A 144,179-nucleotide genomic window follows, 5' to 3' on the forward strand; every position below is an offset into this window, starting at 1 on the left:
TTATGTGACCTTTTCCAAATGGTTTAAAATAATTAAAATTGTATCACAAAATAATATTTTAAATTATGTCAGACAGTTAATTGAGATGTAAAAAAAAAAATTTGGTACATTTTAGTTTAATACTTATAATATTTTAGAACAATCTAATGTTAAACGTCAAATTACATACCATAAGCCATTGATTAAATATAAGTATGTTTAATATTTTAATCAATGTATCAACATTATTTTTTCAAAATATCGAAATTGTTAATTTAGAAATAATTTAGTTACAGTTTAATTTAATTTAATTATTTTTTTCACAATATTTAAAAAGTAATAGAAATTATTTGAAATTACAAATTAAATAATTTACATATCCAATGTAAAAAAAATATGTTTTAGATTTGTTGAAGCTGATATATTAGATTAAACTAGTGTTATGGGAGTCATAGAATATTCTACAGCATCCGATCTAAACATAAAAAAAAGCCGTCTGGGATGCTCTGTATGTAAAAAAAAGATTAATAATGATAAACCAATTGAACATTTTTCATCAAAACCCTGGATTGATCAAAAACATTTAAAAAACAAGGTGTCTGACAAAAAAATTAGAAAATGTGAATATATTAAATTTTCACCATGTGTAACATTAAGTCCTAAAATTAGTGAATGTTACTGTAATCGTATGGAACAAACCAAAAATGAATCCTTTCCAAAATTAATATGCTCAAAGCGTTTTAAAACCCCACATCTGACAGATGTTGACGAAAAGTGGTTGAATGAAATTATTGAATTCAGACGTCAAAATTGGTTTGATTGTCACGCTGATTCATCTATTGATGGAATTTGTGTTCAAAATATTATTCCTCTAAGTAAGTATATTGGTTACACAGACTAGATTTATGTTGCTCAAATTTTTGACTATAAATATAGTGGACTCTGCTTAATGTGAGCACATTGGTACCAAACTCATTTGCCCACATAAAACGGTTGGCCATATAAACGGAAATTAATAAGTCGGTATAAATTGGAATTGGGGCCAGACAATTTTACAATATTACGCTGATGCCTTTTGTCACACATAAGGCAGAATCCACTGTAAATTAAAAATATATTATATTATATAATACTTTCTAATATATAATATTTTATATTACTATTGATACCTACTTTATTACTATTCATTATGCTTTTACCAAGTATATTTAACTGGTTTTAGATTCTGAACTGAGCGATAAATCATAAATTTATTGATTTTTAACTTAAAAGGTGGTTTTTTGTAACAAGTTAGATATAGTTATAAATCTATCTATTGAATCAAAAGTTCAAAATTTGCAGTACTTTTCTTAATAATTGGGAAAAAACAAAATAAAACCAGTTTTTGACGAAATCAATATTGTTTGTTTCATGCTTGGTGTATTCTCTCTTGTAGATACTCTACATTTTTACTAACTGTTTTTTTTAGGATTTTCTGTACATGAAAAAATGTTCAAAATATTTTGACAGTGAGCTATTTGCAGTGATTTTATTTTTTTAAATTGTTAGTTTTTTGTTTGAAATGTTGATAAAAAAACTTTAATGGGTCAAAAAATGTAAAAATTGAATACAAGGTTTCTCATAGCTCATAAGTAGTTAATCCTCATACTGTTCCAAAAAGATCTTAAAAATGTACAAACAAAGTTTTTTTTTCAAATTTAGACTAGATTAGATATTTAAGTTAAGGATAACATTTTTAGTTATTTTATTTAGTTGTAATTTATTTAAAATTATTATTAGTGGCCTCGTAAGCACTTGAAACTTTTAAAGTAAATTATTATATTTTATACACATTGTCGTTTTCAGGCAAAAGTAGTTTAGTTTACTGTATTACTATTAGTAGAATAATTTACATTCATAGCAACATAAATATATCATTATGATATGATATTATCATATAATATAATATTTAGTATAATATTCTGTCAGCCTGTCTTCGCTCTGCATCATTTTTTCGTATTCAATGTTTTATCATTGAATTTAAATTCACAAAAACATCCATTACAGATACCGTCATAACGCCTAATGTACAGCTGAGTGGTACCCACTTGTCCACTTTTTTTTTAAATATTTGTTTTTTATATAATATATTATATATACGATTAAATTTAAATTATGATTGCAGATATTTTTAACAAACACAAACTAAATTGTAGTCATCAAAATAATTCAATATCATTAACTTCTATTGATGATAATGAACTAAGAACTGGAAATCCATTTGCATATTTGGAAGATATTAATGCAGTTAAAAAGCACCTAAATGAACATAAAAAAACTACAGCTCCTAAATTTGCTGGTAATAAATCAATATTAAATTAAGAGGTAAACACTCTAATCTCATATGTTGTCTCTGTCTTACAAACGGTCAACACAGAAAATTAGTGTTCAGCAGTTCCAATTTTGTGTTGTTATTAGAGTGAATTGACTAATTATCAAACTTAATTATAATTACATTATATTATGTGTTCTTGTTGGTTTTTATATTTTAATGTTTAAGCGAGATGAGGATTTTTAAATTATGTATCTATAGTACCTACTCATAACTTTATAAAACATTAAAATATCATAAACCCAACAAGACAATAAAGAAAATGTTTTTTCCTTTAAGTTTGATGATATAAGTCAGTTCACTTTAATATTTATAGCTAACAACACAAAATTGGAACTGCTGAACTTATATTTTGGAGTTATGTGTTAATAAGACGGTGACAACACATACACCATGTTCTCTTGACTTGTGTAATAACTTATAACAATGATATTATGTTATATGGTGTAATGTCTAACGTCTAACACCATAATATGCTTAATTTAAATAATGTTTATATTTTATAAAATTAACTACCTTTAGGTAAAAAAAAAAAAAATTCAAATGCAGTTTATAAACCTTGGATACCACCATCATCATCATCATCATCAGTTCATTATAAATTTGAATTACTTGATTTAAGTTAAAAATAATAATGTATTATGCTTGAAATATTTTTTTTTGTTAAATAGAAAACTAATTATTGTTAAGATAACCTATGAATATATTAAACAACATAATAAACACTGCAGTATCATTGTATATTACTAAATTTGTATTTACATAAAGAAAAAAATATGTTGCAACAAATATTATTTTAAAAGTAGGTAGGTATACAACAATGATAGGTATGTTCATATTATATATTATAATAATTAGTGCTGTGCAATTAAATGTGTATGAATTTGAAGTTCTTATGTTATTGAATGCTATACTTGACAACTGTTGACAACTCAACACTCACAAAAATACATTTTACTAACTAGACAATATGAATCTAAAATTTAAAATAAATATAAATAAAAAAAGGTAGATACATATAAACAATTATTTTAAATTTTGTTGAAACATAATGTTGTTAAAATGAAATTAGTACACACTTTCAGGCACTAGGGATAGGAATTGCATACCATGACTGTTTCGTCAAGTGTCAAAAGATATTGGAATATGCTAAATGCCCTCTGATAGTTTAGTTTGTATGTGCCTATAGAAACAGTACTTCATTTTCACACGCTATACTTGATAAATATTATAGAAGATGAAAATGGTAATTACTTGAGTACCTAAATAAGTATTACATCTATTACATTGAAGCACCAACTGGTTTTGAGATTATGGTAGTCTCCTTTATTTTTAAATAATTATTGGAGCATAACAGCATTACATCAATAATAATCAGTCAAAGTATGCACAAAAAAATAAAAATAATTTAGGTTTTTAAATAAATATATATTCTTAGTTTGTTCTGGAATAAACATAAAAAATGTTTGTAATGTGAACATTACGTTTGGCCATCACGGGACCTGGAGAGTAGAAAAATAATAGTTAATACTGCTGTTATTACAATTAGCCCCGAATGCGGTATCTCAATAAAATGTCTATTTTTATCTATAAATCAATCCACCTTGCTATAAATTAAAATATTTAACCGTGTGATAAATAGACAAATACTAGGTAATGACAAGCGTTGACGACTTGAAGCGTCTGTATAAGTTTTAGAACAATAATTTTATAGCGTGTTCTGCCTATGCCCTATACTATAATAAAAGTATAAAACTCTTAAATAAGAAAAAATCTTAAAAACGTCACGTTGGCTGTGGTAACGTGCTAACGTCAAACATGCAACTATTTACTGTATACCAGTGACCCCGGGTATAAATTATATCCATCTCAATTCACTATATTATTATGCGACCAATCCAGGGGGGTGGCGACCGATCCCACCATAAGTCTACATTTTTTAAATTTAGTTAATTTTTTGTACACAGACACAAAAATCAATTATATATATGTTAAGTTTTTGTTTAGCAAGCGGTATTCAAGACTAAAATGTTTTCGCCCCACCCTCCCCCCACGGAATTGACCTGAAGCCGCCCCTAGGTCGACCACCGAGACTAAACAGTAAATAGTCAGACGTGGCCACTGGCCAGTCGATAGTCGGTACCGTTACAGAATTACAGAATTACAGAATGATCTGTACATTCTGTACCTCTGTCCTATGAGTTCTGTGGTACCATGTCATAACCGAATCGATCTTATCTCTTTACTATGAAGCATGAATCGAATCACTGAGATAGTGTCCACTGTCCAGTGAATCTCTTCTTGGATTTCACCGGCACTTGCCAGTAGTTGCCGCTCGGGCCGGTCAGCCGTCGACATCCGTGGTTCTTATAATGTTTTTTGTACGGACGTCGGACACGACTCACGAGTGACGAGGAGCTCAAGAAAGATACTTGGAACCGTTGGAATTGGAACTTGGAAGTGTCAAGTTGCCACTTGCCAAGTGACAATTTGGAGTAGTCAGTACTCAGTCTCAGTGGCACACTGGCGTCTGTCACAGCGGCGCAGTAGGGTAGTTAGGTAGATCAGGAAGACAGGACTAATGACTGGTGAGTGGTGACTGGTGGTCTGAGTGTCTGAGTGTCTGACTGTCTGAGTGAGTCTGACCATAGGGCATAGAACAATATCTGACTAGTGCCCCGTTCCCCGTCTGTGTATCTTTATTATTTGTGGTGGCTGCTGGTCGCGTCGTTGGCACCACTGCGCTCGCGTAGCTCTATCGATCCGCGCCCCGCCCCCGCCTTCCCAACCCGACGAACCCGCACTCCCCGTCATCGTCACCCGGTTCGTGTTGCCAAGCTCACTACTTTTGAGTATTGAGTGTAGTTAATCTATCGGCCGTTTTCCCGTGTGCGTTTCTTATTATTTTTTTTCCACTTTTTTCCACACGCGATTCCCCCCTCATGCACTTCCTACCATCATAATCCGTTGTGTCCGCCGCCGCCGCGCGAATCTCCAACCATTGCCCCGCGAAAACAAAACCGTTTCGTCGCGCGCACGACAACCAACGCCGTCACCCTCATCATCCCCGATAAAGGTCTGTTGTCGTCGTCGTTGTCGTCGCCGCCGCCACCGCCTGTGAAACAGGACCATAGCAATAGCAGCAGTAGAAGCAGCAGCAGCAGCGGTAGTAGCAGTGGTTGTAACAACAACAATACCTACAACAGCAACGACAGCAACAACAACAACAGCACCACCAGTACCCGTCGCCACCGCCGCCTCCTCCTCTGTACGCCGTACACGATTAACGCAGTACCGACCTCAGCAGCGACATCAGCGACAATAACAACAACAACAGTACCCTCAACGAACGCCGAAATGGAGCCACAAGACACGAGCATGACGAATCTGATAATCAACTATCTACCGCAGTCGATGACCGATAAAAAACTTCATCAAATGTTCACCCAGATTGGACAAATCGAAGCGTGTCGGGTGATGAAAGACGTCAAAGTGAGTTCCTACCAACATAGTGTTGTGGTCCACAGATTTTTTGAAAAGCTGAGGTGGTAGTTTGGGGGATTTGGTGATCTTATCTTTGCAATTTTACAACTGCATGAGAGTTTACTAAACTCAGTTTAGGCAACCCTACATGAGACTTTGAAAACTGTTTAAACTAGTATCTAAACTTGCGCGCAGAACGATAAATTGATACGTAGGTTAGGTTATATAGGTATGTATATCATTTTATTTGAATGGTCATTTCTTAAGAATAATATTTGTTTAAAACTGATTGATTAGGTAAGAAAATAAGTAGTGTAGGTACGCATCATTGTAAAATATTGTAAATCTTAACTAACTCATTCCAATTATACATTAACAGTTTGATATTCGTTTCATTAATTTAGTTTAAGAACTGAATAGATAAACTTAAATCAATTATTCTAATATAGGTTGGTTAATACTCGAGATTTTGATTTTTATCAGGCCTGACTGTTCCTATTTTAATGTTTATAATTTTTTTTTTATTGTTCTAGAAATCATTTTTTCATTTAACTAATATTTGCCTAAATATATCACAATAATATAATATTATTGTTTCCGACTTTATGGTACTACCTAGTTTAATTTAATTAGGTGTACGTAACTTAATAACATAAGCAAGAATAAATTTCTTTAAAATTATCTTTGTTATCAGCTTAAAATAATTTGATATTATATTTGTTCATGTCAAAGCAGATATCTGTGTTGAACGCTTAGGTATTGATTTTTTTTTATTGATTTTAAATAATATTACCTATGTTTCTTAGGAAAGGGTTAAATAATATCATTGAATTTATACAGAGTATAGACTATGGAATAGATTCATTTTGATTACATTATTGTTCAGAAATAACGCTAATAATATCTAATATCCCTACCAATTTCATAATGATTTAACGCAATTGATATGCACCTACTATTAATTATACCTAATACCTGCCTATCTATTCTATATTAGGTATCTATTTAGGTAAGAACAAAATTATTAAAACAAGTATATTATGTATTTTAATTGTTACTGTTTGATCTATTTAACAGCTAATTAATGGGAAATTCGTGGGGAAATTTGAGTATTTTTATATAGATATTTTTGAAAACTAATATTTATCCTAAATCTATCCTTGTCTATATTTTATTTTATTTTTTTAAAAGAGCTTTGTACTTATACCTATAAGATTTGTGGTTCATTTTAGGCAGCCTTTTCTATTAACAAATAATATAGGTACAAATAGAATCCTAATTATTCATTGATAAATATGTTAATATTTAAACTACTGGGTAGCTTTCAAAGAAAAAAAAATTTTAAAAATAAAAATGTGTTAAAATTGTTAGAAATTGTCTAGGTATTTACCTATACTAGGTAGGTAGTTATTACAATTTATTTTAACATTCTTTACCTACAACAACTTAAGTGTATAATCTAATAATAATTTCTATTATCTAATATCTACATACCTATTAAATTGATATTATATTTTTTAGACTGGTTACAGTTTTGGTTTTGGTTTTGTCAACTTTGTTCGCCCTGAAGATGCATCTAAAGCTATTGAGGTGATGAATGGTCTCCAAGTTGAAAATAAACGTTTAAAAGTATCTTATGCCCGACCTGCTGGAGAAGATATCAAAGATACAAACCTCTATGTTCAAAATTTACCAAGGTAAAAAGGAAATAATGTTCTAAAGTTAATTGTAATAGGTAGTTGATTTTTAAATATTTTTCAAACAATTTAGATCAATAACAGAAAGAGAACTTGAAGATTTATTTGCTCCTTATGGTCAAATTGTTCAAAAAAATATACTTAAAGACAAATATAGTGGACTTCCCAGAGGAGTAGCATTTGTTCGGTAAGATATTAAATTTGTGTATAATATGTAATATAAGTATTAACTTAATCAAAAATAAGAAAATGGACAATATACAGAAATCTTGGTTTTAGAGTCTACTAATCTTGCTTTGTTTCTATTGGCATAGATGTTGGATTTTGGTGTATTATTTTTATAAATTGGTATGAAATAATAAAAAATTACATTTATAAATCGATTCTGGGCTAAATTTTGTTAAATTTGGTACTTATTCAAAATTCGGTGATGCTCATGGGTATTTTTTCCAAAAGAATTTCATAGAATATTGAAATATGACTTGGTTTTTAATATTATACTGATAGCTTCAACAAATTCCTCCTAAATATAAAAAACTTATCACAGAAATCGACATTAAAAATCAATATATTCCTCATTTTCCTCAATATTTACAAATAGTTAATGTAAATTAATTTTATATCAAGTGAATGTGTAATATGAATATAGTTATATTATATAATATTTAGTGTGAAGCCATTAAATGTACATAATATTTTTTTTTTTCATATACTAGTTATAACAAAAAAGAAGATGCCCAAAAAGCAATTATTCAACTAAATGGTGTTTTGTTGGAGGGATGCACAGAGCATCTATCAGTAAAAATAGCAGAAGAACATGGCAAACAGAAAGCAGCTTATTTGGCCGGTCTACAAACCGGTTTAGCGCACAGAGGTACAAATGACACCCTCACATACTTAAGCTACTAGATAACAAAAGAAAAAAGAAAAAAACCTAAAAATTCCCCTCAACCAATAATCTGTTTCAATGTCTTCGAAGTTACATGTCATAGATCAGAAACAAAATGTAATAGCTTGAATTCTGGCTCATCGGTTTCCTGTAAGTATCATCAATTGTATCTAAACATAGGCCTGTTATGATACATTTAAATGTATGGTAATTATTTATATTTGGATAACTCGGTTAATAGTCTATTCAGTGACAAGCTTATAGTTTTGTTAAATCTATTAAATACAACTAATAGATGACAAGTATTTATTGCATGTAAATGCTGTAAAAATATTCATGAATAATTTAAAACACTGTACTTTAATATCCAACGAGCAAATTCTGTATTGAACAAGAATATAAATATACAATATAAATTATTACTAATGAACTATTATGTAACTTAATATCATTAAGAGGAGTTTTTAAGTTATACTTATTTTAAATTTTTTGCATATATATTTTTGTTATTTTATTATTATATATTATATTGATTAGCAAAAGTTCTTATTGTAATTGTAAGTATTCTGTTTCTCTGATATTTAATTTAATGATTTGGATTAAATAAAATATTGATCATTTTACCCAATATGTACATTTGTTTTCTATCATCTATTTAATATTTATATCATGCGTATTACAGTGTCTTATGTGATTAATAAACTGCTACAAATTATAATACAATATAATAATATATTATAAAATATAAAGTATTAAGCGTTTTATATATTATTTTTAATAATATTGAGCTTTTTTTTAGACATTTCTTGACAATCAGCCTTTTTATTTAAGTTTATTTAGTATTTATATTGTGTTTATTATTGCTTAATTATTTAAATGAAATTTTTAGTTGTTATAGGTATTTAATTATTTACATATTATATGTGCCAAACTTCAAAACTTTTTACCTTTTCAATATTCATTCAATTTTTCACGATTAATATTTCTAATAATATTATGGAAATACAAATAATTAAAAAGAAGATTTAATATTATACCTATAGTTCAACATCTTTTGAAAAGAATTTAGTTATTTCAAGATAGTTATCATATATAAATGATATGACATATCTGATAACTGTTATTTAGTGTATTATAGTTTAGTTTAGCTATTTGCCTAAATATTAAATATTTTGTTAATGTACTGTGTAGTGGGTGTTGGTATAAAACTTTTAAATAAATGTTATTTTAAAATAGGGAAATATTAAATTAAATAGTTAGAAAAACTTTTCCATCCTATTACATTTTGCATTTTAAAGTTGTATGAACTACTGTTTTTTATCATAATAAGTAGTCTGTAGTCATATAATTTAATGAATGTGAGCGAGATGAATAATTAGAGTTAATTTGAATTATGCAGTGAAAAAGTATTCAATCATATTATTGATTAATTGGGTATAATCCGAGGACATATTTGAAGAATCTAGAAAAAAAAGGCAAATAAGGCATAAGTATGAAAAAAGTAATATAGATTACAGACAGAATTTAAAGTTCTTGAGATGCAAACCACTGATTGTATACTTTTTACATTTTAAAAAAATTTGGACTCACCCTTTGAAAAATTCCTGGGTACGCCCCTGGATATAGCTAATACAATTAGATAGGTCATGCCTATTTTCTTAAAAATTGAAAATTATTTAATTGGTCAACCTAATTAATTACAATATAAAACATAAATTAAATAGTTGGAAAATAAGATAGTATTGTTGGTAATGATGTTGTTATTACTTGTACCTGATAATAAGAACCTAATGGGATGAGATATAGCTTATAAAAAATGAGGCCGCTTACATTCGTTGTTTATATTTTTCTTATTGGTTAAACAATAATGATCAACTCTAAAAGTGTATTATTAAACCCTTCAGCTTGATAGTAGTTTTGTGAGTTCGTTATTTAGTAGAGTATTTTTTTTATGTACATTCGACATTTCCGGTAATAAAAAAGGTGGTAATTTTTTAACATATTTCATTTATTTTTGGTAGGGGGAGGGCAAGGGCTGGGCACAAAATAACCACATGCAATTTTTTTGCTACTAAGATGAACTCTACTCAATAATGCTAAAGTAAAAATATTGTTTATATTGTATTCAATTAAATTAACTTGTATATTTTTTAATTTTAATATTTAAAAAACAAATTGTTGCGTTTTTTCCTATTACCATACCATACCATACCATACCATATAACCTATCATATTTGAATAGCCATCATCTTTTCCTAAATATTATCAAAATCATCTTTGTTATTTTATTGGTTATATAATATTATAATGTTTATATCTGAATGAACATTTTTTATTTGTATTATTCATCAGGTTTTGGTTTTATATTAATGGTAATTGGAAGTTACATTTTGTTTGTTGATGTTGAATAAATACAATTAATGTAAATCTTTGTTTGTATTATTAGTTTAAAATATAAGTCCAGATCATGAATGTGTAGTTGCATTTTTTACGTTTTGGTATAAGCATTTGGTGGTTATTCTTCGAACTTGCTTTTTACCTTAAAAATTATTCATAATTTAGATATGTTTAATATAATTTCTTCCTGTACTCTAAACCCAAATATTCTCATTCGACTCCCTAGACCCTTGAACCTTATGTTCAATAGCTTCATAGTTTTTTGCATTTCGGTTTAAAGGTTTTTTTTTTTATTATTATTTAATACTTGTTATTTGTCAGTCATCTGTTGACACCCACTTGTTTACTAATATTTTTTCTTTTGTATGTTTAGGGGCTAAAAAACCACAAAACATGCACCAATTAATCAGAGCTAATCATGTTATTGACAAGTATCCCAATCCATTGTTGCAGCATGTTGAAAGACATACTATTGGTGCTACGCGCCAAGATAGGGCTAGTTACCGTCTTGCATCAGTCGGCTTGTTTCCACCGCCACTTAGCTACAATATCGGCATCGGTAATGGGAACATGTATTGATAAGCATCACTTTCCAATACACCTTTGTACAAATTTTAAGGTTTTTTTCTTTTTAATGTAAATTCAATTAATATAATATATATATATATATAACCAATCTCCATAATTTAAAATTGATCGATACATTTATGAAATGAAAAAAAAAAAAAAATTGTTGTAGATTTCTTCTATATTTAGTCTAGAAATTGTATTGTAAATAATTTCAAGTAACAAATAAAGTTTATGTTACGATTCTTTGGAATAATGAAAAAAAACTCATAATTTTAATTTTGATATTATTATCCTTTTATATAATAATTAATTATCTTAATTAGTTTAAAATATAAGTATGCATGTGTGCCTATATTTCATGTTTTTCTACTGTAATGTTTTTTAAAATAAAATAACTTGTCTGTATATAAATACTGATCACTGAAGTCTTAAAATACTAATATTTTCCACACAATTTATAAAAATATCTTTGAATTAATATATATTTTTCTTTTTGAATGTTGTTAATATGTTAGATTTTTTTTTTCGTTCATGAAATACAATATAAATTAATTTATGTGTAATTAAAAGTTAAATTGTTTTTTTTTTTTTTTAATTTCTTATTTGATTGATGATTTACAAGCTGTGTTGGGTTTTTGTTTCTTTTCTTAAGCACAGTAGGATAATTTGAAATTTATTTATAGTCTATAAATTATAGAATTAAGTTGTAAAATTAAACAAATATGCAGGGAGGATACATATCTATACAAATAATAATTCTATTTAAAGTCATATAAATGAAACTTTAGTCGTACATAATTATTAAATATAAAATTGACTGCCCAGTTTGATGTGTAGATTGATCAACCTGTTATTTTCCAAACATTGTTTTGATATATATATATATTTTTTTTATGGTTTACCTAATGCTTATATTATTTTATATAAAATATATTTATGTTTAGAAGCATATATATAAATTATTTAAAGTAACGCTTTTACATAGCCATTTCTTATTTTGAGAGTACCAACCCATAAAAATTGTTAAAATATTTTGTGTTTGTAATTCCATGAGTTCCATAAAATAACAAACAAGACATTTTAATACTGCAGGTTGAAACCATTACATTATATTTTGTTTATCATATAAAACCGTAACTCATTTAAAAACTGTTAGTTAAAAAAAATATTAATATTATGTATTGAATTATACTCTGTCTAACAAAAGTGCTCACTTGTGCATCCAAATGGAATGAGGTCCCCGTATTGAGGTCTGAATTCTCCCACCACGGAGTATCTGAACCTGCTTTCTCTTCTTGGATACCCTGAGTAAAATGAATAGAAAATAATAGAAACTTTTCTGTCATGCTTTGGGTTGGAACTTGGAAAATTTTGCATGGATATAAAAATTGAAAACTAATTAGGTAGGTATATCCCAAAATACCAAAGATACACATATTGTTTACATAATATTATCCTTGTCAATTAAGAACCAAGAAATGCTGAGACAAGATTTATTTAATGACAAGAGTTTCTTATTTAGTGTATTATAGTATAAAGCCTTGTTCACAGGGTCAAATATTTGTTGTTGAAGTAATGCGCAATCATCCCAGCAGTGTCGTTGATACCACCAATAAAATATTGTCAAATATTTAACCGTGTCATAATAAGATAACTGATTCGCAACCCAGCCGTCCATTTTGACAAGATATACAATATCTGCATATATAAGTACTATGTATTTAAAACTACATGATTATTTACTTCAAAATTTGACTAAGTCAATTCACACAACATTAAAATTAATAGAGTAAAATGCATTCTTTACAAAACATTTTCAATGAGAAAAAGATAAAGCATGTGGGTACGACAATCTCTTAATACAGAAATATGTTTATAAATATAATAAAATAAGATGAGGATAAGTCTGAAATATGATAAAATTTAGTTACACATCAATGTAAAAATAATATCAATATTTGCTAGTTTGCTGCAATATTGTATTTTTTTTAATATCGCTGAAGTTCTTATTAAAATATTCAATAATTAGATAATAATCAACAATATCTGCTCTGACATAATATAGTAAAATGTGTATGATTGTGTAAAGTGTAGTTTTTCCTGAGTAAAGTATTACTTAAATTTGTTTATAATTTAAAAAGTCAATAAAGTAGGTATATAATACACATTTTTTATAAGTGGACTGGGATTATACAACATAGAACATCATATGAAATTTCATATATTCTGTGGTCATACTATATAATACAGAGTATAACGGGAAGACCTGACAAAAAAAAACAGAAAAAGATGCTACTATAACATGATATGCCAAAAATATATGGTTAGTAAATAATTTAAGAAATATGTATTCTTTTGTTAAGAAATTCCCAAAAATAATATTTTAAATTAATTTACTCAAAAAAATATTGAAAATTTAAAAAACAAACTGCTTGACTTAAATAAATGTTTTTACCATCAAAATTGTACTTTTAATAAGATTTACAAATTGGCTATTTTGAATTTATCCAAAAAGAATCTAGTTGGTATTTTGGGGGGTCAAAAAAAAAACTTTCCAATTAATTTTCAAAAGCACCGTGAAAAACAAAAAAAATTTAAGGAAAATGGGAATTTTTACGCAAAATTTTTTAGCTTAATTAATTAGCTTTTACACACAAAATAACTTATTTTTTAAATGTACATAACTATGAATGTTTAAATTTTTACAAATTGGAAAAAGTAGATAAACATTAAACTGTTTTTTCTAATATAATACTGTAACACACTTGGTCTTAAATTTAGAAGGTTGTCATTTTACTCAAGTTCTACACAAATTGTATTAATCTAACTAAAAAACTAATGGTTGTGTATTATTTAATTGAAAAATAAGCTAAACAAAGTATTTTGAATGAGAGAAATCCTAAGAATAGTCCTCTAGTTTATTAATTTTTAAGGAGTCTCGCTATGGCATTGATTTAAGGAAAATCATTTAAGAAATTTCTAATCTCGTTGTGGCCACCAGAAATCTGTTTTAGTCGTAAATGATTATTAGTGTGTGTGGTGTCAATGCGGGTCAATTGTAGCGGCATGGAGGCTTTGATCATGAAAAAACGTTTATTTTACAATATACAATTCTAATTCCAAAAAAAACGTCACAACGATTACCTTGATTTGCATTCTGACAAAATATTCTTTTTTTCCACAACATGTACGAGGGATCAATCAATATTTAAGTTGAAAATTTTGAATTTTTTACAATTTTTATTGCAATTTAAATTACAAAAATTAAATTGTGGCTCGATCGTTCCCTTGTATATATTACGAACAATCAGAATATTTTTTCAGAGTGAAAATTGTGATGTTTGTCTACACGTATTGTTGGAATTAGAAACCATAGTTTTTGACAAATAAAAGAAGTGGAAGTGAGGCCCCTTAAACCATCAAATTAAATGTGTTCAATATCAGCATTATGTCAAACCGATGTTTACATACACATTGATAGATTATAGACATAACTTATAGTAATTTAAATTTTAACTAAAACTTGATTACCTTATTAGACTTAAATAAACCAAAACTCGAATTTTTGTTATATTATTTTTTATATATTTAATAAAATAATTATTTTACAAAAACATCCTTATTCATCTCCCTTAGTTACCCTTGTGTATATTAATTGGGCATGGTGTTGTATTACTTGCTTGACAAGACCTGCATAATTATATTAATAAATCAGACAATTTTGTTCATAAAATGTTTATTTGTATATCTTCTCACCTTTTTGGCAGAGCTCCTCTAAAGCTTTTCTTGCCAACGATCCACGAACCTTCAAACGTTCACTAACAACAGATGGGGTAATGAGTTTGTACGATGGAACTTCTTTTAACAGTTTGTCATATGATACCTTGTCGAACAAAACTTGATTGTTCAACTTGTCACGAACTTTACCTTTGGACCACTTCTGCACTCAAAAAACACAAATAAAAATGTATAACATAACCTTAATCATGATTACAACCAGTATTGATTTGAAAAACTGACCTTCTTTTTGGCTTTGCCACCAGATCCTCCTTCTTTTTTCTTTTGAGTTTTCTGGGGCTGTTTGGACGAGCCCTTTGTGTCCTTCTTGGGTGGCTAAAATACAGAGAAATAACATGGTTAGCTGAACATCGAGCGTCTACGTAAGACATAAATTTCCTGACAGTCTATCAATTTCGAGCAGTATATTAATATTAATGTACACATATCGGCAACACAGTGACGAAATAATTAAGGAGAAAACCAACATCGTTGCAAATGGCATACGATAAAAAAATGTAATAGCTACATGGTTTTAGGGAGCGATGGTGGCATGTGTTAATTACAAATGTACGGTCGTACTACGTAACATTTACACCGGCAAGGAAGAAGTATGTGCGATTGCCAATACACTAAGTAATATTAATAATAATAACTTACCATGTTTCGTTAGAATAGACCTAAAAAAATAATATTTAAGCCGAGCTGAACAAACCGCGTTTCATTTCACCAGAAAGAGGCGAAAACACGACGTGACGGACAGGGAAACAAAACCTACAATTTTCGCAACGCACGCTTCAGTGTCTCTAGAATGACGATATTTGTTGGTTTTTCGCGTGCCGTTGGTAGTACCACTGACGCAGTTCCTTTTGCAGTTATCATTTTGTCCTACCGACTACAGCTGTTTTAAAAATCCATTTTCGTTATCAGTTATCACGTTATTGGAATAATTTTCCAAAGGTGTATGTAACAATTATTGTAACTCTTAAAGTCTGGTAAATAGTCAATTGAGTAAATCTTCTTCGTTGAGGAATGTTGCACTGACTTCGTTCGTATACTTAACAGTGCTAATCGCGTGCAAACATGTCCGTGCACGTGTTCAGCAACAACGTGAAGGTTCTCAGTACGTATTTACTTTTAAATCATGCTAAATTGGAATGCGTATACAAAGTTTGGTTTACAGGGAACCGGAGTTTGTCATTGGCCGTCTGCTCGTCTTCGCACTATAGCACTGAATCTTCTGAACCCCGTGTCATCAAGAATCCGTCTCTGTCGCAACTGAAAAGGGGTACCGGCGGTCGGTCGAGTTTCAATGGAGTGGTGGCCACCGTTTTTGGAGCGACCGGACTTTTGGGCGGTAATCTCATCAACAAATTGGGCAAGATCGGGACACAGGTAATTTTGCTTTAAGACTATTTATATTGATGTCGTTATTTATTCAAATTCAATGTGGCAACAGTTGATTATTCCATACCGAGGAGATGCCTACTTCATAAGGGAGTTGAAACTTGCTGGCGATTTGGGTCAAGTGTTATTTCAACCATATCACTTGCAAGATGAAGAATCTATCAGGAAAGCGGTAAAATACTCGAATGTTGTCATTAATTTAGTGGGACGTGATTGGGAAACAAAAAATTTCAAATTCAACGATGTTCATGTTGAAGGAGCAAGACGTATTGCACGTATTAGTCGTGAGATGGGTGTTGAACGGTTGATTCATGTATCTGCACTTAATGTTGATCCATTGCCAGCTGTAAGTTATTAAGTGTATTTTTATATTAACAATACTTTTATTACCTACCCTCTAATCTACAAATACATCTTCCACATTTCTGATGATCTTCTATTAATAATTTATAGAATATAAAATAAGACAGTATATACTATATTTTACGGAAATAAAAAAATTATAGTATTCTTTCTATTTACCTACTGTTTCTTAACTATTTATATATATTTTATAATAATAATATTATAATTCCAATATATTTGGTAATAAATTGTTCTTCATTGTTCTAGCCTATCTATCTGAAAAAAGGATCAGGATTTTTGGCGTCTAAAAAAGTTGGAGAACAAGCAGTATGTGATGAGTTTCCTGATGCTACTATTTTTCGTCCATCGGACATTTATGGTCAAGGAGACAGATTTTTATTGTAAGTGTTTCATATTATTATCATTTATCAATGATAGTAAAATTCTACATACTTACCTACATTATGACAGTTAATATTTAAAATATTTAACCATATTAGTAACAATTATTTTCTATAAGTTAATATAATTTTGTACTAAACTAATATATTGCATTTAGGTCCCTTTTACAATTATAGTTTAAACTTCGGTTACGCTTAACACACTGATTTTACCGGCCAAATTCCACAGTTTAACTATTGTAAACGGGCCCTCAGTGTCCAACTAGTGTTATACTCTGTTCAAAATGAGATTAGTACCCGTTAGTGACCAGTTTTTGTCGGGCTGTGGTCAACCACTACCCACAACCACAGATCGCCTGTGCATCGCTGCACTACTAGATTAATGTGGCGGTGGTGTGTCAGGATATCATTTTGAACAGATTATACTTATATATCTAAACTAGCTGCCCGGCCCGACGTTGTCCAGGCCAAAGATTTGTATTTTTAATGAATATATTTGTACAATATGTATATATCATATTTCTTATAATTATAATATTAATATAATATGTAACAAATTGCAACCATTTAGATTGACAAAAAAAAATTTCTTTCGTATGCTAAAAATCATGTGTTGAAAAATCAAGCTGTATACACCCTCCAATTTTCAAGTAATAATCTATTGAAATATCTTTTATTGAAAACGGTCCAATGAATTTTTTGAGGGTATTAACTTCAGATAAACCAACATCCAATTTTAGTTGTACCTATAACCAGATTTAAAATTTAAAACCGTATTAAAATAAGTAGATTTTTTTTTGAGATATGCTCGTACATACAAAAATGGGGCAGTGTACTATATTATGCATGTTATATACATATAAACCTTCCTCTTGAATCACTCTATCAATTAAAAAAAACTGCATCAAAATCCGTTGAGTAGTCTTAACGATTTAAGCATGCAGGCAGAAAAAGGGATTTTGTTTTATAATATGTTAAGCAGATACTTATGTCATTTTCGTAGACTAATCACTGCTATTTTCTTCTGTTTAGTTTTTCAAAAAATGTTTACAAAGTTTAAGGCTTGACTTTTGGATTTTAATTTTCTGTTATAAATTCTTAGATGTTTTCATTTTTTCACTTGAATTATATTGTTAATTAGTACTGATATGTTAATTAGTACTAATAAATATGTATCGCGTATTTTCCTATAACTATTTAGCCTCTAAGACAGGTTAACAACACCGTTACCACAAAATCCATTAAAATATAAATGGTTTTCTATCCAGGTCAAACCTTGCCATGAAATTAACCAAATTTTTGGTTTTGACATCTTAATAGATCTCATTAGCCTTCAATGACAATTTAAAACTAATACCACTTTAAAAAATAATAAAATTTGATATGAAATAGCAGTATAAGTGATAATATGGTATAATTACTTGTTCAATGTATTGATTTATGTTAGGTGTTAAAATCAATACAATGTTTTCCCATTGTTTATTTTTTAAATAATTATTACCTACTTTTATTTTAGGTAAAATATATTGTAATGAATAATCTATTCGAGGATTTATGTCACAAATTAAATATTATAGATAATATGTTTTCAATTCTTTCATATTATTTTAGTCAGAAGTGGTAAACATTTGAATAATTTAGTAAATAAAAAATTATATATTAAAATAGATAGTTACTATAAATTGTATGATAACAATTTTTATTATTTTATACATTAAAGAAAATTTGAAAAATATTTATTATTTAGGATGTACAGTCACGCATGGCGTCGTAGTCATCAGCAAGTTGTTTTATGGAAAAAAGGAGAACAAACAGTTAAACAACCTGTGGCAGTATCTGATGTGGCATATGGCATTGTGAATGCTATGCTTGATCATTCAACAAAAGGGAAAATTTACCAAGCTGTGGGGTATGTCAATTGAGATAACCTGAATACATTTTTGCAATATTATTTAATAACAAAAAATTCAAACATTTTTAGGCCAACTCCTTATATGTTATCCGATTTGATTGATTGGATGTTTGCAGTTTTACGCCGTAATAAGCAATTCAACTTTGATTATAAACGTACTGGTATCCTGGAAAATCCTCAATATTTAATAAAAATGTGGTTAACAGACAAACTCTGTCCCAGTTGGCCTCCAGGTTATGTTACCTCTGAGCGCTTTGAAAGAGTAAATAGTTTTGTAAAATTAGGCTTATGAATATATGAAATTTTATTCAACTATAAAAGTGATATGAATAATATTTGTATTTTATAGGAGTTTGTAAGTGATATACTTGATGAAAGGCTGCCAACGTTGGAAGATCTAGGTGTAAAACTAACCAAGACAGAAGAGCATATACCTTATGAGCTAAGATTTTTGAGAGCTTTCCAGTCATACATGGATACGATCGGTGAATTTGAAAACCCAGCTCCTCCACCACCTTACATAGCATCACCGAAGCGTACTTTCACATAATTAGGTATAGAAGATTAAATAATTAGTATTTTGTTAAAAATATGTAATACTCATAAATATAATATTTTAATTGTATAATCATTTTTATTTACAAACCTTAAATTCTTGACATTTATCTTTATTTTAATAGTAAATATTAAATAATATAATAACATAATATTATACATTTTTATCTATAAAATAGTTACAAAAAGTACCGTTCACATTTAAATCCAGTCATTATCAGAGTGCTATATTATATTATAGGAATACTGACTAGGTATATTCATACGGCTTTAATAACTTATACTGAAAAGTCAATTTCATTAAATTATACAATATATTTTTTTTTGTACCTAATCCTAATCTCTATAATAATAAGACTTGAACTGAAGATACATTCTATTACAAAGTTTAAGTCATCTTAATGGCTAGTATCACATCCGTCCTGAATCGTTGTTTTAATGTTTCAGAAACCATCTGAAGAACGCGTCTGTCGCAGTGGACCTAGTCGGCTGTGCCACCAATCAGAGTCTAAAAAAGAAAAACAAATACATAAATAAATATTAATTGTGTTAAATCAACATTTGTCAAATAGAAAATAAAACCAAAAATATTGTATAATGTATATTATGTTTAAAATAAATGTTTGTTTTCAAATATTGTGTACACCAAACACCTAAATTGTAGAAGGAGTATTAAAAATAAAAATGTGGTACCTATACTTAACAAATATTTTTCTAAACCTGGTTCACATTATGATTATTTATTTGGTTCCAGAGATTTTTTAACGTGGGGAGGGGTTATGATGCTGATATTTATATTTTTATTAAAAATGCATAACTGAAAATCCTCTATATTAAACTTAGAGGATTATACTAATATTAGAATTTTGTAGTACTTTAATGAAGAAAGTGTGCCCATACGCAATGTCGATTTTGATTTGTTGGTTGGATTGTCTGCAGTTACTTGGCTAATATTGTTATAAGGAGAATTGATAACAATTTCAGTATTTTGATTTTAAGTTATATTGTTTTAGGACTCAGTATTTATGAAAGCCACTATTTTTACAGTTTTATTTTAAAATGTTGTATTATATTTTATAATAACTAAGTTGCCTAGATGTACCACTATTGGGATTACAAATTTGGCAAAAAAAGGGTAACTATTGAAACATTTCCCCAAGAATAAAGCCAGAAGAAAATTGTGGCTTGTTAAAATTAATTGTGATCTGTGGGCTCTAAGAAATTATTCTTGACTCTATAAGGTACGTAGTAGGTGTGCTGGATCTAAGACTAGCAGAGCTGAAACAAATTAAATGTTCGCACACGACAAATGTAGAATAGGTAGTAACTAGTAGGTAATTTATAACAATTTTACTATTTAAAAATTTACAATATTTTTAAAAAATGTAAAATTAAGAATATTATGTAATTAATTTTCTTAATTAAATTAATTTTAGTAGGGGGTGCGATCGTCCCGTTGTCCAAACCACGAGCCGCCATTGGCCTATATAAGCATATATAGGCTATATCTATATATTATCTAATCATAGGTATCAATGTATCATAATACCTACCTACCAAAATATTATCCGTATGGACACACTCTCTGTTTCAAGGCACTCTACAGTTAAGGTTAGAGAGCCTATATAAGAACTATATATATAACTAGAGTTAGGATGTTGATGACTTTTGCATTTTTTTTTCCTTTTATTCTGTACAATGCTGTCCTAGCTAAAAATTTGTTTCATGTTCCCTTGATGCAGAATATTCTAATTTTATTTTGCATTTTTTTGCATTTTTTAGCTATAAATGCATTTTTTTGTTTTTTAATGTCATTTTTCAACATTTTTAAGTCATTTCTAGATTCTGAGCGAAGCGATGAATGTATTGATTTTACAATGATGTGTGTTTTTTTTTTATTTTTTTTTAATTTTTAATTTTTAATTTTTTTTAATTTTTTAATTTTTGTGTCTGTCATCACCTTTTAGGACAGTAAAAGTGCTTGGATTTTCTTCAACAGTAACTTTTCTGATAGGAAAGTGAATCTAGTTGGTACTTTGGGGGGTCAAAAGTAAAAATTTCCCAGTAGTTTTCAAAAGCGACGTGAAAAACAAAAGAAAAATTAAGGAAAAACGGGAATTTTTACGCAGTCTATTTTCGAGAAAATCGATTTTGGTTTTTGGTGTAACTTTAAAACAAATTACCTTAGGGACATTAAATTTTGACTGAATGTTTATAATTGCATTTCCTATACACCATAACATTTTCCAAATATTTTGACTTATTTTGAGCTGTTTACAGACATTTTCAGTTTCCATTTTTTTTAGTTTTTTTTTCTATAAATATCAATAAAATTTTATCTTTTGAGTAAAAGAGCTTGAAAATTTAATAGAAGGCTCCTAGGTTATTGTTTCAAAGGCCGATGAAAAAAATTAAAAATCCTTAGTCACAGTTTTTATTTATAAGCATTTATAGTTCTAATTTTGACAAAATACGGAAAAATCACGATAATTAGCAAATTATTTTGAGTTGAGAATTCATAAAATTTTTTTTTTTTAAATCTAAGATTTTAAAATGTAATATAAGATTACTCATAAGTTTGTCTACCTTTATCAAAAAAAAAATATCTACAAGAAACTTAAATTAAATTTTTATGAGCGTCTGAAATTTATATTTTTACAACATTTGATATTCACTCGATTTCTCATGTAACAATTTTCTTATTTTATTGTAATTAAAAAACGAATGACTGTAGATACTTGAAAATTTCACTGAATGTTTATATTAGCATTTTCTATACACCATAAAATGTTGAAAATATTTTGACTCTTTTTCAGCGGTTTACGGACATTGTGAGTTTTCAATTTTTTTAGTTCATTTTTCTATAAATATCAAAAAAATTTTGTGTTGGGTAAAAAAGCGTGAAATTTGAATATAAGGCTCCTGATATATCGTTATAATAGCAGTTGAAAAATATTAAAAATACATAGGCACAATTTTTTTTTATAAGCATTTAAAGTTCAAATTTTGACAACATTTATCAAATTTATAATTTATTAATTATTTTGTAGTTAAAAATGTATAAAATGTTTAACTTTGATGGCTAAGGATTGAAAATTTAAAACAAGGCTCCACGTAAATAGGTTATGTATAAATTTCTTCTTCACAATAATATCATCAAATATACTTGGTAATATCATAGGCTGACTGACCGTTTTCGCTCAGAATCGGTTTTTTTATACAATGATATTATTATATCATTGAACTCAAATTTAACACCATCCATTACAGTGACCCACTTGTAACCTACTGTACAGCAGAGCGACATACACTTATCCACCTTTTTTTTTCGTCTTTTAGGGCATTTTTTGTACTTTTTATACAATGTGGGGCATTTTTCACAAATTATAGATTTTAGGGCTATTCATATTTTAAATTACTATTACACCCATTATTATACCCATATCTCTAATAAAAACTATTATTTATAAATAAGTTTTTTCACTTACTTAATTATTATTTTAGATAATTTCTAAGGTCATTTTTTTGAAGTTTTTAGGGCATTTTTGCACATTTTTTAGGGCTTTTTTGCATTTTTTAGGGCATTTTTGTGTGTTTTTAGGTCATCAACATCCTAACTCTATATATAAATATACATAAGCCTTCTAATTAATGTAATTTTTGAAAATCTTCCTCACATGGGCCCAAATTTACTTAATTTGTCATCTAATTATTAACATAATATAATCAATTCGGTGGTTATATTCTTATGATCAGCCATCAGGTACCTTTCCACTATCCAATCACTGTTTACCACCCAATCATGGTACGCGAGTACAACAAGACTACTGTACAATGTATTGAGCTAGGTACAGTAAAATTAAAATATTAAACTATAGACATGGACGTTGTACACCTATAATGGTACTAATATAAAAACAAAAATTATAAGAGGTTCTGATAATTTTTAAAGAATTGTACTACATTTGATTGTTATTACAATACAAACGATAGCATTGTTTAAAAAAAACACGTTTTCATGTTTTATCTGTTGTATTGACTTATCGAATAGTTGGAGTTACAACTTTATTTTATTTTAAAAGAAAAAAAAATGTAGGTAGGTATCTGTGTTTTGTTATAGATACGAAAATAATAATAACAACAATATTTACCACATTTTCATGGGATACGACAAAATTACAATTACTGAATTACATATTATTTATATTTCATGTAAAACATAACGTACTTATAGGTAAGTATATACCATCGTATAATACGTATTAGGTACCTATTGACGTAATCTTATCTATGTGCGTAAAAGAGCTAAACGAATACAATATTACTTGGATAATTAAGAGTTAAGACCCTTTATTTGAATGCTAAAAAATGGGTTACGCAGCCACTTGGCATTTATTTTTTTTATTCAAATTAGGCATGGTTTATGTTAAGAGGACGCGTCGGCGCACTACATGGGAACGCGGGGTTAAATAACAGAATAACGGGGTTCGTATGACCGTATAGTTGTGTCCGAAAGACTGCTGTGGAAATCGGATCGGAAGTAGGAAGTTGAGTTGTCGGGAGTTTTGAGAGGACCGCGAACTGCGTGTTCGTTGACCGCGGTCACGACCTTGTTAGCGGTAACGCACCTACAATAATAATTGCTATATGTAGCCATGTAGGTACCTATATACAACGCCGTGTTAGCGAGCTGCGGTTTAACAGACACCCGCGTACATCATAATAATGGGGGTTCCGGCCGGAGTCAATGTCTTCCGAGGCCCCTATTATATTGTGTAGGTAAAATATATAGAATAATATATTACCATAGTGCAGACCGTGTATGTTCGTAATACGCACAGGTGAAACGTACCGAAGAATCGTACCTATAGAACGGTGTGAATGGCAAGGTTCGTGGTGTAAAATATAGCTTAAAATAAGTCCGTATATAATTTTGAACTTCTCATTGTGTCAGGAAATTAAATATTATATAGGTACGTAAAAGTGAAATGTTTCTAGTCCATGCGATTGATATATTTGAAGTACATAACAATTAAAATCGTTAAAGGAAAAATCGTAAAACAACATTTTATAAGTAAAACAAATTACTAATTACTAATTAGGAACCTGGTATTAAATTTTCCAGTATTTTTACTGAGAATAAAATCTTGATCAACGTTTAGAAAAAGAAAATAAACTAAACAAAAGCGAAAATTCCAAATTATTGTTAATAGCTTAAAATTAGTTTAAATATTTTGAAAAGTGTATAATGATTATTGTAATAATGGAATGTTTTACAAATATCATCTGAAGATATATTATAAGGTTTAATACTTCTGTTAAAATCGTGAATATCCAATGTCATCAAAATTTGAACATCATACATTCATAAAAAATGTACAAGCCTTTTTTGCTAAACATTGTATTTATAAATTTTTATAAATTTAAGTAAAAAAACTTCTGATGAATTGTTTTTTAAATATACAAGTCTTAGAAGTGGCAATTAACAACTACGATTTTTGAACTACAAAATAATTTTCAAGTTTTCATGATTTTGGCAAATGTTGTTAAAATTTGAAATTCAAACAACTCTTAAAAAAAATTGTATTTAAGATGGTAATAGGTATATTCTATATTTGTTAATTGCTGTTAGAATAACATGAATAATGTTGAATTCAAATTAATTTAAAATTCAAACTATATTAAACATTTTTTTTCTTCAAAATTTCAAAATTTCACAATATCCTGCAATAATTGAATAATGCAGAGTAGTATGTATTTATGTGAACAATTATTACCCTGTATTTTTGGTAGTGAGCTTTTAAAAGGGCGCAATAGTAATCAACTGTCATGCTTTGTCTTACACGTGTTAAGTTAGTACCATGATCATGATTACACGGTTCAAATTAAGGTTTTATAATCTATGGTGAAATTATTGAGTACAATTTTGTTCATGACGGAAGTTTTTTTTTGTATGATTTCTAATTTCTAAATATTTTAATGATGTTTTTTTAACTATCTAACTACTCGTACTGACTAATCTAAATTATAAAAAACCTCCGACGAAACACGGCTAAAATTGTTCTCGATAATTTCTATTATATTAGTTATAATAGATAGGTGTGGATACCTTAATTTTGACCGTGTAATTACATTGGTGGAATTACCCATTTACCCACCGCTTTCATCACGTGCTTATGAGTTATGACAAATACAACAAACGATATTATACTGTTGCGCCCCTCTTAAGTCAGGCATCTCCGTAGAGCATTCGAATTAAATTTTGATCTGCGGCTGACAAGCCAGCAAACATCCGTACGAAAATCACAATAAACGCCAAAATAATATTATACACAGTAAACGTACGACGTGCAAATATTTTTTACCGATTATTGCTTTGGATTCCTGTGGTATATACCGCGCACACACGCACACAAAGTACAAACACACGATATCCGGAAACGGTCTTGCGAAACAGGACGTGTATGTTATATAAATAACAAATATAGTTATTCAATAAAATACAGTCGTGATTGTGAGTGCGTCGGCCATCGTCAGACTATTTAGCTGTTGTAGGTACGCTAACAGAGTGGACCGGAGGCTGTTCTTCTGGTGGGAAAAATATAACGAAAATATTACTAAAATGTTTACACTATTATTACATATACATGCTGTGTCCCACAAAAAGTGCAAATGCAGGCATTATAATACATAGGTAGGTATTATAGGTACTATATTTTCATGAATGGTTAAATATAAATAGATATATATAGGTAACAGGTACAATGCTCAGAAAACATGTGAAATTGAGTTGACGTCGAAACGATTTCGTAGAGGTATTAGGTATATACTGCGCGTATCAGTGGCGGCAAAAGCCCTAAATCGCACGACTACTCAAATCATATACATATTAAAATAGGGCACAATCTTCTGAGATAACTCCCCCAACCAAAAAATGCAACATTGGCGGAAGGAGGTCATACTATGTATAATAATATTTTGCATACATAATTTTAGCATCCCTCCCAAAATTAAAGCTCTATAGTTCCGAGAAATGACACTGTTTAAATAATTGTTATCAGCAATATCAGCTATACATGATTATTCATTATATGAAACCTAACCCATCACAGTACCACACCGCTCTCTTTGATATAAAGAATCATATATTATACTTGATGCCATTGTGAGCACGGAGCCTCTAAAAATAAAACTTGTGTTGCCGCCACCGCTACACACAATAAGTTTATTGCATTCACTATTATAGGACAGCTGGAAACGACGACACCATATGTGCAACCCGCGTTGCTTAGTGCAGATAGGTACTTAAACATATTATACATATAAGACGACACACACAACATAATATAATATATTAATGTGTAAAATATTATATTATTATATATAGGACTGCACCTCAAAACTCGTGTAATGATTTATTATAAATAATACACTGCATGTGTGGCACACATTTTCATGCGATAACCAACCCCCCGAGGACCGTAGACAGCGTAGAGAGTCGAAAAAATATACCTAATCCAAGACTTACGACGTACCCCCCTGACGTCTATAAAAGATGATTGGTTCTGTCTTCTGTGCCTGTTATGTCCATATGGGAAAACAAAATAAAGACTTTGATGTAGACATACCTCGTATTATACATATACAATATACATATGCAAACACAATATTCATAGAATAATATTAAAAAGCCATAAAGCCGCAGTGGTGTTCCCATAGGGTATACTATCACTATATGAATAATACATATTTACGCCGTAAAATCATCACAAGATGTTGTTGAAAAATTATGGATACACCTACTGCAGAGTAAATTGGAGAGGTCCCGTTGGGAGTTTTGACTGAAATTATGAGAAAATTTAAATCTTGTTTACGTGAGCTGGTATTCTTGATGATTTTGATATATATGATATATATAGCTGCTGCAAATAATATAACTGATCAGTTGGCTTCTTTTAGGAGAGCGGTTTGTTAAATTATTGACATTATCATTTTTTACTCGTGATTATGGACACAGGACACGTCTCAGTCATCCCCTCCTAATATATACCATCGGTAAAGTAAAAATATCCCTGGTCGGGCACTCGACGGCTACTGAGTAAACATTAAAAAAATCGATGGGAGCATCACTGCGAAAAAGGTTCAAAAGCGCGCGTTCAGCTGCGTACTCACCGAATGACGTCGATCGGTTGGTGCCGGCGGCGACCGTTGTGCAGTTGGTGGCGGCGTCTGTAGAACGGCCGTCGCCACTGCCACCGACGGCGCCGCCGCCGTCGCCGTCGTGTTGGGCCAGCGCGGGCGTCAGTTCGTCGGGCGTCGACGACCTACTGTCGGGCGACTCGCACACGACCGCTGCCGCCGCTGCCGCCGCCGCCGCCGCCACTGCCACCGCGGCTACGTCCGGTATCTGCGCACACACGCACAACACTCACACGTCATTTCGGCCTCGGATTTAAATTTTCGTGGGTAGGGGGGTTCAAATTGCTGGTTCTTTCGTAATTTTAATACTTTTTTTGCATTCGATTTTTTGGTTTTAGTCTTAAAATAGTAGTTAGGTATTAATTTATTTTAACGTGACGCGTCCGCCTGCACGTCAATCTCATATATTTACCGTTCTCGAGTTTTGAGCCGTGTCCATGAAACTCCGACCACGTGCGTACTGGTACACGTCGAAATCGTTGGTCACCTCTTCGACTTCCACGTGCAGGAAACTCTCTTGACTGCCTGTGAACTAAACGTACAGGCACACACACACACACACACACACACACACACTGTTAATAAGATTTGCCATTGATCATTATTTAAGTGTTTTATCATAAATTCATAACATAAGATATATGTACCTATATAATAATATATCGCAGTGAATAATAATATACCTACGTGGCTACGTATATAATGACGTTATATTGTTATTAATGTGTTATACAATATAAACGATAAAATATCGACTCTATAATATATAGATACAACGATATTAGAAAATATTCTATCTAATTTATTAGTATACCCATAGATATATTTATTATATAGGCCGTTGACCGTTTGATATTGTTTAGTATTTTTTTATAAACGCCTATATTATTTATAACAACATAAACGTACACGGTGCACAGATTCATGTGCAGTCAAATAGGTGCAGGTGTATAATGTATATATATATGTATACAGGTTACTCATAAGTTATAACGATTAACATAATAATGTAATACTAATAGCTATTTAATGCTATGTATATGATATGATTAAACATTCTATTTTATTATGATGAACGCATTTTTATCCCAACCTTCTCGGTTACGCACGTCGCTTCTCGGTTCAAACTCCAAAACAACACATGTATTACCAAATTACAACCAGTTGTCAAAGTTTCGAGTTACATTAGTATTTCCTAAATTATTGCGTCAGACAGCCTTCCACTAACTGATCATATTAAAACCCTTACAGCAGTTACAATAAAATGATAACAATTAAACTATTTATATTAAAGTTTTTTTACACACATTAATCGAAGCAAAATATTAAAACAATAGGTGGATTATTGCAGCTTTCAAGGCTTACATTTTTAATTTATAAATAAAATGAGATATACCTATTGGTGAATGGTGATGAATATTTCAAAATCATAATTCTTTTTAACTCATTTTGAATAAAACTAAAAAGTTAACTTGCATTTTTACTCAATTTAAATTTGTTTCTAATATAATTTATAATAAATGTTAGAATATTATGTTTATCAAAATTCAATGGAAAATAAAAATGTGTTAGGCATCTATCTAAAAGATTAATCATCTTTGTTTTTTAATAGTAGTGAAAATATTTTTATAACTTTATAATATATTAGTATAATATACTATTCAAGTAAAATATAATTAATATATTGTTTCACCGAGAAGATATCAACAGAAACTTTATTCTAATACTATCATAGTGCAGTCATATTATACATCCTATATTGGCAAATGGCAATTATTGAACAACGATATTATATGTTAGAAAGTCGAAATAAACATTTATTCAATGTACTTCGATGGTATTGGATAAAATAATGGACGAGATCTCCTGTGGCCTAACCTAACCTAACCTAACCTGACGAGATGTCTTGTTATATCCTAGGGTGGCTCCAGAGACATGGTGAAGGGAGGAGCACAAGAAAATGTCAATGATATTTTTGTAATTTTGTTTTTAACAGTATATAATTGTTTAGAAATACAACTTGGGAGGGACATGGACCCTAGGGCCCCCCTGGTTATATCACTTATTCACTTATATATCGTTATAATCAAATAGATTACGTTTGATGATAACTGATATGTAATTACATTCTGGCTGGCTGTATATAGTTAACTATTAAGAATTGCAAACAGGCTAATATGATGAAAAATTATATTATAGTCACACAAAACTAAATCAAGACCTCCTTCACTCATCAAAATATTAATCTAGTCTGTATGAATTATTTTTAATCCAAAATCCAAAATTATTTTTTATATTTTAAATGATTAAATAAAGTTTTGTTCTGTTTTAAAAAATTCTATGACTACATGTTTATTATGACACAATGAATAATAGCAAATTTGTAACAATAACGAAGTCATAATAAGTTGATCATTGTTTATAATAATTTATACCCGTATAGGTATAATTATTCAATGCAATAATAATGCCTACTATAGTCGTATGACGCGCTAACCAACTATGACTAACTAACCAAAAAAATAAAAAATCCTAATGGTCCGAAGGAATTGTATAATATTTTCATGAAATCACTTTATTCCATTGGTTATCAACAAAAAACATTACCAACATGTTTTTACCAATTACATAGGTAGAAATATTATTATTTACTATTTTTTGGCTGCAATATAGGTACTTACTCTTACTAAATAATATCAGTTAAAATAGTTTAATAGATGTCTTATTAAATACAAATATTGTAAGCCTACATGGTGTCTATATATTATATTATATAGTATATTATATAATATAATACACCGTACTATACAATACTCGTAGGTCGTATTAGTTATGTTATCTTGTACGACTATACCATAAAGTAAAATCCTTCAATTATTTTTACTAGCTATTATTTTAATAGATTTAAAATGTAATTGTATAGCTTTAAAATTGATAAGTAATATTAAATACTATTTGTTTAGTATGGATATATCATATTATTGATGATATAAATGTGATTACGATGAAGGTGTGTGTATATGTCCCAGAAATATGAAGAAAAAAAATCTACTTTCATATTGAAGAATATCTCAATATCGTATATCTACATGATCTTTCCGTGAAATCTGAAAAAAATTGTTTATTATAATATCGATATTATTATATCACACGATTCAATATTTTTAACTCATGATAAATTGTTAGATTAATAATTATTACAATTACATCCAAAAAACGGATTTTACTCGATTTACTTTTATTTTTTTTTGTTCCACACATTTTAGTAAAAAACTAAAAAAAATATCTCCCCAAAACATCATAATATCTGTTGTCGTATAATATTCTGTCTCAAAAATAAAATAAATTAGGCAATTAAAAAAGTTAATAATAAAATGAAAAAATAATGTTTTTGTGAAATTGAATAATGAATGTACAACATATTATATTGAATAATACTTTTTTTGTCCTCACATTTTTGAAAAAAACTTTCATGAAAAATATATAGATTATATAAAGACATGTTTTTAGTGTATCGATATCTGTTTCAGAGATAATATGGATGTATTGTATATATTTGTGGACTGCATAGTTAAATTATACGCAATCGATAATTATAAATGTACTCACCTCACTTTATAAAAAAAGAAACCAGACTATTATATTGAAAACACTAGGATAATTTTCGTACAAAATCGTTGAAGTGAATTATCGTGATTTTACACTGAAAACTTTCACGCATCGAACGTTTATAATAATATACATGTCCTAAATTTAATATATATTATTAGGTATAATATATAAACGCATTTATGAATTTCTACTCTTACAAATTGTATCATTGATCAACGTCACTACTAATTAAGAATATAGAATAGAATATATATTTTTATGTACCTATACATTGTATGACGTAGTTTTACCTATGTTGTATACAATATACCCAATACCCTACTTACACGTAGGAAGAATATTAAATATTCTTGATTTGTAATTAAATTTAAATCGCGTTAAATGCATAAACCACGATCACGATCGGTAATTTAATTTTTATTCTAGGTTATAATTACACCAAAGCTATTTTTCATCATGTTTTTCCATCGTTTTCTACAGTTATGGACCGACATTGCTGTGGTGTTTCATTCCCTATCGGCCTATCGGCTATCACATATTATACATAGGTACACTCACAATGTATATTATTATACGAATGCCAAGGTTCGCAGAAGATTATCCGAATAATATGATGTTATTTGTGCCGACGAAAGGAATCGTCAACACAACAAAATCAACCTTCACTTTAACGGTTGTGAGTTGTTTTCCTTCGATCTCTACAAGCGTAAATGCGTAACATCTCATTCGCATAAATTGATATAGAATAATACAAGTCCATATGTTCAATTTTTATCAGTGAACATCATCGAATTGTATAAATATTGTATTTTTTATTAATTATTTTTATTTTTTGTTATTAATATATTAAGGTGACCAAATGATATGTTTTATATGTCACACTAATATCATAGAATCGGGATGTTCATGAAATAGCTTCAATAAGATCGTGAAATGTGTACTTATATTAGATTTATGTATACTAAATATTATTAACACGATTTTGTTTTTACATTCTTATTGGAAATTGGTAGCTGATGTTTTTTTCTAACTTTATTAAGGTAATTAAGAGGTGATCGTCGATCGGTATTGTTTACATCCAAGCCTTTATACAAATAATACTTCATTTAAAACTCTTTTTCGATTATCTTCAAAAAAAGCAAACTGTAATGAGCTCAAAAATTATCGTAACAATTTTTATGCATATGTTTTTTAGTTAGCGTGTATCTTTTATTTGAAGTATAAAATTAAAGACATTGAAAATAAATTACCAATGTAGTTGTATGTAATTAAGAAATATCATTTGTAGTTCAAATGTTTTAGAGATAATTTTTAATATTCTGTGTCGTATTTTAAATTTACGAAAAACCTACAGCTAATTTTGGAAGAATATTGAATACGTTTTAGCAAGTTTGGGTTTGTTTTTTTCGAATTTAGCTTACTAGTAAACACAGTTTTCAAATAAATGTAGATATAATATTATACCTGGTTTATATAATAATAATTCACAATTTATCCTGTATATCAAGACATCAAGGCTTTTATTTTTATGACCGTTTTAAAGTTTGAATTACGGTGCAATTTATTAAAACTGTTTGACTATAATTTTTAGGTTTTTTTTAAATATGGTTTTTAGTTTAGCATGTAAAGACTTGATAATTAAATAATAAATATAGGTACAAGGTTACTAATATAGTCATATCATGTTCATTAATCATTATTCTTTACTATATGTTTGGTATTATATTCAATACATTGTTAAAATCATAACCCGTACAATTTTTTTTGTGAGTATTATTAGTAAGTTGTAAGAACGTTTATACCATTGTATAGGTACCTAATAAATGTTTATAGTAAATTTAGTTTGTTTTTTAATTCATAATCATTATCCATAAAATATTGTCTAAAAAATTAAAATTACAGCCACATAATATAGTATTTTTATTCTACGATTCTGAATATTATATTATGAGAATAATTTGCATGATGTGAAGTTTGTTTAAGAGACTTAAATATATTTAGTGAAATTAAACGATTTACTTTAAATATTAAGTACATGATATTATATTAACATATCTTAGCATTAAATCTAGTTTTTCACCTTATTAGTTATTTCATCTATAATTGATGACGTTCATTATTTTGATATTTTTTTTATACATTTATTAACTTGTTATTATTGCAGTAGTTTTAGGGAATATATCAAAGTTATCTAAGGTCATACCTACTTATAGTCAACATCCTCAATTAATATGTATACTAAAAATAATCATATATTATATTTTAACCATATCAATGAAATTTTATTAGATTATATTGAAATCTTTTATATAATAATTAATAATATTAGGTATGGTGGCGACCGTTATTGAATACTGCAATATGTAGTGGTGTTATTCAAGTATCAAAAGTAAACACACGGGAATAACGTGTATAATTTCAATAATGACGACGTAAATGTATTTAAAATTAGTTATATTTGTACCTTATGCTATAAAAACAATAATGAACTCATCTTTTAAAATATTGGGTAATTTCATGCAACATAATTTTTTTTCAAATGTTTATCTGCAGCATAGGTATAAGAAAACATGTGGGGGAAATATGAAGGTGCAGTGTGCACCCATCTGGCCATCCTCATCATCATTGTACGACATACACCCAAGAGAAATTACGGTGATGGCGGCGTGTTGAAACCGTTTATTTAATAATATTGACTTAAAACTTAGTTTGATATACCTACCTAATTGTACAATTCTAACATATTAAGTCGTGGTTACCGTTAATATTTGAATATTTGATCACATTGTTTTACCCTAAAAAAGGAAAATATACCTATTATTCACTCATGTTCTTTTTCAGTATAATGATCTGTATTTTATAATATAGAAGTGATCATAAATGCAGATTATGCAGAGTATAACACGCAGACTACATAAAGTAATGGGTTTGATCGATATAGAAATCGTCACGCATGATTATTGATTTTACATAGTGTACTAGAAAATTGTAATTTTAGGTACATATATTTTATGTACATAATTATATATAAATATATTATACCTAGTATCTACCTAATATATACATTATATAGTATTATACATATTCCCTATATGTTCTATGTATTATACTATTCAGCGTATGGTTATAAAAACAATAGGTATATAAGCCCGATGTATGTACTGTATTCGTGTTAAACCGTGATTTTTTTTTATGTTATTCTCCGTTTTGACGTATTTTTGTTTCGAAAGTTTCTTTTGGTGGCATCCGACACGAAATCGCCCGTGAAGTCAAAAAATATATTCGTTTCACCCGATCGTAATATTAATAATTATTAAGGATTCAGTTCGGTGCCCTGCAGATCGTATTGGTTTATAATTTATATATAAGAACTCTATACGGCTATATACTTAAATACAAGTATAATATGTATATGTTGTATTTATAAAATATATATATATATATATATTATATTATATACTTTTGATTAATGATAATATCATAAACGAACCATAACATATATAATATATACTTGGTTGCACGTGCAATGAAAAATTATCTTTGACCGTGTTACGTACATGAATAATTTTAAATAATAGCATATAGGTATGTAGAAATATTGTTGCATATGGCGAGAATAATCTTTTAACGCATATTGATCACTGAAATGTCAATAGACATATTATTATTTGTGGAATCGGTCACGTGAGAGTGGACTCGAAATTCAGATTTCGCGTTGTAAATAGGTACTATACACACTTTATAGTAAGTGCCTATTTTAATTCAATTTTTTTAGATGATAATCTATTATTTTTGTTTAAATAATTATACTCATTACTCAGACATATGCGACTTATACCGATAGTATATCAGTAAAACGTAACAAACACGCATAACTATATGAATACCTATATATACACGCAAATAGGGGGTCCCAAATATTTCCTACATTTTGTTTTAGGCTTATTCAATTTTATCAAAGTAAGGTTCTAGCCCTCCCCCTATCCCAAACGCTATTTGCACCTATGGATCATTGGGTACGCTAGATAAATAATATATTTTTTATTACTATATTATGTAAGGTAAGGCCTTCAATTTTAAATATGAAACGTAATGGGAATTTATATAGTTACTCACCAAGAACCCGTAATGCTTGAGTATGTCCATTTTGCACATTGGGCAAGTTCGGTGCTCTAACAGCCAAGGATCTACACAGCTTTTGTGGAATTCATGTCGGCACGGCAGTATCCGAACCACCTCGGACGGTCTGTATGGTTCAATACACACTGCACAACAGTCACCATCACCAACGATCTCCTGTAAAACGATGAATAATTTAATAATATAATTTGTTACGATGGCGGGGAAACGCTGTTTTTCAGTTACTTATTTCGTCATTGAATGACTGTTTACGCTTTGATTAATTGAATGCTATTTTTCAAATTCACAAACAAAAAAGGGTTTGTAAAATAATAGACGATGCGTCGATGTCACACGTCGACTGTGGCGTATTGGTAGAATACATTTTTCGAAACTATCTTTTATAAGTCTTAAAATATTTTATCAATTCAGGAGTTTTTATGAATCTATTATTTAACTATCGTACAAAATAATTGTTAACAATTTAATTTAACGCCTTACCTGCAGTTAAAATTATATGATATAATTATGTTGAGGTTTAAGAATAATATACAAGTACTTTTACGGCGAGCCTGAAATGGATTTTCACAACTACATATCTATATCTCATATTTATACTTTATAGTATGTATATTATTATACTACCGAAGTATATTATAATATCATAATGTACTACATTGTAAATCAAATTTAGATGAGTAGTTTTAACATTATGGGTTATGATGCTATATAAAAATTATTATTTTCAACAGATATTTAAAAATGTAACTATTATTAGTTAATTAAGCAAATTTATTGGCTGTTAAGTTTTTATACTAGAGATTTGACTGATAATATAATAGTAATTAATAATTACTAATTATCAATAACCGTTAAACATTAATCGCTCAATAATCAAAATATTGATATTTAACTGCTATTTGTTTTTTTCTTCTCTCGCCTTGTTTTCGTTATTCGTATACTTTTATATTGTAATTAATCAATTTTATGTCATCAAACGTTTACATCGGTGTATTTTTAAATAGTATATTAATTGTATATAAATAAATATGGTTAACCTACAAAATATGTTGTATAGACATTTAGGATAACATTTCCCAAGTTGTCTATTGTCTAAGTATACGTAAATATTAGTTTTATTGGCAAAATATTGAAATTATTTACATAATTCGTTCCAGAAATCTAATAGTTAAATAAATATATGAGCTAATATGATCTTAGCCAACCGTAAATAGTTTACGTGATTTTACGTAACTTTACCTTGTCATCCATTTTGATGTGCTTGGTAGGTATCTTGGACAACGCTTTTTTGGCCGCATTACATAATCGTCTCTAGAAATTAAAACACAAACATAGGTACATTATTATTAGTGGATGCTACTATAGCCCAGAAAAACTCTTGTAAAACATATTGAATATTTTAATAAACAGTATTGATATAAGTTATTATTTCTGGTTTTAGTTTATCTTCGTACCTAAGTACCTAACGTACAATGCAAATAGACGATAATAAATAGTTCAGATCGAATGTTCATTGAATAAATAATGATTGTTGATGTAATTTTATCAACAATAAAATGTATCAACTTTAAAATGTTGTACCTATAGTTGTTTTACGGTAGACTTGTATTCTCAGACATATCTTCTGTAGTCTGTACAACGCATTCATAATATACATACATTGGTCAATCGGGTATAATACGCATTTAATGTACTTCCACTTTCACTTCCTCGTTTCTCGGTATATAGGTTCGTTCATCTTCGTAGATACTCGACATTATTTTTTACTCTCATATACAATAATACACACATGACACATCATTATAATATATACGCATATCTGCGCCTACCAGTACATGTCATATTGCACAATGTTTGTTTTGGTTTGAAAAAAATTTTCTCCTAAACGAATAACACTTATTGTTCGTTGAATAATATTTTAATTTGAATTTTTAGGTTCTAAATGAAGCGAAGAATAGGTATATTAGTTTCACTATGGCAGGTCTTCATTAATTTTAATTTTTTTTTCTCCGGGCAATAATTGTAAGGGAAAAACAGTCCTCTGAAAGCTTGAACTTTCAAGTCAAGTAACCTTAACTATTAGTTAATAAGTCCTTACATATCTATCGATTGGAAATCGTGTCTAGTTGTTATTATTCACGCGGTTGTCCCTCTAAGCGTAAGAAAAAGATACAAAGTGTAAAAGAAATCAAGAAAGGTTCAAGCAACTATACCAAGTGTTTTTACTCTATTTAGAATAGTTAAAATTCGATGATTTGTCATAGATTCAATAACTATCAATATACCAAAACACAAAATATATATCACTCCTGTTTCAACGAGCCCATTAAATTCAAATAGTTAGATTTTTTAAGTTAGGGTTATAACTTATAAATCATTTAAAAATCATATATTTATATTTTATTTTAGTGATGTAACTTACCGACAGTTGGTCTTTAGCGTGTATATACCGGAACCTTTGTATGTAGTAGAATACAAGCCATGCCAAAGATATGACCATAAGCACTATGAATGATATGCTTACAAACAATACGGAAGTTCTGAAAAATAAATTCAGATTGTGCTATTTACTAACAATGAATAGGTAATACATTTTATTTGCTTCACAATATTCACGAATAAACGTAATAACTCATGAAATCATGATAATATAATTTTAAATATAAAGAGTTTTATTTAAATCAAGCCATAAAATTCAAATGTTTTAATAACTAGACCGTGTAAATGAGTGACATTACCTAACTTACTATGGTAAAATAACGGTGTGTGGATTAAAAACAGATTTTTATTAGTAAATTAGTTTTTATACATAAGTATTTATTGAAAAATATTATAAAAACTAAAAAAATACTTTAATATACAAAAATGTTTGTTTGAATGGTTTATACCTACCAATAATAAACGTATAATATTGTAATCAGTTTGAAATTTGAAATTATTTGATAAAAATAGGTAAGTATAGTTTTAAAATTATTTTTTGTATTTAAAATTTAAATAAGTTTTATTATAACAGCGGAATTTTATTTTAATTCATCAAATTATTACAAAAATTAAAATGTCCTTACAGTATTTTAAGAATACAGGGTATTTTTATTTTTGCGTATTAGTGTAAAATGTATGCTTAAATCTTATTTGAAGTTGTTTAAAATGGTATAAAATATAGATATAATATAGGAACATTATTTGAATTTAAAATTATAAAGTTAAAAGGAAAAATCATGCTTACCAAAGAATTAATTATTTTTTTAGCTTGTGTAATATGAATCATACTATCCATGTGTTATAAATTTAAAGAACAATTTAATTCAAGTTTAAAGACATTATTTAGAATTAAAATAATTGCAACTTTGTATGAACAATTTAAAAACTAGGAGAAATGAATTGGTAACATGAGGTTTTTTTATGTATATTTATAAGAAGTGAACAAAATAGCTGATTCAATATTGTTAAACACATTTTGCATCATATAGTATACATAAAATATACTTGTATCCTATATGATTGGACATTTAATTTTAATACACTTAAGTGTTGACTAAGTTACACAATTTTGAATTTCATTGAAACGTTTACATATATTCCTTAGGGTATGTTCCTATAATATATAATGTAATGTAATTTAATGTAATACCTATGTAATATACTAATGTATTACAAGTTAACAATTTTTCTTAAAAAAAAAATGTTAGTAGGTATAGTACGAGTATGTACTATATACCTCCTAATCTCGTTATTAAGTTTTGAATAAATACAAATGTAATGGTCTGATTTCAAAAAAGTGTATGAAATGTTATATTATGATCAAATCCATGAAACAGAATCATCGAATATTATATTATATTGATAACAATAGGTATTTAAATTTCCTTATGCGATATTTTGAATATATTTAGATATATTTAGATATCACTAAAATAGATAATAGTAAAACACTAAAAATATATGTATAATCGTTTTGTTATCACAGTCATTGCAAATTCGAGTCGAACTAGTCGAAGTATCTATTAGTGAATAACGATTTGTACTAGGTACTATATGTTACCTCGATACCGTACGGCGTTCAATGACAAATTACAAGCCCATTATAACCCATTTATTAATTTGACCAAGTATCATAGCTTAATATTGTTAGGGACATAATATCGATGCTACTCGCATAGTTGAAAATGTATTAATATTGCATCAGGAATTATCGGTACTCACCGATAAAAATATGTCTAAAACTTGGAATTGTCATAAAATTATTAAGATAACCACCGAGGAATATTGATACAAAAGTGTTTTGTGTTACAAAAAACCGTTTATTTGAATTCTAAAAATCAGTATTGATTTTTTTATTATTCTTTATTTTGTTAATTGAGTTCACTTTTCGGAGAATTTGAGTCCAGAAGCTGAGACGAGGATACTTCGAATTTATTTAAATAATAATAATATTATGTTTTAATTATTACTTCAACATTGACAACATTTACCATTTAAACTGTAACAGCCTGTTGGGGTTCATTTATTAACGAGTACAGTAATACAAATAATTATCAAAAAGGTAACGTGTAACAACCTTGTTGGCTGCAATATTTGAATACTTCTGTTAAAATGTTAGTTAAATAATTTTAATACATCCGAGTATATTAAAATTAATCAACTATTCTTAAGTTTTCAAACAATTTAAAAGTTTATAAATTAATTCAAAACGAGCTTAAAAAATATTAAACAGACTTGGATAAGAAATAAAGATAATTAAATAAATTCAGCAAAAAAAAATTAGAAACAAGTTATTTATATCATATATTACTTTATTGATTTGACATTGAGTTCGATCTTTGTACTTTTAAAAGGTTATTAAAATTGGTATGACATGTTTGATCAAAATTTGTGTGTCCTACTTTAGGTAGTCTATTTTCTTTTCTAAATGTTTGTACATCACATTTAACGCGTCAAGCATAATTCATTTTAAACTGCCTTATATAATTAAGCGTGGATGATAATAATTAGTATCGTTATAGTATATCTTTCATAACAAATAGTAAACTGACAATAATACTACCGATATTGTAAAAATATTATAGTTTAAAACTTGAACAATAAATCTTAAATATTTGAAGGTTGTGTCAAACTATTTAACTTTTTAATTTAAATAGGTACCTCTGAGGCACATTGACTTTTATTCTGGAAGTATTTTTAACCTAACCAATAACCATGTATTAATTTTGTTTACGGCATTAAATTAATTACATATAAAAATATTTTTTTAAACTATAATTATTAAATATTACATTTGTACTAGAAACCGTGATATGTTTGTCATTTATAATGTTAATATTGAATTATGTAACTTGTTGGATGCATCATTATCAACTATACTTAACAGTTAACCTATACACTCAAATAATTCCAGTAAGTACCTAATAATTATATATTAATAAAAAAAAATCTTTAGCAGGTCCAACTCATATAAATACAATATTAAATATTTGAAACATTTTTTAAATTGATGATTCAGCATTATATATAAAATACAAATACACATTTGTTTAACCCAAGTATTTTGATAATATTTCCAGTCTGCAACTTTTGCAATTTAACATTTAACATAATTTCATAACCCAAAGTGGTTTTGACATTTAAATATTTGTCAACTCGTCATTTGAAAACTTGATTAATAGTATAGGCTGCAACTATACCGTAAACTCAATTAGTTTTGCATTAAATATATTGGTATGTAAATTATAGCATAAGTTCCTATATTGTATATTTTTTTATTAATATTTAGTTATTAAATTAATGTTAATAGTTAAATGTTAATGAATAAAATATATTTTATTATATTTTAACCTGACTTCGAATAGTTAAAACAAAAATTATTTATCTAGATATTAGGTATATATATTGCTATGTTTATCTATACATTTTAAATTGTTAGCAGTTGATATTAGATTTAGACTTCAGTAATTTAACACTGTAGAACTTAATTAAATTCATATTAATTTAAATGGATGAACAATGGGTTAAGTTTATACATATTATTTTAAAACAGTTTTTAAAATGTTCATGATTAAAGTTCGAGTATTTAAACCGATTAGCTGTGGTAGAGGTGACGGTGTTTGACATTGTCTCTCTAATACTAAACTATAATTGCAATGACCACGCACTACTATCGACGTCCAATGACCAATAATAATTATTATGTCAAAATAGAAACCTTTAGATTACAATGACAAAGAAACGTGTTCTGAGCGTGGTCAATGGTCATGTACGGTTAGATATTATATTATATGAAATGGACCACAGCCCGAATAGTCCGTGCTTATATTTTTAAATTTCCAAGTAGTCTAATCAAAATAATATTTTTATGCTATCTAAGATGACACTGTGTTATTAAACTATTGTTTTTGATTATTACATAGTTAATTGTATAATAATGTTATAATAAATCGTTAAACTATACAAATATGCAATATTGCTATATTATCACTTTCACGGTAGGTTAATTTGTAAGTGTACCGTGATTATTAGTAAGGAGCGTCTATGTTGTTGTCATCATTGTTCGACATTAATATTGGACGTTCAAGTAAAACTGGAAATTAATGTATCTGAACAGATATTATAAAAATATTAACTCATAAAATTGTTTTAAATGATATTCTAAAACCAGTTTAACACGATGAACGAGAGACCATGTGATAACGTAAACAATAATTAGAAGAAAAGTTACCTATCACAATATAATAACGCAATTTTATTTTTGAATACCAATGCATTAACAACTCCAAATTAACGACTGCCTTAAATGCATTAATTTACATAATTATAACACATTTTCCTTTCAAAATTCTGTTTCTCAAATTTTGATTTAACTATACCTAACCGACATTTACCAAAAATTTAAAAATTACCCATGATTCGTTCTCTCAATCAATAAGATACCTATCGTAGATTACAGTTTAAGTTAGGCTCGACACCCATCGGTCGTCATGTTAATTTCATAAGTTTTTGTAAAGTTGTTTTTTTTAAAAGCTTAATTTTGAATTGTTTGTTATAGATAAAGGTAGGCATAATTTATACATATACGTGCCAAAATCAAATATTTTTCATTGGATGGTCATCAAAATATGACAAAAACAACAAACAACGGCAAAGAGTGAAACAATTGTACACTCGAAATTCGAAGCAATATCTAGTGTCCATTGTTTTTGGTATAAATATGGAAATTAAATAAATATAACAATACATTAAAAAAAGTTAAATGATAATAATATAATAATATAACATCTTAATACAAAAATGACACGTTTAATTTTTAAAAATAAAAAAAACCAATAAAATCACGTTTTATTGGTTTTGAATAAATATTGAAAGATAGAATTTTACATTAAAGTCTAACAAATAAGAAAAATAAAAACAGATATTTTTTAAAAACGCATATTAAAATGTACATAATATAATATAACAAATTCGTGCCATTAATTCATGAGCTAAAAATTGCATTCCAAATGTTTTTGCCAAAAACCGTTTTGTAGATCTAAGTTCCTATCTTTAAAAGTTTAAACAAATATGTTTTATTATTAACTAGATACAACTGCATTTTCTTATATAATTGTGATGTATAAATAAATAAAAGTAAATACTTGGGCAGCTTTGGTATCATAATAATTATGGTTTTTTTATAATGTTATATGCAGTAAAAAGATCAGCAATTTCATGTAAGTTATTTATTATATTACTGTTAGACTAAACGATTAGGTATTATAATCTATATTTTTTTTTTTAATGTTCTTAGTTAAAAACGAAATTTTGAATGAATTTTATAAATTTGATGGTTTTATATTAATATGATTAACCAAATAAATTATTATTTAACGAATAATATAATAATTATTTTAATTTTATGTAAATCGATATAGATAGGTATAATACTATTCTGATTTAAGTTTTTTTTCAGTCAAGTTTTCATTTAACCTATTGATTCATGTTTATTCATTGTTACTTTTTCAATATCAAAAAAATCTCAACACCTCCACTTTTTTTATTGACGATTACAAATTACTATTGTAATCTGAATGTCAGCAGTAGAACCACATGCGGCTGAGCCATAATATGTAGGTACCGGAATTAAAATAATAGATTTCATAACCTAGGGCTTAAGTTTTTTTGTAAAGAAGTTAAGGTCAGAAAAAAAATTCATCTGATCAGTTGGTTGATTCATAGAAATAATTAGGTACGTCAAATGAGTAAGTATACTAGTTTATGATCTTCCGGAATATTACTAACCTTACGACCTTGCACTCCACGTTATTTTTTTATAAATTTGTTGGTCGTACTTGGAAACCTATTTTTATATTATAGGAGTTATTAATGAGATAAAATATTTAATGTTTTTAAATAGTTGAATGGTCCGCCTATCATAAATGGTCAAATTAGTTTATTAAAAAAAAATCACAATACCTCAATAGTAAATAGTAAGTTCAAAAGTTCATAATTTGACTGTTAAGGTATTTATACAAAAAATATATATAAATTCACATCACCAATTGTTATAATACACAAATACAAAATAAGTACACACTTAAACACATTACACGATGAGAATGAAAATGAGGAATAAATTAACAGTAAATAATGATTATAAATGGAATTTGGAAGAAACAAAAGTTATACAATTATAATAGCATTATTATAATCATAATATATTATTTCATTTAATTATTTAGTGAAATAAAAACCCTAACTTTCTTCTATATGCATTAAATTAATTTATCAGCATTGTATCTGTTATTTGAGGTGAAGGTTTTTTTAATACGATACAAATTTGGATTATAGTTAGACAGTTCCTGTATCCCACTCTTCCCTAGAAATATTGTCTTTATTTGCCCACGTGCTATGGGATATATTAAAACTATTAAATAAACATTATTTGAGGTCGTCGCGACCTATTATTATTTTTAAGTAAATTATTATAACTTTAAAATGTACCTACAATTTCAAAAATGTAATAACTTACTTAAATATTATAATATCAAAAAAAGCCTACGTAGTGCCCTAGAATAATCTTACCTTCAAATTTTATAATAGGTCAATTCACTCTAATATTAAAACTAACAATACCCTATTGAAATTGTAAATGTAAATACCCTATGTAATACGGAGAAAACACGTGCGGGTACGACGAAATTATAGTTACATTCTCGCATAGCACACAATTCCATAATCTTTAAAGACGGTTTCCTTAAATTTAAAACATTTTAATGATCTCGCAATGTACTCTTAAAATATCTATAAGTTATTAAACCGTGCTATATATCATAAACATTAGGAATGGTTAGGTATTAAAAGCGTGAGGTATGAGTATAAAAAATTAACAAACATTAATTGTTCGTCCCATTCATCGCTGGGTAAACTATGGATTGCAAATTACAATAAATTATAGATTGAAAATCAGTTCTTAGTGGAATCAAGTTTATATAGTCCTTGCGTACCTACTTACGTAAATGTAATACTAAAAAATGTGTATACCTACAAACTGCACAGATTTTCTTGATTTTAATAATCTATAGATCAATTTACAAAATCTATTATATGTAATAGCAAGTCAACATGAGGAAAGAAACCATACATGTATCAATATAATAATATGATATAGATACGAGATACCTGTAATGATGATAACTTCATATAATTCAAAATATATAAAAAGTACATTGAGGTTAAAACCGGTTAACAAATTATTTAATTAAAGTAAATTAATTTTAAATGGAATCAATCATTTTGAAGTAAAATGATTAAAATATTACTGAGAAGTACCAACGCATAATCCATTGTTCAACCAATAAGAATTAAGAGCATGATCTATGATATAAAGCATTTTGAGTAATTGTAACCATTACCTAGAAACATATTCATAAATCCAAAACGCAAACCACTTGATTAAAAAATAAAATTATACAATTTATATTCTTTCGAGTGATATATAAAATTATTATTTGATTGTTTAAGCAATGATTGAGTAGGTACCTATTACAATTACAAAATATATTGAACAATATAATTATTGAATTCAAATTAAATAACTTGATGTAGGACTTAATTTTAATTATTTTGATACTTGAATTACGTATTATTTTTAGAATGTATCATTTATTATAAAATATCTAATGGTATTTATAATTACTATCAATACTAATAAGTAATGATACATAATAACTTAATTACACGAATAACATATTATATTCATGTATTGCATAATACATTAAAAACAATTAGTTCTTATCTAATAAAATAGAAAATAAAACTCTTTATAAAAATAATATGTTTATTAACAAAAAATGGTCTTTTTTTTACTTAGGAAAATGTTTTAATACATTTTAATACATATTAATTTTAATGTTAAAATTCTATACATTTAATTAGGAATAAAATATCTTACAAGGTTAGACCAATTATGTTTTAAAAACTAACTTGAAAGCTTATCATCACAAGTCATTTTCTCTCTCCGGAAAATGTCCAATCATTAATACTAAGCTGACTCCGCTATTTCCACCCACTCCTAAAATCCAAATTAAATCTAAAAGCCAAAACGTTAATTTTTAATTCAATGATCAGACCTTTAGTCATATGGTATTTAAATTCGAGCCTACCAAACATTCAAATATCCGACCTATTAAATTTATCCGAAATGTAGTTTCTACACTATTATAGATACTGGTGATTCGTGGTATACGACTAAAATAATAAAGACTAGACAATTAAAAATATCACAGAATTAGCTCAAATCCATACAAAACTCTAACCGCAATACAAATCCCCTCATCAAAATATGGCTTATATAGGTGCTAGGTGGAATCTAATATATTACATACTGGAATCGTGATTTACATACTATACCTCTTAAATCGTTGTAAATTTAACGTTCGACGATTTTACCAAGTTTACCTTCCTCAACAACTGTTAATGTTAATCCATGTTATATATTAAAAATTCTTATAAAAACATCAGCTTATTATATTTTACATGTACTTATAGATATTCAATAACAAAATTAATGAAATAAGTTGTGTTTTTTCTTGTTGATTGTTGCAGTTTTACTCTCACAAATTACACTTCGAAGATCACTGTTTTTTTTTTAAATACTTACATACAATTAAAAAAAGACTGGGGAAGTCACACTACTATTTAGTAGGTGTCAAGTGACAAGTTTCATTAATTAGGTAGGTATTTAGGTCACTGTAATGGATGTGTTAAATTTGAATTCAATGATAAATCATTGTAATATAAAAACGGTTCTGAGTGGAGAGTGTCTGTCGGTATGTAGTCATATTACAAATGAAATATTATTATATTATATTTTCATATTTCATATTGCTAATAGTAATTTATTTTTCTATTAATAGTATGGAAGATTCATCAAATTTCTGCATTTATAATAATAATAGTAATAATAATTATAATATTATATACTTATATTAACATATATTACGGTTTTTAATTTTTACGTCAATATCGATGTATGATTGAACGGTGTGAAAAGGTAATACCTAGTATAAATAGTTTGAAATTAATCTAAATATATTTTTAATGTAATTGTGTTTAATAAATAATAACATATAGGTATGTAATGGTAAAAAGTATTTCGTCCTTACGAATAATATATTTTTATTTACAACAAAATAACTTAAATCGTTATTTATTGTTTTAATAAATAATATTACATTTTGTTCCAATTCCAACTTAAAATTCCAAAAAAAAATTGATGCATAATATGTAATATGTATTTTATATTTTTGTCATAAAAACGTTTGAAAAATCTATGTAATATATATTATAGATTTTTAACTTCAAAATAATTTGCAAATGTTCGTGATTTTGAACGAATATTGCAAACATCTAAACGTTTAAAAAAATTGTGCCAATGTATTTTCGAGATTTTTAAATTCATTTAAGAATAACTTATCTTCTATAAAATTATCAAGCTTTTTACTTATAAACGACAATTTTATACATAATATATTACATAAATTGAAAAAAACTAAAGAAAGTAAAAACTTTAAAATGCTTTTAATACTACAAAAAAAACTAAAATATTTTAAAAATCATACCATGTCTGTAAAATGTAAATATAAATATTTGTTAAAAAATCAAGTTTCTGCAGTTATTCATTCTTCTTTTTTTACTTTTACTAACCATCTTCAGATTGTATATTATATTCTTGTTTTCTAATAAAAAGAAAGACAGAAACCATCTTCAAAGTTGAAAATCTATAATCTTTTTTACTGCCACCCCCCCCCCCCCCCCCAAAAAAAAAAAATAAAAATAAAAATAAATACTCATAAAACACACACAAAACATATAATAATTGTAAAAACAATTGCTCGGCTCAGAATCTAAAACGTACATGTTATAGTAAATTAAATCATAATGTAATACAGTTAAAGATTATAGATTTTAAATTCAAGTTATAGATATAACAGTAATTAATTGATAAATAATGGCTATATACAGTTTATGAATTAAAATACGGACAAATAAATACCATCGCTTAAAATAACAAATTAGTACTTACGAATTATTTTTTTATATACAATTATTATTAATACAGTGTTAATAATAAATAATAATCATAATGTTATTATAATAATACATTATATTTTACTGTGCATTTATAGACTGCGTGGTAAAATGATTGAAATTTAAACTGTAGGGGAACGAATTACAAAGATTTATAATGATTACAATAGAGTTTCTACAGATAATGTATTTAGAAATGCCATTTAAAATATGATAATATTACATTATAAAATCATTATTGAATGAAGATAAATTAGTATTAATAATACATAAGATACTCACATACAATTATCTAAATTAAGAATTCTGTTGCATGATAATATATTACATGCGATGATACAGTGAGTGAATAAAGTTTGGAAACAAGTGGAGATCATAAATGTCATATTTAATCACATTATCAATGCGATGACTCCATTTTACAATGTTATAGTTGATAAAACTTCACAGTATTTCTACTTTTAATTATTTTATAATTATTCCATCTTATTATAGTATAATATTATCCTCATAATAATAAATTATTGTATTATCTATTTCTTTTTCTTTTTCTTCTTCACTCTTCTCTCCCAACTATATTGAGTTCAACAACTCCATAAGGCTTTGCCTCTCCTCCACTCACTCTAAATATTTATTAAATTAAATTTTTCTTAAATAATTTAGGATAATATTAATATACATCAATACATGCAATATTAATTACATTTGTTAATTGTTTATAATAGTAAGTAATATCATTGATTAAAAAATACTATAATTAATAGTATTTATAATTAAAGACCGGATTTATATTCTCTTAAAATACCTTAAATATGATGCTAATATTCTCGAAAAAACCTTAAAATATTCTCATTATATTCTCTTAAAAATTTAAAAAATATGCTAAAATATGCAAAATATACAAAAAAAAAAGCAAAAATATGCAAAAATAATCAATAAACATCATTATATTTACTTTAATATGCATTTAAAATTTTTTTTTTTCAATTTTATATTAATAGTGAGTTAATTATTAGGTATTTAAAGTTTCGTATTCTAATGGAATATTATTGCACTTTAGTAAGTGTTGGAAATGATAAAATAAAAAATTGTAAATGTTCAAAAAAATTTTTTCTGGGTAGGTACCGTAATATTAAAATTAAAAATAGATACAAATTTTTTCTCACAATTTACGAAATATTCCAAAATATGTTAAATGAGTTAAAATATATTCTTTAACCCATAAAATATTCTCAAATATGCAAAAAAAACTTTTTTCTATGCATTCAGAATTGAACAAATCATCCACATTTTTTACTCTCATAAGACTGCTTAGACCCAGTAATGATATGTAAAAACATATAAATCCGGTCTTTATTTATAACCAATGGTAATATTTTTCATATTATTATTATTTTTTAAGTCGTAATTTGTTTGTTAACTAGTTGTATATTTTGAACACAATAATTAATTCAGTAGTACGATGAAAAATAAATATTTCAAAACTTTCACCTGTTGACCGTGGAAGATTGGAGCTACATTATTTTTAAATCTTATAATACTTAAACTATAATACTATATTATATATAAATGTTAATATAGCAAGAATAAAATTATTTTAAACAGTTCATTCATCTAAAATAAATCATTTGTAAATGTTAATACTGGGGTGAATAATTTTTTTTTAAATATTTTATTATTTGACTGGCAATTGTTCAGACTTAAAGAAATAATGTAATAAAATAAAAAACATTGGCTATATTTTGTAAGTATATAAATTTGTCAGGGTTATCATCGTTATTCGGTATACTACAATAAATATTACATAACATAATAAAATGATCTAGGCATGATAAGATGATGATTAAAGATAATTTTATTTTATTTTGTAACTAAACATTTTAAACACAAACCAATAATTCTAAAATATTACCGAACATAATAATGGTCATATTATAGGTACAAGGTACATAAAAGGAATGGTAATTGGGAGTTTAAGTTTTACAATGGGTAGTACTTTAGTAAAAAACTATCATTATATAATATAATACGTCTGTAAAACATTTAAAAGACGAATTAGATGTCAGATGATCGGGAAATATGTGGCTATTATTAAATTTAATATTATCACATATTTAACAATCACTTAGGCCAAAAATTTGAATGCAATATATATGTACTATAAGCAATAAACAAAAAAAAGTATAGTATTTGAGTTTTATATGATATCTGATTTATTATTAATAAAGTGCAGCAAAAAATTAATAATGTTTACTCATTGTTATATTATAAAAGTTGATGTCAAGATTTTTAAGAGAAAATAATTGATTTTGTATCGAAAAAGTATAGTTAGTCAGAAAATATTAATACGACAAGGAATACGATTGTCTTATCAACTATTTAGTAGTCCATAAATCTAATTATGTCTGAAGAAAACTAAATAAATAACTAATATGAACCACACATTTATTGTAAATTTAGATTATTAAATCAGCATTTGAATTATTGTGTAGATAGTTTTAAGTGGTAAGCCAATGGTTTAAAACAATCTGACCAATGCACACGATATATCCTTTTTTTTAAAACGTATAATAAGCCCATTTGTTCTAAACTGAACCAGAGAGTTATATCGCAGAAGTAAAGAATACATTTGTTGCAGTATTGCGCGTGAGACAGACTGAGAAAACAAAAGTTGGTGTTAGTTAAAGAAATTATATTGTACTATACATTTTAGCCAGTAAATGATTAAATAGGAAAGTCGTATTATTTTATGTTGTACTTGAACTTACAATCTTTCATCAGTTTAATAGAGCATCTAGACAACTAGTTAATTAGTGATACAAATTTTTTTTTGTAGAACATTAGAATTAAATGTTAATTATTTTCAAAGAAAAATAGTTCTTAACACTTAGTTTCTGGATTTTATCGGTTTTTTTAATTTAGGTAAAGAAGTTGGTTTATTTAAGTCAACTGTAAATTGTAATGAAATATTATGAAAAACGCACGCTGCATGGATGATATTTTCAAGGCGCGTAACATTGTATGGTTTATTATTTTATATTGGCGTATACTAAAGATAGTAATTTATAAATTTTAAGTAATACATATAGGTTACTTCCTACTAAACTTAGTAGGAGTTAGATGTGTGTGTTCTTGTGACGGCCAGCTGGTGTGTTTGTGACTTGCGTACCTATACAGTATACCTATACCGACATATTGACCTGAGCAATGAGTCTAGATTTGAAAAGTGTTTGTTTATTTTTGAAGCAAATTGGTCCACTTCTTTGGGTGCCCGATGTATTCTCACATATTTTATTATACGTTTAATATTTTCCGTGCTTTTTATCGTAGTCATTCGGATAGTTTTGGTTGAACTTGGCTTAGTAGATAATATAAATTATGTTAATAACAATACTATAATAATTAATATATGCGATGATTTTGTCAAAAATTAGTTTAAGCTAAATCTACCATATTAATAATAGAAAAATTAATTAATTATATTATAGTAATATAAATATATTTAAAAATATTCTCAATGGACTGCGAATTGCTTAGAATGGTTTTTCGTATAGATACAATGATTTATCACTGAAATAAAATGTAACACATCATTCATTACAGTGATTTAATCAATGACAAGGTAGGTACACTCAGAAGCAAGTTCCTCGGTTTTTTTTTTTTCTATTTTATTGGAAAATACAGTTTAAGTAACTATTTTTAACCACGTTGTTATACATACCCACTAAATAGTCTAAATTAATTAATGAAAACAAAAATTTAAAATATCTTACATTAAAATCAATCAAATCAATGACCATATTTTAGAAAAAATTAAAAACAAAAAAAGCTGTTTTAAATAAAAATGTATTTTTTCCAAGCTTAAAGAGATATTTTTAATACATGTAGACAATTACTTACAACTTAACACTTATTTTAAATAAAAATGAGTTTATAGTAATTTCAGGAAATTTCATACACTTTATAATGTTTGCACATGCTAGGGATTTTTTTATATTGACCACAGGACAAATATGGTACCTAACTAATTGGATTTAGAACATGTATTATTATAGGCTGCTTAATACATAAACATTTTAGTGAGAAATGTAGTGGACAAAATAATACTATGATAAAATTGGATGTGTGACTTGACATGGTCATATAACTATATGTTCAAGAACACACATATGTTCAATTTCTTTGTCTATTTATCCGTGACTTAAATTAATTTTACACGCGTCTTTTTAGTTGTTATCGATTTTCCTCTACAATTTCCTTATCAGTACATGTTATATATGTACGATATAAGCAACGGCATTTTCCGTTTTCTTGTACCATATAGCTTCGTGGGAAAATGAAAAAACACGATGACTCAACCAATATAATATATAAATTATATATTGTATACTGTATAGGTAGGTATCTATTTGTATGTGCAGTTACATAATGTTGCAGTAATTTTGATAGGTATGTTATTTTATTTAAAAAAAACGGTTTAAAGACAAGTAAGACTTTATTAAAAAGTCAAGTATTATATTATGTATGTAATTAAAAAAATCATGCTGAGAATACATTTTTACGTAAGTAGTAGATAAAACTGTTTAACTCTAAAATTAAATATCTATAATCTATTTTTGATTTTGTACTTTTGTAGTCCTTAGTTATATAATTAAATTAACAAATAAATTATCCTTGAATTGCATGCAAGAAATTTACATGTATGGGATAAACAATATTGTTATTTGTTGTATGATACATATAATACGATCAAGTATCAATGCTAGTCATACATTAATACAATATAAATATATAATACATACATATTTTACACAGAAGGATACTAGTTAGAATAATAAAAAATATATTTTGCTGTTGCTGTGTTAGGTTTTATTTATATAATGAATCGTAATGTTTTATTTGATAGCGATATTTCGATTTGGGTGGGTATCAATATAAATAAATCAAAATATTATATTAGTATAATATCATGTAACTCAGTAGAATTGTATATAAATACCTGTTAATGTTACCGTATGGCCTGGTGCAATGACTGGCTATTGTGATTTTCACCATCACCCTCCTAGTCATGTCGTCCAACATTCGGGCCATGTCCTCGCCCTTCCATTTATACGTGAAAACTGCACTGACATTTCCTGCAACAAAATAAATTCGAGGCTATTAAACATAATATATAATTGTACTACACTCAGTGCAGATATAGTGTTCCGGGGGTGATTGTAGGTTTAATTAAATAACTATGGTGGTTGCCGGTTGGTAAGAGAGGTCATAGAAAGAACTTTGTGACGACATCGTCTAATGGATTCGTATTATTTTCATCGCTTTTATAAATACAGGATGGCCGGGTGTGCCACTGTATTTAATCGTTTTCTCATATATTATCTAACACAGGTAAACATGGTGGCTCACTATGTATATTATTATTATTATTGTCATTTACCTTTTCATTTTTTAGATAACAAAAGGTCTAACGATAATACAACAAACTAACCAAAACGAAATAGTAGTTTGGATGTAGGCCATGGCTAATACTTGTGTAGTAAACACGTGACGTATCTAATAATCGCGCATATATAATATTTTTCTGGACCACGGCGAACTCGTGTTTATTTTAATATTGCTTGTTACCAATTGTGCATAGAACTGCAAGTTGGATTAGGTTTGGGACTTAACACGTGCATGGTTAAAAAATATTATATTTCGTGCATGTCGATAACCGTTTATAGCTGAACATTTGAAATGGACAATTAACGTGATTAATAATGCAAGATACATATTCATTATTCCTTATTTGTTTATATAAAGCAAATCCATTTCAAAACAAAACCATTTTTTTAAGAATGAACATTTATGGTTTACATAGTCTAAAAAAGCGTTTTTTTGTGATTTTTAAAATGAGAATTAGTCAAATAAATTTCTAAGGGCACATCACACGAATAAGTATAACAAATTTTATACAGTTTATCTTACATTTACTGACACCATTTTCTCGCTATGATCTAAATATAAAATAATATTTAAAATGTATTATACTACGTTTAGTTTAATTGTCCTAAATTTTAATAAATTATCAAACAAAAACAAAAAGATAAATGTATAGAATATTGATAAAAATATGACATTTATTTTATTTTGTACACAAAACTAATTTTTTAAAATGATAATTTATGAACTAATAATTTTATAGGGGTATAAGGTATAGGTATAGTTTATACCTTCCAACAAAAAAATGCATTCAGTCAATATGTACCCGTCTAACTGTTGGTTATATTCCGTGGTTCGTTTCAATTGTATCTCTTCATTCAAGCCTAAATATAGCAACAATAAACGAAACTGCTACAATTTACTACCTAACAAGGAATCATATAATCATAATTCATAACTCTTAATGGTTATGACTTATGACTTATGAGTATATATGATTACAAGTATTAAAAAAATAAAAATTAATACTAACATTAATTGGATAACAAGTCTACACGAAACATTAAAAGGTAATTTTTGTTATTTAATTTAAAAAAATAGGATTATTATTAAATTTTGAATCATAACAAAATAAACAAAATAAATTGTTATTAATAACGTGTAATAATGCTGTATAATCACAATGCTATATCATCATTTTTTGTTCACAATTTTTGCAGTTTTCCTTAAGACTAAGGAAACTAATGAGAAAATAAAAAGGTATGTCATAATTGACGAACCAGTTTGGACTTTACCAATAAAATGGTAATAATTCATATCGATAATTAATAGGGTCATTGCATACATTTTTTTTAGCTTCTTTTTATAAGTGATAATAGATATTGATGCAATTGGTGGCATATTCTTTCAAAACTTCAAACATTTATTTTTATTTATTACAGAAAATTGTAATATGTCTCTAATGTTAAGTATAATACAATAATATATAACATCAAAAACTCGAAATGTATTTATTTTTATTTTTCATGCTTGAACCACATGAACTGAAAACGAGTTTACTGACCGCGTATATAATTTTTACAAGCTATATTGTGACCATGTCCGTTGATCACATCAATATATTGACATCAGTAGACTCACTTGAGAATTCGGTATCGTTGTTCACGCAACAATAGCAATATTTATAACAAGAATAATAAACATACCGCTTGCCACTGCCAGAACAGATTTGATTCGATAAAAATTCAAACAAATTTGAAATTAAAATCTAAAAATGTTACTTAAAAAAATATTTACTATTTATATTGTTAAACAAATTTCAAAAATAATTAGTAAGACGTAGGTAGATCGTAGCTAAAATAACCGCATTTATTTATATGCAAAATGTTAATGTTATTTGTAAATAAACTATTAGAAAATACTTCAATATAGTTATTATAACTGAGTACTTAAAAATGTAACTGATACTATATTTTATATTTGTTTTATTTAAATGTAAAGTAAATTCAATGTTTAATAAGCTAAAATATTAAAATGTATACTTGTATATAAGTACATACTTGTTTACGAATATATTTATTTCAGTGATAAACAGTGGTAGCAATTGCAATTCACTGATATTTGCCAATGCTCGACCAATAATGTAGACTATAGAAAACACGACATAACTGTAGATTTCAGTAAAATAAATCGTGCAAATCGAATTGCAACGAATTATGATTTGGCAAATTGTCAGATAAGCATTTTATCGTGAACTCTATAGTGACTCGCAGATAAAAAACAGTATATTATTCTGTATGTATATTGAACATTTTCTCTATACGTTTTTAATTGACATATTGTGGTCATATTAAGGTCCATACTGTTGTGAGATGTAAAAAATTGTATAAACTAGGATAAATTAAGATCTATGATTTAATCCAGACAATTCATACAATACTCAATGAGAATTATTGTATAATATGGAATTTATTAACAAAATTTACATAATTAGTGAACTAATTTAACATAAATATTTAAAATTTATTTTTTTTGTTAAATATACAATAAAATACATTGTTATGTATTTATGTGTGTCATAAAAATATAATTTCAAACATTATATTTTAAATATGTACTTATTTATTATTAAGGTTGATGCCTCGATCACAGAATAACTAATTAATTAAATTAATTAACTAATAACTAAATAATTCTGTGCCTTGATGGTAGGCAAGTGATACGTGATTTTTGAATATTTGAATATACTAATTGAACTATTTGAATATTATTTGTCCTTATATGTATATTACAATTTTAATTTTTTGTTTAGATACATATTGTTATTTTAATATATCAATATGTAATTATAAAATATAATATTAAACTCTTTTTTAGTTAGGTATCTTATCTGAATTATGTACTTCCGTCTATTCGTGTATTTTAAAATCTTATAATATTATAATAAATATTATAACATTTATTATATTATGTTGAAAAAAAAACAAATAATAACTGTACTACATTTTATGTGAAAATTGTAGTTATTCGATAAAAAACTTTAATATCATATAATTACAACAACAAAATTAGTCATATTTGTATTTATTAAAACATAAATTATTGCATTTTAAGAATAAATTTAGGCAAAGTTTAGTAAACGTGCAGTATTAATATTTTATATTATTTTTTAAAAAATAACTGAGAAATTCAAGAAACTAAATATTGGAGAATGAAAAAACTGTGTTAAATTTTTAATCTCAAGAGATGCATTACATTGATAAGAGATGCGTTACCATTTGTAGTTGGGAAAACGCTTAGAATATTTACATATTTTCGTACAAACCTCCATACAATTTAAAATAAATACAAGTTGATAGCATTTTCCTATACTTCCAAGAAATACTAAGACATATTCAGTATAATTTTTATTTTTTACGCAGTCACGTTTAGTATCTTGGTCTTACGTGCATAGTTTCAAAACATTTTTTCCAACATTTTTTTTTACCTATACCCATTGGCCCATTATGACATGAAAGACATCCAATATAATAACAGCAGAATATGTATATGTTTTTAATAATAAGCATGTCGTTAAAGTCGTTAATTGGTTTGAACTATTATCTTTTCCTAAACATATCACATTATTAATTTATACTAAACAAACAGTTTTCAATTTTTTTTAAATAAATTTTCATATTTGTGTATAAAATATTTTTTACTATTGAATATAATCACCTCACAAATATTGAAGTGAAAAATTATAAAAATCTATGATAAGTAATATAGAATTACTAAAGAAATCGTTGTTTTTTACTTTTTTCTTTTTTTACTCTCATATCTATATTCGTTTGTTTAGTTCTGAAATGATATATCTTTGTTGTTATTTTACTGCGTATATTATATAATTGAAATTTATATTCTGTAGATTAAATAAATATTATTTATTGTGTAAGACAAAATGAAACGCGACAAGCATACTTTCAGTCGGATGATTCGTTCGATAATAATTTTTTATAAAAAATCTAACATGCGATGAATAACAATTGAATTATAACTTCGATTAGAAATTCAAATTAAAAATTACCTCTGCCCACCCTACCTTTAAAAACTCACTAAACAATACGTAAGAACCCAATATATAATATGTTATATTTTTAGAATTTAAATATACAGATGATAGTTCTAGAGTATTCATGCCAAGTGTAATATCTCAATGAGTCGAGTATAAATACTGAGTATATATATATATCATATTCAGCCGGTTTGGGATCATACGACATAAAAAAATTATTTAAAAAAAATGTATGCTTATGCATATATTTATTGCTATGATCAGTTCTAATAACACTGTTCAGATCCGTCTAAAGACAATAAATAATTTTGATTATTCTAACCATACCATTAAGACATGGCTATATTAAATTATACTATGCGGAAGCCGGATAGACAACCGCCATCGCCACCTTGACGCTGCAAATCAAGATATTTAATAGATATAATATAAGTGTAGGTAATGTATAATGTATAATGTAGGTGCCTATAATGTATATAATATTATATACATTATACATATATATATATAATTATATATATATATACATATAAATATTAAATTATAAAAACATTCATGAAAAATATTTTGGAAGTAAAAAATACATTTTACACGTATGTCTTTATTTATAATATAGTCAATTGGTCAAAATTCGACCATACAACCATTTTAATTGTAAAATCCACACACTCAAATATATTGCATTTCTTATCGCACACACAGTACGGTTTCAGCGTGTTTGTGCTTCGTCTCCTTTTATATGAACGTTTTATATGGATATGGGGAATCATGTATTTCGTATTTTAGTTTTTGAGTCAATAAAGCTGGTAATACACCGGTTCGTCATCAGTCCATCGACAAAAGTTATCGTTCAACCGATGTCGAACAAGTGTAATACCAGCATAAGCTATAGTTTATAAACATACAAACATTGCCTTTTGATGTACCTATACATTTGAATACCAAACAATAATTTTCAATAATTAACTATTATTTTCTTTCATTACATATATAAATTGGTTGTATAATTCGGCTTTTTATGTTTAGTATTACTCGACTGCTTCCGGTAAAATTTGTTTAACTTAATTTTACTAGCGCCACTGGTGTATTTTTTTTTTTGTATTTTGCTTTAACATCATGATAATATGTGTAACATTTTTTTTCGTGTAAATCATCTCTACGCAATACTTTTCCAATGATATGACTATCTATCCCCTACTAACAAATGAACTTGACGTTACTTGAAAGTTAATTAACTCATAAGTTACTGCATAACATAGAAAAAATGTATTTCTTAAAATTGGAAGTTATTTTTTTTAAAAAAAGTAACTAAAAAGTAGGTAACTCGTTATGTAACTTGGACAAAAGTAACTTAACTTTAACTTTTTAATTCGTTAATGCACAGCCTTGGGTTATCTATATATATAATATAAAATATATATTATCAATTAAAAGTAGCAAATTTAAAAACAATTATCTCTAAAAATGTAAGTACCTTTCTTAATTAACTAGCCCTCGGCGCTAGGGGCCCATGCTTCAGTCCAACAATAATTATTTGTAGATAATCAAAAGGAGCACATCGTTAAGTTCCATTCGAATCAGCCTTAATCCGGCCTTGGTTATACATTTATAATACTAGACAAAAATCATATGTGTCAAAATCTAAAGTTAGTAATGTTTCGTTGTTTAATACAATGATTGTCCGTGTACCGATGACTATAGTGCTTACTTCTTTATTATTATTATTTTTTTAAAATCCGTTTTTTATGTTATTGATTTGGTTATTACAACTTGAATACTTAGTAAATATAAAATAAAGTAAAAAAATAATGTAAAAAACTAGAAAAAACATTAGGTAATAATTAATCAGTAACTCTATTTAAATAGTCTTTCATTGCTAGACTCAAATATAATATTATTTGTAACTCTAAATTACGAATAATTATAGAATATGAAATAATGTGTTAATAATATTTGCGCTTCTAAAATACAATTAATCCATATAATTAATATTCATATGCCTATTAAATATTAATATTGCTTATCATAATAATAATAATAATATTATAATCAATATAGTTTTTACTATTTCAAAAAATTATAGTAAAATTGATTTAATAACATTCGGTTTAATTAAATAAAGTGAGAAATGAGAATGGTGTGAGACCGTTTAATGTGTATAAACTCTGGGATAAACATAGACGTAAATAGGGTCCTCAAATGCATATTGCATAGGGGCTTGAGCCAAAAAAGTTTCAAGAACAAAAAAAGTACAGGAGATTCGTTTTCCACCCACTATATACAATTTTATAAATGATACAATTCAAAACAATCAAAAATTAAATATAAACGAATGTATCGTGTTGTATACATGCATTTATTAAAAAATGGTCTTATACAGTTATAACATATATATCTTTTTCTTTATACCTACATAATATAATTCTTGAGTGTATTCTGTTATTAATCGTGTAACTTTTAAACAACTTGACCGATTGAGGTAGAATAGTTATTCCAATAGATTCCTCGAGTCTCGTAGTTTGTTTATAGCGATAATAGGTATAATTTATTGTAATAAAGATTGTTTATATATTAACATGTGTAGTATTAAAATGATGTACATGTATCAGGGAGAGCTTAAGATTGCTCAGAGTGATCTAAGCCCCCTCCCTATTTGTGCCCATGGGGATAAACCATGATGAGACAGTTCAAATCTCCTGTATTCAACTTTTTACATTCACCTTCATCCATCATTTTTTTGTTCCATACTGACCTCATTACTATCTAGTAACTACTATATTTAGAGTTAATTCCGCATATGCATGGTACCATGGAAAAGGGTAGCATATTATGACCAAGTAACATCCTGCTACGTATTTCTTACATTTAAATTGAAAAAATCTATAGGTATGTTATTAAAATGAGTAGCTAAAATAAACTGAAAAATTAAGTTAAAAAATGTATCGACTTGTATTTGGTACTAGCTATGGATAAAAATATATAATTAATAAAAAATAAATAATACCTAATTAATAAAAAAAATTGGTTTTTTACTATACTACCAATAAATAATAATTTTTGAAAATACATGCATATTGCAAACTATAAATTCAAATTACTTACTCTAGTATATCAAATTATTTCGATTAACATTTATTACAATCTGAACTGATAGACGCAAAATGTGTAGGTGTAATTGATTAAAGGAAGACTGCATTATAGCACTTACAATGCCATGAAATAAAACTCAATCCGTAATGATATCACATTTAAATTTACAGTAACAACTTTAATACCAACTTGGCTAAACTTATTGTTATTGTATGAAACAAATTAATTTATTATTAGTGAGATAATGTTCAGTGATAAATAATAATGTAGTATCTTCTAAATATTTAGTGGATACATTGCATAAAATATAATAACGTACATTCAGTAAAGTTATTGTAAGTTTATACAATATATAATGTAAGAAGTACCTATAAGTCATACAAGTCGTTAAAATGTATGGAAATCAGATATAATATAATGTACATAAAAATGTTAACCATGGCATTTTAATTTTAATTTGTTTTGAACAATAAATAAATTAAATAGTTGAAAATCTAATATCATGGCAATTGAAGCAGGGACGAATTAAATGAGGGTGCGGGAGTTATATTGCCCCACGTGTCATTTGTTTAAGGATTTATGCAGGTGGCAATATTACTGTCCAGAACCTACAACCATCGTCCATCGCCATTCGTCAAACAAACAGTATTGATATTTTGTATTTAAATTGATTGTTGTATTCATTATTTTATAATTAGGTTGATAGAATCCGAAAATGTTTTTCATATTATAAAACATTAGCCTTTTTAAAAGGTCTACTAGAAAATTAGAAATTTTTTTTAAAAAGACACTATAATTAAATTTTGTTAATGCAAAATTATTTTAAAAGGTTTTGCCGATGAAAGCTGTCGATTTGATATATTTTTGTATCCTAATAATACATTTTAGTAACATATTTTTTTAATGAGTGTCGTGAGATACTGTAATCGTATTCCTTATCATCACTTAAAACAAAACAGTAACACGCACACAGTACACTGTTACCGCGATAGATAGCACTGAACGCGTTGTATGTTTTCGCTCATGTATGTTAACCTCCCGTTATCGTTCTATTTATTAAGTTGTTTGAACTTTCTTTTCACACAAAACTTTCTAATGAACTTATCAACACGATATTATCTATAAATGTATTAATTGAAGAAGGAGGCTGAAGAAGACTACAAAACGTCAAATGAAGATTCGATCAACTCTCAAACTTTACGTATTGTATACCTGATCTCGGAAATTGGCATGCACTGATTAGTCTATTTTATTACATATAAGTATATAACTATATAAGACAATAATAGGACATGTCTTTGTGAACCGCATATGGGGTAAAATTCAGAAAATCCATCAATATTAAGTATTAACATTTTTACCCAAATCCAATGCTCATTTAATTCGATTTTCAATGGTTATAAAGGGAATAACTTCATAGCAAGTCATCGACAACTGTGGTAATTAATAATGTACCTATAATACATAATTGCTTGTAATGTGTTTAAAAATTGCATGAAATACTATGTTTAAAGTTATGAAACATTTTTATAAAACAAGTTTATTTTTACGAACAGTTGTGATTACTGATAGTATTATTTAATATTAAGATAAGTAGGTATTTAAAATGTTTTACATTGATAAAGAAATAGGTATTACATTTGTAAACACCATAGTAGTAATAATTTTACAATAAACAAAGAGAGTATAATTTTCTTTATTAAGATACAACTTTGAAAATAAAATGTTTTGCAAGTAATTACCGTCAATAACAGTGTCATATACATGTAGTGTTATTTATAAACCATTATACCTATAAGTTATAGATATAGCAATAGCTACAGTTATTATAGTTCCATCATTGAGGTCGACGATAAGCCGCTTCTTGTGAAAAACTATTATAGTTTCTCTATAAATATTAAATAGTTGAAAACAAGAACCAAAAAATATATTATAATACGGCACTAAATATTTGTTTAAAAAAACTCAAAGTTTCAGGTTTTTCTGTACCACATGAAATATTTCATACTTTGAAGACTACATTGCAACACATCTATTATATATTAACAACATCGACAAATGATATTATATATGACAGTACAGTCATACTATGGCAGTACAGTCATGCTATGGTAGTCTGACATAATCGTTCTAAAATTTTAGGAATGTACCTAGCTCGTATTCTGATTCAAACGTTACAATCTTCACCGAATTGAATTGATCCTTCAATAAAATTGACCCATATAGTTCGACTAAAAAATTCGATTCAGATCGTCCATTACTAGTCTAGTGTTAACCTACATTTGGTGATGGAAATAAAACCATACAAATGTTTTATTTGTAATAATTAACAGTTTTCCCAATCATCAAATTTAAATTGACACAAAATGATTCATAAAGCCAAACTGTTTAATTAAATGTTGGAAAACTATATAATTGCATTTAAGAAAATAATTTTTACAAAATATACACCCTATCTGATCCTTATTGACAACACAAAGGCATGATCAATAAGTTACTGCCTTTTCCAACATAATCCATGAGTAACACAAAGAATACAATTTTTACAAAATTAACTTAACTTTTATAGTTAAAAATTATAAAGAAATTGTTCTTTTCTAATGTTGAAGGGGGTGTGCCAGAAACGGCATTACTGTATACTACTAATATATATTAGTGGTATAGTATATACTTATTATATTATATATATATATATATAGACAATATATACATATATATATATATATTACTAATGATTCTCCACTTTATGTGTATGTGTAGTAGAGATGTTATCTCCTGAAATAATACTTAATCAAAATTCCAATAGAAAAAATATTTATTCCACCAAACCCATAAAAAACTAATTACAAGTAACTTTAATCGAACGAAAATTTACAATTGAAACATAAAATAAAAATAGCAAAGTACCAAAGACCAAAGTCAAAAATACTCAATATAAAATTTGAATCTTAAATATTTTTATCTCCTTCAATCAAACTAAACCTAAGTGCAGAAACTAAGCCTTATCAAGAACTAAAGATGAGGGAAGTGCCTACTTACGGATACCGAGATATATCCATAAATCAAATATATACCATAATTATCAAGTATTATAAATATATGCGAATTGCGAGGTCTCGGGCATCAAAATCTTAAGATATCGCACAAATAGAGATAACTAGATAGATAACTACTGTAATACACTGACAAGCGGGCCGGATGACGCCACTTTTTTAACAAATAGGTTGTGGGCTATGGTATTTTATCAATTTGTATCGTGTTAAGAATACACAGATATATAGATATAATACAATGATAAATTCGGTTTTTCAGGTGATAACACTATACATAGCCCACAACCAACATGACATTTTTCGTAGTGCGAAGGCTGATATCACTAGTTAGCAATCTAATTTATTATCTATATCTGTGAGGTATCGTGATATATTAATTTTATATTAGATAACCTGTCGCGTAGATTTCTTTTTAAACCTTAGTCCTAACACGTACACGCATCGTGTTATTTTCTTGTTTCACCAGTTTTTTTATAGTCTGTTACTTCAGCCTTAGCACGCCTTTTAATGCTCACAGCTTTTAATATCCTGTCCAGTCATCACCAGATTTATCATCAAACTCTGTTACTGGTTAATTATTGCTTTGTAATTAAAAAAAGGTGGATAAGCGGATGTCGCTCTGCTGTACAGTAGGTTACAAGTGGGTCACTGTAATGGATGGTGTTAAATTTGAATTCAATGATATAATATCATTGTATAAGAAAAACGATTCTGAGCGAAAACGGTCAGTCAGCCTATGATATTACCAAGTATATTTGATGATATTATTGTGAATAAAGTAATTTATATATAACCTATTTACGTGGAGCCTTGTTTCAAATTTTCAATCTTTAGCCATAAAAGTTAAACATTTTATACATTTTTAACTACAAAATAATTAATAAATTATAAATTTGATAAATGTTGTCAAAATTTGAACTTTAAATGCTTCTAAAAAAAATTGTGCCTATGTATTTTTAATATTTTTCAACTGCTATTAGAACGATATATCAGGAGCCTTATATTCAATTTTCACGCTTTTTTACCCAACAAAAAAATTTTTATTGATATTTATAGAAAAAAAAACTAAAAAAATTGAAAACTCACAATGTCCGTAAACCGCTCAAAAAGAGTCAAACTATTTTCAACATTTTATGGTGTATAGAAAATGCTAATATAAACATTCAGTGAAATTTTCAAGTATCTACAGTCATTCGTTTTTTAATTACAATAAAATAAGAAAATTGTTACATGAGAAATCGAGTGAATATCAAATGTTGTAAAAATATAAATTTCAGACGCTCATAAAAATTTAATTTAAGTTTCTTGTAAACATTTTTTTTTTGATAAAGGTAGACAAACTTATGAGTTATCTTATATTACATTTTAAAATCTTAGATACAATCTTTAGATATAAAATTTTTATGAATTCTCAACTCAAAATAATTTGCCAATTTTCGTGATTTTCTGTATTTTATCAAAATTTGAACTTTAAATGTTCAGATATAAATAAAAACTGTGACTAAAGATTTTTAATTTTTTTCATCTGCATTTGAAACACTAACCTAGGAGCCTTCTATTAAATTTTCAAGCTTTTTTACTCAACAGATAAAATTTTATTGATATTTATAGAAAAAAAAACTAAAAAAATTGAAAACTGACAATGTCCGTAAACAGCTCAAAAAGAGTCAAAATATTTTGTAAATTTTATGGTGTATAGAAAATGCTAATATAAACATTCAGTCAAAATTTCATGTCCCAACGGTCATTTGTTTTAGAGTTACACCTAAAACCAAAATCGATTTTCTCAAAAACAGATTTTGCGTAAAAATTCCCGTTTTTCCTTAATTTTTCTTTTGTTTTTCACGTCGCTTGTGAAAACTACTGGGAAATTTTTACTTTTGACCCCCCAAAGTACCAACTAGATTCACTTTCCTATCAGAAAAGTTACTATTGAAGAAAATCCAAGCACTTTTACTGTCCTAAAAGGTGATGACAGACACAAAAATAAAAAAAAAATAAAAAAATAAATAAAAAAATAAAAAAAAAACACACATCATTGTAGAATCAATACATTCATCGCTTCGCTTAGAATCTAAAATAGCGGCTTTCATAAATACTGAGTCCTAAAACAATATAACTTAAAATCAAAATACTGAAATTGTTATCAATTCTCCTTATAACAATATTAGCCAAGTAATTGCAGACAATCCAACCAACAAATCAAAATCGACATGGCGTATGGGCACACTTTCTTCATTAAAGTACTACAAAATTCTAATATTAGTATAATCCTCTAAGTTTAATATAGAGGATTTTCAGTTATGCATTTTTAATAAAAATATAAATATCAGCATCTTAACCCCTCCCCACGTTAAAAAATCTCTGGAACCAAATAAATAATCATAATGTGAACCAGGTTTAGAAAAATATTTGTTGCTTTTGAAAACTACTGGGAAATTTTTACTTTTGACCCCCCTAAAGTACCAACTAGATTCACTTTTCTATCAGAAAAGTTACTGTTGAAGAAAATCCAAGCACTTTTACTGTCCTAAAAGGTGATGACAGACACAAAAATAAAAAAATAAAAAATAAAAAAAAATATAAATAAAAAAAAAACACACATCATTATAAAATCAATACATTCATCACTTCGCTTAGAATCTAAAATATAAATCGTTGAGACTTCCAACTGTTTACTATTATTTGCCTATAACTTATAAGTACACAATGATATGATAAATATATTTTGACTCATTTTTAACTATTTATACCCTGAGCCTGTGAAATGTGTTCATACCATTCTATTGTAAGTACTTCAGTTTTATGCATTTTAATAGGTAAAAATTATGTCAAACCTGTGTATTGAGAAATCTTTAACTATAGGTAAATAAATATATCATGATATAAATTATCCTTAGGTAGACAAAGAAACCTGTCGCCTTCACTGAGAGTCTATTTAAAAATCTCAATTAATTAATTTTTAGAATTCATGACATTTTCAATTTAAAATGTCCATCAGTTGTTCTTACAAGAATTTAAAAATGTCGAAAAGTCATGTGTACCATTTTATTTTATATACAATTGAAGTTCAAATTGTCCGTCTCATTCACTCAAAATCGTTTTTCGTACCTATACTATAGGTTATTTTAATTATTGTATAAATAGTATATGCAGCAGTAGTAGGCTCTCCAGGTTCTTTATACCTAAGTTATTCTTAAAATAATAGAAGTTTCACGCAAACAGTTCATAGAAAATGAGGAATTGTTATTATCTGTCAAGATATTAAAAAGTTGCTATCCGTGCGTTGGTTGTCTCCATCTTAGAAACTTACGACACAGACAATTTTCGTTCACTAGTTTGAATAGTGTGCTGTTATATTTTATATTAGAGTGAAATGTCCTATCATCAAATTTTTAGGTGAGAACATTATCTATGCTTAATCGTCGGCGATTTTTCCGATATTTTAATTTTAAAGCAAGATAATGGTATGTGAAAAATCACAAATTAAAACTGCTCATATCTCGCTTGAAAATTAAAATATCGAAGAAAATACTTAAGCACAGATAATTTTTTTACCTAAAAGTTTGATAATAGGTCAGTTCACTCTAATATCAAAACTAATAGCACACTATTGAAACTAGTGAATCACGTACGTGTATTAGACTGAGATAACAAATGCATATGGGTAGAGTCCTCTTAACAACTTTTACTACCTAAGTAAAGAACATATCTATATTTTATATATAATTAAATGTATCTTGACTATGACTTATCAATGCAGTCTAAACTATCATAGCTAGAGAATTTAAATTTCCATGGTATTTTCGTACCACCATGTACGGGTGCATTAGTATTTCCCGAAGTTGGAATTTTAAAGAGGTACTTACAAAAGCATTTTGAGATTCACGATGAAAATCGACCATTTTTTTTTTTTGTTACAGTTTATAACAGTAATAGTAGAAATCAGTAGTAATTAGTATTTTTTTGTATATAAATGGTTGCCATTTACTGCCCGTTAACTCGGTCAGATGAGGTAAAAGCATGCATAAAATCGTCGCGTTTATGGCCTTATCTTAAAACAAATATGAGAGATTATTTATAAAACGATTTTTCTATATTTTCGCCTATAAACCTACGAGTATTAGACGAATTTAAAAAAAATGTCTTCGATTATTCTTAGAGATATCAGGATAGTTTAGACTTTAGAGGGTAGTTTGAACCACGTCCAAAAATATACCAAGAGCTATAATTGAGTATAATATCTGAACTGAGGTAGGTACACTAATTACGGGGTTAAACCATGGCTTAAATATACAAGGTTATTGCACATATCCTTTATTGTTATCAAACAAAAATAAAATGGCAGCGTATTGCGTAAGGGTACAGTCCATATCTATCCATATCTCAGTATATAATATCACAGTATAGCCAGTATAGGTCGTCCCCCTACGCTGCTATTTTAATTCCTTAACGTGATAAAATGATGTAGTGGGGGTCCTATTGCAATAATCTTGTATATTTAAGCCATGGGTTAAACCAATAAAATGCCATATTCTATATTTGTTCATTTTTTCTCAGGCGAAGTCGGGTTATACAGTTAGTATTTTATATACCTAGTATACCTGCTCACATTTTGGACAATATTTAAAAAGGAAAATATTATAATATTTTTATTTGTTTTTAAGAGTTTTCAAAATATTCTTAGGCGGATAAGTCCTTTAATTGTCTACCTTTACTTAACTATATTTGATAATAATTTATTTCTACACAACTGAATCAATTTACATCATATTATCTAATTATAAACAAAATACTCGTATATATGTAGAACTCAAGTATAATAAATAATTATTCAATATTTAAACGTAGTACCTAATGCGATATGAATATTATAGATAATATTTATAATATTATATGATTGAAATGTATATTCTGCGTACCTACAAAGGCAGTCTGATGTAATTCATTGAGTCTGATTGAGGCCAACTTTATATACGTTGGTTTTTGTTGTATCATATAATTATTAGTTATTACTAATTTATAAGTTTATAACTGTAATATGTTCCTGACTATTATTTATGATATTTTTAAATTATCAACGAGATTTCAAACCGTTGAAACAGCTGGTTGAGAGAGTAGAGTGTGTTAAAATGTACGACATTGTATGAAAAGCAAGTTATGAGCCTTAAACAAAAGATATTATATGTTTTATTTCTAGTTAAATAATTTGTTTGGAAGTTTATTTGTTCCATTTACACTAAAATAAGTGTATAAAACAAGACACACCTTTTGTTTTACTTTACCTAACCGAAGTTTAAATGTAATTCGTTCATAAGAACTGAGAAGTATAGCAACAAATTATGTTTTGTTTTTAACAATATTTGTATACAAGACGAGATTGAACAAATTGTTGTACACTCTAGAGGTGCAGGAGAGCATTAAATCATTAATAATATAATAATGAGATTAATAAGTAAACACACATACGAAAGTTCGTTAATATTCTTAGAAAATAGATATTAGATAAGGATGAAAATAAAAACATGAACATTTTTTGCTAACATATTTTTATTATTATTTTAAGGTTATGGCCTTAGACTTCCTGCAGATATGTGTAAAATTTTAGCGGTCGACCTCGTTTTTGCGGCTTTTATTTTGTTAACACAATTCAAATTATTTTTCCGTCCGCTTTATTTCGTTTGGTACAAAATGATAAACTACGAAAATAGATTGCTTGGCACTACGGACGGAACCTTGGCAATGGGGAGCAGCCAAAAGTTTCATAAAACATTGTGTTTGATATCCGATTAGTATTATAAGCTGGTCGATAATTGTGTAAAATAAACTAATTTGTGTTACTGACATAAATTATCTACCTATTTTAAAAATCGTATTATAATTTTTAATGTATTACAATATCAATGTATAAAATTATGTTTATGCCTAAGCTTGAAACCAGAGTTCAGAATTTTAGAACGATAAGGGTTTAAACATTTTTAATTCTTTATAAAAACTATTATAATATTTTTTTTTATTGATTTCAAAACGTGTTATTTTTATTGATTTTTTGTATAATTTTTCATAAATGTTGATAAACTACCTATAGGTATATGATTTAAAATATAATATATGATTATATATATATTAATAAACTAGAAATATGTATTTAACTTATTATTATGAATTTGATACTTATGCAAAATCAGTGCCAAAGAACGCAAAATAAATTTAAATCAATATTGTTAATACTATAGTATAGTATAGTATAGGTACAGTATACACTATGCACAAATATATCAACATCAATATAGTACTGAATATAATATGTTTTGTCATAATACCTGAGTAATTATTAATTTTTTTATTGATTTATTTAATTTCAAGACATAACCAAAAATTTTCCAATAGTTTTAAAATGTAACAAAGAATCTTAGTTACTATCAATATGTATATTAGTATAAACTATAAAGAATAGACTCGACGAAAATCCAACATTAACTAAACCTAAATGCACGACGTGTTTCTATAACAATTAACAACATTAACACATATAATAAGAAAACGATAAATGAACAATGTATTTAGTGTACTCACATAAAACCTTTTCGTCAAAATACTCTGTCAAAAACCTGCAGTATTAACCAATACAGTTATACATATTAACTAATTATTAAAATTTAAAATATCAAAAATTCAAATGTCTAGTAATTATTATACAGTTTTTGCATGTTGATACTTTGATAGTGCATATTTATTTTGTACTTTTTTAAGCGCATAATACATTAATACATGCATATTTAATACTTTTTAAGAGCATAACGTTCTGAGCCCCAATTATTATTAAAAATATTAGTAGTACTAGACAGTAGTAATATTGAATATTGTAATTATTTTTATTGATGCGGTTAAAGAAACACAAAAATATCACATACAAACAATCAAGTATTAAAATATTTAACTTTTTTATCCATTATTTGATGTCCAGAAATGAATTATAAAAATTAAATCATAGATAGTTTTCCTGAAGGAAGTAAAGGGATTTGCATTAAATTATTGTACAAATTAATGAAAAAAAAAAAAATGTCTTAAAAAGTAAAATAGTAAAGTGATACATACCTAAATAGGTAAATTAAACATTTTGAAAAAGCTTTTTTTTATAAATTTTAATGATGACTGTTCACTCAATTTTAAATTTATAACCAAGTGTTATAAGTCAAATCAACTTCAAAAAAATCAGTCAATCCAAATTGTGTGCTAAAAAGAGGTTTTACAATTTGAAAAAAATACATGCTATATTACGCTTGCGTGCACCGAAAGTATTAAAATTTGAAAATTTCATCTCTGTGAAATATTTAGTGTTACATGAAATCATGATCACACTCTATAGTTTTTGTCTATAGGTATATCTAAGAAGAATATATACAAAGATTGCAAAGTACTTCACAATTATTATTTTACAAAGTAGCGGTAGTATACAGGAACACATAAATACATGATAAACCATATACCTACTATAGGACATAGGTAACTTTGTTTAGTGTATAGTTTATAAATATTAAATAATAATATTCAAATAGAGATAACAAAGAAACACAATTATTATCTGTGTATAGTCGGTATAAATGGATTTTCAATGCCTGTTTAATATTGTGTAGGACGTATAATATTCTATTATATTGTATGTTTACCGTATATACGAACAAAACTATAAACTAAATATATAATAATACCTATATCTATAAATTATAATTATACAATGTAAAATATGTGAAATGCCTAAGACGTAAGTTATTGTGATAGCTTGAATAAAGTTCTAAATATATAATTATAGCGTATAGGATAACAGTAAAATCTTATTAAGTTTACTTATATCTACATTATTATATAAAATAGTGATGTATTGGGGAGTAAGGCCATGGGGGGGGTACAATACGGCGTACAATCACTTTTCTAGTTTTTTGTTGAGTATACACCCTAGATTTACGATGATACGCAAGACGTGTATATATGCCGTATGGCGTAATAGCAAATATTATGTTATTTGCGATATTCAATTATCAGATGGTTCCTAGTAGATATCAGGTGATTATTCAAAAATATTTTGAAAACCAAACCAAACCTTTTCATCGCAAATGTAATATACTAATATGATAGCCGATAGTTATTATAGCTTATTTACCAATTAACAATATTTGTCATGATAAAACCTAAATCATTTTCTAATTATTGATTTTTAAACTTATAAAAATATCTATCACATATTCATATTGTTATGATTAAGCCCGCACGCACACTAGCTATTATAGCGCTAGTGGTAGCGTCAATAAGTGCATATAGGTACATTAGGCCACAAACTCGAACGAATTCAAATTTGGTACATTCATACGCGTTTGGAGTGGTTAGTGCCGTGTAGGTATAAGATCAAATAAAATGCTACACACTGTCAACGACATAGGTCAAGGGTGACGAAGGAGGGCCAGGGGGAGGGGTGTGCATGGTCCCTCTCTCGTTTTTTTAGTTAATATAATTTTTTTATCATGTTTTGTATAAAAAAAATGTTTGTGCCCTATTATGTTCTTGACTTTTGACTTTGAACCCCCTCCCCTCCCCGGTTTCTGCGGGCGCCCTTGCAGCATTCGGCCTGTCAAAACAATTCGCTTTTGTTCGCGTCTCGAGCGAATGCTAAGCAACGCTGGAAAATGAATAGTCTAAACACTCTAAACCGTACACGAATTCGGTAGAGATTGAACGGTGTAGACTATTCATTGTCCAACGTTCGCTAGCCTTCGCTCGGGACGCAAACGCGAGCGAATTGTTGTGACGGACCAAATGGTATATTATGTGTGTTCGATACATTTCGATGTATCAAAATCCCGTTCGTTCACGTTCACGTTTTAGGCCTGAACACACCTAATATGTTAAAATTCAGCAGAACACAATTTACCGCTACCTACGGAGGCGGTGGTACCGCCAAGACAATAGAATTTTATTACCACCGCTGCAGTGTGTGAGGAGTAACTTATACTATTATACATTATAATGATATTGTGTTTATGTGTGAATATTTCAAATCACATGTTTGATATTATAGATAATTCAGATTGGTCTTGTTAAAGGTTTATGTGTTATACAATGTTCAGGTTTTTCATGAATTTATTTTTTGGAAAAGTACTACGTACTAGAAATATCCAAAAACTACCTTCTTAAAGTACAAAATATACTTGTACCTACCTATAGTTCAAATAACAATGGCTTAATGGAAATAATTATTTCGAGTGAAGGAAAAAAACTTTTTTTTTACTTTATTCAAGGTTTATACCATTTCCACCTATGTACCTACTTAGGTACGCAAAAAAGCGTGTACCCACAATTTTATTTGCCGATCATTGACTACCTACATATTATGATAAGTAAAGTTATCATTGATAGCACTACAAATTATAGGTAAGTATTTAAAGTAAAATCAAGGGAATGAATAATCTAATAATAATAATAATTCATCAAATATGAATTACCTAATATAATATATTATAATATTATATATATATTATATTATATAATTATTAAGTTATCATATTGTATATTTGTATTGGACTAATTAACTAAGAATTATCCACAAAAATACTTTATTAAGTAATCAATAGAAAAATTCTTTCTTTAAATAAAATTTGTTTAAATGTTCCATGATAGTAATTTTGATATATTATTTAAAGTTATATACTTTAGTATGGACAAAACAAATATATTCCAAACACATAAACAGTACAAACTGTTTGATATCAATGCCTTCTTTAATAAATGATTTTTAAATAATTAAAAGGTTCAACATTAAAAAGGCTCAGCTAATAAAATATTATTATAAATAAGTACCTATATAATAATAGCATTGTAGGAAGTATAATATTATACAAGTCTCACTAATATTATGTTTGATTGATCATCATTTATTTTGTTTTCTTATACTTTTATTGTAATTTGTTATTATTTTTTAACTGATTGCAACTGTATATCGATAAGGACAACAACATTTATCTTTATTCTGATGATCAATATAGGTTAAAAAATATAACGTCGAATAATACATTTTAACAAGTAAATATACGTTATAAAATATTCATTTGGAAATAGATAAACGATACTTTAATACTTTAATAGTGTAATAGTTTAATAGGACATAAATCATACAAATATTACGTTGTATAGGTACATTAATAATTATATTATTATTATAATAATACTGTAGTATAAGTGATTAATACAAAACATTAATAATAATATTGTTATTGGCTTATTGCCTGAAAGAGTTAAAAAATGAAATATCACGAATAAATGACGATAGGGTTATTAACTGAGAACAAATTTAATAATATAGAATTAATAATATTATAGTAATATTGTCGCAGCCCGTTGATAATTACAATAATCTGGTTACGTACCTATGTCTAGTCTACAATACACTATAATAGTATAATATGTACAAGTAAATAACAAATAATACATAATTATGTATGCTACAATAAGTACATAATATTTATAGATTATACAGGTTACGCCTAAGTGTTTTCGAGTGAGTGTGTCGCACCTGAATGGTTTTTTGTATTATTATTAAAAACGGACAATATGCTCAACTATAATTCTCAAGTGCGAATCGCATACGCGGGCGACACGGCTGACGGCTATACTCGTCACTGTTGTAAAAGATTCGTTAACTCGCGTGTTTGTAAGAGGACAGTGCACGGGGTTCTTATATTATTATACATTATTCAGTGCGTGGGTATTTATTTTTTAGCATGTGGTATACGGTATGGTTACCTATTTTTCAGGAAAAACACGAGAATTATACAGAGGGGATATTTAAATTATAGAGGTACTACATTAAATTTTTTTCGGGCAACCTTGCCTGTAGACAGATATTTTAAATTGTCTTACTCGAACTGTTAATTCAAAAAATTAGTCTGCAAACTGTTGGTGTATCATGAAATGTTTACTACTATCAATCATCATTATAGGTACCTATACAATATTTATTGTTGCCCCGCTGATATAATAATTTTTTTTTTATTCCAGTAATTTGAAAACGCCAGTCAAAAACATTAGGTACATTACATTACGGTCTCCTGGGAAAACCGAACAATTCTAATCACGTGTGCCCCCTCGAACAAGCACAGCAATGGGTCATCGTGTTTAGCGACATACAACACACAATTTAAAAAAAAAAAACGGCGGCCGTTATATTGTTGAGATGCAAACGTATTGGATGAGACAAAATCATATAATTTTCATAATTTATTAGTTATAAATTAAGTGACAAAGAATCGTAAGTAAGTATAGGTCGTACAAGTCGTACTCACTGGGTTCGGAAGGCGTCAGTTTCATTTTGTCGAGGTCGGTGGCTTCGCGGTCATTGTAGACGATCACAGCTGAGGCGCCGGCTCGTCGCGCGTTGTCCACTTTGGTCTGGAAACTGCACTTGCCCCTGCGCACCAGCGCTATCCAGGGCCCGGCGTCCGGCGGTTCCTGGACGCCGTGGACGGGGGGCGCGCACCCGTTGCGGTCGCCGTCCGTGCCGATCACGTGCAACAGCATCCCGGACGCGGCCCCCACGTGATACTCGCCGAACTTTCCTATCTCCGATTTTTCCGTCTGAACCGCGACGCCCGTGGCCACGTCGTAGCTGGTCACGTTCAGGTACGCAGTCGTGTACGAGTCGGCTGTCTCGTCGACGGTGGACGCGGCGGCCGGCCAAGGGTCCGACGACGCGGCCACGCCGAGTAACGTCCACGCTGCCAGCATCGCGTGCATGGCAAGGCGGATGGTGGTGTCCGCCGTCGTGGACGACGATTTGAATAATTCGATCGCCTACAATATAATACGAAAATACGTTGATAACTGATGGACGGGGTCGAACTTACACGCAGTTGTTTTATTTTTTAAAAGCGGGAAAACAAAAATCGATATTTTTCAACCGACCGTATTAATTTTATTTGCTCGAAAACGGGGTAACACTCTAATGGGGATGGGGTGGTAAAGCGAAAATCTGACCGACCACCGGGTACTGTACTACATCGCCGTGTACGCGACGGTAATACTATCGTCGTCGTGAAACCGATCGATCGAACTGGCCTGCTCAGGCTCTGTGTGCGTATTCACCGCGAACCGATGACTTTCCGTTACTGAAAGACGACCGTTGGGCATTCCGCGGCTGCCCGGGACGAATGTCGGCGGGTGATAACGATTTTTCGCGTCTAATTGAAAGATAACTACGCAATCGCTACTGTGAAAATTTCGCGCGGCTGCTGCGACTACACTATAGCTGCTGTTGTACGACTACACGACTAAATCGAGATCGTGACGTCTTCACCTGGTATGCGGGCGAAACGGTGGACCACGGCGCGTGTCTCGCACACTACTGACGTTCTGTTATCGGGCCCCACTGCACTGACGCGGGCGGCGTGACGTTAATACGGGGACCCCGTTATTGTGGCGGCGGTAGTGGTCCTATATTGTAAGTTGTAGTAGCTGTAGCGCTTAGAATAACAATAACAAACCAATGCCGCCAGCCAGAGCAGCGTTAAAATACCGCACGCTCACCCGTCGCGTTCGCTGCGACCGTGTGGTGAACTGGTGAGCAATAAAACACACGCCGCCACATATTTTAAATTGCAACCTCTGGTAGTCTGGTCTCTTGACCGCCAAACATCACTTTGATTATTATATCTTATTATTTATTCTTATTATGCCATTGTAACGACTTGACGTTGGTGTAATTCTGATTTCTGACATCGAAGAATCAAAACCGGTGCAAAGTTATTGTACCAGGTACCTACCAATGTACCGATGTATGTACCTATAATACACTAATATCGATCTATCCGCATACTTATGATCTTTATGACATCACTGATTGCCAACCACCGAGTATGATTTTAAATGAATTACGAAAATATTATTATGTAGGCAACCTAACCTAACCTATTACAAGTTCAAATGACATATAGATGATATGATATTTTGGTTAATATTTAATTAGTTATTTTAAACTTCGTATAACCATATATACCTTATATGAAATTGTATTATCTTAGCCATTTATTATAGCCATTACTCATTAACAAATTGATATAATAATACCTATCTAAACTTCTAACTGAACTATCTAAACTTCCAGTAAATGTCGAACAACGGCATGGCATTCAAAATATCTATTCCAAATGAAATTTCAATTACATAAATCAGATTTTGCAAAGATCTAATATAATATAATTACTAATTAGAATATAAAGGTATAGATTTATACTTTAATACTGATTACTGACAACGTTTTATATCAACAAATTATTATCCATTTGGCAATAAATATTACAATCATAATTACATCGTTTATTAGGGAATACAATTTACAATTAATTGTAACATTGTCATGTTATTCAAGAAATCAATTAATTTCCCATTGTCACAAATTACAATAATATATAATAATAATATAGAATTAAAAATGAATTATAAAATTATAAGATTCATCAATTCTTTATTTTTATACTTTTATTAAATACAATAACACATTACGCATTGTCCAACTTTCGCATTCAAATTTTAGGCTTTTGAGATTTAAAATTCAAAATTGTAGAAATAAAAACAAGATATTTTCGAAATTGTATACATAATTGGGTTATAAATAAAATATTGTAATAATAATTTTATTTTTAAAGTTTTAAAACGTCTTTAAAATACCTATAATAACAAAAAATAATTATCATAGCAAATTAAATGTAGATACCTATCAATTATTATGTATCGTAAATAATGTTTCAATAAAAAAATCTTTAACATTACACCATTTTCTTCTAGTGAAAGAAATTTTAAAATTAGAGTTCGATTGCTTATGTATCTACGTATAAATACACATTTATTGGTTAACCTCGGACGTTATAAAATGCAACATGAATGGGTGAACTCCAAATCTATTTTAAGTTTAACCAATCATAAATTTGCTCTTAATAAAGCATATACTTAATACTTATATATATTTTTTCGCCAATTTTTTTTTTTATTAGGGGATGAAAAACACAATATAGTTGTGCAATAAATTATTGTATATTATCATATATAGGTATAATATTAAATATAAGTAATATAACCTTTAATATCTCTGGCTTCTGCAAATAAATTATTCCTCAAAACGAAAATAAGTCTATTATAGATATATGAATATTATTTGAATTAAAATTAGGTACCTACTATACAAGATGTTGAAGCTGGGTGTTCAATATATTTTGTCTCTCCCTTCACCCACCTCGGTACAAGATAGTAAGAGACCCATTTAGAATTTTCACGGCCCAGTACTAGATTTTTTGTTACTCCTCTCTACTATTATAAACTTAAATTTTTGACAATAATAAACAATTTAATTGTATACATATTAGATAGATTATATAATTAAATAGGAAAATAAATTCAACAATGAAAACTAAACACATTTTATTACTATCAAGTAGGTACATGCTCAGAACACCTTTTCTTTAATAATCACGTGAATCGTTAGTGCATAAAACGAGTTAAATAAAAATGTTTTCCAACAAGACAATAATATTTATTACGAATAAATAAGAAGGCAGTTTAGGCAATAGTTATGCCCATATGAAAAAAATTACATACGCCTTTACATATATATCCGTATTTCATACATCTTCTAAGTCGTTTTTAAGCACGAATAACCCGTTTTTACTTGGTTAAATTATGCATTCATTAAAATTCAGATTTTGGATTTTTAATCACATATAGATATTAAAGCCTAGAGACAAATTTGTTATGGCATTTAAGGACTTAGCGATTTTGTGACTATATTTTATACATCAAGGTTTTATTTCGATTTTCTAAACCTAGGTATATGTATAGTATATATATATAGCAATACATTATGTTCAACTGTAATAAATTTCAAATAATGATCGTCGAGGCGCGTCATATACTACCAACGAGCAACCTGTGAATAACATATCATAATAATATATCAACGATTGTTCCGTACTTGCGTGTTTTACCTTGACGCGTCTCGTTCAGCTATCGTAATCCTCTGTAAACGGGCGACACGTTTCGTCGTACCGGAAATGGTGAGGCTCAAAGATATACGTATACCTATTCGACGTACAATACTGAATATATTAATTCTGACCGGTGACGTGAAACGTTTTGATCGAGCACCGAGAACCGTTGAGAATCGGACGATGACGCGGAGAAAACGGCCGGTGACCACTGCTGTAGTTTTCCTATCTGACTTACGGAAAATATCGGGGGTTAAGGTGCATTCACAGCTACGTCGTGTGGGGTGTCGTGTCGTTCAAATGTGCATTGTGATTGGACGACGGACGTTACTTGTTTGGTATCATATAATAAAAAAGTTACAACCGAGTATACCGAGAATTGACTACAGCTCAATTTTTAATCCAATATATGGTTACCAGTTGTAACCATATAGTTACCAAGCACTCAAACGACACGAGATACACGACACACGACGTAGTTGTGAATACAGCTTTAACTCATATTATGGACTGTGGTATAGATTCGAGGACCGTGGTCCACATTGGAAACGTGGTAGCTAGTAGTATATTAGAGAGTTGACAGCCATGATATTTTCCATCATGTCGTCGTCGGCCATTAAATTTTAGGAAAACGCGTCCGTCATCAGCCTTTGTCTCCGTGTTTTTCGCGCCGTTTTATACTCGTCTTCACGATAACACCGTTTTCACATCGTCGACCTCGAGTGCATTAGTTAATAAGTGATGTGAACTGTGGCGCAATTCCAGCGAAACAAGTATTGTGCGTTTATTTAAGAACACGTCATATTTTCTGGTCCGACGAAACGCCTCATACCCGTTTATTGAATATTATGCGAACCGAAGTCGGCGTAAGGTAGGACACATATTATCATGTCATATATTCATCTATACTATTCATAGGTTCATAGTAGGGATAGACAATTATTTATACGCTTTTATGACCGATCTTATAATGATAAGAAAATAAGCTGGTATTGTTAAAAATTAAAATAGTTAAATAATAATTTATTATATTATATGAATTATAATAAATTATTAAAATAATAATTATAAACACGCATGTATGTGAATATAAAAAAGTGTTTCAGGGGTCCCTCTGCTTCAATGCGTCGATAGTATCTTACCTATATCAATTCGTCAGATATTGGACTTTTAATCAGACTTTAAATAATTAATAGTTTATCGTATCCGAAAAACGTTTATGGATGGAGTCCGGTTTACTATAATCCACAAATATACATTTATAGTTTATACTATAATAGTGTTAAGTGTAAATATTACTTATATTTGATGATCTTAAGTTAACTATTCGTGTGACGTTATTAATTGTACAGCATATTTTATTGAAGGAAACCTGAGTATCTGACTGAGGCAGTGACGCAGGGATACTCCGCAAAATGTTGGTCCACTATGCAATTTGATCTAGTATAGTGAATTAGTTATAACTTATAACTAATTCAATATGCTAGATCAAAATTCAGTTTTTATATATCTATCGAGGTAGGTACTCAGAAAATTATTTTGCTTCGGAACATGAAACTAAAAATGTATGTTATCTTTCAAAAAAGTAAAAATTTAAAAATGATGATGACATTTTTTATGAAACATATTGTTTTACAATAACATAAAACTATGTATGAATATCTAATATTTTCAAAAAAGTTACAACTTTTTGAAATTATGAGTGTAGATATTTAAATGGATCACCTTGTATACATCAGAAATATGTACGTAGATTACCTACACAATATTTTATTTAATGATGTAATATTTTATATTATATATATTATTATATTATATTAGGTAAATGTAAGAACAGTTCTACTCAGAAACGGTTTGTAATAATTATCATAAATATTATAGAAGCTTAACTGCAGTAAATTCTTGATTTAAAAAATACAAGCCCACCAAGTTGCCTATCTAACATGCGAAGTTTATACGTTTTTATTTCTACTACCTATGTATTGGCGTAATAGTGAAATGGTGAGTGGATAGTAGTTTATTCACTCACAGTTTCACTGTATCGACAATATTTTATCATTTTTACACTCACTTCATTTATTTATAACCTAAGTTCAGGAAACATAACTAAAATTAACATTCAGTGCTTATACTTACTAACTGTAATCTGTTTGTACTTATACTTAAAAATAAACCAACATAATTTCCGACTTATAATTTAATTTTCATTACACATTTACACGAATCTAAAATTAAGTATTAAGCTATTATTGTGCTAACGATACTATGTAAATTGCTTTCTCCTTTTCTGTTCCTCCAAAAATCAAGACGGATATTTGCGTTTTCTCTTTAAATTAATTCTTAGATTGCTATTTGACAGATTAACCATATTTTCTTCTTTTTTCCACTTGATAAAAGTAATATAAAACACGTGGGCCATTACTAAACATGTCTTAATCCCATTTGCACATTTTGATAGAAGTACCCAAGAAAAGTAATTTCCGTTGATCCCTGTTCATCACCGGCTAATAGCTTTCACTTATTACTCTCCAGTATCAGAGTATAAATTTGTAATGTATACACTTTCGATTACTTATGACGCTTATTCAATGCTTGTTGTATTTTATGATAACTATTGTTTACATTCATGTCATTAAAATAAATAATTGTTATTCTTACATCATATTGGTTTCCAAGAATATTATCGTTTATATTTTAAAAAACACCTACAAGAATTGTATTTGTATATAATTGTATCTACCTTATCTATTATACAAACCAAAAACAAAGATGTGTGTATTATTTCATATATATTTTAAACGTTTGTATGATTTAATTCATATAATCAATCGTGTAATGTTAGTAAAATAAAATCTATAATTGTTATTTATTAAATGTTACTATTATTTTCTAAATAATATATACAATAAAGAAATATTAAATACCTAGTTTATTATTGGGAATTACGATGTTCAATTAATGTTATAATTTAGTGACGTCTAAGATTGTAACAGACAGAAGTATTATTCATTTTGCTCCATTCAATAACACACTACAAAGTACAAGTACGACCAAATTTATTAGATTTTTAAAATGCACGGGCACAGATGTTTTTAACGATTTAAAGAAAAACGTAACGTGTAGGTGTATATATAATAATATATAATACCATATTATATTTGTAGTTGTACCCTTTTGAAGTTTTGTGCACCTTCAAAATGCTTGTCCACATGTATTAATGTTTTATAGACAGTATATTATAGGCATGGTACATTGGTATCTACCTATATCCATTGTGTTATTTAGTTATTATAATAGTGTATGTACATAACGGTATAAGTTAATGGTGTCTAAAAGTTAAAACCTTTGCTGTTGACGCCTTTTACCAAATAAATATATATGAAAAAAATAGTGTCTATTTTATTATTATAATGAGCGCTTAGTGCTTACCTTGGGTTTCCGAATTCACTTTGAATAAACAAAAAAATATGAAATAATCGATTAGATAAGAAATTTACACGAACTTTGTTAGGGTACAAATTAGACGCCAAGTAACAGTATCTATTAGGCACGATATTATTGTTATTATTTTTTATTATGACACTTTATGGAACGATTGGTAGATACTAAGTACATATTGAGCGTATAGACTGCGAACCGCATTAGACTGCACGCTGCGTCACGTTGACAAAGGAAAAACAAGATCGTCTAAACAGCTGATTTGTAGGCCGTGGTGTGTTCTTATAAAGTCCCTGTGAAAACTGAGGTAAGGGGTAGTGTTATAGATAGAGTGAGAGAGAAAGAGAGAGTGAAAGAGAGAGAGAGAGAGAGAGAGAGAGAAAGAGAGAGAGACATTAATACAAATAACAGAGATGATATTCTATATGGTTATAGAGAACTTATTTGAACATTCTGTTGTATTTTCACACGAAAGACCTTCCTTATATATTTTTATTTGAAGACTATCTACATTATAAATATTATACCATGTCTCAGTGGGAAAAATACGACTGTACAAGTATGTAATGACGTATTTTTTTCTAATCAACATTTTAACGCATAAGTTATACACTTATGCTCTAAACTTGACGCAGTGTGACTATGTGAGTAATGTTAACTATTTTTACATAATATTGTTTACTGTGTGGTAGATTCGATCAATTAAAAAATAAATAACTGATGAGTCAAATAAATAATTTTATATTACTATATAATACTTTGTTATAATTTTATAATTATTATTATAATGCACCGATAGAGAGGTAATAATCGTTATTTTTTTTTTAAATTTAACTTAAATAGATCAATAACATTAAAGAATACAATTCAATGGACCACGTTTATCAGTTTCCTTGTATGCATTTAATCACTTGGTATCAATGTGTATATTCGTAACACATTATCGAATACAACTCGCATAGTATGTATGTTGCATATTTTTAAAAATGTATGTTGGTGGACGGTGGTTTGAGTAGTACCAGATCTCATAAACAATTATCAGCAATTGCCTACTGTGCATATTATAACATGTATAATATTATATAGAAATACATTTATTATGCAATGGAAAATACAATTTAACTGGTTATAAAACTACATAGAACGATATATAGAACTAAATAATTATAATAATTTTAACAATTTCTTCATAATAGGATTGATTATTAGTGGTATATGTACAATGTATATGGAGGTGAAATTTTAAATTTTCTATTACGCTGAATTCATAAATTCATCTTAATTATTTATTTAGTATAGTAAATACTAATAATATATTAATTATTATTATATTATATATACTTATCTAAATCTACCGTTAAAAAACCACTTCCCCTTTTGAAAAATCCACTGTATACGACTAGTCAATACATTTACAATGGTATATACCTACTAATAATTTCTTTGACATCATCTACTACACATAAATTTCATCGTTATTAATTATTGGTGCAACCATTGACAGAATCAGGTCATTAAGTTAAATTAATATATTATATTTCATAATTTATTAAAAATTGTATAAATAATTCAATATTATATTAAATTAGTATTTCTTATTACCTATAGGCAATTACAAGTTAGGTGTGGTTTACATGAATAAGGTAACAGTAATATAGACACGACGACACAGTAGCTTGTTTCAAAATACCAGAATCTTTATTTTGTATCTATACTACTAGATATTTTTTTTATTCAAAACCAACATTTTACATGAAACCAAATTCATACATAAATAAAAAGAAATTCGAACCTTGCATAATAAGTGGTAGTGGTTATTTCGTTTTGGTATAATACATATATATATATATAAATACAGCTCTCAGAAGCTTATTATATTATACAAAAAATAAAATGCTAATGCCTATTGCCTGTATACTCGTATAAAACATTGAATACATACAATTTGTAGGTAATATTAAAAATAATATTTGTAAAAGAATAAATATTCAATTATGCAAAAAAAATTAGTGTTGTAAAATTCAAAAATTATATAAATGTGAAATCAATGATAAAATATATCATATTAAAAATAAAAATAATTAATTTCGAAAACAAATTTTTAGATATTCAATTATTCAATTTCAATATTCAAAATTGTATATATTATTTTAAATCTGTTTCTCAATTAATTAAACAGTCGAAAAATATACAAGCCCTTAGGTTAATTATTTTTTGTAACTTTAATAATCCACTTATTATAAGATCCTTCTATTATAGTATGGATACCTATTATTTAGATGAAAATGTATTTAATACCACTTAATTAGTTTTATTAAATCATTTTCAATTTATAACAAAGTCGAAAACTTTTTATGTTTAATAATTCATCTAGTTATATTTATATTTATATTCATATGAAAGAAACCTTCAACACATTAATTTGTATTCTGTGAATTCTGGACTGAGACTTGAACATAAATACGGGTAAAAATAAATTATTGTAAAATATTCAACAAATATCATCACAATTTATTTATTCTTTTTTTATATACATTATTCATAACAAAAGTAATAATAAATCCTAGATTGTGTTGTTTGATACGAGTTGAATGATAAATTATTTTTTAATCTTGATGTTAAATAGGTACAATAGTTACATTAAAGCATTAATAATTGCCTATCGTAATCGCCCTATTATAACGTGTGTTATATTTTTTTTAATAGCTTATAAGTTTATACGTTTTATATAGGAACTTCAACATATTATAGATATAATTAAGTTTATTAAACCGAAAATACCGAAATACCAAGTTAAAAAGTGAACTATATAACTAAATTATTTATTATTTTTATTTTTATACAATTAGATTGATATTTTACGAATTAGTATAAAAAACAAATAGTATAACTTTCTATATTCAAATTTGTTTGGAAAATATATATTTTATAAATATTTGTTAGGTAAACATTATAATATGTAGGTACATCAATCACTAAAATTAAACGTTAACTGCTTAATAAATAGTATTGTTTTGGTAATGTTATATTAAGTAAAATTTATAATTTATAAGAAACAAAATTAGTGTACCTAGAATATTTATTAACTTATCACTTTTTCTAAAAAATAAGTCCTTTTAAATTCAAAGCGGAACGATGATTTTACAATGCTGTATGTTTATTTTTATTTTTCTGGTTGTCAAGTCGTTTTGAAAGGAAGTTAAAATGTTTAAATTTTCAACTTTTAAGTTATTTTCTAGTAGTAAATTGGACTTTGGCACTTTTGAGGGTCAAAAATGAAAAATACAAAGGAAATATTTACAACAGTATTTATAATCGAGAAAAACTGGGATTTTTATGCAGATCCAGTTTTTGACAAAATCGATAAATGTTTTTTTGTTTTACCTTTAAAAATCAATAACAGTACAGAAACAGAGACTTAACATTTTTATCAAATATTCATACTAGTATTTACTAGATATGAAATAATTTTCAAAATATTTTTGCTTGTTTTGTGCTGTTTATATGTATTTTAAATGAATTTTTTATTTTTTTTTATCAATTTATAATTGTTTCAATTTTTTTTTTTTTTGGTTAAAAAAATCTTAATGCCGTACAATTTATAAACATTTCTACAACTTGAAAATTAAAATATTATAAGATTACGTACAAACGAACACAGAATAACAGCACAGCTCGATTTATAAGCTGTAGAAAGAAAGCTTACTGCTATACAGTTTATTTTTGCTTTTTTAAAATATAATTATATACATAGAATCATTACGTTAATCAATAAATAAGAAAGTTAACCTCGTGGCTCGTTATTTAAAAATGAAAGGATTTAAAAAGTAATATTTGGCTATGTTGGGATAATAATATAGCCGCAGGTTGTGTTAAAAAGGACTTCATAAATTTGTAAGTTGAAAACGTGTAAATGTGTCTAAAAAGGATATTTACAGAAAAAAAATTGTATTAAATAGATATATTAACAGTTAGATAAGATAATATAATTATAAATTTGTTTTACAGTTTAAACTTATTTAAAGTGAAGGGGAAAATCAAAACTATTCAAAACTATTAAATACATCAATAAGGTTTAAACTATATTGCAATAAATTCTACACATCTTATTAGTATCAATATAATATTATATTATAGTTACCTATGTATAATTTATTAGTTATTATAGTTGCGTGTGAAACATTTTTTTTTTGGCGAGGCCCAGAAATTTTCTATACCTACCAGTGACTACCACCACCCCTTATTATCGAATCAGTTTTATTTTAGTTTTATTTTTACTTATTGCAACTGAAACTTTAATTCAATCAGGCATATGCAAGTAACTGAATATTTTTGAATACCTAATTCGAATAGGTCCACTTTCACTTTTATACTCAACAATATCACGTTTTCAAAAATGTTAAACCATAGAATGTGCCGAAAACTAAATATAGGTTATAATACTGTAATAGTGGATACTAAATACAGGCAGTATTAGGTATAAGAACTTAGAAGAATAATATAGCTAGGAGAATATTGAGTTCTAACTTCTAAGCAATGGTCTTGAAAATCTTACGGTAGGTAATTTTTCTACTGAATCCTGGAAGATTTTGATAATAGGTACATTTTAAAGTTTAAATTATGTCTTAAACAATCACAACTATATGCAACTATAATTATATATGTTATGATTTATGTAGAACTATATTATATATGTTATGTGTATACCTAGTATAATAAGTGTATACATTTCGAGGACATCCAGTCGAAATGAAATTAGAAACAAAGAAGATGCGGGAAATGTTTTATTACAACAATGAATAATGAGTAATGTAAATAATTGAAATATATTAAGCAAAAAAATAACAGTTTCGACCCATATTTGTATTTAGTATTAACGAGTTGACAAAAAATGTGATTTAGTTGAAAATCGAATTTGGTTTGGTGGTGGGAGGAGGGAGTATAATGGGCAGGAGCGCAGCGAAAATACTACCGTTTTACTTATAAACGGTAATTTTGATTTTTCGCAGGTGTTACTATAAATGATAATCAGTCCCGCATTATAAAAGTAGATACAAGTATACAAGTACCCTGCAGTATTAATATTACCAAACAACGTAGGTTCGAATCGAGTACGGGTGTACAGAGAAAAAAAATCATATTGTGAAACATCCATCATGATTTGTTGAATTTCTTATTTTATAATAATTGTGACATGGTGCACAACACAAAGCTGAGTTGAGCCCGTTTTATCGTTAAAATAGGTACGATGAGGTTGTGTGTGTAATGTGTATCCAGAGTATCTATCCATATAGGTGTTTAAATTTTTGCATGACTATTGACGAAAGTAGAAGGATTACATCAAGTTTGCATAATGACTATATCATGTAAAAATTGAAGCACTGTACAATACGATAATATTATTACAACCAATATATGTAAGTATAATACATCACTACTTCGGCCGTACCCACATGACCCGTGTAACGTTAACTCGTTCTCAACATGTAACTCAGGTTTTTGTACAAAAAAAATTATTATTTGTTAAAAACTTATTTAATATTCATACAATTGATTATAGTGTTATTAGTTTACTTCTATCAAGAGTCTCGAATTTTCCAACATGTATTCTTTTTTCACAAACATTGTGAGGAATGCCCGGTTGATTTTTCTTTTTCGTTTGTTTCCTTTTGAATGTTTACCATTCCACGACGGTTTATTTATGTCACTACGTAATATTGTGTACGACAAAAATTATATTACATATAATAAAACACTGTCACGTATATCGTATATGGGTGATACAGACTTTAGAGTAAATCTTGACCGTTTGCAATTTATTTCAGAAAAAAACATACAATAACTCACCGAACGAAATCCCTACCAAGTTATAAATATCATATATTGTGTTATCCTTGTGCCATACGACATCGATATAATATATAAATACATAATATACGCATTTAAATAGTCCTGTTACACCTTATAAAGTTATTTACCATACAAAGGCTGGGCATTAACGAGTGAAAAAGGTAATTTAATTTTAACTTTTTAGCTTAACTAGTTACTTTTGGATTAACATTAACTTAACTATTAACGTACTAAATTTTTTTTTAACTAACATGAAATTAACGAATTTATTTTTCATTTTAAGAGGTAAATTAAGTTAATTTATTTTGTTTTTAATTTTATTACGTTTTACTCTTCAGTCTGTTCGATTTTCTTATCAAAAAATTTTTACCATGAATTGTTAAAAAGTTAAAAAATTTATATTTTTCCAATCTAACTTATATGGAAATACTGTGCAACACATTATAGCCTATAATTTAGTTATGGGCTGGAAAAAAATTAAGTACGCTAGCGTTGTATAAAAAAATTAATTTTTTTTTACTTCATAAAATGTTAACAAAAAGGGTGTATTAACTTTTAACTTTTAAGCTTTTGCTATTGGTGCATATTAACTCAACTGAGTAAAAAAAATCAATAACTTGCCCAGTCCCGCTATATACCGTAAAAATAATAAATATATATTATATTTAAGATTTTCGTAAGTACTAGAACATATTACAGTATTTATACTGCAGTGTATAATTGCAATTATACGTAGGTACGAGGTACCTACACATCGATAATTTTTGTAATGCTGTGTGCAGAGACGAAACGGACATGGTCAACTGCAACTCGGCGGTCGTCGCCAGCATTCAGGCGCCAACGTTTTATAGAACTCTGTACACACATACATAGATAATAATATATATATTAAGAAACATAGTAGGTATAAACTTATACACACAGGATTTTACTACACAGTAAAATACAGCACAGTTTAACCTAAATCGCACATTTTTGTAATTTACAACGAAAAATTTAAACAAAATTTAAGTATATTACTGTATAGTAATAATATCGTTGTTGACGTATTATTTTTATCAACTACAATGTGCACGCAAACTCAAAAATACATAATGCAGCTGCGTCGACCTTGGAGCGGTCACGTCGTATAGATTTTCCGGAGCGTCCTTTGTACGGCATCGTCACACACACACACACACAGCCAAATGACGATGACGGTACCAGGAATTTTATTGTAATTTTGATATTTTTGGAGTAAATAATAGTAATAATATCATAAAAACTACATAATATTATTTTTAAAACACAATAGTATCATGACCGTAAATACCTAGTGTATACGTTTAAGTGGCATCGAAACATGAACACGAAAACCAGCGCAAGTTGATGTAAGATAATAACTGCATGTACTAAATTATGTATAAAACCATAAACTATTCATACTTCAGAACGGGTGGTAAATGAGCAGTACCGGATGTGGGATTTTATGCCGGTAAATCACTATATAATGAACGTGGAGAACTTGAAATGTACGCAGTGATAAATCGTGTGAATTTTCGTCTTAAGAAAGGTTCACGCCGTTGATTATTAAAAACCTATAAATCTTATTAGAATATTAAAAGTCATCATTTTAGGTTCACAACTCCACCTGTGACTTTTATTTTTAATTTTTGAAGGAATATAATCTTTGGATCGTGACTTGTTCACAGACTAGTGACTACTATATAATATTGAATTTTAAACTCTTATAGACGACTCGTATCATATGTTATTTAACATATCACACTGAATCTACTTGGTGAAATACCAAAATGACATTTTTGGTATAAAATAAAACATTTTTAAGACATTTTTCAAGAAAAACAAAATTATATTTCCTTCTTTTATTATTCATACGATCTTAATATCCAACTGTTTGGGTTAAAATCATGGATTAAGTAGTAACTATACAACGAAGTTCATAATATAGAGTGAACTCCAATAAAACAATATTGAAAAACAATTATTGATGAGCACAATGTTTGGTCAATTATAATTTCCCTTCAATATTCACAAATAAAACAAAGGACCAAACGTAACTTGGGACAACTGAGAATACATAAACATATAACGTACGTGCTACCCCAATAATAATAATAATAATAATAATAATAATAATAATAAAAAACAAGTGTTATACACTATAACATAAAATAATAATTTTACGTGCTAATGGGAATCTGCTAAAAAATTGCACATAATTTAATATATAATAATATGTCTTTTATACAAAAATATTTTTCTAAAACAAAATAATTCATTATTTGTTTGTAATGTAATAATATTTAAAATTTAACTAATTTAACTAGAAAATATATATTTTAAGTTAACAACAAAATTGAATCAAATGTATAAAATATACTATGTACAATTTGACATAATATAATTGATTTAATTAATAAACTTAGGTACAAACAAAAAAATTGTATAATAAATTTATTTTATTAATACTCTAGGAAAACGATCCTTAACATTATTGTTTGTTTATCGATTTATAAATATATTATAAATATATAACATAGACAAAATATAACGTCTGTATAGCATATATATGTGGCAAGCACAGATACAAGCGATTTTTAAAAATATGTACACACAATTGTATATAATTATAATTTTGGCACTTACAACGAGTAATAATGAGATTAAAAGGTAATTATTTTTGATTTATTATGATGCACTTATGCGCATCAAAAACATCACTTTTATCCGATAATATTGGTGTTTATTTCATCAGTCGTTTTTTTCTTACAGAATATAATAATACGTTTATCATGTATAGATATAAATGTGATTTGCATTTCATATTATTTCATAAATTCTATCAGCCGTGAATAAAAATTCTGTATTAAAAATATTGGCCGAACGTCAAAAATAAATAATTGTATTTTGTATCGTTGCGAGTATATTGTCTGCGTATTTAAATCAATGCTATCATCATATTCATGCAGTGTTACAGTTAAATATGAATACTCGCAGAAGCGCTTTTAGTAACATCATGGACTAGCTGTCGACATTGAACTAAAACTCTTAAACATATTGTATTTGCACCTGAAAACAAAAAAAAAATAAATTAACATAAAATAACAGTACTCGTAATTGCTATTATTTTAACGCTGCATCTGTATAATAAAAAATTATGATAGTCAGTGGAGTGAAACGTATGCTCGCCCAAGGACACAATATAATATTATGGATGTGATTATTGTGCGACAACACAGTACATGGCATACAAAAACTGATCATATAGGATATTAGGAAATTGACCTCTCTGGGTAAAAAAATATACCAATAGTTTAGAACGTTGCCAGAATAGTAGATGGCGTTAGTGGAATATAACTTTGACTTAAGTTCAGAATACCATTTAAATAATATAATAATAATTATATATTATGAGTTATTATCTATCGTATAATTAAATTACTCACCATTGGTCGTTATGTACAGTTTTTACCCCACTAGTAAGTTTGTAATTATTTGGTCTTCAGTTGCTGACTCTGAAATACAAATAGCATAAATTATTTTAATATTTTAGTAGTATTCTAAGTAGAAGCATTGTTTATACATACACACATATGTACGTATTATACTACTATGTTATGAATATTGATTGTTGTGGCATAGTAACAAGGCCCAAATTAAAATGTTCGTAATGAATACAATTCAATATCACTAAGATATGCTTATAGTATTCATTAAAAACGATATCTTAAGACTAGTTTTGTAACAAAATTATATTTAAAAATTGAAATATGCGATCATTAGTAGTATCATTGATTATAAATACTAGTATTTATAATCAATGGTAGTATTTTACTCGTCGTCAACAAATAAAGATGAATCAACGCATATATGCACCTATATTGCCTATACGATACGCCTGATGAAATTACGTAGACAGTGACCACACGAGCAGCCAATGGTACCAAGGACACTCCGTTTAACGGGTAGTCAATTTATAGATATCTACAATAATAAAGACGGTTACAAAATAAGTATTAAACTTACGATGTGAGTTGCTTGTAGCCCGAGTAATTTCTGCAACTTTTGCAGTTGCTGGACTAGGGACCCATTACTCTCTTCAAGATTGACAATTTTCTTTTTGTACTCGCAATTTTCGGTGACGAGAATATCCACCTTTCTCTCCAAAGTATCCATGTATTCCTTCTTCTTGCGTCGGCTCTCTTGCGCCGATATCTGAGCAAATAAATTACAGTATTATAGTAAAAATAGATTGTTGTAACGAATCGGACGCGGAAACTGTGACACTGCAGAAATATTATAATACTCTGCAGGTGCGGTGGTATAGCATTTGAAATTATGAGTTACCTTGTTTTTAATTTTCCTTCGGATTTTCTTTAACGACTTCTCCTCGGCCTTGGTCAATGGCAACCTGGTAGGTATCGGGTAGCCTTCGGCCAGCAGGGTGCGTTTCTCCTCTTCCGTGAGCGTCAGTGCGCCAGTAGAACCTTTCGGCTGACAGCTGATCAAAGGCGTCTGTATAGGCTGCCGGCTGCTGGTGATGGTGGCGGAGGCGGCGGCTAACGACGAGGACGACGAGGACGACGACGACATCGTCGACAGGAATAACCGCCGTGTGGGCGACGATCGGTGGTGCGGTGATACGTTACCGCCCTCGCTATCGCTGGACGTGGACGAAGGTGGCGTGGGTGGCAGTGAAAAACCTACAGAGGGGCCACAAACGAGAGCACCAGGTAAATACGTGTAATATGTATACCAGTTCGTATAAGATATAAAATATTATTTCGCTCTTGTGTGTACAGTGTATACAGGATGGTTATGGGAACATGGTCCTCGCCCCCGCGGGAGTATATGTTTATCTCCTGTGTATCATTACGCGTTACCATTATACCAGAGCCACCATACAAATGCAGAGTGTAGTTCGATACGTTGTATTGTAATGTAGGTATATTATTTGTATATATAATTTATGTCATTGTGGTATTACCTGTGCCATCCATTTTCAGACCGAAGTTTGGGACGATTAATCTGTGCGGTTGGTTGAGGAAAGCTCTGGAGGTCAATACGACCGTGGTGGGTTCTTTGTAACTGGTTTTCTGTACCTGTAATATTTTAAAATATATTTTATTATATAAGGTAGGCAATATGGTGAATTTTTTACAAACATCTCCATTCGCCATTAAAATATTAAACGACTGTGGTAGTGTGGTGTAGATTAAACGGGTAAAAGGACGAACATGTATTGTAATGTTTATATCGAAAGTAATATATTTTACCATTATTATAAGTACTCGTACAAGAATTATGTAACAATAATACCTACATATTCAAGGAGATAAATTGTAATATATTATGCACAGTGTAAACGTGTATGCAGAATGATTTTAGATTCTGCATGTATCGATGAATGTATTGGATTTACAATGACGTGTACAATCTTGACATATTTTAAGCTTTTTAATTTTTAATTTATGTATACTTCTTTACTTTACTTTATTTTATTTTTACTGTATTGAGTCTTTGCCAAAGAAATCTGTAACTGGCAATTAATTTTAAATTTACAATTTAGAAATTCATTTTTATTAAATCTAAGTAAGTAAAGAAAATAATTAATTTTGTTATTTTAAAAAGATATTCTTCTTAAAGAAGAATAATTTATATCTGTCTATAATTTAATTTAGCGAAAATTGCTTTAGAGTGGTAAATAATTTAATATAGATGCGTCATGTTAAATAAGTTCACATTAACATAATATACATAGTATAGAAGTGAAATAATGTTTATTAACGTGTTAAGATATTAGTATGTTATTAAAATACTAAATATTTCACAAGCAAAATATTTTTATTTTGTGATTTACTTAAACTAACAAACATTGAACCCATCAAAGTAATAAAATATGATATTATGTGTATTAGATTGATATATATATATTTATAATGGGGCTTGGTGTAGCGCGGTCAGTACTTCAACTGCGGAAATGCTTTGAGTGTACATATCGGCCAGTTGTGCTAGCTCCCGGATGGGTGACCACCCGGGATTTTTAGCTACAAATCCTTACCACATATACAAACGTGTTTCAATTAACCGTTCCAACCGTTCCTCCTCTCAACAAACAAAAAAAACATTTAATGACCATAATTTCTAGGCTTAAGCTCAATAAAAAAAAAATATATATTTATAATGTCATAAATAATTAAAATTATAAACTAATAAATTGGCGATTAAATTATTAGTTTGTTTTTATTTAACGTTTATTTTATCAACATACTATGAAGTATACAAACGAATGATTATAATTTATTAAATTTCAAGAAATATAATAAAACAATAAACCCAATCACTAATTACTCTAGTTAATCATTTAGATTCCTACTTTAATCGTCCCTATGTTTCACAATAATAATATTTAAATTATAATTTAAAAACTTTATTTAGTTGTAATTATTGCATTATTATTTATTTTATTGAGTGTCATAAGTACCTAAAGGCTATAACAAATAGATACGTTCCGTTATTAAGCAATAGCAAATTTCATTAGTATTTACTCTGGTATGAATTAAAAATATTTTGTATTGTATACTATGTTTAATGTTAGTTAATTAGCCACTATAGTATTCTTGAATTTTTTTATATTTATACTTTTCTTTTTAATAATTATTCACCTTTATTTTATCCGGTAGCGTCATTTTTATATTACTCGCCAACGAGTGCCAAATAATATTAAACATTTAATAATATTTGTGCACAGTAAATAATTTAAAGTGAAAACTCCATTAGTAACACACTATATATAGTTGCTATTAAATTTGTCAGTATGTTAAAATAACGTGAAAAACGTTTATAAATATTGTTTAGTTATTGATTTTTATTGTATCATATAATATAAGTAAACTCGCCCGCAACTGATGGATCTTATTAAGCATTAAGCAAGACATTATACTTTTTCTACGGTTAAATAAATACTGATCTCTCAAACATCAGGAAACAATATAACGTCATCGTTGTATATTATTTTTTGTAGCTACAGTAATGGGAGTCATTACATGTAAATAAAAACTAATATAGATTTATAAATAGGTGTATAAAAAAAACGTAGATATATCCATCACATTCTCTCTTTTTAATGATTTTTCTTAGAACTATTAGGTATTTGTAATACCTAATTACATTCAATATAATATAGCATCCCAATATTTTTAGTTTCTCTTTAAAAGTATTCCACGTTTTATTTTTAAAAATGCATATAGGACCAACATATTTACAGTTATACAAACATATTAAATTTGTAAATTATCAATTAACTCTAATATTTGAGATAACGAAATAATCATCTTTATTTAAGCATACCAAACGTATTGTTTGTTATTAAAATCGACAAAGGTTATAAATTGATAAAGGGAGAAATCTAATTTCTAAAGATAAAAACTTTTAAAAATATTTCTGTACCTAACTTTTATTTTTAAGTTATTTTTATGTAAATCTCCAAACAATCAATATTAATTTTTCTTACATTATATTATTACCTATTTATTATATATTATCGTATGTTTCACTTTTATTGAATACCTATGCAAGATTATTATGTTAAAATTATGACCAATGATGTTATAGGCTATAGCTAATATGTTCCTAGTATTTATATGCAGACTTTTATTTATTATAACTACTTAATATGTACATCACATTTTATTATTACATTTAATAGAATAGTTTTTTAAATAATAAACATTCTGTATGGACTGTGTGGACTGCACTATCCAATAGTGTGATACCTATCATATGAAATATCAAAAAAAAAAAATATATTCAACTAATTAAAAATGTTAATATTTAAGTTATACCTTATATCGAATTATAACTTTAAAAAAAAAAGTTATAACAACCATAAAAATAAATTGTTTGTTTTCGGAATACATTAACAAGTCCAATTAAAAAATCGATTTAAACCTATTACAATAAATCTGCTATAACTATTAATATTACCTTGCCGTAATGTCTGGGCGTATCGTCAGATGCTGAACACGGTGATGGAGGGCAAGAGGAAGTCTCAACATATTCCTGGTCACTCATCGGTTCGTCTTTTATTGAAGTCGTGTCCTCTTTGATACTAATCATTTCAATGTTACCGGTACGATCGCATCTCACTTCATCAAACGTCAGCTTACAAGTTCCGTCCTGACTGCTATCTTCGTCCAAATCTAAAAAATGTTTATTACCATTATTAACAATAAAAAAGTTGTGTAGGTATACATTGTACTTTTTTTATTTATTTTTTTTAATGTACTCTTTTATAATTGAAAAAAATTGTGATAGTCCATTGTGGTTCAATCCAATACATTTAAACTTAAAAAGGGTATACCTATACTTATACGAGAGAAATTGTCAAAAAATATTATTTAGGTAGGTAACAATAATAATTTAAATTTTTTACCTACATAGAATTAAATAAATCAGGTTTATATTTGCTTTTTTTTTTTTAAAAAAAAAACAGCTACTGCTGTTGTGATATTTGGTTAAACATCTATACTACACCAGATGTATGATATTTTATATTTATATTTATGACAGTCCGCATAAAACTTGTGACATTTCCATAAAAAAAAAACGTCAACGTTATGAATATTCGATAAAATAATTACATATTATTTTTTTTCTGTGTCAATTCAGAAATCGGTGGCAAAACCAAAAGGTTACTAGAGAAGGGTTATTAGTTATTATACATTGCATACATCTACCCCGACAATTCGGTTCTATGCATTTCGGCGACATCACACATGTATTATACCTAATTAACAGGTTGACAGCCACGGGTTTTTTCAAGTTACTTAAAATCGATTTTGAGAATCTATTTGGGTTCCCAAAAATATTACTAGGATTGACAATTGAGACCCCATTCGGGGTCTCACTGAAATCGATTTTCAGCGAGAGTTCGTTTAGAGTCACAATAATCAGTAATTTCTAGTCTGATTTAAAATGTACAGTGTTGCTACTTTCTGATGGTATAATAAGCTTGCAGATATCATTATTATTTTTTTTTTCTATCAATTTTTGTTTAAATCGTCAAAATGGTTTCCAAGTAAACCTATGAAAAATCCCCGTGGCATACGGGAGTAAACTATAGTGAGAGCCCAAAAACGGGTTCATGGTGGTCAACCCGTTAAGTTACTATCAAATTAATGAATTATATATTGACATATTATAATAATACCTGCGCATACTTCAAGCATCTAATAATTATTTTTTTAATATTATAACTACCTATTACATGATACGATGTGTATAACCAGTGTATAAGTGTAGTAATAAGCAAATTGCCCTAAAATATTCCTAAGACTGGTAATTTATCAGGAAATTATAATTTGTAATTACCTGTTATATAGCTAAGTATATTGTTCATGTTATTCATATTTGATTTTACATATTTTTAATATTTAACTTATAGTTATACAAGTTAAATGAATGACAAATAGTTTATGCACAAAAAGATTATATGAGAATAGGAAGACTTTTAACGATGACACTATGACAGGTTATCGAGATTTTAAATAAAATACCGTTTTCCTAATAGGTAAGTACCTTCTATCTATTCGTATCAATTAACTTTTTTTTAAGGAATATTCACATGATATAGGGGAATATTCCTTGTTTCCGGGAACGTTCCTTGAGGAATATTTCTAGTGGCCCATCACGATGTATAGGTATATAATTTTTATATGTATTAAACAAATGACCATTTTCTTTTAGTGGAACACGTAACGGGTTTTGTCTTCCATGACTCACGGCCGTTGCCCCCTCTTCGCCAAAAGCGATTCACGGTTCTTCTCGCAACATACGCGACGAGTGCATTACATTATATTATTATTATTATTATTATATTGTTCCACGGTACAGAGTATTGTTGGAATGCGGCGAAGAATGCGCCATTTACGCCGAGCTTATATATTATATTTTATATATTTATATGGCGAATTACGAAACCCGGCGACGTGACTCACCTATAGCGTCCAGCGATTCGCTAGACCCGTGTGTGGTACAATACGAGTGTTCGGCCTTGATAGGGGCATTAAACATCACCGCGTCGGTTATCAGACGGTCGTGCAGTACCACGTGAGAATTCGACCGGCCGTTTCCATCGATCAGCCAATCGGACGTGTCTTCTGTGCCTCTCAGCGCGTCGGTAATATCCTGCGGAACACAAACGCTGTTGTTAAAAATTGTCGTGCACATAAAATATCATAATATTATATTATACCTATTAATTATTATCATAGTGGGTTAATCGCGTTTTAGGTAATTATACGATTGGGTCAGAGATATAGAACAAAATAAAATATGTGAGACACGCGTATATTATAATTTATAATATATTATATTAAATGATTGATGTGACATTCTCGATCGCGCTAAGTTTTTTTTTTTTTAATTCCTATATAAGGTCAATCATATAATATAATATACCGATGCATGTTATAAAGTTACGTTCGATATTGTTATTATTTATCACCCAAGAAAGTGGAGAAATTTTCGCTAGACACGCGTGAACGAGTGCTGCTGCACCTCCGGCGACATTTTACTACCACCGTAATCGAATAATGATCATGATTGGACAACTTCAAATAATTTGTCGGTATATTTAATTTGACATCCGATGCATATGCGACGTGACGCCCACTCGAATGTATGTCATCAATAGTTATACAGAAACACTTACATGCATATTTTGTCGATACAATATAATAATCATTTGTTTATATTATTATTGAGGTCGTTTAACGTTTAATAATCAATATCCCTTACAGAAAACCGTACGTGATGTTTGGACATGAACATGTCACAACTTAAGTACATATATTTTGACGTAAACAGATCAGAGTCGACCGCATAGAAAAAATAATATCATACATTTTGCCGATGAAAAGTAAACAACGCATTTTAAATAAGTATATATATACTACATAGCTAAAATTAATAGTTTTAAAAATCCGTATATGATAACTTTACTTTGGTGTTTTGAAAATATTATCGCGTCATATTTACAAATTGGCCATGTGCGTATTTTGAAAACAACACGATAATATTTTACAGCCAGGAAGTTAAATCAACATCTCAGAGCACAATGAGAGTAATATATTATTTTAGCTTTACATTCATACTTTATAATCATTCGGAAGTGTGTCCCTACCTATATCATAAATCCATAAGTCATAAGCATAAACATTACGGTGGATCATCATATAATAATAATTGCTTCTGATTTAATTATGAAATTTAAAGCATTTTCATGTTTTTAAACATAATATTATATTTCTTGTATATATATATATATATATTGTTGCCAGGCCTCTTTAATTACTGCCTAAAAATTATTAAATACTTAAACCGTTATAATATTATAATTTATTTTATTAATAAATAATAATATTACTCTCTTATCTATGATGAGGGAAAATGTGTCATAATGTGATAATTAAGTACAAATACAAATCTAAATAGTTAAATAATCTTCAATGGCCAACAGATTATAAAATATTATTATGGTGATTGAAATTGCATTTAGTCTGTAAACAGTAAACAGTTAAGATATTACTTCAATGTATAAAACGCATAATATAATATGTAAGTAATATATATACTGGCACTTTTACGTACTCATCAGTTACCTACTTTTAACGAATGATTTAAATGACCCTGCAGACTGCAGAGGACAAGAAGTCGTGAGTTTCCAAATTTAATGCTATTTGATTTTCGTTTAGCTTGTTTGCAGTTGAAATTATGTGTAAATAAGTATATACCTCCTATATAAAATATTTTGCTTAACCGAACAAAGTGAAAAACTAGTTTTTTGAATTTATTATAGGCTCTTATACAATATTATCTCGCCAGTTTTCAACAACTAAATAAAATATAAGTTTATGTATTATGCTATATATTATAATATAATTAATATATACAACGCAACATATGTATAATTCTGATTACTATTATTTTTTTTTATTGTAACCATTGAAGACATTTAAATACATTAAGCATTTTTTTTTTAGTGATGTCCTCGATATTTTACGAGTAAATTTTGAATAGCGTTGTATAAAAAAAAGAAAAAGATAATGTGATAAATGATAATATTTGGTATGAAATAATCTCTACTGAGCTTCGCATTAATTGGCATCCAACTGAGTTTGGAATTCTTCCATGTCCATGTCGATGAATATCAAACGAATACATATTTTAGTATACTCGAAACTTCATTACCTTCTTGAGTTTTATTGGCTTTACTGTATTGAACGTGGGGCCTACACATACTAACCACGCTCGCACTACGTACATATTAATACATTATATTCATGACATTTTTCCTATTTAATAGTCACGGGAAGACTGAAGTGATGTGAAAAAACGGTTTGCACACTAAGTTCATCGTATATATTATCTTATTATACAATATACATATATTATACCTATATATAGGGTGGACAAGCGGAGTCATCTCGAGGTTTTACACATTAAATCATATTGTACAAATACTCTTTAAAGACCAAATCCTGAGCTCGAATACTCGAAGCATATAAGCTACATTAAATTGTATTATTAAAAAAATGTGATTACATTATAAGCCACGTCAAAAATAAAATAATAATAATAGTAAGTATATTACTAATATATCATTTACTATACATTGTATACAAGAATACTATATATATAGGTAATCAACACAATTAATCAACACTCTACTGTGAAAATATTAGCGTAGAGTGTACTGTTATAAGTGTATATATGAGCATAAAATATATATGCATTTAAAGAGCGATTACTTTTGGGATACTCGATTTCAGTTAACAATGATATTTGCGGCGGCGGCGGTGGTGGCGAGAAATGTGCCATGAATATTTAAAAAAATATAATAAATACGTTCAGGTAAAATGCATCCGCCTGCACTCGTCTGGCCTTTCTCCACTCTCTTCTCGCGGTACACCTACACCATGGTCGCGACGTTTGATCGTGCGCTCACACAGGTACAATACATTTATTACATTATTGTTGCTAGGTATGGGTATAATATGTGTGTGTGTGTGTGTGTATATACTTTCACCGTGTACCGCCAGTAACCACCACTGTACCTATTCTATATTTTAGACCAAGAGAAATATGTATCAGCACGCCCACTATTGTTGAATATATATTTTTATATTTTACATATTATATATGTATATTACTATATTGTATACCTATATATATTAATATATAATATAATCATATAAATATATATTATGTACATTATACTCAAGTTTATATACAATATAATATTAGTTGTATTGTATATAATATGTACAATATGTACATGACTCTAAGCCACGCCCTTGCCAAATATTCACTCACTCGATTAACCGGTTCTTTGCCTTTCTCCGGGTCGGCCGGCACAAACAGTTTCCTATAGCGACCGCGATGTCGGCGGCGCGGCGTCCGCTATTACAGTTACCTTCAAATAGCGGTGCAGCGGCAGCGGCGTTTATTAGAAATGCAAAAATCCCATATACCTAGTTAACCACGCACGCATTATCGTCGTAAATTATACGGCGATATGGTATTTATCAAAATGTCGATATTCTACGATTCTCCGTAAGTCCATATAAATGTATAATACATTATAATATTCAACACTCTATAGTCTGTAAAGTGTAGAGTCTACAAACATCACATAAAAATGTATACGTAAAATGGAATGCGAGAATCTAGGGCATTTCCCTTTAGGACAGAACTGCGGACGCGTTCACGCCGGTTCAAAAAAATATGTATATTATGATAAATTGGTACATAAGCTTTAGCACCCCAATCTCTAATTCAGCACCCCCTAACCACTGTTTTAGAACACCAAAGTATTATCCACCATATTAACTATTATCAAGTAAGTGGATTGATACATGGAATTCGGTGAACTAGGATTTTTAAGTTATACTACTAATTGCAGTAGCTAGACTCCTAGAGCCTTGTACCGTAACAAAGTCTTATAAATTTTCATATAAAAGAATCAATAAATCTATCCTGCATCATTGTGGATCTTATCATAAGTGCACAAAAAGGACTGTTCATTGAGGGTTTCTAAAATAATTCATACTATAAGATAGTTTTTCAAATTTCAAACTTGTGTGACAATTTTAAACTTAAGAGGACTAGAATTACTTTATGGTGGTTATGGCAAAATATGGGGGGAATATGGGATCGATCAAGCCTTGTTAAGCCGAAAGCGAGTGATAATAACATATTAAAAAGGCTTAATATTATATGCGTTATAATTGAATACATTAAAATATATTAATAGGTACGCATTATGGTAATTATTAAAGCACTTTTAGCATATAACATATTATAATCCACGATTTTAGAAGATGAATGCAATTCCGAATGCGATCGATCGGAATATCGGATCACGCGAGGATAATATCATTGAAATACACAAATATATACCTGCACATTAAAATATTATGTAGCCATGTAGGTATAAAATGTTCGCGAACAGAGGATAAAAAAACGGAAAACATATTTTTGGCACCTATGCAAATATTGTCAACAAGTACCGTGTGGGCATGCACGGTTGCGGCGAATATATCATATTATATTATGTTTAACGCGTATGTTTGTGTGCGTGCGCGCTCGCAGCGTAGGTTTAAACAATATATAATATTATGCTACATCGCGTCCGTTTAAAAATCGGAACTTTAAGCTTTGTACATAATATTATAGATACGGTTCGATGATGACGGAATACGCGGGCTGAATTACGTACATCCGTAAATAGGTATACTTACGTATATCAGTAATACCTATCGGCTATCAGTTTATGTTTTTAATATTGACTTTATAGTCTTATATTTTTTAAACTTAATTATGTATAATTTCATTGGGCGTGATGTCTAATGTCTATATAGATACTTTTTGGTGCCATTCAAATATAAGGTCAGTCTATTATTAGTATTGTCTGTAAATAAAGTATTAATTAAATTTGGATATTATATAATAATATATATTATAATATGTTAAAGTTGAGACTTGCAATGCAATTAATAGTTTCTAGTGATAAAATATGGGACAATTACGCGGTACGAAACGTATTCATTATCATATTGTCAGTTGAAACTGACTGATTTCGTTATTGATGCAACAGAACAAACGATAATTAATACATTCATTTTGAAAATGTCATGTATAAGGGTGATGGGAGATAAAATAGTGAATATTACACCCCATTCGTTAAGTCGCCAATACTCACCATGACACCATTTTTATTACGGATATATAATATCATTCGGTAACGATAAATATTACCTATGCGAATGACGGCGATGTCTATTCTATTTAGGTACCATATATATATATATATACATCACATATTGCGGTTGGTAATAATAAGACGTAATTGAATTTGTAAAGAGTTCCTGGCGCGTTGGCTGCGCAGCACCGGCACGGGGGTTGAGGAGCGTTTATGATATTGTATATTATTTAAGTATCATATCCGGTATTGTTTTATGCACACAACGATGGCGTTTCTTATTTTTCATTCGTTTATTATTTTTTTAATCATTTTTTTTTTTATTCAGTCGGTCGCCTTATCCGTAACGGAAGCAGAACCGGTAGTAGTGTGTTGTTATCACCGCGTGCTACTCTATACATACATGAAGGTTTTGATATCCTGCGTAACGGGAATTCGTTCCAGAAGAGGATCAAATCGTAAAAACACGCACGCGTCATACGCATAGGTATATAACATAAAAATATGTATACATAAAAAAAAAACGGCAAAAACATGATCCGCGTGTAAGCGCGCTGTCCAGGAAACGATCAGGTGAAAAAGAATATATAATGGTATTTATACCTATGGTTATAATACGGTATACGGTAGCACCGATAGTGAAAAACAATATGCGGGATTTTTTTTTTTTTGAAATACGACCGTCGCGCGCCGTCGTCGGAGATTTGTCGACATAATGTTTCATATTATTATATTATACACGCCGTTGGTTACAGGCATGCCTACATGCGTAATAATATTCTATACGTACACCGATATCAACGTGTCATATTATAAAATATAATATATGAGTACTCATTTATTCATCGGTCGTGCTATGGTTTTTACTTTTTAATCGCAAACACATATTATTAATATCGAATATTATAACATATCGTACGCGCTTATACTTTTATGCTTAGGTATATCGTATATGCAATAGTTATGATGCACCTATACCTGTATTTTGTGTGTGCATCACAATGAACAATGCAATCATTGAATCATGTATAATATTGTACAACGATTGAGTATAATATACAAAAATAATATTTGATTTGGCATAAACTATATAATATATGACTAAGTATGTGAGCAATAACCGCTATGTATAATATTTCTACAACAAGATTTTCATACAAAAAAATATTAAATCATTAAAACTTTGATTTAAATTGTTTCAAATTAAGATAGATACCAAACGGCAAACATAGATGTACAATGATAACGGCAAGAGTTAAAAGGCGTCTCGCCTTTAATTCAGTTATATGTAGAATTGTAGGTACATAATAATATATATAAAACCAATTTTTGAATCTTTTTCTTATTATAATCGACAAGGTTTTTTGCTTTGTATGTAAGTAAATATATTTTATGAAATTAGCTCACCAAATTATATACCTACAGCTGATAATACAATATTGATGTGTTCTTAGATCATATAAAACCAATACAGCAGGTATATTATATGTACATAGATACATACTTAACAAAAAGATAAGCCACGAAACAGTAAAGTACCTATACCTATTATTGTAGCCAATTTTCTTCGAATAAACAGGTTAATATGTTTAATTATTAATTAGTCCATTGTTACACTTGACTACATATTATTATATATATAAACTAAAATAATTACAAAAAGTAACTATACATTTGATTATATAATATAGAAGTTATATGGTTACGTATCTATATAGATAAGGACAGATATATAAATTAATATAATTAAATCATGCAAGAAACGGTATTATAATATACAAGATGGTCCATACATTCATACATTTATTATTTTGAAAAAATTCTTTTTTTATATAATTATTGATGTCGTTGCAAAACAACGTTTTTGAATAAAAAAATGTATCATTATAATTTTTGAAGTAATTTATTTTTTTTTTAATATATTTTGAATCTTATATTTAGAATATTTTTAGTATAGTATTTTGATAAATAAAAATCAAATTTCGAACGAGCATATAGTTAATAAGTTAAGTACATATTAGTAGGTAGATATCTATTTAAAGTTTTAATGAGCGGAGTAGAGTGTTTAATTGGGATAGGTTATTATGATAGCTTACTACACCGCTAATTCAAAAATGTTTTTGCATCAAATTATGTAAAAAATATTTTGAAAAAAAGTGAAAAAAAGATTTTGAAATAATGAGCGTAGTCAACTTTATGGTTAGCTGTGCCAGGCCATTAAATGCTCTCGGAATATTAGAGTGCTGTTATATAAATTATATATGTATGTATATTGCATATGCAGCATACAATTGAAGTACACCGCGTGTATGTCTGTAAACTGTACTAATAATTATCAGTAGTCCTATATAACCACCTATAGCAGCTACAACCTGTCTGTATATTCACTTAAACAACAATAACAATAATAATAATGCACTTATCGTTATCTATATATTATTATATTATAAGCAACTATAATCATTAATAATTGACAAATCTATGCTTCCTGATATAAATTAATTTACATGTGATAAGTTACAATTATTATTATTTTGTGTTTGTATATAGGTACTCAATTTTAAATAATGCGTTTTATTTTAATAATTAATACTATTTGTTTGGTAGCGCACAGTCGATTTCGTCGGTATCATATCGATACTTAATTATTTTACGGAGTACTAAAAAGTAACAATCAACCTTCTACAAACATAGTTGTTATAGTTATTACTATAATAACGTACTACATTGCATAGAAAAATATTCGTTTTTATACTTATATGTACCTAACCAATGTGTGTTTTTTTTAATTATTAATTATCATAAGCAAATATACATCTCGTGCTGAAGGTTTATCACCGCGCATATAAACACATAATATATATTAATTATGTGCAATATGCTATATTATTATAGTTTTAATGTTTGAATTAATCACAGATGTACCGTACTGATTTTTATCAAACGTCGTATAACAGCACTCTAAACGCGTTAATTAAAGACATCTAAAAAAAAAAAAAGTTTTGTTCCGAAAAAATTCAATTTTGTCTGCTGCCGGAAACCAAGCGGGTTTACCGTTGTCCGTTACCTACCTCGGTGGTCACAATTTTCGATGGGTTAAATATAATATGCGGGCGGACGTTTAATGGTAGGTTGCAAACCAACCGCTGCTGAATATTTATTATAAGTAGGTAGGTACGTATATGCACACGAAAATCTTTCGGGTGTTTGTGTTATGTTTTTAATCAGCAAAAACAAAATATTTTTTCTTTGGAATAAAATATATAGGTATTATAATTTACATCTCAACGTAGTCTAAAAAATTATCATTAATAATAGTTGGTACATGAATAATATAAAATTGATTTTTTTTTTATATTCCACTTGATGAGTTGAACGGAAATTATCTGTTTTTTAGTTTAAGGCGTTTCAGTACATATTAGCTATATACCTATCCAGAAAATTAATGTTAAAACTGAATAACTATACGAATACATTAATTTGAATTAAAACATTACCCCTATGAAATAAAAATGCATTTCTTTTCAATTTAAATGTAATTCTCCACTAAATTAAACATTGGAGAATATCTAATAAAAATATTCAAAATGAATTTTTTGAAATGTTTCTTAGTATAACATTTGATTTCAGAATGTTTATAGGAATTGTTTAAGTTGAATTAAAGTTGTTTATATATATACTTAAGTGCAATATTATTATAATATAGGTAAATACCTATAGGTACTTTATATTATAAATTATAATCGTTATTTATTCAATTTGTTAGTAGTAAAATAATTATAATTGGTTTATTTTATATTGTATGCAATCCACACCGTGAGGAAAATTATACTTGTACTCGTAATAAATAATAATCAAGTTGATATCTAAAACATAATATATATTATGAGCAAATAATTAAAATGGAAAGTTATCTGTTTGATAATAAGTTGGTCTTTATGAAATTTTAAATACAGTTTACTAATAATAAAAAAAATCAATACAAATATGCAGGTACCACTTAATTTTAAATTATATAAAATAAAAATTAATAAGTGCAACAAATTACTAACCACTGTGTGACGGGGAGTATAAGACCATTCCAAGTGCAACAAATGTATAAAACCAAATAAATGAATATAAAAACGTTTGAAACAAGTGGTTTGATTATAGTACTACTCGTAAGTATTAATACAGTATTGGAAATAAAATTATATCGACTTCTCATGTATAATTTGTAGCATTTTAACCAATAAGCTAATTTAGCTAATAGTATACCTACTAATAAGTTCCAAGGAGAATGTACCAGAATTTGTTCATATAACCGGATTATTCAACGTGAATACTTATACAAGTATCATTTATATTTTGTACATTACCATTACCGGTTCCAGTCATAATTTAATATACTTATAATATATTAATTTTTTTCGTGTGTGATTAGTATCCCTCAGTCTTCAGTACATATATAAATTTGCATTTTATTTTTAAATTTAAAGGACAGTAAATGGTAATAGTAAATTTTTTATAAAAATTTTGAAATACAATGTAGGAATCACCGTCAGACGACATTAACGTTATTAAATTTACATAATAATATGTTTTATCCATTTTGACTTAAAATAAAATATTGTATTTTACGTAATATACTCGTTGAAATTGGCTTATGAAATTATGCGTAGAAGGTACAATATAATTTTAATGTTAGGTAGTAATAATTTATATGTCATCTTCTAACGAAGTGTTGCATACACCATTTTCTGCAGACTGTGATTGTGATTATCTTGAATTAAAAAGGAAATAAATTGTTTTTTTTCTGATAACAGCTTTAACAGTGCGTGAAGTAAGTATATTACCGGTAAAACGATTTAATTATGCAATTAGCTATATTATACTTAGACATCCATAATAGTATCAGATGCGTTTCACACAGTAAACAAGACATACAATTTCTATAATTAGTCAACGAATGAGGGAAAAAAGAATATTAAAAAATATCGGTCTACACTCTACATTAATAGTTGTAACGTATAACTGTAATTCATTAACTTCTAACGATGTAATTACTACAGGTAAGTAATAATGTTGTGTTCAATAGTCGTTTTTAAAATGTTAGCTGCATCAGTATAGTAATGTTAACTGTTATTATTATGCCTTCTCGCATTTTCGTGTTATAAGCTTTCTGACGCAGGTATAGGTACTTATTATACGAAGCCATAAGATTTTATAATTACAATATTAGTGTGCTGATTAGAGATGTCTTATACAAGTAATGTGTATAGTATGCATTTTAATTTATAATAATATTATTACGATCGACGAGTAATGTACATAATATAACTGCAATATTTTATGAATAATAAATACCATATGAACCAGGACACACACAAACATATAATAGGTAAGATTATTATACGTTTATTAAGAGGACGCCACACGGGCAAAAATACCGTACAAAAACATGCCAATTTTGTTCCAATAATACGGCTTACTGAATGGTTTTAGAGCAAAATACCTTTATTAAAAGTTGTAGAGGAGAGTTATATCGGGTGACGTATAAGACTCGATTTTTGATATTTCCTTCTCAAAATCGATAAAATCGTTTTGCGTTTTGACTTTTTTTCACTTTTTTACTTGCGAATAATTGGTATAAACAATTAAAATATCAAAAATCGAGTCTTATACGTCACCCGATATAACTCTCCTCTACAACTTTTAATAAAGGTATTTTGCTCTAAAACCATTCAGTAAGCCGTATTATTGGAACAAAATTGGCATGTTTTTGTACGGTATTTTTGCCCGTGTGGCGTCCTCTTAAACAAAACTACTCAGTAAATAAACTGATAGGTGCATCCAATAGGATTCTATAGTAAACACTATTGAACAGTGTTTTGCAATTGTTTTAAATTAAATAAGAAATGCTGCAATTTGTATATTGAGAACATTAGAGTGTAACTAGTTAATAGTTAAAAAATAAATAAATATATATTTTCAATTGATTTAAAAATTACGGAATTCCACGAAAACGTCACGTTATAATGGCAAGACGAAAGTCACTGTGTCTAGACATCGTCTATGGAGGCTATAGAATACGACGTTATAAAATTCAGAACAGAACAAATTCTGACCGGTATCCGACAATTTTCCCGTCTAGTGATCAGCAATTGAACCCATTTGCTCAAAACAGGTTTTGCTTTCTCAATTGTTCGAGTCCGAGGCGGTAATTTGTTTTAGCGACCTTTAAAATAATTAAACTACTCGAAGTGGACGTTTGATTGGAAAATGCCGCCGCTAAAATTCTTAGAAGAGTTTTTACTCTTAAATCCTCAGACAAAATCTTCTCTCACACACCGTCCAGACCAAGTGACGGTTGACGATATTCAACGATTAATATAACATCGTATTATAGTAATATCGTGTTCTACATGGCCAGATAACAACAAATATATTAATAAATAATATTTTCATAATAACATGTGCGTACCTATAAGGAAAACGGTGCAAAACAACCGAAAACGTCCACTCCGTATATTATAATCATGTAGGGCCGTGGTCTACATTTTTCTGTTCCGATAGATACTTTTCACGATTTACAACAACGAACAATAACCAAAATAATACGTTCATTTCCGCATATGTTAACGCGGGAAGAACCTAAATATTATGCATAATATTATAGTAAACATACCACGCGCATATTGTAGTATATTATACGCGATGCGAACAACACGCATCACGGACGGCTCAAGTCGCGGACGCGCGCGGTTTTTACGCGAACACGAAAAATATGTGTTTGTCGAACAATGTCACGAATATATTATGATTATCACTCGCGCCTAAACGTCGTTATTGTTTACATATTATCATATTATGTATCATATTGAGCGTAATAATAATAAAATGCTCATTGCTCAGTGTGTGGTTTTCGCGGATATATATTATAATATACCACCTATACATAATATGTGTGCCCACCATATACCTACGACGTTTGTAACGTGTATCTTATTATATACACAACATCACACACCGCAATCATAGTAAAACGATATGCGATCGTGTGATCCACGCGCGCGTACACGTTCAAGGACAAGTTTTTTTTATTTAGCGACGCGAGTGATCGTCCGACGAGAGCATAATATATTATTATTATTATTATTATTATTATGATTATTATCATAACGTGGCGGGATATACAATAATAATATATAATACGCACACAAGAGAGCGGGGTGAACGAACAACAAGGAACGGAAGGAAGTCACTCTAGGTCATTCACACCTGTCGAATATAATATTACGTATTTCGATATTACTGTACCTAGTTGTATAGGTACCTTCATATATACAGGTACCTACTTATACGTAATATATATATATATATTTATTTAAGTGCGCGTGCGTGTCTGTGCGCGCCAAGCGGTGTTCATTCAGAACTGGTGTTTTCACGCACGCGCGTTCTGCACCGTGCACGCGGCGCATACCGGCCGCGGGTCAACGGGGCGGCCGCATTCCCGTCCACATTCCAGGAGTGCCGCTCGCGCGGCATGTCCGCCGCCGCCGGTCCGGTCGTCTACCGCCGAGCCCCTGAGGCGACGGCGGCGGTATTTTTACCCCACCCCCTGAACGACCGGCGGTTTATTCTTATCTCGTTTGCCCGGGGCCCCCTGTCGGTTTTCGGGGTCTATATAACCTCCTCGCCTATATACGCCCTCCAAAGCCGCGCGAAAACGAAAGAGACAAAAATATACATCGACCCGGCACCACTCACACTATAGACGTAATATTATTAAATCGTTCCATTAACGCCGACGACGGGATCCGCGAAATTGAACGCAAGTCCGGTCCGCTTTTAATGGATCTCACGTATATATAGTATATACATATAACATGTGTACCTAATAGGTACGCGTATACATGTACGGGAAATCATTATCCAACGACCCATCTATCACGTCCATGTAGATTCTTATAGATAAATTGCATCGCACGTATTCGTGGGGGTAGGAGCGGCAATAATATTACTTATATTATATCGTTGGCGTCCGCAGCCGCCGTCGCCGGCGTCCGCAGCGCGCGTGTACCTACATTTTAGGTTAGTGGTGCAGCCGCCGAACGTCGGGTGATTCGTTCGTGTCTGTTCGAAAACTTACTGTCGTATTGTACCAGCTGTGACATATTATTATTATTGTGTTTATAGATATACCATATAGGCAATAGGTAGGTATGTATAAAGTCGGTATTCGTACGCGATTCTTATACGTAATATTTATTATTATACACTCGACAAACGCCGTGTACCTATTTTTAATTCTTGAATTATTTACCTACTTAACCGTCGAGTATAGCAGCCAGCTGGTATGGGAACCTATACATAGGATTGTATAATATACTATTCAGGAATGATGACAAGACTGTTATGACGTGCGTCCTGTGATATTGTTTGTTGAACGATTTTTAAAAGTGTTTTTTAAGAGTATTTTTCTGCCCGTGCACTGGGTTAGGTAGGCCTAGCTATATTATACACAAAACTTTTTTTTGTTGTTATTTACGTAGCTTGAACACTGCGCAGTAAACTACGCACTAACGACATATTTTCAAAAACGAAGACAATGTGCAAACAATTGGAAATTAGACACTATACTAGCTGGCCATTACACCAAATATTTGTTTCAACAAATAATATTGTTATCTTCTATAAAATACGTATATATACCAACAGAGTAATATAGAAGGGCCCTTACCTGTACTACATGCGTATGCATCATAGTATATTGTACATTGTACAATATCCTTAAGGTGTTCGGTTAATGCTTATTCATCCAAGGAATAAGTTATATCACCATATAATATAATATATAATATATATACATACTGGTTCAAGAGATCCGTGTTCGTGTTACATGTATATATTATACATATTATGTAACGATTCGTAAGTGAAAAGTATATTGAACAATTAAACAATTGATATTTGCTATATGTTATTGATAATTACCGCGATATGTGAAAACCCGTATTTTAAGTTAATTTTCTTCTAAGACATTTTAAGTAGATCTCCTTAGTGCTTATCTTTCTCATGTACATGATTGCCGAGTATTTTTATAACAAAGTGGTAACATAGTTTTCTACGTTTTCAACTAGGTAAGTACATATAGTTTTCCCTCGATTTTTCCTCAATAAATAAAATCGACTTTGCCTGAATAAAATAGCTTTTTGGTATGTGCTAATGAAATGTTGGCACTTAGTATCACTATAGAATTAATAACTACTAACCAATCATTTTTATATTATTATATGCATATAGGTACCTTAAATTCATTAAACTCCCACGTCTTTGAGGTTATATCCTTCACCTTGACATTAGAAAGTATTTTTGTTCTATAAATAATCTGATGTACAATTGTAAATACAATACATTGTATTATTAAACTCGAATGTGTAATAATATATTAATTTTTTAAACGCATATGCATTTAATATATTTTGTATTAAACTATAATATTTTAGACAAAGATCAAATTTTATTATAGAATACAAATAATATAATGGAAAAAGAAAATCAAAGTTTTTAAATGAACATTTCTAAATTATTTTAGTTTGTCATTAAACTAAAATTGTGATTATAGTTTTATTTGAAAACCAAAAATGTAATTAAACAATATGACATGATTATGCAATTTGCGCTTACTGATATTATACTGCGTTGACGACAAAATATTGTGTTGTTATTGTTTCCCATTAATTCAAAACATTTTTGTTCATATTTTATTTTAATCTTGATCCTAAATAAGGTCAGCGGATATACAATTTTGTTTGTCAAAAACCAAAAAAATAACCAATCAACACAAAAAACATGACTTTATTGGCGTGTGTAAAATTTGCACGCGTGTTGAAAGACTATATATTTATATATTATAGGTACATGATATATATATATATAAACAAATGGCGTCGATTCAACGGCGTCGGTGGCAAGTTGCGTCATTGATGGCGGGCTATACGGTTTTTAGATATGGCGCGGATGGAGGTTCTCATCTGTGACCCGTTTTTACACGCCATTGAGTCCGAGTTTTCATTTTCCTTAAAATATAATTTACGTAAGAGACGTCTAAACGCAGGCGGAAAACGTTTTTTTTGGTAGGTAGGTAAAATTAAATTATTTTTTACGAAGAAAGTTCGTATCGCGTTGACCACGACTGCGACTGCCTGGTAATAACTCATAACGGATTTGCATAAAAATATGAGACAATTATGAATATTGTTATTATATTGTCTATATTATGTAGGTAATAAAGTGCATGTGTATACGCGACTGAATCTCGATAGTATAGAAGTATAGAACTGAAATATGATGGACAGCCGCAAGTGGTTGTACTGGTGCAGGAGAAATATCCGTAATTAGAGTGATTGAACATTTGAACCACTGGATAACTTCTAGTGTGGCGAGTACTGCAGTTTACTCCATTTAACATAATACCTATATATAATATTATATACATAATAAAAATGCATATTATTATAGGTACGTAAACGATATCGACTTGAGCGTCAGGAGCGTCTTGAGCACATACCGAATAGTAACGGTATTTGTAGGGTTATACAATGTGATGCTGTAAAGGTTTTCACTATTATCTATGTTTTCGATTATAGACCGACTTCATAATGGTTTGATGAAACATTTTTTTTTTGATTTAAAAGAAAACTTGTTATTAAGAAAACAACAATTCCATCGGTTTTTTTTTTGTATTGATTCCGGTTTTGGGTCAAATTCAGATTGAATCATTACTTTTTTTTTTTGCATGCTCAGTATTTATAACCACTTAAACCAGTAAATTTGAATAGAAGCCAAAATTTTTTAAAATATTTTGTAGAATATGAATTTTTTTATTTTACATAGTATAGGCACGTTAATCATTAAAACTTCTTATTTTATACAGAAAAGTAATAATTCTGTCGAAGTAATCATTTCTAACAAGATCAATAAGGTCAATTTATTTTGAATTGTCTCAATTAAATTAAGGTATTATGTATAAGTAGGCGTTTTAATGTGTGTCTAGAGTTATTTTATAATTCATAGTTCATGCCACCTGTTTTGCTTACTGCAGATTATATTCATTATTAAAATGATTTAGCCATTTTAGTTTTTATCGGGATTTTTTTATAACAAATAAGGAATACATTTAAGTACTTAATAGAGTGACTACACGTGTACACATTAATAGAACAATTCTTTTCAAGACCTGCAGCAGTTAAGAATATGGTATAAAAAAGGTTTTTTTAACAAAATGAGTCTTGCCCTTGGTCAAAATGATAATATAATATAAGAGAAGTAATATCGTTAGTAATTAAAAAAAACATATTCTGAAACTACTAAATAGTCTAGTACCTATAGTCATCTAGATAATTTTTCACAATATAGCTATAATGATAAAATAATAGGTAATTGGACAAAAGATTATTGGGGTTTCAAACTGATTGGAGATTCGCGGTGGCCCAGGCCAAGGTCATATTCACCCGGAAACACAGTCACCCACTCTCGTTTACAGGTACGTTTTAATATAACACGAGACACATTCACCCTTCACGACCAACAGAGAGGTCCTTTCACATTTTTATACACATATATACAGTTGCCGGTCCGATTGCAATGCCTGTCTGTCTCACTCTACTGGTCTTTCACCAGTGTACCTTTCACTTTGGCTGCCTTTCACCGGCTCGAAATTGGCAAGCTTTTTCATGCATCTAAAGACACCCTTTCTCACATGCCATTATAATGTAGACATGGTCACGATTGAAGTCTAGGCCACTGAAGTCTCGTGGGAATGGGTTTTTATTATTTATTATTATACTGTTATGTGTGTGATATATACCATATTCACCCTTCCCCTTATAAAACTAATGGACAATCAAAGAGAATAGAGACAGGACGAATAATGGAATATGTCGACGTCTACACATAGGTTTAATATTACACCGCAAGACTTCACGATTCGGAAAGACGAAAGTGTCAACTTGAACTCGCCCTGCTCGGAGTTCTTCCGCTAACATATATTACACTCCTCCAAATTTAATATTTATATATTATTGCTGTAAAATATGTTAACGTTACTTATCTATTTATCTAATGCCTATATTTTCTTAAACGGTATTGCATGAGTTATTAAAATATATTAATACAAATTTAAATTTTGGCGTTAAATATGTATTATTTTGGTATTATAAAATTACAGTACAGGAGGTATAAATCAACAACACAAATTTATTATTCATTGATATAGGACATAGGTGATTCTTTTTAATATTCACAATTAACATATACATTATAAGTACCTATCATAATATGATAATATAATATATTACGAAATAGATATAGTATAAATATTAATAGCATTTGAATATAAAACTATAAACATTAAACACTAAATATGGAATATGGAATATTAAAACTAAAGTTTGTTATAATATAACACCAAAATAATGACTACATGACGTAGGTCTTGTTGTCCAATTTTAGGGTTTATTAATATTTTAATTTATTCCTTTTTTTCTGAATTCTAAGTTTAAAGAAATTTATAAAATTAAATTTAAATAATATACCACCTATGTATATTAAATCATAATTTATGTACCAGATTATTTTTTTTAATTTAAATTTATATGTATTACCTATTAAAAATAAGCAACTGCATTTTTTAGTACCTACAATTCCATGTTTTTTCATCGAGCATAATTAGATTGAAAATTTAAAAAAGAAAACATAATGCATTTTTTTACTAAAACAGTATTCAATTAAAATTCTACCAAAAATACATACTGTGGAAATTATTCTCATTCCATACATAACATACTTTCTTGCGAGTTGAGGGTGTATACGAAAAAAGAAAACTATGAATTCATATCATAACATACCGTACCTAGTGTACGAAATAATGATCATTTTTCACAATTAATTTTACGTTTCAATATTAATAGCTGATTTGCCTAAGCATTTTATATGTATATATCTACGAGTATAGAATATACTATATATATATATATATTGTGTATATACTAACTCAACAGGTGCGCGATTGTTTGAAAAATTGGAGCAAGTGTTTTATTATAAAGAGCTAAAAAACGTGCAAACGCGATCATAAAAATAAAAATAATAAAAAAACGTATGTGCACGTGGCTTATAGAACTACTGCACTAAAAAAATTCCACTTAAACGTCTATTAAAAATCTAAATAGATATAATGAGGTAATTCCATTATTGCGAAATACGCATTTATATGATGAACCTTCAAACATACAATTAATACTATACTATATGATTAAACATATTATGAATTATTATATTTTCATAAGTCCTAAAAATGAGGTGCATATCAATATATTATTATGTTTATTAATAACAACTATAAAAATAACAGCGGTCAAAAATCAAAATAGAATTTTGACTTGATACAAGTGTTTTTGGTTTTATTTTTATTTTTTTAATGCATGATTGTCTCTGTTTACTTGCGCCTTGCACAAAGATAATATTTTAGTTGTGGAATACCTAATACAATATTTATAAGACTGGTAAATTAGTCTTCTACAATTTAAATTGAAAACCAATTTTTTCCATCAAATCGAATAATACTTTTGGTTTTAAATAATAATATAATATAGGAACAAATAATCATGGTAGACATATCATTTTAAATGGTTTAATAACCAAACGAAAGATAATTAATTAATAATTGTCAAACATATAATTAAGGAACATTGGAAATTGGTGCACAAGATAAATATAAACAAAATTTAAAAAAATTTAAATGTTAATAAAATGTAACGCATACAAATATTGTTAAATATAAAATATCATAATAATTACACGCTCATTTATGTATTATCAATGGAATGTGTTGAATGTCGATTTTTAGAAATTTCAAAGGTCAAAAAAATAATTTTTAACCTCACGAAAAAAAATATTAAAACATAATTTAACATCCTATAACGTAATTATGCGTGTCCACGTACATCATTAAATGATAAAGTAGTAAAATACTAATAATAAATTCAACCTATAGTTCCATATTATTATGCTTCCGAGTTTCCGAGAGACATATTGCTTATTTGTATTTATAAACACTGAAAGCGAAGCACACGTTGACATAATTACATATTCGAACAATATTATTATCATAAGCAAACAATAACATAATAACTATAATATTAACGTTAAAAAATAATTTAATATAAACTCATAGGTATTATATATGCATAAATTATTGTTACTTGATCATGTATTCACTTTTTTAAAAGTTAATATTGGTTAACATTGAATGATACTTAAACAAAATTATATTGAACATTTTATGCATTATATTATGTTATTATTATATAGGTATACACAAACGGTAAGCGACAGGGAAAATCATTTACGTCAGTATAATACAACAATAATATTCTAAAACAATGTTGTTCCTAGCCGTTGACACATATTTCAGCGCTGAAAAGTATTGTTTTAATTTCATGCACTATTTGCGACAGTCGAAAATGATTTATAATATTACACAATTTTTGTTTATGACTAACCTCTTTAAGTCACAGTAGATTAACAATTCACAAATTGTATTAGTTTACAGTTCGCTAATAATTTAATAGTTGAGTAACGTTTCGAATTAAATAAAAAAAAAAAACAACCAAAATAAAACATTTTATAATATATGTACCTAGGTATAGTTGCTGTACAGATAGTTGATAAAATATAACAATTGCACGTTATCCTTTTCATACAAAGAATAATTACTTTATTCTCATTAAAAAACAACTAATTCAATTCACAGAACTTTTTATTAGTCTGAGTACCTATTTATAATTTATATATAATATAATATAACCAAATCTTGAAACCTGTATTATTATTATGATTAGTTGAAGTGGTATTTTTATGACACATTGCAAAACTTAACTTCAAACCTAACGGAGATTGAATTATCGTTATTTTCGTCATACGCACTTCATGGTAAATGATAATTTAGTACATTTTAAACCAGCATAATATTTTAATATTTATTTAACACTTTATAATGTACCTATTCTTTGTAGAGAACATATTTCTGAGAATTTTGATGTAATAAGGAAATATAATCTATTTGGCAGTTCAACGACATTTAAGTAGGTAGGTACACCCCCACACGCATAGACTCGAGTTTTCACCGAAAATTAAACACGAGTGCAATAGTGAGGAGTAATACTTACTAATTTTCACTGGTGATTCAGCAACGATTTAAATTTACGTATAAAATATATTATGTAGTGTACACTATATATAGGTGTAAACCCATCATCTCATTCCTTATACTTCTTAGTTGAGTGTTTACTCATATTGAATGGCATATCCCACGGCGGTGAATTGAAATCTATACATCATATCTAGAACGCTCTCATATATTTACCTACTTCAAGAGAAAAAAATTGTCTGAGAATTTTTAATTCAAGACATTAATTAATAGTGGGAAATCGTAAGACAACATCGTTGTAATGCGGTAGTAGGTATATACAATACGATAATACGAGCTGCGACACGCATAACGTCAAAACTACGCGTGGAATGAGATTTCCGATATTTAAATGCACTATATGGCTATAGGTAAGTATAGTGTTAGTACCACTTATTTTGTGTCATTCCGATGACCGGCGCGGTGATTTGGCCAGGTTTACGGTGCGTAATAATCACGGTGCACACCTAACGGTAATGCAATTTAATCGAGCGATAAAGAATAGGAAAACAAAATTTGTGCACGACGATATTATTATTATAACGACAGCGTCGAGACCGAAGGTATGCGCGGCGAGCACGCGAAAAGGGCAGGTCAGAATTTATTTTTCTTCTGATATCCCCGAACACGGGCCCCACGCGGCCGGTGACTGCGGTTTGTCAAATCATCGTGTCGGAAACCGGTTTCGCCGAATTGCGACCGCGGACCGATGGCGAATTTTTTTTTCAACGACGCGCGCACTATAGACGCGACGGACACATTTTTCCGGAGTGTATTTTTCGTACGGAATAATATCATTTACGAAAGTACACCACTCCGCCGCCGCCGCCGCCGCCGTCGAATAATAATAATATAACGTACAATATTAATATAATATTATACGCGTTTCGGGCGCGCGCTGGAAATCGCCGGGCACCGTCGACCGGTTTTCATTCCCAGGATCCCCGAAAAAATGCATTTAAACATCATATAATATTATACCGGTTTCGTATCCGTTCGGCGCGGCGCGCACACATCATTTGATGCAGTTAGGTACGTACACACAATAAATAATAATATTATAATGTAGGCGCACGCGAGTTAAGCATGATTTTATAACATTAATTCATATTTGTCCGTATTTTTACGAATACGCGATAATATACATTCAAATGTTTCATCAATCATTATTGTATATTAGGTGCCTACACCGTCCGACTATTATATAGATACCTCCTATAATATAGAGGTGTAAGGTATGCGATGTGTGCTCGGCAAACGACGCGGCACTCGACGTGTGTCCCAGCAATTTTTTCCACGTTGCCGCCGAGTAATACAGCAGTTAGCATAATTTATTGTACTTATTCATATTATAAGAATATTATGTGGGCTATATAAAAAAATATACATGAAAAACTTCTTGAGTTACGGCGGCCTTGGGTGCGACAATCTGCACTGGTCATTTTTATGTATCGTCGCGCGTCTTCGTGCGATGGTGATTGTATCAGGTTCCTATATACATTATTACCTCGAAGTCATTATTAATATTTAATACGTACCTATATAATATAATATCTATTTAATATGATTATTAAGGTGGTCCTCGATTGCATACCTAATGAATATTTTATTTTTTTTTGAAGTTTGTGTCACCTCTTAAGAGGATGTCACACCCGCATGTGTTGTCTCCGTCTTACAAATGTACAACATAGCAAAAACTGCTTTGCGCGAGACAACTTTTCTCTCACCCATATTTGTTGTAGAACTACCAAATGTTTACAACACTTAAAGAAGAACTTTATCTGTGCAACAGAGTGTTTTTTTTTTAATAGCATTATCCAATAATTATTGTTTATAAGCAAATGAAAAAAAAATAAAAAACTAAATGTTTAGAAGCAAATAACTTTTATTGTATTTATGTTATCTAAAATATAGGCACGCTGTTGCATATATAATTTTCTACCCTATATGCTTAGAAATTCTGGAGTTACTACTACAAACACAGAAAAATAAAAGTAGTCCCGCGTAAAACAGTTTTTGCTATGTTGTACATTTGTAAGACGGAGACAACACATGTGGGTGTGACGTCCTCTCAATATTTTTTTATTCCATAAATAAAAATATGATTTGCATAAAGTGCTTAATCAATCAGACTAAAATAATCCATTATCTTTATAGGGTGGACAAATGTTTTATTCACATATTAGACTAAAAAAATTAAAGTTATGAATGTAATTTAAGCTGTAATTTACGTATTTGCGGTAAATCCTTATTGTATCTTATTTGGATTTTAATTCTATACTGTATAACCTTATTGCAATAATTGCATTCATTACTCTTTTTGGGGTGCTGAAAATAACAAATATTATGACTTATTATAAGAGCGATTTTCAATAGTTTGAAACTCATGGCAATTCGAAGTAAATGTACTGTCAATAGAAAATTGGTCCCTGGTTTCAAATTAACAATGCATTTAGGCCAGGTTTGGAAATAAACAAAACAAAAAGTCTTATTCACAATAAACCGTTTGGGTTTTAAACAATGTTTATTTTTATTTTTGCAGGTTAGAGCTATATGTCATTAATAAATCAAATTTAAAAAAATATAATTACATTATCCACCAATTAAAAAATATTGTTAATATTTTTATATCTCTACATTCATCCCTTAGAAAAATTCAAAATATATGCAATATATAAGTGTGATAATATTTTATACCCTAAAATGTTTTACTGTCCTTTATTGTTGATACGCCGGACAAGCTTATAAGAAAACGTCTCACCCGTTTCACTGCGTCAACTGTATAGATCTATATAATATTACATGATACGTATAATATATATATATATATATTATAGGCGTTACGCAATAACAATTGAATTATATTAATAATAAGACATTTAAACATAATATAATATTACTAATAATATATCGTAACCATCTGGGGGCGCCGCGGCCGACAAATTGATTTTCCGATATTTCGTTACATAATAATATATAGACGAAATGTTTCGTAAAGGCGCGTCGCTGCTCAGCAGGGGTTATAGTGGCGGCGGTGGTGGCGACGGCGACGACGGAAAACTGTTACGCTCGTGGGGGTTGTGATCGTCATTCGCCACCGTCATCGTCCCCCGAGATCGCTGCATGACGTCAGCAGAGCGTGGGCTTCGGATCACTTTGCGAGCTTTATTTCTGTGCAAGCCGGTATATACACCATCACGACGATATTGTATATTAAAGGAGGATTAAGTCGGACGCGCGGAGGCGGCGATACGGTGATGGTGGTGGCGGTGGTGGTGGTGGCGGTGGTGGGTCCACTGGGGAGGTGGCATGTATATATACTTGTGTATATTATTGGTAAATGTGTGTGTGGGGTGGCACCGCCCTCGAATCGACAACGTAGTCCAACGCCGATTTAATAATAGTATATTATTATATACATAATATAATATATAGTTTGGACGATTTTCTGACCGAGTTTTCTACACCCGCGTGTTATAGTCGGTACCGTACGTCCGTACTCGATCTATCACCCCCCCCCCCCCCCACACCACATATATATATACAATAATATATATAGTATATATAATAGGTAAAGTTCAGATCCCGCGATTGCCGTTCCTCTCCCTTATTGAGATAGTTTTATATGTAATTATATGCCTGTATAATATATTAGAATATGAGACACGTGCCCGCAGATCACTATTACATATTATTTTGCTATGTACAAAAGCTAACATATGTTTTCTGACTTGCTGTCCTGCGTATTATGTACACCGTTTATAAACGCGTCATCCGATACGAGTGTTCTGCCTGCTCGGACTTCGTATAATGTCATGTCCGCGATACTCGAATCAAATAATCAAACGGAATAATATAAGCTGCGCACAGACGGCGAATAATAATAATAACGAAAAAATGAACCCGGAATCGAGTTGACATATTATGTATAATATGACATTATGGTGTGTGGCTCGGCGAGGTGCCCAACCTTTGAATAGTCGAGCGAACGTGTTTAGAATGTTTAGATTGTTTTATTACTCATCGTATAGTATAATAATATCATAATATATCGTTTCTTTTTTTTTCCGCGATACGGATTCGCACCTACAAATAACAGAGCGTCCGCTGTATTATAGACACTGCGTGAAAAATAATTTATTATAATATAATAAAACATGCCAGTAACGCGCATAATAGCATACCTACCTACGATGTTGAGACGCACAGAAAATTTGAATAAAACAACTATTAAATCGTTGGCACGATGAGATCGTATAGAATTTAAAATCTACGAATTTAAAAAAAATATATGTAAGTGCAGATATATTCCCAATTGTGTTAAATAAACCATTTTAAAAACAACGAATAGATAGGTTACCTACGTATTTTATTTTTTTTTTAATATTGATAGAAATAAATATAATATGTTATAGACTATATTATTTTCCTTAACTAAAAATGTCTGTCAAACGTTATTGAAAAACGAAAATAATGTGTGAATACTGAATATAATTTGATATAAATAGTATAAATACATTCATTATTTTTGCCTTACTACAGTTTAGGTTTCAAACTTTAAACAGTTCAGTTTTGAACCGTAATAATGAATATAATATAATTCACCTCGGCCTTCACCGATAGACCACGAGCGTAATTTTTTTATTGTTATCATATGAAATGCATAAAAGGTAACTATAAGGTATAGAAAAATACACATACATCAATAGGTATTTTAAATTTATAATAGGTAGGTAAATTGCAATTAATGCATTTAATAACTATAATAGGTAACTGGTACTATACTATTATGTATATTATAGACTTCAACCATGATTATAGTATGAAGACTTGCATTAACATCATTCCATTTTTATGAACTAAGGTTCTCAGTGAATACATTAAAATTATTTATTTTTTTAGATGCTACTAATTAACACGTTCCGATAAGTAAACGCATTCAATTTATAAATAGTACCTACCTACATAATGTTATTAGAACGCATAAACTACATATAATTATTATTAAACGACGAGTATAAGTACGTGTTTTATAAAAAAAACTATTCGAATGTAATAGTGTGATACATATAGGTGTAGCAAATAAGTATCATTTCGATCTCTACACCGAGATCATTCGATTATACTTTGTGGTAAAGGACGACTGCAACGCGTCACAAAAATATCCCTGTTATTTCGAGACTGCAGTTTTGAACGGATTTTCGAGCGACCTCGGTCATAAGTTTCGAGACTAGTAAAAAAATAATACAAGTGCATATAATAAGCCCACGCGATTCTTGTCACGATTCGCCAGCACCGTTTCCATATAAATATATATTATAGCGATGATCTCGACGGCAGTGTAGACATTTTCCGAATATTTGTCGCACACGTATACCTATATAGTATATATATATATAATATTATATACGAGAACGAGACGGCGGCGACTGCTGCTCAGGCCTCGGCCGTCGAATACCAATATATAATACAATGATGATATATTATACAGCTGCGGTATGAACCTAGGTTAGGTTATATTATGTGTACTACCTACTACAATAATGTATTGTTTTCCGAGACACCTTATGGGATCCGTCTGCGGCGGCGGCGATGACCGCGGCCACAGCCATTGCCGTCACACACACACTCACACTCGTAGACACACACACACACATGGACTCGCGCGTACAGGTAAGACGTATATAATATAAGCGTTGCGTACGTGATGACAATTCCGTTACAAGCCAAGGAGTGTCGAATCCAGTCGACCTTCGAGAGAGATGGACGACCAAACGTTCTTCACACACACGCGCTAGACCTTGGAAATGTAACTTCACCGGCGTCAATGACCGGTGTGACGTCACTCGGGGATTTTCAAGAAAAACACACATACACACACAAACATACGAAAATCATTATATGTGTGTGTGCGTATCGACTTCTCCACCCTTTGAAAAAAAAAAATCAAAACCTATCCCTGACCGGTTTCCAGCAGCCGAAAAAAAACCGGATTTCTTTTCCTTCTCATTTCTTACGATTCCATACCGACTTCATCTACTACTATTCCTACTACTACTACTACTACTACTACTACAACAACAACTAGGTACTGCTATTACTGTATGATGTATATATATTAAATACCCGAGCGACTATATTATATACTTCTAATCCCGCGGACGCGCGGCCGCACGTGAGAAGTTCGATGAGGCCCAGGGGGAAAAATGTTGTACGCTTCACGGGTTTCAGGAGTCATCGACCTTGCGGGACGGCCCGCGATGGTAACATTATATACAATATTATATATATATATATATTATGAACCACACACACATACACGTGCGTTTGATCGCGTCTATATACTTAAAAAAAACAGCCGCGCATGCGTATCTGTATATATAATATGGGCTCGCAGCGAGAGACTGGAAATCCATTAACGTTTCCTTACGGGTCTCGCGCGCGCGCACGCCTTCCGGTGAAGCAGTCGGCGTCGTCGTAGACCGTATTATATATTACATAATATACCATTTTATACAATATACATACACTTATTGTATTCCAGAGCAGCGTTTCTATCGTATACCTCTATATCAATTATCAGTCGTGGACACGGGACTTTATAATGAATATTCACCCCGCCGACGAAACGATGACGACCTGTTGTATGCGTATCAGCTGGTACCAATATATACGAGGGGTGTTTAATCGCCGATAGCCGTTATCAAAATATATTATAATATAATATAAATACCTACCACGTAAAATACTCTATATAACACCGCATACCCGTGTACGATACGTGAACTGCAGTATATTATATATTACCTACAAAGGTATATACGCTATTATATCGCGGTCGTTTCGCATCAGGTGCGTGTGTAATCGTCGTGAGAACTGTCCCGCCACGGCGGTATACGAGAATTCGTGCGGAAATCCTATCTTCGACCATTTTATATACCTATATATTATATATATTTAATATAATAATATAGGTACTCGTACAGTCGTACTCTTATATAATATTTTAATATGACATACAGCGGGTGTACCTATATTATACCTTCAGAGCCCGTGACATTCGCGCAGGATTTCGCGATGATATATTGTTACGTAAACTCTAATTGGAATATTCACGCACTTAAAATGTAATCAATTGAATATTATCGCTGTCCATTATAAGCACCATATAATATTATATATGCATAACATCAAGCTTGTGTGGTTACACAACAAACTGATGTGCGTCTACAGCGCCTGAAACAGGACCATCATCACTAACAATATAACGCACCTATACCTATAAACATTACCTACAATATAATATATTAAGAATACGTACACTCGTGACCGAGCTCGGGCACATAGCATTATGATATGCGTATGGAGTCATGCAGGGTCTTCAAAATGTTGTATGACGAAACCGGTGGGGATCGCGTAAGAATCAACATAAGAAAATATAATCCCAGCATCGTGTTGTTGTCGCACGAAATTCGGAAGACCCTATTATACGTATATTATGGTGCCTAGTGCCCACGCCTAACTACCCGTGGACAATATAATAATAATAATTGTTATGCTATACATTGTAATTATGCGTCTTGCTACGGTATTGTCCGAGTTGCGGTCGCAATAGACGAATTGCGGTCTTAATAATATTGAAGGTAAAATTGACGTCTTAATTGCGGTCAGTATCCGGTTATCAAGCTTCTGACCACTCCAAACGTTTGTGCAGAAATGTGCACCAAGTCCAATCGTTTATGCATAAAAACTGAAAGCTCTATCCCTAAAACAAAATGGGGGGCCATTGAAACGGTAGCCCCCCCCCCACATTGAATATTTGGATTTTTGAATGTGCCAAACGTTTGTGCATCGTTTGTGCAGAAATGTGCACCAGATCCCGACGTTTGTGCACAAAAACTCCCAGCGCTATCCAAAAAACAAAGTGAGGGGTATTAACACGAGGGTCCCCCTTTTTTGAAATTTTAAATATTTGTCAAATTAATAAATGTTGTTTACGTACCTAATAGGTTTAATAGAATTTTACTATTGCCATGTAAACGTATGACAAATAAAATCTTCAAATATTTTTAATTTATCAAGAAAGCATTTTCTTGTTCTAATGTTTTTGATTTCAATTGTATGAATAAATACAGTTTTTTCTTTATGCATTTCTTTACTCTATATTCAAAATTTGTATTTTGACCGTTTTATTTTTGTATTTAGCATAATAATATGTAACTATGTCAATATTTAAAACATAATAATTATCAATCATATTTTTTTACCGCAACTAGGATTTTTACCTATTTTGATATTTAACCTGTTTTGATCCCGACCGCAACTCGGATTTTTTTTTTTACCTGTTATAATCTTGACCGCAACTCGGTATCAACCCTTGCTACTATACCCATGCCCGTGCCCATGCGACCGTTTCCTCTGATGTTTTTCTTATAATAATATATTATGACACTTTGATTACGTTTCACGCGAAATCGCGTTTTATGCAGACCGCGATATCACAGCTTTTCAACCGAAATTCCTAACGAGAATAATACAGTCGCTATATTGTCATTTAATATTCTTATTATATTATCTATACCTAATCTACATAATGTTTTTGAATTATTTATATTCGAATTCCCTAACGTGTCGTCCGTATTATTCAAACGGTCATTTATAAAACTCGTATTTGGAACATATCACTAAATAAGAATTATTTTTTTTTTTTTAAATATACAGTAAAATCCCAAAATAAATGTTAACTCGTTATTATAACTGATTCTTCCGAACCGGTTACAGAGTTGAAAAATAAGCATACTGAAAGGACGGACAATTTTTATTTGTTATTCCGAGAAATTAACGAGACTCGGTAAAAGCTTGATAAATAAAAAAAACTAGTGTTCAACGAATATATTATACATCAATTATCAAGTATAAGTGAAAATTTTTTTATACAAAAATGCCATTTTTTTCAGTTAATATTCGATTTAAGTAATAACTACTGCAATCTACAGTATGTAGTATGTACCTAACCTGATTCATTAATTTTTTAGAGATTATTCTACATTTCTACCTACATCATGATTATTATTATTTATTATCAATTTATTGAATGACTAATTATTAGGTACCTATAGCTTTAGTATGTTTAATTTTATATGATAAACTACAGAAAATACCTACACCGTATAGAACAATAGCGTATAACAAATAAATAATATGAACCGAGGATCCGCCTAAACAATAAATTATTAATACAATTTTAAAATGTCAAATAAAACAATCTATACCTAATTATTTATTTAACTGAAAATTAAAAAAAAAAAACGAAAAGATACGTATGATGCATAATATTTAAATATTCATGTTGTATAATATGGACATTGCATTTGATTAAAGTGCATTTTAATGCAATATGGTTTACAGATTGTGATTACCCGTAAAAGAGATAAATAATATTTTAAAAGTAATTATAATCACGCTGTTTGCAATACACAAACACTGCTTGGAAGACTAAATATAAATGCTGATCTTCCTCCATCATTCATCAATCATTACTATTCACTATCATCGTTGTACATATTATACATATAATATAAATAATACATACATAATATAGGAAGCTTAATCATAATTCATAATATTATATACCTTATCATAATATTTTCTACAGAGGGGGAGAGTTAATGCAATCGTCTAGACGAACTCACGCAGAAAGTGGGCCACTACTGTAGAGGAGACAAATCTTATGTTTCTTAAGACAGATTTAACGGTTATTACGAGTTACAACTACATCATTATAACGACTGTCGCTGTTACTGCAGTCGATCAGCGGGAAACCAAAACATTTACTAATGATTTCGCGGTCAGATGACGGAAAACGAATTTTCCGGCTTATTGTGACGAGCGCAATACCAACCCAGAAATTGTTATCGTTCTCAACGGCGGACTGCAAGTGTATTATATGTGCGCATATTATGGTGAACGGAAATAGACAAATGTATATCAATGATAGGTATTATTACAACGTCGTATTTGTTCCTGGAAATATGTACACTGTACAGCCAAGGAATGTCTGAAAAAGGGAGGTCAAAATAAATATATACTGAATAATAGGCAATAATAATAAAAATTTCATGTACGTTAGACACTGGTCTCGTTTCGTTCACCTCTAAACTGCAGGGTAGAGGTGTATGTACCTTCCTGCAAATGAAACAATAAATTATCGAATTTAACCAAAGATACTATGTCGATTTCGGTAAAAATTAAAATTCATACTCGCTGACATGTTTTAAAAAAATTTCCACGGTTGTCGGTAGTGTTCTGTAAACCCTTGGCACTGTATGGAGGAAATAAAATAATATATTTTCTACAGTTGATCCATATAGACTCGATTTACGGTATATAATAGAGTGCTGCGTGAGTCATTTGGGCACTCCTTCGACCCGAAATAGCGTTCGTAGATATAAACTTATAATATTAATACCGTATTTTTAAAAAATAAATATGCATCTCACTCAGCATCAGAATAATAATGAAAATGCATTTTTTATTTGCCGGTAAAAACTGTGTCGCCTTGCCCACCTACACGACGTTTGCCGGAAATCGGTAATTCGATCATTTCGACCAGTCATCGTTTGTAATGTGAAACGGCTGGAAAAAAAGGGAAAGTGCACGCGATTATACAGAACGACTATGGCGGCGCAAACGTGCGGTGGGTGGCTGTGGCGGCCATGATTTAAATGCAAAAATGTTTGTAGTTTTTCCAATGCGCATAACGTAATATTGTTATGTCGACCCGCATTATGCATTGTAAAGTGTATAGGTATTGTAATATAAATGTGATTTCGCAAAAAAACAAAAAAAAAACAAAAAATGAAACAATCGGAACAAAAGGAGTATAAACATATCATTTATATATATATATGTATAAATTATACTTAGAACCATGTACACTGACTGTACACACGCACTTGAGTAAACTCGTATAAAGATTAAAGAATGCAGATACCATCCATTTGTCGGATATCAGTTTTGTAAAAAAAAAGGTAATACCTATGTGTACTTCTTTGGAAGCCGCACACACTAGGAGTAATATAGTAATATCCATACCATTAGCAATAGTATTTTTACACAGATAATGGATACTATAATATTATGATGTCGAGATTTCGAAGAACCACTTGAAGCCGATTTATCAACCAAAAATATATATTTTTGTTAAGAGGGGCCTCCTCGTTGCATTACGGTACAGTGACTATACTATATTAATATTATATTATACACGCGCCGGCCATGACCGCTATCGTTACTGCGGTTGATACCTATTAAATTAACGACTTTTGCGAAAGGCAACACAATTTGCAGCGATTTACATTACCTAGGTAATGACGATGTAATTCATACAACGTTCAAATCGGCAGTTCTCGAGTTCTACGCTACTCGCATAGGGTATAGCTACGGGAAAAAACCAAGACAATATCGCGGGTAGTTAATGCAATAAAACGACCCGGATAGAAAGTAGCCCTCATTAGCCTCATTGAGGAATAAAACATATAAAGAACTCAATTTCTATATGATAAGGGCTCCCCCATGACTAATTTTTTTTATATAAATTATGATTAAAACCATTTAATAGATAAAGGCGCGCACGAGTGCATGACCCCTGCACAGTATCAGACCATATTATATTCCGATTCGGAAACACCCGTATATTATAATGGATGTTATAATCTAATTATCGCAAATTATTTCCCATTTTCACAGCCTAAATTATATTATATTATTACAATATGTTATTGCGTTACTAAAAAGTTCACTGGTAAATATATAATAAGCACGTAACGTTATAATATATTGTATTTGCTGAAGATGCACAATACGAGAATACGAATTGTATTTATATCAGTTTCAAAGGCCAACGGATAAATAAAACGTTTCGATAATACGTGTATAATAATATATTATTGTAACATAATAGTTGGAAATGTGTTTACCCTAAATATTCTTAAGTGCAATATAAAATATAATATTATAATAGTAACAACTCCTTAAAGTTTTGTTTCTTGAAATCCTGGCCATATGCCAAGTAGTATAAGACCATATCACCTTTGAGGCTTTGGAAAACTACGTAAAAATAAATTAAAACGTTAAAAACTATAGTAATAAGCACATACATAATATAGTACAACTTTTTATTCTATATAATGTGCACGAGAAATTAAACATTCCCTTGTATTACCTACTGGCACTTGGCAGTCACTTTGATCTATGAAGAAAGTGTAGGTGAAAGAATGATCAAACTTTCAAATGTCGTTTTCTATGCAGCAGCAGATTTTGTTCACAATAGTAGGTTAGGTTAACATTCAATAAAAAAATTCGATCGACCCAAGGTCACACGTATCGTATAAATGTGCTCGAGATAAGATGTATTTATATATTATGTAAATATATCGACTCCAATGTTCATTAATTAAATATTTTTTCGGTTAGGTCCCTATTAAAATCGGAAATTTCCCACAGCGGTAGTTCAACGCAACAGGCCAGTATTTTATAGAGAGACATTTTTAATTTTAATCCAACCATTATAAAACTGGTTTTCTGTGCGGCACACGCCCGGTTAAAATATGCATATAAACACATTGGGCATATTAATTGCTAAATTTATTTCTATGCAAAATTAAAATGATTATATTACAATAAAATGGTAAGAAAAGGTTTATGTTCTCAATAATGATATTCACACTATATTAATAATGACATTTCTAAAAATTTTAATGGAATATAATATTATACTGGCGGTTGAAATATATATAAAAAAAAATAAACATAAAAGTATATAAATTGCACACACACACACACGCGTACAGGTCAAATTATGTATAAGGTAGGTAGGTACCTATATTTATTATATATTGGTACGCTCTGAACGGACTTTTCCTTCCGTGGGCGTTTTCTGTGTCAAACCAGAAATTCATATGATTCATTAAAAACACGACCGATTAAAATGTTTGCTAGGATATTAATTTATTGAACACATTTCGATCGCTAATATCGAGATATTGTATTATTTTATTTTTAGTTATTTCGAGCTCGATGGTGATTTTAATTTTTTTATAGGTACTTTGATGTATTCTTTATTATGTACAAGCTTCCTGTATATATTACAAGTTATAACTGTATACATAAAACAATATAGGAGGTATATAGGTGTATAATATATTATGTGATTGTGGAATGTGATACGGCCGATTTACTTTTGCAAAATAATGTACCTACTCGATGACTGTTTGATTTTTTTTTTCTGTTATTTGGTCAACATTGTGCACTATCAGCTGGATTTTAATTTCCTGTTGTTTGCTACTATAGATAATAATATATAGGTATGTGTATAATATAATTTATAACAATATATACGTCCATATGTTTTTTTGAACTGTAAATTACTATTTACGATAGGAAGAAAACGTGTCGCTATATTTTTACCTCGTATATTACGTAAAAAGAAAACGATTTTTCTCGGAAACCTATCGACATCGTTTGGTCGTTATTATAGCTGCAACGTATTATAGAACAACGTAATCGACGGTTTTCGAAAAATAGTCGTACAAGAAATCAAACAAAGTTAAAAACTATAGATATATTCGCACTGTATATAGGAGGAAAATCTAATAATAAGTAATCATTAATCACCTGATCCAAATCCGAGTCCCAGCTGAAGTCTTTCATGTCTTCGTTTATGAACGGGTCGAGCTTAAGCTCCATGTACATGCCCAAAGGGTCCATCTCTTGACAGGACATGGTCATGTTTTCTCGCAGCGTCTGTCGTATATTTATGTCGTTTTTCTCACACAGGGCGGCGCGAGAGTTGGAAAAACGGCACAAAACTCAAAAACGATTTAAAAAAAAAAAAAAATTTTAATCGCAAACAACCGCGGTCGAAAAACCACTGTGATTTTACGGTATATTTTGAGGATGAGGGGTAGAGGGTATTATAACGTTGTCGTGTATAATATGTCGCGTAAGCGGATCGCACTGAACTCGAAGTGAACACGCGAATCGTTCGTCTTACATTTTCCGGTGGAACAATAAATGTAATATTATTATACGTCTTGCGCGATTGTAACGATAACAATTAATTATTAAATAATATCAATAATAATTAATAATGTGAGAGAACAAATGCACAGACACACATACACAAAAAGAAAATCGCACACACGCGTGTAAACGGTCGCAACGTGGGGACTGAATCGTTTGCCGGGCGCATCTGATATTAATGAGAGGAACGTACGAGCGCGCGCGAGAGACCGACGACCTGTTGCTGATGCCGAGGCGTGTACGGCGACCGTCGCGTCGTCGGACGTGCGTGTGTGCATCCGGCGCGTCTGGCTCAGTGGTCGGCGGGCGGGTGGGGTGGGTGTAAGTTTTGCCGACGCGCTAGCGCCATCTACCGTGTATCGCGTGCGGTATTGATATGGCTGGTATTATGATAATAATAATTTGTATTACGAGTAACGACTTGACGAGACATTTTATTTACAATATATTATTATTTTAAAATATAATACAATAATAATAATAATAATAATAATATTATGTCCAGGTTCAGTCCGGTTCAGTGGCGCATTCAGTACTTTTTCTCGAGGAGAAATTATATTTATATAGGCCAGGGCGTCCGTCTTTGAAAATACAGAGCGGGGGTGGGGGCACTGTATTTTTTCAATAATATTGACCTTTCTGTTAGCCTGTTAACTACTATATTATGCATAGTTGGTGTGTATTTATTTTCATTTTTGAAAACATCGTTTTGAACAGAAAAATCAGTTTTAAATAAAAACTGTATTGAAATTTATTCATTTTTTTAAAATGAAGAAATACACAAACTCTGGGAGTGTATTCGTACAATGATATTTATCAATTTATCATAACTATATAATTATTTTTAAAATAAATAAGAGTAGGTATAGGTAGTTCAATTTCTAATAAAATGTAAAATATATAACATAAAAAATGCACTTTATTATTTAATTTATACAATTACTACTTACATGTCCCTCTCGTCCCCAATGGACGCCCATGACTATAGGTACTTATATTATACAATATCATAATATGTAAGAAGGTACAATGTACCTTATTATGAACTACGCGTATCAATAGCTCCATTAGAAATTTTGATTATTTACGAATACTAGGTACTGTAAGAATAATAATTACATTATACCTATAATACAGCAGCTGATAAAATTATATAAGTTAATAAACATGCCTGTACCCGAATTTTTTTAATTCACAGCAGATAATTTATAGAATAAATTCTATATAGTTCCTGACACTTATCTGCAACTGACCGGTATTAGTTTTACATAGTACAATCCTATTGAATCGTATTATTATCAATAGTAAAATGTAGAATTTCCAAAAAATCAAAGATAACACTCTCGGAGTTACATATCTGTAAGAGTTAAAAAAAAAACCCGGGTTGAACCCAATGAATACATTTATCGCTTGTTAATCAAGGTACCTTTGTACCTTACTATAGAGTACAGACTATAATACACATTGATCAGATTAGATAATTAGTTTAGGTATACTTATAGGTATAACCATATACTATTTTACTATGTCCTACGCTACACTCCTACGTATACACAATATATAAGTATATAACAATTAACAGTGCCTAGGAATTTTCAATATGCATGGGAGGGGGGGGTGTTATAAGTAATAATGCATTTAAATACATTGTGGTGGCAACTGGCAATACCTACTAAAGACGAAATAAGGGGTTTTACAAGACAATGGGAGGATAATCCGTTTACTTCTATTCCCCTTAGTCACGCCACTGCATAATATACACAAAGGCACAACAAGCATCGCTATTCGTTATCATGTGATACATTTGCACTTGAGGATTAATATTAAACTTTAAAGGGCATAATAAACTTAAATGATATAATTTATATTCTGGTATACCTAATAATTAAAAATCAATATTCCAAATTAAACTATACCTACTGGCTACTTTGAACTTGCAACAGTTTAGTATACGAAGATATTAGAAATCTGGGTCATAAAATTAAGTGTCATTAAAATCATATCTTATAAAAGTCATGTGTTAAACATGTTATAAAATGTGTTATTACTTATTGCTATGGGAATAACATGATTTAAACGACTTAAACGTAACATAATATGTAAATCAACTATGCCTATAATATAGAGTACAATAATATGTTATCATATTCCTGTCTAATAGACATATTGAGTACCTATATATTTTATTGTTCTATTTCAATAATATTTATTTTAGTATAGGTAGGTAGGTAATCTAATACCGATAATATTTAGTGTATTACAAATTGTAATTAATTTTTGAATATTATTACACTCAATATATTATACATATTTTTTTAAATAATTATTATAGGAGTAATTATTAATATATTTATTTTTGTATGTATAAGTATACAATTCATTACGAATTATATCAACATAATATCATTGATTCGAATGAGCTCTTTTCAACGTGCAAGCATTGCAATATTATATTTTTTAACCAACTTTATGACACGCGTGAGAGTATATAATGTGGAACACCTGTCATAGATGAGGTATTAGTTTAAAATCAAATAACAAAATAGGTACCTATAATTTAAATTGAATGTTTAAATTCTTATAATATTATAATATTATAATAAATAGGTATTTTAATATGTTTACTGTTTTCGTTTTTCACACTAGTTAGGTATAGGTATCTATTATAATTAATATGTAACAACTAAAAATGAGTAACATATAATTATACGGGAGTGTAATTGAACATTATTTAGACACATTATGCTAATGTTCTATAAGAAAATATTGAAATATATGTATTTCTACGGACTTGAATTGCTTTCTGTTATACTAATTTATTTCTATGTACCTAAATAATAATAATATCAAATAAATTAGTAGGCAGCTCGAAGTGTTGTCTTCTTAAACAAATAAAACTATAAAAGTATATTGGTATTAGGGTAGGCAATAGGCATGGGTGTAAAATAAATACAACTAACGTTTTGTGTATCTAATATACAATAGGTACCTATGGCTGGAATTAAAATAAAATCTGCAAAAAAAACAGAAAAATCAATATACAACACAATATTAATGTGCTTTACTAATTATATAGTAACAAAAAACTAAACATCTAGATAAGGAAATTTAAAATTTGACTGATAATACATTTTAGCACTTTATGTCTTTATAGAAGATGTTATTTTTTTTTAATTTTTTTTTGAAAGCACCTAGAAAATAAAAACGTTTTGTAAAGGATCAAAACAAATCTCGAAAACTATTTATTTTATAAATAATAATGCGCCAACATAAGTCAACATGTTGCAATAGACATTCAAAAGCTATATGTTATATTATGACGATTTAATAACAATATTAAGGGCATCTATAGTACTATAGTAGTCTTCTGATGTACTCAGTACAACTAAATACTGCATTAATATAATAATATGATACGATTAGAAATGTATGGTGTAAAAGAAATTTTACTAGACCAGCTATATAGTCCTTGTTTCCTAATATAAATGTTTTCAGTTCAAAACGAGGTTATTAGATCAGTTTATAATATTATTGTGTGTACTATAGCAAGGTCGACAAGTCTTAATAGCTAATTTAAGGAAAGTGTCAACAAGTTTTGAAAATATTAAGTATTTTTCACCGTATAATAGTTCCGGCATAGTATGACGCCATAGTGTTGCTTATAAATAAACACATTATTATTATTATTATGATATTATTTGATTCCATAGCATTTCTATTTAATGTATGTTCAACAATAGTAATATAATATAATATGTATAAGAATATAAATCAACCTTTTTTACACCGCTTGGTATAATAATAGTTTCTGTAATGAAATTAAAATATAATTATATCGCAGGCGTGTATAGTTGTAGATAAATAGCTAGTATTTTCGTATAGAGTTAATATGATATTAATGCAAATATTTTATAATATGGCATACATGTATAATCACCATAATAAGTGTAGGTACCTACTTATTTTCTAAGTATGGAAGGAAAATGGTCAATGATAGCAATACTAAGAAGTCGTTTGAAAGAAACCAATAAAATATAATATACCTATAAGCATACAATAAATTTAAATTGAATTTATATTTAAAAAAAATAAAATGCTTTGGAAAATTGCGTAATAACTAATAAATAATAGGTAATAGGTATTTAAACCTACCAGTTTACCACGTACAAAATGTAACTTATAAATGAAGGTACACAATTTTATGTTTCGTTTCTTCGTATTATTTGTTATATTATAGAACTAAACAATATATAGTATGATTTTCAACATGCGCAATTAATTAAACATTTTTTTAAATATTATGTTCAATACCATAAAAAAAATCGGTTTAATCATATATTTCCATTTCTATTACTAAACGTTATATAGTGGTCGTCAGTTGAACATACACTTTGATTCATTTATTACTTCAATAACTTCGTCTGTTAACTTCCCAAAATGTAGCAATTTATTATAATAATCTTGATCTACAGTATATTATATAAATCTCATATTATTATTATTTTAAATCTTAAAACAGAAATTCAACGAGTTACACGAAAAAAATATTTCATAGCTTATAACTTATAAGTTAACACTAGATAATATTATTCAGAGGAACCTCACACATCTTTGAACGAAGAAAAAAAGCAATATCCCAATAATATAGTAGTCGGGCGCATTGTTGTCAGAGATTGCCTAGAACAAGAATTCCGGTCAAGTGGATTGAACGTCTGCACGTCGTAGGCCCATTGAAAGGACTTCAAGTACCAAGTTAGTCGGTTTTAATATAGTATATACCAATATACCATACAATTTTTTTTTACCGGGTTGTTAAAAAATCAGTAGGTGCAGTTAAAAAAAAACCCCAAATTCCAAGACATAGACACATTACAATAAGTTATAAATAAAAACACATAAATAGTGACATCAGTTTACAAATTTAAATTTAAAGTGAAAAGTCCGACCGGGTTTAGACTTTTAGAGACTGTCGGGTAGGTTAACCTCCCGGTTGTGGAGTAGTACCTCGTTTGCTTCACATCGTTTCGGATCAGGATAATATAATTATATAGTTGTAAGTTAGGATACAAATTCTATTATAAGACATTTATATTATAGCTTTAAACGAAATTGTCTGCTGATAAAGTGGACTAAACACAGTTATTTTAATTAAAATCGTTAATTTAATTATTATATAGTGACATTTTGGTCATGGTCATGGTTACTTTAATAATTTAGCATAGTGAACCAAAATTTACAATATTTGACAACTAAAATATTAATAAAAAACAAAGGTATTAAAAAGTTCCAGAAAAGATATTTTTTAAAATATTAATTTAAACTAGAAATCTGTACTTATGCGTAAACTGTAAAGTAATGTACCTACTTATTATTGTATACAATTTAAAAAAAAAAAATAATTGTATTTAAAATTGAATTATAATTTAGAATTTTTGTCCTGTAACAAATCAAAAACACCATAAAGCATTGTATATTACATGAGAATATAAGATATAATGATTATATTATAATCTATAATATAATATACTTGAATTGTAGATTTGTAGTGCATGGTTTTTTTTTAAAAATTCAGTATTTTAAGATACTTACTTATTTAATTGATTTTTTTTTTTTTATTATTGAAATTAATCTACAATCTATACATTTATTGTATAATGAGTAGGTTTGATAAGTGAAAAATAAAAGATTAACATGAATCGTGAGATTAGGGAGGATACCCAGTGGTAAGTGGTAACACCTTATATTTATATTTAATTGTTAATTATTAAAAGCTTTCATTTGATATATTCGCATAGTCTTATTTTCAATAAATCATATTTATATAAGCCAACGCCTTAATAATGTGTAATAATATGATTTCGCTTTACATAATATATTCAATCTTTTTCGATTACTATTCACTAACTATATGTTTTATTTAATAAAATAATCCTATTTTATTCTATTTTTGGCAAATTCACAAAATTTAAACAATATAATAAACACGAAAAAATGTGACACACTCTAAATGTAAATTATTGTTTTCGACTGAATTCATTTTAATGTAAATTACTTTTCGGAATTGTTATTACCATGAATGCTCAGTTTGGCATAACATCTAATTTCTAAAACGTCATAACTATTTTACCCACTATCTATATGTTGATATTATTTTACTCTTTACAGTATATTAATTGTATTATAATAATTTATGAACTATTTTTAATTAGATAGGTACTATATTAAAATAAATTATTAAAAAAAGTAACTTACAACAAAATATCTTTTTGGTTTTAAAATAGGTATTTACATTAAATTACAATTAAGTCTTTAATAGCTTTTAAAAACGAAAAAATTACAATATCAAATATTTGTATAATATAAATAATTATGAAATAGGCACCTACACTATAATTAATTCATAATATTTGACATCAATAATATAATACTTGTGCTATTAAATAAGTTGATAAATACATTAGATGGCGCATAGGAAACGATTTAACAGTGTCTAATAGCTATAGTGTCACCACACAACAAGCAATAATAATAATTCTAAGCTATAGGTAATACATTTTACTTAAATCTATAAAAGTTAAATTTTTTTCATTTTCTTAATTTTATTCAAGGAAAATGTGTATAATATTATTTTGTAACTATAGAATTATACCTATCGTATTACTGTATTAGTTATTATTTTTAAATTTAAGTTACCACAATAAATTATTATTTTATTGTTTGAATGATACATTATTACAATACAGTTCAAAAGCTTAAATGATATATGTGTTGCCTAAATACCATAAAGATAAGGCGTATCTTGTGTTTGAAAACATGGATCAGTGATTTTCTATTTGTTATGATTTCGGAATGTAAAAAAGTTTTTATACATTAATGTTTAGAATAATAGTTTATTTTTTAAATTTATGAATAATAAAAGAATGAATGAGCTTGGTTGACAACTTCCATCTTCGTCTAAATTAATGTCTTTGGAGTAATAAATACAAGCTATGGTACAAACCTAAGTTCTTATCTAACCCACGATGTAAGCGTGGTAAAACTATAATATACCTATAAAAAATACCTTTTATAATAATATTTAATGTACGTATAATATTAAATACTTAAAAAATAACACGTAATATATTCATATTATATTAGTAATTTTTATGTTGTAATATACCTATAAAAAAAATGAGTCTAATATAAAAGTTTGGCTAAAATGCAAATTGAATATCTTAGCTTTAATTATGAAAGTTAAATAGAAATATCATAACATACAAGATGTACCTATATTATAAATTTAAAATGATTAATATTAATGTTTGCACAAACAATATTTACATTTTTTTAAACTAAGACTCTTGTTCTCCTTGTGACCCTCTAACATGAGGGAGAATTGTCTTAGCAATACTTCCTCCTATGCAAAGTCGTTTATTGAAAATTAAAACAATTCAAACTATGTATACAACCACAAATGGTAGGTAGACGCGAAATGCCCCAACTTACCAACCTTCACAATGGATATTTTCATGATCGTCCCCCCCCCCCCCCCCGTGGTGCCAAGAGAGAAAGGGTAAGAAGAATATGGTCGGTGGCACATCCAAAGGAATCGGGGTAGCGATGTCTATCATCCTTCCATTTTACTCTGTCTACTCTGTATTCGCGATCTGGCCTACAGCCCACAGCTTTTGAAGCCACGTTCACCGCAATCTCCTTATCTCCTCTTGATCTGGCTTATTAGCCCGTGGTCGAAGTTACATCCACCTCCCTCGACAGTGCTACAACGATTGGCGCTCCTTCTCCAGGTCCTCTTCCTCACTCGTCTTTGACTATATAGATTAGAACCTGCACAGAACAGTGGTATTTTGGTAGTGATCCGATACCGATCTTCGTCGGTAAATTATTTCTCTCCTAGATACACGCTGAACAAGTATAGAAGATCCAGGGTTTGTAGATGCTTTTCCAGGAGCCTATATACATATCTAATCTCTCCTCGATCCATCATTGGCAAACTTTTAAACTAAGTACTACAATAACAATAGAGATAAAGCATAATATTATTTCATAATTTGTCTCAAATCATGTGAATCAATGTAAAAAATTAATTTCCTATCTTATGCGGAGTGTTAAATGATTAATATATCTAAATAATGTCATGGTAAAAGTAACAATTTTGAAAAGTATATAGATTTTACAAATTATAACTGATTTTAGAGACTAGAGTGTTCCCAAACGTTTTAACTATATGACTAAATATTTACGATGGTTTGAAATTCGAAAGTTACTAAAGTACCTACTTAGAAAATAAGAATAAAAATCCAAAGTCTAAATATTATGGCTTTGAAACATTTTTATATTTTTTGGAGACGGAAAGTTACGGCGGTGAAAAATATTTTAATCACAATATATTCACATCCATGTACCTATGCGCCACCGTCGTCGAGTGAAGGACTCGAGTCCAGCCGAATTGTCACCAATTATTAAAACATGACTACACTACTGCAGGCGGTGACAGCGGATATGGGTGCACGCACGCACTCTCGTAGGCCAAATATAAATGTTCCTATAGAAGTACTACAAGACGCGAAGTCAGGAGTAATATTATAATATTATTATTGTTATTTATTAACAGGACAGGTGCTAGTTTTACAAGTCACGCGCACGCATACATATGACTCATGAGTCATACAAGTTCACGATAATAGGACACTTGCGACGATTACAGATAAATGAAGTGAAAATCATCTGGATTTTTATTACAACACCTTTTTAGCTTAAATCAAAATGCAAATTGAATCGCAGTTATAAATCTGAAAATAACGTTTAATTTCTAGAACAAATGTTAGGTAAGTATTAAAATAATATTTCAGTTTTCATTGCTAACCTAACGTAAGTAGGTACTCACTAGACTACTAGAGGTCTGCACGGGCTGATGTACTTTACAGCCCAGTTCGGCTCGGTAATATTTTTTGACAGCCCGGCCCGGTCCGGAAATAGTTTTTGGTGAGCAAGTCTAGCCATGTTTAGACCGCATTTTTTGAAACGAAGTTTTTTATGGCACGGTGCGGGCTGGCCGGGAAAAAACGTTCCTGACGAAATACTATAATTTATAATATATTAAACAGTTATTTTAGCCAAAACATCCAATTTTTATTCCATCATACTGAGATTGATCTAGTAATGCAACAATATTTTTTAAAACTGTTTGAATTCGTTATTATGTCTACTTGAGATTGGCCAGTTCACTTTTTCCAATTTCACCCCCCCCCCCCCCCAACATCTATAAATTTAGCTTGAATATTTTGAAATTTCCGAATTTTCAAACGTTGATTATTCGAGATTTATTTGGAATTTAAATCAGAAATCTTAAAATGTGGACTAACCGATCTCAAATAGACATTCTAACGAATTCAGATCGGTTTTCTGAAATATTATCGCATTATTAGATCGATCGGTAGGATGGAACAAATAAAAAAAAAAAGCGGGAGCGCTAAGTTGTAGTGACGGTTGTAGATTGATTATACATGTCTTGCGTGTTATTAAAACCACATTGCATGACGCATAAACATTTTTATTTCATGAAATTTTTTTCATATAACAATCCGATTGTTGCATATATCCCTGCATAGTGCTTTACCTTTGCCGTGATTACGTTTTTTTGTGCGCGCTTTTGGTATGGACTAGGTAATAGAAAACGGGTTTAACGCGAAGATTTGAAACAGCGTAATAAGATCTGCATACTGTGCATTTATAATTATTATAATTTATAAATTATAACAATTTGGTGACTTTAACATCAATTTTAATGATAAGAAATCAGAAACTTTTAAAACTTTCCTTATGGACACATTCAATTTACATTTGATAAATAATCCAGCAGTATTGATGCAGTATTTTCAAGATATTTGGAAAAAATTAGATCACAAACACACGTATCACATTACAGGGCTGTAATTTCGATTGTTGAATATGATTAATATAACAGTAATTAAATAGTAATAATAATAATTTTCATTTATTTTTCACATTTACTTAAATACATTTACTTATTGATATTTACTTTTATTTTGAATGGTTCCGCTAAAATGTATTTGTAATTTATAATATTTATTGGAAAATAAACTTCGTTTCTACCGAGTGTTTGTAACAACTAACAATATAAATTTGTCTAGAAATATACTCCTGGTCCAGCGTATAGTGATCCATAGTTTAGTATAAAAAGATAGGTCCTGCTAGAATTTCTAATTTTTCATAGAAGCCCATCCCGGCCCTTAACTTTTGTCTTAATAGAGGTCCGGTCCGGCCCATCTTGAATTTTATAGAATCCGGCCCAGCCCGAAACCGATCCCTGCAAGAAACCTGGGTAAGCCCGGCCCTTGCAGGTCTTTATATAGTACTTACCTACTTCAAAAAGCTTATGTTATTTCTTATTTACAACTATTATGTCGTACATTCATAATATTTTGTTGTAATTGTCAGTTGAATACTGATTTTTAATCTTAAATATTAATCAATCGCTAATAATATTATTTTATCTTATAGATGTAGGTTTCTCATATTTTAATGTTTACTAATGTTTTGATATGAATTTTTATTATTCCCCAGCAGTAATTATTGCCGAAACGTATGAATAATTATTGAGAGTTCATAATATAGGTATTACTAATACTTCAACAAATTGTATGTTTTTGCAATGGCTTAGTATTTGTTTTATTTTTTTAAATTTATGAATATGAAATTGTTGAAAACTAATAAAAGTGTATTATGTAAAGTAAAATGAATATTAAACATAAATTACCAAGCAAAAAGTTAGATTTACTTTTGAAATTTTCCAAAAAAATACTTTCCGACAACCATGTATGGCTGTTCACATATAAATGCTAATTAAAGAAAATGCTAAATAATAAGTAGACAATTTTAAATATAGTGAATAATAATATGCTACAAAAAAAGTATAAGATATGAATCAAAAGTTTTTAAATAAGAAAATAAGTATACAAATTAATTATAATTCAAAGGATTTAATGAAAATAATATATAAAAAATGATCTTCCTGATTGAAAAATCCCAAGCTAGGAGGAAAATTGGTAAGTGGTATTTGATGTTAAGTTTGAAAAATAACAGTAATAATTGAAATTAACAAAATTTGTTTTGGAAATATTGTAAAATAAATTCATATCAAAAAATATAAGATAATAAACAATAATATTAACGAGAAAAGATTAATACGTGCTTGGTGCGTGTCAAACGACGACAAAAATTGCATAAAATATATTGTACAAGTACATTTGTTATACTACAAAAAGTAAAATATTACACTTTTTCTTGGAAAACGTATTACTTAGTAAGTGCGCATAATTATTATTTAAACATTAAGAAATAAGTCCTTTTTCA

The 144,179-nt window shown here is 28.9% G+C and overlaps 6 protein-coding genes across 14 annotated transcripts in view; 3 read left to right on the plus strand and 3 right to left on the minus strand.

The window, feature by feature from the left end:
• LOC132944250 (uncharacterized) overlaps positions 1 to 3,239 on the plus strand; it is a 5,274-nt gene extending 2,035 nt beyond the window's left edge. Inside the window, exons 2-4 of one of the 5 annotated variants that reach the window (XM_061013496.1) lie at positions 385 to 854; positions 2,144 to 2,320; positions 2,875 to 3,239. In XM_061013496.1, coding sequence (XP_060869479.1) covers positions 422 to 854; positions 2,144 to 2,320; positions 2,875 to 2,906 — 642 coding nt within the window. In that variant the 5' untranslated portion in view covers positions 385 to 421 and the 3' untranslated portion in view covers positions 2,907 to 3,239. Of the gene's footprint in view, positions 211 to 384; positions 855 to 2,143; positions 2,326 to 2,872 lie in introns of those variants that run through there. The other 4 variants (XM_061013495.1, XM_061013499.1, XM_061013498.1 and 1 more) reach the window with 4 other exon arrangements.
• A 1,775-nt stretch (positions 3,240 to 5,014) lies between these two features.
• Positions 5,015 to 11,618, plus strand: LOC132944252 (protein sex-lethal-like). Of its 2 annotated transcripts, XR_009664436.1 has the most exons (5): positions 5,016 to 5,842; positions 7,355 to 7,530; positions 7,604 to 7,717; positions 8,247 to 8,569; positions 11,190 to 11,618. XR_009664436.1 is itself a non-coding variant. In XM_061013500.1 (4 exons), exons 1-4 carry the CDS (start codon positions 5,708 to 5,710, stop codon positions 8,437 to 8,439), a joined length of 618 nt encoding a protein of 205 aa, XP_060869483.1. In that variant the 5' UTR covers positions 5,015 to 5,707; the 3' UTR covers positions 8,440 to 8,974. The 2 variants fall into 2 exon arrangements, 1 of the variants encoding a protein (XP_060869483.1); XM_061013500.1 differs by lacking the exon at positions 11,190 to 11,618 and having other exon boundaries at positions 5,015 to 5,842; positions 8,247 to 8,974.
• A 3,330-nt stretch (positions 11,619 to 14,948) lies between these two features.
• On the minus strand, positions 14,949 to 15,984 carry LOC132944253 (small ribosomal subunit protein eS25). Its single transcript, XM_061013501.1, has 4 exons — positions 15,824 to 15,984; positions 15,407 to 15,499; positions 15,143 to 15,326; positions 14,949 to 15,076 (listed from the first exon to the last, which is right to left on the minus strand). Exons 1-4 carry the CDS (start codon positions 15,824 to 15,826, stop codon positions 15,006 to 15,008), a joined length of 351 nt encoding a protein of 116 aa, XP_060869484.1. The 5' UTR covers positions 15,827 to 15,984; the 3' UTR covers positions 14,949 to 15,005.
• A 126-nt stretch (positions 15,985 to 16,110) lies between these two features.
• LOC132944249 (NADH dehydrogenase [ubiquinone] 1 alpha subcomplex subunit 9, mitochondrial) lies at positions 16,111 to 20,481 on the plus strand. The gene is made up of 8 exons (XM_061013494.1): positions 16,111 to 16,286; positions 16,347 to 16,558; positions 16,623 to 16,916; positions 17,183 to 17,316; positions 19,064 to 19,225; positions 19,298 to 19,490; positions 19,578 to 19,782; positions 20,231 to 20,481. Exons 1-7 carry the CDS (start codon positions 16,247 to 16,249, stop codon positions 19,776 to 19,778), a joined length of 1,236 nt encoding a protein of 411 aa, XP_060869477.1. The 5' UTR covers positions 16,111 to 16,246; the 3' UTR covers positions 19,779 to 19,782; positions 20,231 to 20,481.
• On the minus strand, positions 19,823 to 76,363 carry LOC132944248 (E3 ubiquitin-protein ligase goliath). 4 transcript variants are annotated; one of them, XR_009664435.1, is made up of 9 exons: positions 75,247 to 76,363; positions 53,292 to 53,427; positions 38,157 to 38,274; positions 36,974 to 37,045; positions 35,711 to 35,890; positions 28,395 to 28,514; positions 27,956 to 28,190; positions 26,149 to 26,371; positions 19,823 to 20,291 (listed from the first exon to the last, which is right to left on the minus strand). XR_009664435.1 is itself a non-coding variant. In XM_061013491.1 (8 exons), exons 1-8 carry the CDS (start codon positions 75,695 to 75,697, stop codon positions 20,227 to 20,229), a joined length of 1,377 nt encoding a protein of 458 aa, XP_060869474.1. In that variant the 5' UTR covers positions 75,698 to 76,361; the 3' UTR covers positions 19,823 to 20,226. The 4 variants fall into 4 exon arrangements, 3 of the variants coding, with proteins under 3 accessions (XP_060869474.1, XP_060869476.1, XP_060869475.1); XM_061013491.1 differs by lacking the exon at positions 26,149 to 26,371 and having other exon boundaries at positions 75,247 to 76,361; XM_061013493.1 differs by lacking the exons at positions 26,149 to 26,371; positions 27,956 to 28,190 and having other exon boundaries at positions 75,247 to 76,359.
• Positions 76,364 to 90,074: 13,711 nt separating this feature from the next.
• On the minus strand, positions 90,075 to 133,063 carry LOC132945140 (cyclic AMP response element-binding protein A-like). Its single transcript, XM_061014797.1, has 8 exons — positions 132,396 to 133,063; positions 98,226 to 98,415; positions 96,214 to 96,428; positions 93,215 to 93,329; positions 92,575 to 92,930; positions 92,254 to 92,442; positions 91,674 to 91,742; positions 90,075 to 91,296 (listed from the first exon to the last, which is right to left on the minus strand). Exons 1-7 carry the CDS (start codon positions 132,507 to 132,509, stop codon positions 91,719 to 91,721), a joined length of 1,203 nt encoding a protein of 400 aa, XP_060870780.1. The 5' UTR covers positions 132,510 to 133,063; the 3' UTR covers positions 90,075 to 91,296; positions 91,674 to 91,718.
• Positions 133,064 to 144,179: the final 11,116 nt, after the last annotated feature.

Source organism: Metopolophium dirhodum, chromosome 5, assembly GCF_019925205.1.
Source record: "Metopolophium dirhodum isolate CAU chromosome 5, ASM1992520v1, whole genome shotgun sequence".
Lineage (NCBI taxonomy): Eukaryota > Metazoa > Arthropoda > Insecta > Hemiptera > Aphididae > Metopolophium > Metopolophium dirhodum.

Excerpts from the sequence above, each read along its gene's own strand:
- LOC132944253 (XM_061013501.1), bottom strand. Across the intron at positions 15,327-15,406 it reads GTGGCAAAGCCAAAAAGAAG|AAGTGGTCCAAAGGTAAAGT; the intron begins GTCAGTTTTTCA and ends TTTTGAGTGCAG. Across the intron at positions 15,077-15,142 it reads AGAGGAGCTCTGCCAAAAAG|GTCTTGTCAAGCAAGTAATA; the intron begins GTGAGAAGATAT and ends ATAATTATGCAG.
- LOC132944249 (XM_061013494.1), top strand. The coding sequence starts at position 16,247 with ATGTCCGTGCACGTGTTCAGCAACAACGTGAAGGTTCTCA. Across the intron at positions 16,559-16,622 it reads TGGGCAAGATCGGGACACAG|TTGATTATTCCATACCGAGG; the intron begins GTAATTTTGCTT and ends ATGTGGCAACAG. Across the intron at positions 16,917-17,182 it reads ATGTTGATCCATTGCCAGCT|CCTATCTATCTGAAAAAAGG; the intron begins GTAAGTTATTAA and ends TCATTGTTCTAG.
- LOC132944248 (XM_061013491.1), bottom strand. The coding sequence starts at position 75,697 with ATGCACGCGATGCTGGCAGCGTGGACGTTACTCGGCGTGGCCGCGTCG. Across the intron at positions 53,428-75,246 it reads ACTGACGCCTTCCGAACCCA|GAAATGTCAGTGCAGTTTTC; the intron begins GTGAGTACGACT and ends ATTTTGTTGCAG. Across the intron at positions 28,191-28,394 it reads CGGCTCAAAACTCGAGAACG|ATACCGGACGTAGCCGCGGT; the intron begins GTAAATATATGA and ends GTGTGTGCGCAG.
- LOC132945140 (XM_061014797.1), bottom strand. The coding sequence starts at position 132,509 with ATGACCATGTCCTGTCAAGAGATGGACCCTTTGGGCATGTACATGGAG. Across the intron at positions 96,429-98,225 it reads CGAATCGCTGGACGCTATAG|ATTTGGACGAAGATAGCAGT; the intron begins GTGAGTCACGTC and ends AACATTTTTTAG. Across the intron at positions 93,330-96,213 it reads CGCCCAGACATTACGGCAAG|GTACAGAAAACCAGTTACAA; the intron begins GTAATATTAATA and ends AAAATATTACAG.
- LOC132944252 (XM_061013500.1), top strand. The coding sequence starts at position 5,708 with ATGGAGCCACAAGACACGAGCATGACGAATCTGATAATCAACTATCTA. Across the intron at positions 5,843-7,354 it reads GGGTGATGAAAGACGTCAAA|ACTGGTTACAGTTTTGGTTT; the intron begins GTGAGTTCCTAC and ends TATATTTTTTAG. Across the intron at positions 7,531-7,603 it reads TATGTTCAAAATTTACCAAG|ATCAATAACAGAAAGAGAAC; the intron begins GTAAAAAGGAAA and ends CAAACAATTTAG.